The sequence below is a fragment of the Perognathus longimembris genome, chromosome 9 (assembly GCF_023159225.1).
Source record: "Perognathus longimembris pacificus isolate PPM17 chromosome 9, ASM2315922v1, whole genome shotgun sequence".
NCBI classification, from domain to species: domain Eukaryota; kingdom Metazoa; phylum Chordata; class Mammalia; order Rodentia; family Heteromyidae; genus Perognathus; species Perognathus longimembris.
The window spans coordinates 18,474,830-18,619,008 of NC_063169.1; the positions used below are offsets into that span (position 1 = coordinate 18,474,830).

The 144,179-nt window shown below is 39.2% G+C and overlaps 2 protein-coding genes across 5 annotated transcripts; one reads left to right on the top strand and one right to left on the bottom strand.

Annotated features, from left to right (window-relative positions):
- Window positions 1-16,486: 16,486 nt before the first annotated feature.
- Window positions 16,487-80,074, top strand: Fbxl4 (F-box and leucine rich repeat protein 4). 4 transcript variants are annotated; one of them, XM_048353794.1, is made up of 10 exons: window positions 16,487-16,626; window positions 16,997-17,176; window positions 31,397-31,514; window positions 32,636-32,745; window positions 37,108-37,453; window positions 42,524-42,768; window positions 51,942-52,155; window positions 71,384-71,455; window positions 75,076-75,388; window positions 79,537-80,074. In XM_048353794.1, the coding sequence occupies exons 3-10, from the start codon at window positions 31,461-31,463 to the stop codon at window positions 79,698-79,700; spliced, it is 1,518 nt and encodes a 505-aa protein (XP_048209751.1). In that variant the 5' UTR covers window positions 16,487-16,626; window positions 16,997-17,176; window positions 31,397-31,460; the 3' UTR covers window positions 79,701-80,074. The 4 variants fall into 4 exon arrangements, with proteins under 4 accessions (XP_048209751.1, XP_048209750.1, XP_048209749.1 ...); XM_048353793.1 differs by lacking the exon at window positions 16,997-17,176; XM_048353792.1 differs by lacking the exon at window positions 16,997-17,176 and having other exon boundaries at window positions 16,489-16,626; window positions 32,164-32,745.
- A 37,707-nt stretch (window positions 80,075-117,781) lies between these two features.
- Window positions 117,782-119,113, bottom strand: Pou3f2 (POU class 3 homeobox 2). The gene has a single exon (XM_048354598.1). The coding sequence runs from the start codon at window positions 119,111-119,113 to the stop codon at window positions 117,782-117,784; it is 1,332 nt and encodes a 443-aa protein (XP_048210555.1).
- Between the last annotated feature and the right edge of the window lie 25,066 nt (window positions 119,114-144,179).

A 144,179-nucleotide genomic window follows, 5' to 3' on the forward strand; every position in this document is an offset into this window, starting at 1 on the left:
ATGGGAAAGAGAATATAGAAGGAGATGCAAAGAGAGTGTGAGGATAGGAATATATCTAGCAAGGACCATAGCCATGATATGCAAGAATACGTTTTCTAGATTCTTTTTTAGTGATATTATAAAGTTGATGCACAGAGGGGTTACAGTTACCTAAAAAGAGTACATTTCTTTTTGGACAATGTCACCCCTCCTCCCACTCTTTCCCAATGTTTCCCTCCTGTCCCCAAAGAGTACATCTTTATATTTCCTTTATATATTCCTTGTTCTGCCTGGAGCTCATTTTGCTCAGGACAAAACCTTGCACTTGTAAGAAGAGATAGTTGGCTCTGTGGGTTTGGCACAGTGCATGGCAATGCCCTACTCAAGCAGGGCTTAGTTCCACTTTGATGCCCTGGCTTCATGTACCAATCTCTTCCCCAATTGTCCGTGGCTAAAGTCAGAGAACTGTTTTCATTTGAGGCTGGAAACACATGTCAGCTTTTGAAGCAATAAGGGATACAATTTAGGAAAATCTAAGGAGCAGCTACAGACCTAAAGGCTCGCAGATCTTCAAGAAATAACACACAGTATTTTTTTCCCTTCAGATTGTGCAATGAACTTTACCAGAAATAAATATCTAAAACAATAATGTATACCCAGGCCAGATCCAGATGTAGCTAAGAATTTCTTTTCTGCCCCAGCTTGTTGCTCTTTTTGTGTTGAACTGGATTAATGGTTTATTTTCGTGGTCCCACACTGTTTAGATTCCCTATCATCTGTGTTTGGTGATCGTTTCTTCATACTGGAGATGTTAATGCCAACTCCAGCGTATGTGCAGCCTTTCCATCAGCATTTGCTTCGCCATTAGTTGTATTTCTCTCACACAATGTGCTCAGGAAACTGCTTGCTGTAGGTGCCTGTTTTCCTAGGAGTAGGGATTTTTACATCTGCTTGTAGTCTATCTATAACTTCTCCATTCCAGGATAGTGCTGGGTAGTTCTTGTGTCTCACTCTGAATTTCTTAAAGGAGGGAGTTAATAGAATGGAATAGGCTCCACCAGTGTACAGAATGTCTGGAGTTTTGATATCTGTGGTGTTTCAGAGTTTTATTATTTAACGTCTCATATCCATTTTAATAGAAGGTAATAGTTACAAGAACATATATAAGCATGTAGTTTTCTAGTTCAAATATTTAAAAATAAATTGCTTTTGTTTTGCATTCTGATGGGGGTGGATATGGTTTCTCCTCTTCTTATCCATTAATAAGTTTTCTACTATTGAACCATCTTTGTATTTCTGAAATTAACTTATTCAGTCTTTTTTAACCCTTAAGATATTTATAGTAGCTAGAATTTTTAGTTAGAATCTTCCCACCACCACCACCAGCACCCTCTCTCTTTTTTTTTTGCTGGTTCTGGGGCTTGAACTCGGGGCCTGGGTGCTGTCCCTGAGACTCTTTGTGCTCCACTTGAGCCACAGTGCCACTTCTGGCTTTTTTTTTTTTTTTGAGTAGTTTATTGAAGTCTCATGAGAACTTTTCTTCCCTAGCTGGCTTTGAACCCAGATGCTCAGATCTCGGCCTTCTGAGTAACTAGGATTACAGGCATGAGCCACCAGCACCTGGGTGTGTCTTTTTTTTGGTTTTGTTTTTAAGAGTGGTCAGATTGAAGTTGTGCTCACTTTGTTAGATGGATATCAACTTCAAAAAAGAAATACAGGCAGCTTCTTTCTGTATCTATGTTCTGAAAAAGTTTATATAGCATAGAGATAATTTTTTCCTGGAAAGTTTGAGATAATTCATTTGCAGAACCATCTGGATCCTGCGTTTTTTTAGAGTACTTCTATGACAACTTTTCTTTTCATGAAAATTGATTTATTTAGGTTTTCTACCTCTTTGAGGGCCAATTTTGGTAATTTATATTTTCTTAGACTACTGTTCATTTCTTTAAGATTTTATTCAGATAGATATATGCAAAGTATTTTCTAGGTATTTTTTAAATATCCTCTATACTTTTTTTTCATTTCTAGCTTTGTGTATAAGATATGTAGGACTTCATGCTTTGTTCTCATGCCATGCAAGTCTGGTCATGCTTAGACAAATTCCAGCTTATAGATACAATGTTACAAATTAGAGCTTTGATCTTAATTATACTGTAATACCAACAGTATAATACCAACAGTAATCCTAGAAGTAAATGCAAGGAAAAATAGACTAGGCTTGCTAACTAGAAACAAATATTTATAAATGCATCAATGAAATATTTAGAATAAAATATAGATTTCAAACATTCCTCTTGAAGAATTTTTCCCTGGGAAATCATACTAAATAAATTTTCTTCAAATGAACTCTGAAAGTTTAGATCAAAGTTGTTTGGGAGATACTTTGAAGCAAATAGAGACTCCCTATATTCATCCAGTGATGATTTCTGCCTTGATCTTCTATTGTGCACATATTAAGTGATAAATTCTAGGTGGTGGAGTTATTTTGGTGCTAATTCCATATGTTAATTGTAGGGGATGGAGAGTAAAGTTGAAACTGGAGACAGGGGCAGAAAGCAGAGCACAGTGTGTAATACATATTATTTTACCATCTATAGAACTCTGGGCCATATAGTTTAGAAAAGTTTTAATTTTTTATGGAGCAGGCTAATATTGTACTTTGCAAGTGCAACTGTCGGGGTGAAGTGAGGCATAGATTAGAAGGGGGAGAACATGAAGACAAGGATACCCACTATGACATCAGGGAAATAAGTTTAGGGGACAGAAACATCAGATTAAAAAGTTCTTTGAAGAATACTTGAAAAGTGGCAAGTTTTAGAGACCAATTGAATATGAGAGATAGGTAAAGGGAGGTATTCAGTTTGGTTTCTAGATGAAGTGTTATCTGAATCTTTGGGTGAGTGATGGCTTCATTACTTAAGATCATTTGGAAAAAGAATAGGTGGTAGTAGGAAAATAATAATGGCTTTTAATATATTGAATTTTTCATTCTATAAACATTCTATGGAACACAAGAAGGTTATGTTTGACAGTCAGCTGTATATATTAAAGTTTTATGGAGAGATTGGAGCTGGGTTAGACGCTTTGGCATGATTAGAATCTGCTAGCTATACTCTAACTTATGAATGTGTTTTGGACAGAACAGAAAATGGGTTTAGGGTCCGAGACTAAGAAACATTGAAGTTAAAAAAGGAAAAACTATATTTGCTAGGTGCCAAGGGCTCACGCCTGTAATCCTAGCTATTTGAGAGGCTGAGATCTGAGGATTGAGGTTCAAAGCCAGCCTGAGCAGGAAAGTCCATGACACTCCGATCTCCAAATAACCTACCAAAAGGAAAAGCTGAAAGTGGAACTGTGGCTCAACTGGTAGAGCATTAATCTTGAGCATAAAAGCTCAAGTGCAACAACCAGGTCTTGAGTTTAAGGACTGGCACAACAATAAAAACTCTTTATTCAAATAAGTGTTTTCATCATTCTTTTGCAAACGAAGTCTTTTATTCTGATGAGCATCTTTTCAAGACCATAGACTCAAGCCTTGGAATCCATTCAGCTCCGTGCCCTGCTTCTGGGCCCACACATTTTTAAAGGACAGTTGAATCTTTTTTCAGCAAATCTTTCTCTGTGCCCTGACTTTCTGTCATCCTTATCTTTATCCTCTGCCTACAATATTATCTACCTTGCCAGAGCCTTCTAGACTCTGAAGACTCACTTATCTGAGGCCAATAGGCGGACCCATGACTTGTCCATTTTGTTTTCAAATCTGGGAATAATAATTCCCTGTTTTTCATCAGAGAATTACAAAAATAATAGAACATACGTATTTATAAGCACATTAACTACATTATTTCATTTATCTTTTGCTTTAACCACAGCCTTCTCTGGGCTCTTGGTGGATGTTTATTGATATTCTGGATTTTCTTTCTTTTAAAAGTCATATCTAGGATATATAACAATAACAGCTTTAAGAAAGCATTTTCTACTTGACAGATAATCTCTTCTATACTTAAACATTTAACTATGAATCTTGCCCACAAACTATGAAGTTGCTAGTATTAGTTTTGCAGCTAAGGAACTGAGGCACATAAACAAAGACACTGGGATAACAGATGATAGAGTTGGAATTGGTTTCAGTAAATCTAGTCCTGTGGGCTTTAACCATCTGCTATAACTGCATTACTTATTCTGAAAGCACAATACTATTATGAAATCATTCTTACAAAGGTCCATAGCATCCTAGTTGGTCTTCATTTTTCCCCTTAATCTTTGCCCTTGTCTCTCTCAATCTTAACCCTATAGTAATTATTAATTTTTCCCCCAAAGGAGATCATTTGATTTTCACAAAATCCACCATCCTCTTTCTTTTGCTTTCAGGATTTTTAATTCAACTATGTAATTCTAACTAAAGTCAATCGAAATATTTGGAAACAAATATGCTGACCTTGGTAAATGCATGAGTCACCTGAATGGAGCAGGAATTCAAGGAGTATTGGCTTACCATCTCAGCAACCAGAGGTCCTGATATGGTTGGTAATAGTTTGTGGATTTTAGTTCAGTTTTGTCTTCTGTTTTTGTGACAGGACATTGCTAGCTTTGCCAGGCTGGCCTCAAACACACAATCCTTCTACCTTAGCCTCCTAAGTGTTGGGTATATGAGTATGCGCCTAAATGTTGAGTATAAGAGTATGCGCCATGCGGGGCCTAATCTGTCAATTTTAGCAATAATCTTAAGAATAGGGGCTGGTAAAGCATTTCAGTTAAGAGGAAATAAGTTAAGAGAAGCTCTACTGTTTTCTGTTGGCAAGCTTTCTGCTCTGATTCATCCTGCCCAAGGCCTTCAAAATGAGGCATTTTCTTAAACGATTATGTCAGGCACTGATCAAAGACATGCAGCCATTTCTTCTCTGCCACAGAACAAAGTCCCGAGGCCAGTTACAGACTTAAATTCTCAGCATGGCATTTAAAGCCTTCAATGATTTATCATGAACCACTTCTCCAAAGACATTTATCACTTATCTCTTCCATGCTTCAAGAATATTAATCTATATTGAGTTTGAATTTTGAAAACCTATAATAAACTTTATTAATAATTTTCCTAAGCAGAGAACAGGCTTCTTGTTAAATCCTATTTTCTTCTCATTCAAGAACAAGAGATACAAAAATGTGAGGAGAGAAAAGGAAAGAAACAGATTTACATAGTGTTTGCCTTACAAGTCCCCCAGCACCCTGTAACAGATTGTATTTTCCAAATATAGCTATGGAAATATTTCTGGTTCTACATATATTTCAAAACCTTAGTACTCTTGGTGAGGTATATGTTTCCTTGCTGTGAATCTGGAACTTGTAAACAAATTTGTACAAGAAATATGTATCAGAAGGAGCACTAGATGACTTCCAAAACTAGGGTATAGAAAAGATGGGGCTATTCCCATAGCCTTTATGCTTTGAAGTCTGCTACCTCATTGTAATGAAGGCAAAATGGAATTTCTGGAAAGAAGTCAAAAAGGAAAAGCCTAAATAGAGAAGAACTGAGGCTCCCAGCTGACAGTCAGTTCCTACTGCAAGATGTGTGAGTAAATGAGTTTTCAAGTGAGCCTAGCCATTGATTTTCAAGTCTTCCAATTGAGAACTCAAGCAGTGAAGGACAAAGATAACCCCAATCTACAAATAACCTCACTCTACTCTGTCCCAAATCCTAACCTACAGTCTGTAATCTTTCTCTACTATGTTTAGGAATGACTTGTTATGAAGGCATAGTTACATAGAAGAGGTCCTGTAGGCAAACAAGCAGATAGTCTTCCCCTCTCAGGGTTAGAAATGGTAGAGAAGTAAGTCTCTCTGCTTTAGGATTATTTGCTCCTTTTGTTTTTTTTCTTTAATGAAAACTCCCATTTCTTCTCACTTTGGATTTCAACAAAGTATGAAGGGATCCGTGGTTCCAGGACTTGTAGTGTCATCTCACAAGACACCTGGGTTGCCTCTTAAATCTTCCCAGCCATCTATGTGCACTGGGCTTGTTAAATAGTTGCTAGGGAAACTTTAGCAATTTATTCTTCTAGGCACAAGTGTCCCTGGTAAGTGTTTATAATGATAACAAATGCAATACTCAGTTGTCTTGGATAATTAAAAAAGTAAAATTATTGTATAAATACTCCATAGAAAATCACTTTTTGATCCAGGCAGTGGTGGCTCATACTTATAATCCTAGATACTTAGGAGGCTGAGATATTAGAATGAAGGTTCAAAGAAATGTTAATGCTGTGACATAGCTTACTTTAAGAAATATGCGAACATTTTGCTATTTCAAAGTATTTGCTACATATATCAAGTAGCTTCTATTTGGATGTAAAATAAACCAACAAATAACTATTTAGAACAAGTATACATGAATGAATTATACCTTACCGACAAGACGATATACACCTTCCATTCAAAGATATTAATATCAATCCATTTATTATGCGAGATTTTTAAGCTGCAGCATTCCAATTAATATAACCATCTATTTCCATATGAACAGGGGTCTGTGCTAATTTTACACTAATCCATAAAATGAATAATTGAGATATTGGATGCAATGTCTCAAAAAACTGAATCTTGATACTTGAAGTAACATCCTGAGCCATGAGTTAATCAAGAAAACTATACATAGGTCTTCATTAACATATCAAGAATCAGCCACCAATAACAAAATCAATGAACATGCACATTTAATGGTGTAAAATTCAATCACACTTAACTCAGTCTGAAAATATCACTATCTTAATAATACCTTCTGTTTACATAGACTAGATCCTCTCCTGTGGAGAGAGTACAGTTCTTCTGCATATTTTCTTTGATTAATCACCACATTTAAGAGCAGATATTATTATCCACATTTGACAAAATACCAAAAAAAGTGAAATAATTCAGTCAAAGTCATACTGCCACACAGAGATCTAAATCAGCTCCAGACATCCTGGCAACAATTAGCACTTTCCTGAATCAAGAAATATACAGGACAAAACATGTTTCTTTACATGGACATTTACAAGTAAGGGAAAGGTCTCAGGGATGCTTTTACCAGCCTCTGTTTCCCTCCTGATGACATATGTAATAAATGAGAAAGAACAGAAAGTGAAAGACGAGATAGCTTTGCAATAGTTTTGGCACCACAATCTGTAAAAGGGTATAGATGGAAATTTGGAGCCCATTTATGTGTCCAATCATTTTGAGTGGTGGCTTGATAATAAACATTCTAAAAGTATGATGTAAAGGTTTCTATTACATGGTAGTTAATGACCCTGAACTTAGTCACAGAGTACTCAATAGTAATAAAGATTCTCAGGAAATATTGGAGGGCAAAAGTTTTGATGGATGTTATTTCTGGAAGTCTCCGGTGCTTGCTGAAAACAAAATAAGGGGTGGAGAGCATTGACATAAATGTAAATATTTAGAGTTGTCTAGGTTCTTGACCTAATAATTTTTGTGCCTACTGAGTTCTTGTGGCTTGGTAGGAAATGCCAGAAAAAGACAAGAAAAGGTATACAAATGTCATAAGTCAGAGTTAGTATTAGACCAGAATGGAAAATAAAAAGGCTTCTGTCCAAATTATCCTGCCCTAGAAATGCATATCATTTGCCATCCTGGACTAGTTGCATTTTAGGTGTCATACCAGTTATATATTGTTACCTTTCCCTACTTAACCAAAGGCAAAATGATACTTCCTCAATGCTATATTCTAGTAGTTGCTTTCCCTGAATGCACAAAAGTATAACTAGTCTTTTAAACAAAAAATTAAGAGAAGTAAAAGTAGCACAAAGTCATATCATCAGCAACAGGTAAGGGAACAAGACACCCTCTATTTAGATATGTAAACAGCACAGCTTCCAGGGAACGTGAACTGACTGATTCAACATGTTTCCAAAAGCTGAAGGCAAATTAGATTCCTGAAGGAAACAAGACTGAGAAAACTTTGCCCATAAATCAGCAATTACTGGTAGTTAGTCAATATCACAGGTTTGATAAAGTGCCAGAGCCCACTAATGGTATGAGAACATTAAGTCTTTGGTCACAAAGTCACAGAAAGACCTTGCTCAGATTTACTTTGGAGCTGTCTGGACTTTGAGCTATTGCTATGAATAACAATTCTAACATTTTTCTTTTGCCCTTATTTCCAAAGCATTGTGCTGTACTCACACTTGTTGAGAACAAAGTCAGGCCAGAATAGAAGGACAGCTGAAGATGTGACATTACTGTGTGAAACTTTGACATGTAGAAATTTAAACTGGTCAAGCTCATGCATTCCTAGAACCTGCAAAAAGAAGTCTATCCCCTAAATCTACTACCATGAAATATTGGATAGTGCCAATAATTTTAAGACCGGGCCACTGATAGTCCTCTAATACTAAAGGGATGGCTTCTTGTGCCATCACCTTGTAGATTTTTTTCTTCTCTTTATAGTAAATGGAGATAAAATACAAGTTACCAATTCTACTCCCAGGGAAATCTGAAACTCTAAAGGTATCGACGTAAATGTTCAACAGGAGTCTATTCATTTGTCTTGCCCAAGTTTCCAATTAAAATTCCAGTTAAAGTCAGAACTTGCTTATGGTAAGTTTTTTGTACTTCAGATATGATTCTGAAAGTGAAAAGGCCTTAAGCTTTCGTGAGGTAATTCCAGTTGCATCTACATCATTTGGAAGATTATCATAAATTCGGAACTCAGGACCCAACTAGAATCAGAATCTGCATTTTAACTTGATCTCCAGAAAATTCACAAGTACATTCATATGTACTTGGCCTACAAGATTTTTTGCTCTTTCCACTACAAATGTTATTTGTCAGGCCTTCCTGTCAAAGAACACCTGCTTAGATTCTAGCCATTGGAGACCAAAATTGCAAATATTTCACTAAATAATCTGAAATGAGATCCACTGCTCAGTGTAAGTGAACATAAATTTTCATTAGTGAGAGACTAAATGACTGGTATTGTGATGATCAAAAATGGCCTATCTCAGCATCAAAATGTGACCTTCAAGGAAGTGGCTCAAATCTCTATTCTACTGAATTCTAAATCCTGTGTTGGCTTCCTGAAGAGGTACTTTGGGATGATTGCATTGAGGTGTTCTTTTAGCTGCACTAAAGGCTACGGAAACATATTCATCATTAGGGAAATAAGACATACATATATAAAATTAGCTCAAAGCTTTTCATCCTACAAAATAGTCTAACAATATATTAATGGTAATGTATTCAGTAAATAAATAAAGTGCTTGATTCTACAACAGATTGATCCCAACTGGCCATTGTTAAACTTTGTCTGGACCATTTCCAAGTTGTTTGTGCTATCCGGGGATCTGTAGGCGCTCTGAGGGGCAGGAGGCCAGGAGGCACGCAGAAGTGGGAATGCTGCCCATAGCCCATCCTGGCTTCTCACCCTTTTCTTCTATTAGTGGCCTGGTTTGTGATTCATTTGATTTAAAGGGAAACATTTCTACTCTAAAGCAATCAAATGGCTCATGAAATGAAGAGCAAGACCAAAGGGCAAGAGAATCGTGTATCAGAACGGAAGTCTGTCCTTGGCAAGATTTGGATAAAAGAATTAAAGTCAATTTTTCCTCAAAATTCTGGATGCATTTTACCAATATATAACCAGGAAGTAAAAACATGATGTAGTATTTAAAAATCATTTTTCCATCATTTTAAATGACTTTGAAATAAGAGTTTTTTTTAATACGAGGCACTAAAGTATCTAAGAAATTGACTATTGTAATATCACCTAGGATATTTAGAGATATACTTTTTTGGTTTGTTTTTAGAGATGTACTTTTAAGGAAGCTGTTTGTCAGATTATCTTTATCACTTCGCAAAGTATTCAGGAGATATATATGGATGTGTGTGTGTGTGTGTGTGTATGTGTGTGTCTTCATTTTAAATTATACTTTATAAATTATTTTGGATCATTTCTGTTTACTGTATAAACTCTTTATATAAAATATTCATAGATCAATAACAGAAACGGGATATATTTCTTCATTTTTAAGATAACTGGATAAACTTTATCACTAGATATTTATTTTAGAAAACTAGGCTGAGTGAACACAGGGAAAGAACAGTAATCCTTGTGCAAAGGTACAGATAGACAGATAATTTGGCCACTTAAAATCTCTACTGAAGTGCTGGCATATAGCCCAATAGTGGAGTTCTTCCCAACCAATGTACAATGCCTTGGGTTTGATCCATAGTGCTGGGGGAAAGAAAAGAATTTTCACTGAGAACAATATGAGACACTGAAGAGCTTTATTTACATGGATTATTTACTGAAACTCTCTGATAGTCACATCACTGTTGGTTTACCTGCACTGATGCAAAGTCTTTGTTTTGTTTTTTTTAATTTTTTTTGACAGTATCATGTCACTCTTTGAATAGACCCTTAACATAGTTAATCAGGATTTTTTTTTAAAAAAAAAAGCTTACCCCTTTCAGAAAGGAAAAGGTAAGAAGGAAAATAAGTGTGCTTCATTAAGACCTGAGTTCTGACCATGAATGAACTTTCTATTTCCCTAGCTTTGAGTTCCTTCAGTTTAGAAATGAAATTACCTCAGAAAGACATCTAGTCTATCCTCTATCTCCTTGTGATAGTTCTTCCATATCAGTCCTATTCTCACAATCTTTCTTAATGCTTGGTTTTTAAATATATGATCCAAACAGCAGGAAAAGAAACTGTACAAATGAAAAAAGCACCAACATAATTAGTTATTTTCATTTATTTAACTATACTTTAAGATATTTTACAGGCATTTAAGTTCACTTTATTATTTTATCAGAAACTTAGTAATTTTAATCAGTATTCACTAATTGAAGAGATTGGAAATTGCTCACTGGAAGCTATAGGAGACTTACTTCCATTCAACTTTAGTTTTGGGGGCTGGGGATATGGCCTAGTGGCTAGAGTACTTGCCTCCTATACATGAAGCCCTGGGTTTGATTCCCCAGCACCACATATATAGAAAACGGCCAGAAGTGGCGCTGTGGCTCAAGTGGCAGAGAGCTAGCCTTGAGCAAAAAGAAGCCAGGGATAGTGCTCAGGCCCTGAGTCCAAGCCCCAGGACTGCCAAAAAAAAAAAAAAAAAAAATCAACTTTTAGCTTTGAACGGTACTTGTCATTTATCTTTGAATGAATCATCCTGTCTTTCTGGGCTTCCTTCTTTTCTGGTGACAATTAAGAGTTATACTCACATGAACTTGGAGGACATTTTGCACTGGAAATCCTCAATTACTGATCCTCAACATGTTTTAAAAATATTCATACATTTGCATACTATTTTACTCATATTTCACTCATAAAGTGCTTTCACATACATGATTTCTTTTAAATCTCTCCAGTGACTATGACTTAGGCATATTTCACAGAAGCGCCAACAAGCTCAGAGAAGTTGTAACTTATACAAGATCACTGGGTTATTAATATGGTGGGCTGAATAGACAGCCCTTCTTATCATCAAGTTCAGTTTCCATCTACCATACTCATTTCTTTCAAGGATATGGTAATATGGGAACATGATTAGATTTATTGAATTGTAATGTAATGCATTATGATTTAAAACCTTCTGATTTAAAAATAGAGAACTAAGTTTCCCTGACAGCTCTAACTATGACTTAAGGAATTTGTTCAACCTCTTCTGAATCTGTTTCCTCATCTGTATTTAAAAAAAGGGGAGGGTATGGATTCCATGAGTTGGGGCTTTGTACCCATTTAAAATGTGGATGTTTTTGTCTTTTTTTTTAATTTAATTTTATCATTAAGGTGATGTATGAAGATGTTACAGTTATATACGTAAGGTTGTGAGTACATTTTTCTTGTCAAACTTGCCACTCTTCCCCTAATTTTTCTCCCACTTTCCCTCCTCTCAACCACCTCCCCACAACTCCTACAGTTCATTTCCAACATACTGTCTTGCAAGTATTGCTGTTGCATTGTTTCACCCTTTGTACTTTGTCTCATCATTTTGATGATCCCATTCCTCTCCTTAATTCAGATTAATGTATATATAATACCCAGGGTACCAAATCAAATATAGTGACAACAGGGGATAAACCAAAGGGGAAAAAAAAACCTAAAGAAATAATTTCACATAGTGCATTAAAAACAACAGGAACAAAGAAAAGCCTCTTGTTTCCACATCTTGGAGTTCATTTTGCTTAACATCATCTTATATGTTCATATGTCCATAGCTATTAAGCTATTGTGATCCTTGGGCAGGGAATATACCCTAGTGGCAAGAGTGCTTGCCTCATATACATGAAGCCCTGGTTTGATTCCTCAGCACCACATATATAGAAAATGGCCAGAAGTGGCGCTGTGGCTCAAGTAGAAGAGTGCTAGCCTTGTGCTCAGGCCCTGAGTTCAAGGCCCAGGACTGGCAAAACAAACAAACAAGCTATCATGATCCTTTGTTAGGACTATCTTAGACATATAGTAATTCTTACAAATTAGGGAAAACATGGAATTATGTTTCTTTGGGTCTGGCTTACTTCACTTAATATGATTTTTTTTCCAAGTCTTTACATTTCCTTATGAATGGGGCGATGCCATTCTTTCTGATGGAAGTATAGAATTCCATTATGTATATGTACCACATTTTCTTAATCCATTCATGTACTGAGGGGCATCTGGGTTGGTTCCATATCTTAGCTATGGTAAACAATGATGCAATGAACATGGTGATGCTTCTAGCTTTAGTATGGCTTTGTTTGTGATTGTTTAGGTAACTGCCCAGAAATGGAATTGCTGAGTTATAGGGAAACTCTGTGTTTACTCTTTTGAGGAACCTCTATAAGATTTTCCAGAGTGGCTGAACAAGTTTACACTCCCACCAACAGTGTAGTACTGTTCCCTTTGGCCATATCCCCACCAGCATCTGTTGTTATTAGTTTTCTTGATAATGGCCATTCTTACTGGGGTGAGGTGGAATCTCAATGTCTTTTTTATTTTCATTTCTTTCATGGCCAGGGATATGGAGCACTTTTTCATGTGTCCCTTGGCCATTCTCATTTCCTCTTTAAGTCTTTAAGTCTTTAAGTCTCTTTAAGTTTTCACCCATTTATTAAGGGAGCAGTTGTTTCTTTGAGGATTTGTTTTGGGGGAACTTAATTTTTGAGTTCCAAATATATTTTCGATATGAGGCCTTTGTCTCTTGTGTAGCTAGTGAAGATGTTCTCCCAAACTGTAGGCATCCTATTTATCTTGCTATCTATATCCTTTGCTATTCAGAAGCTCTGCAATTTAATGCAATCCCATTTGTCCAACCTTTCTTTGATTTGTTGTGTTTCTGAGTCTTTATTAAGACTCAGTCTTTATTATTTCTACCTGTGCCAAGAAGCCCTAGTGTTTCACTAATTCCTCCTGTAATGTTTTCAGGGTATCTGATTTGTCTAAACAGCTGTGACTATTTTTAGAATAATATCATGAACTATTAATGTTAAAATGAAAAATTTGGGGCTGGGGATATAGCCTAGTGGCAAGAGTGCCTGCCTCGGATACACGAGGCCCTAGGTTCGATTCCCCAGCACCACATATACAGAAAACGGCCAGAAGCGGCGCTGTGGCTCAAGTGGCAGAGTGCTAGCCTTGAGCGGGAAGAAGCCAGGGACAGTGCTCAGGCCCTGAGTCCAAGGCCCACGACTGGCCAAAAAAAGAAAAAAAAAAAAATTTTATGGCCTATAATTGGATTAAAAAAAGAAACTCTGATTGGCTGTTAAGCTCTTTATTACTCTTATTGGCCATTATTTATGTTCTTTGCCCATTGGCATATTAAAAAATCTTAACCCAATATTACTGACTGAACTCTTTTTTCCAACAAAGTAGTTCATTTAAAAATTTCATAGAGGGCTAGGAATGTGGCTTAGTGGTTGAGTGGTTGCTTAGCATGCTTGAAGCCCTGGGTTTGATTCCTCAGTACCAAATACACAGAAAAAGTGGCACTGTGGCTCAAATGGTAGAGAACTAGACTTGAGTACAGAGTGGTTTATGCCCTGAGTTCATGCCCCAGGACTGGCAAAAAAAAAAAAAAATCATAGAAAGGGAGGGTATATTGGCTGAGTTATGATGAAAATGTTACATTTTCTAAGAAGTCATGACCAGAGAGAAAAACTTGCTTGGGAACTGACAGGAACTCATTGTGGAGACATTTTTAGGCCTCTGTGGTGTTCTGAATGAGATCTTAGCCTCTTTGATAAGGTACTTTATTGTCATGCATGTTCCTCACCCTTAAATCTTACAATTTACAGATATTTCATTCTAAGATAAAGAAAAATCACTTGAAAACAGCAAAGGGGATAATATTGTTTCAAGAGTTTGGGGCAAAGTTTTGAACTTGCTACTTCTTTGCCCACCTTTCCATTTAAGTAGAACATTGAAACTTTTGAGGCTACCATAGAATGGATCATAACCAGTTTGCTGAGCTGGTGACTTTAGGCACAATTAAGCTTTGTTTAAGACTTTCTTTATTTGTAATAGTGCTGTTACAGTGTGGGATGCTATTCAGCCCCAAACAACATTCCATTTAATAACTAGGCATTAGTTCACCCATTAAATCAGGTCCATCTCTGAGATAAGCATCACTCTTTGGGTTCACTTAGCTTTCCTGACCAGCAAACCAAGTATGGCCACAGGATGAACCTTAAAATAAAAAGATTGCAGGAAGGGCCATTTCAGCAAAATTTCAAATGTCACAAAAATGGAACTCTTTCCTAGGTAAGAGGGAAAAGTAAAGTAAATAAATTTTACTTTCCAAGCAGTTATTATGAGTGTCATTGAAAATAAAAATACTTGAGGTCCTGAGTTCAAATTCTTACACAGAAAACAACAAAACCATTAAACAAAATGAATAATAGCACCTGCGATGCCTCTTAAAGACTGAGATCAGAGTCTATAGAAATGTTTCAAAAAGTTATGAACAAGAACGCTAAAAGGAGCATCATGTGCAATTATCAAGACTAAAAAAAATCAGCTCACTATACATCAAAAGCAGAATAAATTATAGATTAGTAATAGACACAAGAAATGACTTTTACATTCAACAAAATGAGTGACTCTTATAAACATAATTTGAGAGAAGCCAGATTCCAAAGAGTAGTTAATGTGCAATATCATATACTTAAAGTCAAAACGTAGCAAAGTTAAATTCTGGTGTTTAAGGCAGGATAATGGTTACTCTGGGGAAGGAGTAATGGGAAGAGTTTAAAGGGATCTATAGGGACTTCCCAGTGCTAGTAATTATTTTTTTAGATGAATGCTGAATACATGAATATGTTCCCTTCTCATCAAAGCCTATGCTCATATTTTGTGTCACATTCTGAGTACATTTAGTACTTCAGTAAAAGTTTTATTTAGAAGTTACATTAGGAATGAGAAACTCCTGTAAACAGGATTTGAGCTCCCTATAGCCAGCAATGCAAATACTAGCAATACAAAAGGGTCGATTTTATTTACACATTAATGAATCATTTATTTTAATCAACTGCTTGAAAATAAATTCAGATTAATAGAAAAGTTACACTGACAGTACAGAGACTTTCCTATTACTGCTCATTTGTTCCCCTTTACATTGCACCATTTCAGGGTGCTTGCTATTGACTTATCGCTGATGGTGTTACCCTTCATCTGGCCAGAGTTGCATTTATTTGGTTCCTCCCATAAAGTTGCTCTTTTCCCCTCTCCAATACTCTATTCTTAGGAGGCAAGTCACTAACAACGGCCAACTCAAAATTGAGGGATGTGGATTAAGTTTCAATTCCTTTATCATATTTCCATTTTTGTATATAAAGTACCTCGACATCCTATACTGGCTCCACATATATGCATGTATGTACATAATAAACATATTTTTTACTATTTTGCCTCTATGAGCAACTAGACAGCAAATAATGTGTGACACGCCTTTTTTTTTTTTAAGTTTCCCATTTTAACTGAAACCTTGTAATAAGATAAACTATGACTTAGCTAAGGAAAGGATCATACTCTACCTACTCAAAATATTTAACCTAACAGAGGGAGCAGGGGTAGCGTCTTCATCAGGTGTCATAAATGTGAGGCTGGAAATGCTCCCGCAGGATGGATTTGTATGTGAGGCTGGAGAGGTTTGCTAAGGTGCTTCAGAACACCTGTTCCACGGTTCCTCTGCGGAGGGGTCCCAGGCCATCTCACCTGAGTCGCCAAGTTCGAAGAAGCCTCAGCAGAGGACTACACTGCAGCTGGCAGGCGGTGCTCAGACGGGATTGGGCAGAATATTTGCGTCCACCGCCGACTACAGAGTACTTAGGCCATTTACAGAACACACTCTGCTCCTCCTAGGGGCTAGAACAGGGGTGCCAGGGCTGCAACTTCCCGCTCTCCCGGAATCGTCCCGGCCGCCCTAGCACGCAGCCCCGCCCCCACGGAAAGCCCCGCCCTCGACCTGCCCCACCCGCCAAGAAGCCCCGCCCTTTCCATCCGTCCCGCCCCTTGGCCTCCGCGTCTTCCTTCCGGGTCGCGCCTGGCCGGCCAGGCCGCCGTGGTGCCGCCGCGCCGGAGCCCGGGAGCCGCCCCCGCGCCCAAGGCCTTTCCCGTGCCGCCGGGTCGCGGGGGGGTGAAGCCCTCGGCGCGCGCCTCTCCCGGACCCCGTCAGGGTACGGCCCTTTCTTTCCTTCTCCCTCCCGAGGGTCTGTCTCCGTCTCCCTCCGTCGCCGCTGGGGCGGGGCTGGGGCACCGCGCTTTGGGGGAGCCTGAGTGCGGAGCCGAGGCCTCCCTCTGCGGGCCCCTTTCTCTCGGCCGCCGTGCTGCGCCTGCGGGGCTTGCGGCGGGGTGTGGGGAGCTGGCACCCCGGCCCAGGCGCCAGGGCGTCCGCTGGGCCCGAGGTCCGGCTTGCGAAGGCTCGGGGTTGTGACCCGCCGGGCCCCGCGCAGCCCCGCGGACTGGTGGCCCGGTCCCTGCAGTGCTGACGTCCACGTGACTGCTGATGTTTTCCCTCTAACCCAGGCCTGTGCCTTCTCCCTTCAGGACTGCCGCGGGATGCTCGGCCGCTGCCTTATTTCTGTGTTTAGGGGTGTTCCCAGGTGGGATGAGGAGGACCATCTCTCCACTTTATCCTCCTGCTCAACCTGTCCGCAGTGGAGGGGTGGTTTGATGTTTCGCTAAGGACTGCTGCCACAGAGCTTCAGGGTGCCACCACTCGCCGAAGTATACAAATAATTAGACAGATTAAGTGATATAAAATCGTGGTTATCTGTTGCGTTGACAGTTGAGTGTATATCTCTTTCAACACACAGTTCCATTTTCTGTGCGCACCCCTCGGTTTAAATTCAGAATTAGGTACATTATTTTTTTCCCCTTCAAGGTCACGTCGTGCTTCCCTTGCCCTGTTGGTTGAGTAGAGGGGCACCTCTTTATCGAACTCGAAGTTCCTAGGGAAAAGGAGCTGTGTCGTCGTCCTTCCATTTGGCAATGTGGATCACTTCAGAATAGGTGCACTTTTAAATATTTTTTTTTCAGCTTCCATCATAGCTTTTTTTTGGTAATTTATTTATTAATTAAACACAATTTTTTGACAAGGTGTTGTGCAAAAAGGGTACAGTTACATAGTAGGGCAGTGTGTACATTTCTTGTGATATCTTACACCCTATTTTTCTTTCCCTTCCCTAGGTCAGGTAGACATATATACAACACACAATGTACCAAGAACATATACAGTAGCCACGTGGCCTACACCCAAGAAAATTCACTTAGGGCTTTAAATGTAATGTCGATATTAGACAGTATGTCGACAGTAGTCTTATATGAACATACATACATAGCTTTTGAGCTATTGTATTCCACTGAGAGGTCAATTTTTGACCTTTATATGTTGAGTAGTTGTTTGGTTTTAGTTACATAATGTTGGGTTGCTGACACAATCCTGTGGGAAATACCATTTGACAAGCAGTTTTTGGTTTCACAGACCTGGCCTCTACTGTCTCTCTGTCACCCCTTCTTAACAGTCATATATCAGGGAGATCATGCCCCTTTATTTTCTGTGTTCTAGGCTTGTCTCTCTCAACAAGTTCTGACCATTTCCCTGCGAATAACAATATTTCACCATTCCTAATCGCTATGTAGTGTTCCATTGTGTATAGGTACCATATTTTTTGGATCCATTCATCTGTGGAGAGGCATCTGGGTTGTTTCCATCTTTTGGCTATTGTGAATTGTGCTGCGATAAACATGGAAGTACAAATGTCTTTTTGATATCTTGGGACTTGCTGTTCAGGATAGATGCCTAGGAGTGGTATGGCTGGGTCATAGGGTAGGTCTATATTGAGCTTTTAGAGAAACCTCCATACTGTTCTCCAAAGTGGTTGTACTAATTTGCACTCCCACCAACAATGGAGAAGGGTTCCTCTTTCCCCGCACCCCCTACAGCATTTGTTGTTGCCTGAGTTCAGAGTATAGGCCATTCTAACTGGAGTGAGGTGGTATCTCAGGGTTGTTTTTATTTGCATTTCCTTTACTACCAGGGATGTTGAACATTTGCTCATATATTTCTTTGCCATTTTTATGTCTTCTCTTGTGAAGTCTCTCTTTAGCTCCTTTGCCCATTTCCTAATTGGTTTATTGGGCTTGGAGGGGCTTAGTTTTTTGAGTTCTCTGTAGATGGCAGATATTAGGCCTTTGTCTGTTGCTGTGCTGGTAAAGATCCTTTCCCATATGGTTGGCTGTCTTTCTTATTTTGGTGGCTATGTCCTTAGCTGTGCAGAAACTTTTTAATTTGTAGTAGTCCCATTTGTCGAGTCTCTCCCCTAGTTGTTGTGCCCCTGGGACTATATTCAGGAAGTTCCTTCCTGTGCCTATAAGTTCTAGCGTCTTTCCTACTCTGTCCTTCAGTAGTTTCAAGGATTCGGGTCTGATATTGAGGTCCTTGATCCATTTTGAGTTGATCTTGGTGCATGGTGATAGGCTTGGGTCTACTTTGAGTTTTCTGCATATGGCTGCCCAGTTCTCCTAACACCAGTAGTTGAAGAGGCTATGTTTATTCCATTGTATGTCTTTAGCTCCTTTGTCGAATATCAGCTGACTGTAAGAGCGCGATTTTATTTCTGGATCTTCATTTCTAATCCATTGGTCTTCTGGTCTGTTTTTATACCACTACCAGGCTGTTTTTGTTATGATGGCCCTATAGTAGAGCTTGAAGTCTGGTATTGTGATACCTCCTGCACTGCTTTTTTTTGCCTAGAATTGCTTCGGCTATTCTAGGTCTTTTGCTGTTCCATATGAATTTATGGATTGCTTTCTCTATTTCAGTGAAGAATGTAACTGGGCTTTTGATAGGGATTGCATTGAATTCGTATAACAATTTGGGCAATATGACCATTTTCACTATATTGATTCTGCCTACCCATGAGCATGGGAGGTCTTTCCATCTCTTTGTGTCTTCTTTGATTTCCCTTATTAGATTTTTATAGTTCTTATTAAATAGGTCTGTCACGTCCTTGGTTAGGTTGATCCCTAGGTACTTTATTCTTTTTTTGGCTACTGTAAATGGAATTGTTTCCATAATTTCCTTTTCTGCTTGTACATTGCTGGTGTACAGAAAGGCTGCTGACTTTTGTGGATTGATTTTGTATCCTGCTACTTTGCCAAAATGGTTTATTAGGTGTAGGAGTTTGGGGACTGAGTTTTTTTTTTTTTTTTTTTTTTGGCCAGTCCTGGGGCCTGGACTCAGGGCCTGAGCACTGTCCCTGGCTTCTTTTTGCTCAAGGCTAGCACTCTGCCACTTGAGCCACAGCGCCGCTTCTGGCCATTTTCTGTATATGTGGTGCTGGGGAATTGAACCCAGGGCCTCATGTATCCAAGGCAGGCACTCTTGCCACTAGGCCATATCCCCAGCCCAGGGACTGAGTTTTTTGGGTCCTTCAGATATAAGATCATGTCATCTGCGAATAGGGATAGCTTGATTTCTTCCTTGCCGATGTGGATCCCTTTGATGTCCTCCTCTTGCCTTATTGCTATGGCTAGGGATTCCAGCACTATGTTGAAAAGAAGTATTTATTGAGTTGACTTTTTTCCTCACATTTGAGTACCAAATTAAAAAAACAAAGAACAACTGCTGTCCCCAAAGTTGGCTATTCTAAGCCTTGCACTTTCATATTCTTCCTTTCAGATACTGACTTGAAAACCAGAGGAGTCAGCATAGTGTACGAATGATCATTTCTTCTACTGTCCTGATCAGTCTAGGCCCGGTATAGTGGTAGCTTAAAATGTTATTAGTTTATATTTTCCTTCCACATATCATTGGTTAACAAAAACTTGCCTGTTTTCCTTTGCATTATTAGCCCTATTGTGCTTATCTTCTTATTTTGGGTTAGTCAACATATGCCAAGCTTGCCATGCATCCTTTGCATGAGTGATTTGTGAATGTCCTCATTTTCTGGTACTTTTGATAGTCTTACTCAATTTTGGTGTGAGATATGAGGTAAGGCTCTACTTTTCTGATCTAGTGGTGAGCAACTTCATTTGTCTAATTCTGCTTTTCCTTCTTACAGGGATCTATCTAGCCCTATAGTTCTATTTATCTTTCTATCATCTTATCTATCTGTATCATCTACCTATCTACCTCTGTCTGGAACACTAATTTGTGTACAGTCTTGAGGCTCTTTCTGAACTGTCGATCAGTTACATCTGACTTATTGTGATGATACAATACTGCTTATGTTACTCTATGTTTCCATCTCTACTGCTTTTTACAATGTCTGGCATGTTGTAGAAATCACTAAATATATTTGGGATGAATTTTAGTGCGGACAGTTTGAATCACTTTCTCACCTTATATTTTGTCCTCCGCACCCTTGTTTGAAGGGTGTACCTCTTCTAGAAGTCATTTCTTTTGGCTTGCTTTTCCTATGGTCAATTGAATCAATAACCACTGTTAAATAAATAACCTCTGTTACTCACTCAGAACTCACCACGTAGAATAGCTCCCCAGCAGCTGTATTAAAGAAGCTAACCTGATGTTGTGTTTTGGCTTAGAGTGTGTAGTGTGTGTCTCTTCATCAGCCCCAATACAAGACATTCTGTACCTGTTTTCAGCAGTGATTGAGATAAATGTTGATTTGTATTTTACCATCTTCACTGGGTAGCAAATATAAATTTTCATATATTGCTATAACACACAAATCTTACTCATAAAGTAAGTATACATTCATTGTGTAATACAGATATTGTTAAAGGAAAAAGTGAAGGTGTTATTTGCTCATGTATCAGTAACTCTCTTTCATAAAGATCATCACTGTATGAGCTAGGTGCTCGTGGCTCATACCTGGAGTCCTAGCTATCTGAGAGCATGAGATTTCGAGGATCACATTTCCAAGCCAGCTTAGGCAGAATAGTATGTGTGATTCCGTTTCTGCAGAAGGAAGCTGGATGCGGTAATTCATCCCTATGATGCCAGCAAAGATAGGAAGCCTAAAGTAGGCAAATCATAGCTCGAGTGTACGTAGGTAGAAAGTGAGATTTGATCTAAAAAATAACCCCCACCAAAACAGGACTGGAGGCATTAAGTGGTCAAATCCCAGTACTGCCAAAAAAATCATCACTGATAAATTATTCTCACAATCCAGATATCAGTATGTATAAATGTACATTTGTATAAATGACAATATACCATTTTCTGCAGCTTCTATTTAGTGATAATTGGTGAATACCTCTTCGTATCATTACTTGCCTTTTTTAAAGGTCTTTTGGTGTTTTATTGTAGGAATATCTTACAATTTATTTTCCTCTATTGATGTTTAGGATACTTCAAATTCGTTTCTATAACAAATGAAATTCTGTACAAATGAAATTACAGAATCATTTCTGTTTGTGAAATAGTCCCCCTTGTCTTCACTATCCTTTCTGTGGTTCCTTTTATCTATAATCAACTTCATTTAAAATATTAAATAGATTCCAAAGCTAAACAATTCATAAATTTTAAATTGTGTACTATTCTGTCTAGTATGATGAATTGTCATTCCTTTCCACTCCTTGAATCACATATTGTCCAACATATTCATGTTGTTTTTAACATCTACCTGTCACTTAGGAGATACATGGTTAGCAGATTAACAGTCATGGTTTTACAGGGCTTATGTTGAAGTCACCCGGATTTTATTTATAAGTGACCCAAAGCTCACAAGTAGTGATGCTGGAAAGTCAGACATACTAAGAGACGCTATCAAGTGTTTGCTGTAAGTGAGAGGTCAAAGTTTAATATATACATATACATATATATATATATATACACACACACACACACATACAGAGAGAGAGAGAGAGAGAGAGAGAGTAGACTCTTGGTATCCATTGGTATATGGTTCCAAGAAGACCAATGAGGAAAAATCACAAATACAGCTCAATGTTTTAATATTACTCAAATTTACCTATACTGTATATATGGCATCCATAACTTGGTACCACATGGAGTAGGGTACATTATTGTCACAGAAATTGCTGTTATATACACTGAAATTGCTCACCAAAATCTACATTATTTCATGCTTTTTAAAATCTCCAGTTCCATAGGTGTTGATTCACTTTTCCCCCATAATATGGCCCTACTACTGTTAAACACATAATGCCTTTCAAGAAATCTAAAAATTTCAGTTTGTCACCTTAAGCATATCATAAAGTATGGGCTTGGGAGGCTTGCCATAACTTTTATTTTGTTTTTTGGTCACATTTACTTTTTGGGAGGCATACTTTTGCAACATTAAGGACAAGGAAACAAATTACAGGATAATTTTGACACAACAGATGATTCCTTTCGTATCATTTTGAACTTCTCCACATCAACTGTGATGCATACTATTTATATGCAAATAAAAATTTTTTATTTTAAAATACATTTTCAATTTTTTGACCATGCTAATTCAAAACCAGATAATAAATGAATAAGGTATGCTTCTAGGATTCCCTGTGAACTCCTATTTCAGTCATCCAAAGATGGGGGATATTGAAATGTATCTCCTTTAGAGGAAGGGGGACTGCTGTGTACTGATGTATTTGCATGTTTGTTTACTCTCTTAGTGTAGATGATTATATTGCTAGGCTCAAGGCTGTATGTATATTTTAAATTCTCAGAAATTCTGCCATAGTTCTCTTTCAGAAAGCTTGTTGGTAAGAGTCAAGGTTTACACAATTTGTAGGAATACTGCCTTTGTCATATTGTTGCTGTAATGGTCAAGAGATTGTATACTCTGAAGATAAGAGATTCATGTATGTTGGCAGAAGATGTGAGAACTCCTAGGTCAGAAACAAAGCAGAGCAAGGGCAGTAGCCAGAGAATATCATCTTCTGAGCCCTGGAGCCCAGTTTCTACAAAGAGATGGCACAAGGGCAGGATAACAGTAGCACAAGAAGTAGGTTGTATTACAAGAGAGGAAATTTGAATTTAGGGACCCTGAGTCTTTTGTACTGAGCTATGGGTAAACTGTCTGACCTTTGCCCTAGAGGGAGACATTTTCCTATATAGGAAACAAGCCTGCCTTCTATCCAGAGGGAGACCTCCATCTAGCAAGATTTTGTGATATATATATATATATACACATATATATGTTACTATATATGTTACTATATATGTATATATAGTTGAAAATACAATTGGGAACAAATACAGTCAGTGGCTCTATATAAGACAGGTAGAGTTGTAATTCCTTTGTAGTAAATGTAACATGTTTTCTGACAATTACTGCTGTGATGATATGGTTATTTTCTATACGTTGTAATTTTATGAATGAAAAATGCTGTGTTATTTATGTGTTAATATTTGCTTGTTTATTGGTGGATTGAATTTCTATATTTGTTTATTGGACATTTGCATTTTCTTGTTACATGATCAGATCCTTTGCTTATTTCTATTCAAGTGTTCTTTTTTTTTTTAATTGATACAACACTACAAATATGACTATAGAGACTTGGCATTGCTAGTGTGCACCAGGGTACATTTTTGGAATGCAAATTGTACCTCAAAGTTAGCTTAATAATGTTCCATCATTTTAGTTAATTCTTGTTTTAGCTATAAAGGTTAACCACAACAGACCTGTATGTAATATTGCATTTGGATTTTTGTTAGGCAACATAAGTGAATTCCTTATATTTCATTTAGTAGATGTTCTCTATGGTCCTGTACAGAAACATATAGGCAGTACTTGGCTACAGTAAATTCACATCATTACTATGGTTTTAATAGTTAGGGGGAGTCTATTTTTATTTGGCATAATATTTTACTCTTTTAGTTAAATGTATGTTATGGATCTGGAAAAAGTTTAAATTCATAGTTCTTTCCAAAAGATGGTTCATTCTTACCCAACATTAAACAATGAAGGAAAAGTGAAGGTAATGTAATGGGAAGGTATCTTTATCTAAGATAGTTTGTATTATTTGCATAATTAGAAGTCAGTCCACCTTTGTCACTGTGTGAGATAGCACCTTGGGCAAGAAGGTTTCCTGATGTCTCATATCAAGAAACCACCACTCCCTTCATCCTGCTGTAGGTTGTCAATTCATTTTTCCTGCTTTTCTTGCTACCAGAACTTGGTGGTGAGATATTTCAGACGTATAGATATTAAAGAAATTTAGAGAAAGAAAGAGAACAGATTCGATTGAACTAATCAATTGCCAGTTCCTAGTTTAAATTATGAGTACTAGTCCTTGTTTTTTGATAAATCCTTTGTACTCTGGTTTTATAGATCCTTCTTGCTTAGGGCTCCCTTTTGTTCTTTGGTACAATACTAGTTTTTGAAGAGTTTGCTATGTTCCAGACTCTATCACAATTTTTGCATATTTGAGGGCTACATTGCTAACTAGAAGAGAGTACTGTTTTCATATGATTTCCCAACATTTTCCTTTGCCTTTACTCTTTTTTTTTTTTGCCAGTCCTGGGGTTTGGATTCAGGGCCTGAGCACTGTCCCTGGCTTCTTTTGCTCAAGGCTAGCACCCTACCACATGAGCCACAGCGCCACTTCTGGCTGTTTTCAGTATATGTGGTGCTGAGGAATCGAACCCAGGGCTTCATGAGAGGCAAGCGCTCTTGCCACTAAGCCACATTCCCAGCCCCTCTTTTTTTTTTTTTTTTTTTAAATCTTTGTTGATTCCTCTGCTTCATTTGGCCAAATTTTCAAGAACTTGTGAAACTGGATAAGTATCTTTATTTTTCATGTTGACCCTTAGAGTTCAGTTAGAAACCCTACCTGTGTTTGGGCCTTTGTTAGTCAGCTTCCTGTCATTTTAACAAATCTGGAGATGGACCAACTTAAAAAGAAGGATTTATTGTGGTTCAAATGTCCTAGAGACTTCAATTATGGTCACTTGGCCCTGTTATTTTGGGCCTGTGGTGGCACAGTACATTGTAATGGCAGCATGTGGTAGAGTAGGCCTATTTTACCTCTTTATAGCCAGGAAGCAAAGAGAGAAGAGAGCCAGAGTCCTGATGTTCCCCTGGAGAACATGACTCTCGCTTCCTCCAGGATCCAACTATTTGCCACCAGGCCCCACTTCTTAAAGGTCCTATACCTCAAAGTAGTGCCATAGTCGAGCAACCAAGCCTTCAACATTGGGCCTTTTGGAGACATTTATCAAAAACCACAGCAGTCCTTATTTAAATATAAATAGTAATAATGCTTAATTGGAGAATTTACATAGAAGAAAAATATATAATAATGTCTTAAAATACCAAGCTCAGTGTTACATTTTTCTATAGTTACATTTTTCTAATCTGTAGTTTTAAGCATATAGTACAGTTGGAATGTAAATAAGTAATTAAGAAAAGGGATACTTTTGCTAACACTGGGTCTTTGCTTCCCTATAGCATATCTAGTATAGAACAATAATAATCTTTTTACTCTCACTCTCTTAGCTCTTATGTTATTTTTTTCCTTTCCTCTTTTGTAATTTTATGGAAGCTGGGTCTCTATATAGCCCATGCTGGCCTAGAACTTACTATCTTCCTGCTTCCTCCTCCTAAGTGTGATCATTACTTTTTAAAAGAACTTTTTCATCTGTAGTTTTTCTACTTCTCTGTAATCAACCTATGGTCTTATAAGTTTGGAATGTTAAAAAAATTATTGTATTTGAGAAAATAGCGTTCTTTTACCTCTCCAATCATGTCTTTCATGAATCTTTCTTTAATTTCAATCAGAGTTCCTTTGTGGCCAGAGTCAGTTCTCTTTTATATATTCAAGGGCTGCTTTTGTACTCACAGAAATCACCACTTTTTTACCTTCTCTTTGAATAGTAAAATTTCAATATGGATACTATTCCGTCTTGGATGGCTTCAAAGAAGTTCATACATTTTATTCTTACCCATTGTGCTTCCATTTTTATCATCCATTTTCTTTCTCTTTTTCTTTGTATCAAGATACAGAAGTTTTTTCCTACATTACCTTGTCTTGAAGAGTCACTGGTTTCATTTCTATGTTTATTTTATTTATTATGATTCTTTGACCAGTTTCCACTAAAGAAAGAGGTGCTTACTGAGCATGCATTAGCATGTTCTGGGCCCTGAGTGTATTGTTACAATTAAGACACATTTTCTGAATTTATAAGTATCTTGATTGGTAAGAAACAGCACTGATATCTATTTAACAAAAGTACAAAGGAACGATGAATGATGGATAACCTCTGAAACTGATACTGGAGTCCACATGAGAGGGTATCACGTAGGAGGGGAAAGGGTATTCCAGCCATCCTCCAGATGCCGAGGCATGAAGTCACAGTGCTGTTGAGGGCATGGTTGAAATGCAAGAGTTGTGCACACATGATCTCTCATGTGTGGGGCAGAGAGAAGTGAAGGTAGGCGGAACTTTCTCTTACCTTGTATGTCCAAAAGACAGCCTTCTTTGGTGCCTTTATGTCCTTGAGAAGAATGAGAAAGAAGTAGTCCCAGGAGGGTACTGACAGGTACCAAGGAGGCAAGAGGGTATGGGACTATGTGTAGTGTAGAAGCATCTTGGGAATCGGCAGGAAAGAGGTGCAAGGTGGAAGAGTTTTTAATAGAGTTTCACCTTTTTCGCTTTCCCATATATTTGGATTTCTAAACTTGACCGAAGAAGAACTTAACTGACAATAGTCTTTTTTGACCAGTATCACTGCAGTTCAGAAATGATAAATGTTTAAGATTTTGAGGGGTTTTACTGTATTTGTTACTTTATTTTGTTTGTTACTATATTTGTCTATTTTGCAGTCTATTGAATTTCAGTCTGTGCTGCAAAGCCATCAAGAGCCCCATTTTTTTCTCACTTCAGTGACGTGGTTATTTTGCAAGTATCTACTATGCTTTGACATGTCTTCAATGTGGGCTTATTGTCTATCATTTTCACCTTTTCCATATCTTATACATTAAAGTTGAGAATCCTCTTTAGAGTTTTAAACTTGTTTTTCAGGTCTTCTATTATACTCTGAGCCTAGTTTTGCCTTGCTTCAGCTCTAGATTGTTCTGTTACTTTCCTTTGTTTATTTCATGCCATCTTTTTCCTTCCTCCCTCTCCCTCTTCTAGTGCATTCTCTGCAGTTCCTGCCATCCTGCTTTTCTCTGCCTCATCGACTTCCCATCTAACTCCAAATCTCAGTGGTAAACATATGTTCTCCCTTGTCTATACCTCTTAATTTTGCCTTTCCACTGTTATTGCTTTCTTTGTAATTGTATTATTTAACTTCGTTAAACATTTTATAAAATGGAAGATGTGGTTGAAAATAAAGCTGTATTATAATAAAATCATGTCATATAAAGCAAGTTGTTTCCCAAGGAATATGAAAGTCTCAAGACACAAGTTAAAATTGCTGTTGTTTGTATTTCTTGATTGTGTGTGCATATAGAAGTTCAGTGTGTCAGTGGAGAATGTCGTACCTCATAGTCACTGTTAGCAAGTGATTGGATTAAGCCACAAATAAAAACCATTTTTATCTCTTACTTTAATATTTAGGTAGCAATTTGAATGAACTAGAAAATATCTCCCTAAAGGTGTGTTTAATAATCATCCTTTTGGAAAACCTAGTATTCCAGATTAGTATTTATTTGTCCCAAATGGGAAAAATTGTTTATTTTTGAATCCTTTTCTCTTCATAAGATCGAATTATTGGATCTTTTTGCACTTGATATATATGTGTATATGTGTGTACACACACACACACACACACACACACACACACACACACATTGCCCGTTGGGATGTTCATTGCCTCCTGTGCCTTGGCAATGTTTCAGATAGTCCATGGGCAGTGCTGACTTCTGCACTGGTGGAGGCTACCACAAAAGTCCTGAGACTTGCTTTCTCAGGGAAAAGTGGAAGGACCTGGCCTTTATTTTTCATGAGTTCCTCTCTATGCCTGAAACACTTTCATATGTCATCTTAGTGTGTTGGAAAGGACTTTAGAATCAATAGAGGGTGAATAAGTACACTGACTTTGTCATTGTACCAAACACTACTTATTTCTTTTAAAAATGCGTTTAGAGCCAAGCGCTGGTGGCACACACCTGTAATCCTGTCTACATAGGATCTTGGTTCAAAGCTAGCCTGGGCAGTAAAGTCCTTGAGACTCTTATCTCCAATTAAGAGCCCAAAGTAAACCTTTGGCCGAACTAGTTAGTAGAGTGCTAGTCTTGAGCAAAAAAGCTCAGAGACAGCACCTGGGTCCTGAGTTCAAGCCTCAGTACCAACACATGCACACATATATCTAGAGCTGGAGGTACTACTGTTTCACATATGGAATTCTAACTATTCACTTTACTTTTTGTATGAACAAAGCTGAACAAATAACATATTTACAATTTCTAACTCAATTTTTACATGTCTCAGTTTTACTCAGCTTTAAATACAGCTTAAAAATAAGATAGCCTATATGAAAGACTTATGGACCTGCTATGGTGAAAACTTGCTAAGAAACAATTGTAAGGTTTGTGGCTTGTTACTTTACAACTTGTTGCGATCTTCTTTTTGCTAAGAATGGTGGTGAAGGCTCACATCACAAAAAGATACTATTCTATTTTGTAGAGGTCTTTTGTTTTATAAAACTTTGTTTTCTGATAAGCACTTTCTTTTCTTAAAGAAAGTAGAAAGATTTTCTTTTTCCTAGTCCAAGAGATTGAATTTAGGGCCCGGACACTTTTTTTTTTTTTTTTCTGCCAGTCCTGGGCCTTGGACTTAGGGCCTGAGCACTGTCCCTGGCTTCTTTTTGCTCAAGGCTAGCACTCTGCCACTTGAGCCACAGCGCTACTTCTGGCTGTTTTTGGTATATGTGGTGCTGGGGGATTAAACCCAGGGCTTCATGTATACAAGGCAAGCATTCTTGCCACTAGGCCATATCCCCAGCCCCCCTAAACTTCTTTTTGCTCAAGGCTAATGCTCTACCACTTGAGCCACAGTTCTACTTCCAGATTTTTTTAATTTTTTTTTTTGTAATTTATTGGAAATACTCTCAGGGACTTTCTTGCTCAGGCTAGCTTCTAACATGGATCCTCAGATCTCAGCCTTCTGAGTAGTTAGGATTACAGGTGTGAGCCATTGGCGCCCAGCTGAGTCAGAAGTGATGTGTCAGAAGTGATGTCCAAAGGTCTTACAGCTCCTCCATTTACCCTCTGTCAGTGTGCAGCATGTTGACTGTTTCAGTAAGTACTTTCTTGTTCTCCAGAAATTCCAGGTTATTCTGATGCTTCCTGTTCTTTGATTTGCAAATTCCTCCCTTTGGTGCATCTATGGAGTGACTTCATTGTAGTTCATTTTTTTTTTGGGGGGGGGGCAGTCCTGGGGCTTGGACTCAGGGCCTGAGCACTGTCCCTGGCTTCTTTTTGCTCAAGTGTAGTTCATTTTTGTAGTAGTATGTGTGATGAATACTTAGAAAGGGGTTAATCTATTAACATCCTTGCAAAGAGGTTTCACATGTGTGCCTACTACATCCTCACATTTTAGCAGCTAAGTACTCAGGTCCCTTTTCCATTTTTGGACTTGAGAATGGGATTCTAAACCACAAATTAGTGTGAATTTTGGCCTCAGAGCATCTAGATTTTCTCTAGTAACTTTCCTTAGATTGTTTCAGTTAATATCATACCTGTTCAGACTTCTAGGTAGTCAGCTAAGTTTTCACAGTCTAGGTTTTGTAGATAGGGTGGTCTTGGCTGAGTTTTAGCTTTATGATGGTCCAGTGTATAATGTGTTTTGAGATAATACCCTGTATAGATTTACTTGAAACCATTATAACTAATTACTGATTATATGGCTCAGGTTAACTTCTGCCCCTGTTCCCAGATCTTGATTTTCCTCTTTTTTTTTTTCTCATAATTGTGTGTTCTTGTTTCAAGTTCATCCTTCATTAATTAAATGTTGTTAACATATTAGTGTATTTGGAAGGCAACCAACATGCCTCATATTAGTGTATTTGAATTATCTGACATTGAGAGGCGGAATGATTTTGTAGTAAAATGTAAAAATATTTAAGACTTTATACTTTTTCTTGTTTTCTCACTGCTTTTCTATCAATTCAACTAATTTATTCCTACTCTATACAGACTACTTGAAGAAATTAAGTTGCTTCACTGGACTCTCCCTTTCAAGAAACTAGAACCTATTAGAACTAGATCTGATACAAAATCAGTGTCATTTGGTGTGATGTCATTACTAATATAGAATGAAATGGTCGGGAGAGAAATAATAGAGCAACAAAAACTTAAAAGGAAAAATATGAAGGGATGTTAGAACCTTACTAGGTTTTCTGGGTTGTATAAGAAGAGATCTGTCCAGCTTAGGAGAGCCTTAAACCACCAAATCAAGGAATTTAGATTATATTTTGTATGTCAGAGAAAACTGTTGTAGGTTTTTGAGTAGTAGAGACATTTGATGTGGGTTAATGTTTTACAAGTTTCTTACAAAAGTTTTGGAGTTGAACCCTGAGTTGGTATTTTCTTCTTTTGTTTAGGAAAAGTTCATCCCAAAACTTTATAGATACCAGAATAAGTATGCTTACTTTTCTTATTTATATTGACAGGAGTTTGACTACTTGGTGAGGACAGGGGCGAGGCCTGTACTGTAAATGAATGAAACAGGCTAGAACACAGCACAGCTTATGCAGAAGCTCAGGTGTCCTGAGGTCTTTTTGATTATCACAGGCTACAAAATAAACCAGAATTATAAAAGCACAGGTGACCCCAGCAAAATATGTCTACAGACATACTTGAGACAAGACCATAGGTCTATAACTTCTTTAGAGACAAGATTTATTTTTGTATTGTATTCTATCACACACACACAAATGTTTAAATACAAATTTAAGGGAAAAATATAGCTTGTTTGATTTGAAAATTCTGTTTTGTAAGTGGCAGTTTGCTAATAACTTGGAGGCATGTTTGGCTTCCTGATTTAGAAATTTAAAAAGTGTTCTCTCAAACTTTTGTCTTATAGCTAAAAGAATGTCACATTTCAGCATTTATACTTAAAAGCAGCATGCAAATTTCAGGACACATGGATGAATGCCAACTTCTGTATTTCCCCTGTGTATCCTGTGACCACTCTATCTGGGGTGAGTGATTTTCAAGAGTTGCTGGCAACCAACCAGATGCCAGCCAACCAAGAACTGCCCTAACAAATAATGCTAAGAGTTATAAATTAAATACTGTCTGGTGATCTGTGATGTGTAAGGCAGTTAATTTAGCTGGTCTGAATTAACTGTCAGCTCACAAAACTATTTTCCCATAATGTGAAATCTGTACTTAGCATGTTGGGAAAAGAAGAATAATTAACAATAGGGAATCATTTGTTAAAATGTGAAGTTATGACAATGCATAGGATTTTGTTTGGATTTACAGCAGCAGTTTGGTGGTTTGCCACATATTTTAAATAATTTCAATTTTCAAAGTTCAAGGACTTGAAAGTTCTTGAATGGTTGTTATAATTTTGTATAATATGGGGCTTTAGGGTTCATACATCTTCCATTGCCATAGAATATCACTTTTGTTTCCCTTTGGCATAAAATTAGCTAGGTATTTAATATTTAGTGTATTATATACATCTATTAAATTTTTCCTGAGAACCACATTTATAGTTTAACATTTTTTTCTGAGTTTCATTCTGGGAAATTATACTGTGGTTAAAGCTGCTTTATAAAGCTTATCATGCATTTTTCTGCTTATTTAAATTATTTTACTTCACCACACCATTCATTCTTTTAGAACATCCTTCAGAGTTCATGCGTCTTACTGAGGACACCTGACCTTTTGAAGCTTCATAATTCACAACTAGATGTCACCAGTCTTTCCCATGTTAACGGTTCTGACTATGTTTTATTATATGTGCCTTCGGCGCCGAGCCATGACAGCTACAAGAGGAGAAATGATGAACAGCCATAGAACTATAGTATCAAACAGCCGGACTTCCCCTCTCAACTCAGAGGTGGTCCAGTATGCCAAAGAAGTAGTGGATTTCAGTTCCCATTATGGAAGTGAGAATAGTATGTCCTACACCATGTGGAACTTGGCAGGTGTACCGAATGTATTCCCAAGTTCAGGCGACTTTACTCAGACAGCCGTGTTTCGCACATATGGAACATGGTGGGATCAGTGTCCAAGTGCTTCCTTGCCATTCAAGAGGACACCCCCCAATTTTCAGAGCCAGGACTATGTGGAACTTACCTTTGAACAACAGGTATATCCTACAGCTGTTCATGTTCTGGAGACATATCACCCTGGAGCAGTCATCAGAATTCTGGCTTGTTCTGCAAATCCCTACTCTCCAAGTCCCCCAGCGGAAGTAAGGTAAGACTCTTCTTTCAGTGACTTAGGTTATATGGCTAAAAGGTTTTGATGATCTTAATACTGGAGTTCTCTTTTCTTGTTGGAAGCATTTTCTTAAATAATTTAGTCAAATTTGATTTTGAAACTTTCTTTTGTAATCCAACAGGGAAAAGACCCTTAACATCTCACATTATAGTATTCTCAGACTGTTATTTTGTTATTTGCTCGTCACAGACTGTATCATACATGGAAGCACAATTTGAGCTAACAAGGTTATGGGCCAGTCTGAAATATTAATAAAAAATATGACTTGTAAAATATTTTGAGATAGGAATCATGTTGTTGCTTTTATATACTTCATACAACTCAAAATTAGCCTGTAGAATGATACTTTAGAGGAGGTAATAGATTAGTTTTAGTGTTAAGTGGATGATTCTGTAATAAGCATATGTATTTAAAAATAAGTATTCCTTTAAATAAAATTCATGCATTCTTTCTATAAGTTTTTTCATTAATTTGCATAACAGCCTCCCCCTCTGTCTCTTGTTTTTGTAATTCAGTATGATTTTAAAAAGAACATAATTTGATTAGGTGATATAATCACATAGGCCAATAATCTAAGATGTACATAATGCAGCCTCATATGTACCCTGTTCTTTGTGTGCCTAGTCCCTAAACTTTCCCTAGAGAAACTGCTTTACTAACAGCTTTACTTTGTGTTTTTACAGTTTCTCTGTACAGATATAAGTAAATGCAAGTCTATTTTTAGTTTTATTCACAAATGAAACATACTATTCACATTGTTTGTACCTTGTTTGCTTCCCTCAGTAGTATATATTACATCTAGTCCTATAAATATAAGAAGAGCGTCCTCATTCTTTCCTATAGCTACAAGTAATGGATAGCAAGTCAATATCCCCATTTATTAACTAGTCCCCAATTGATAGGCACTTAGCAGTTTCCAGCCTTTTGCTATTATAAACATTAATGCAACAGTCACCTTAGTATAGGTCACTTCACCTGTGCTCAAGTATATCTGTGAGATAAGCTTCCTAGGAGGACTGCTTGGCCAATGTATATACATTTGTAATTTTGATAGATTGTGCCAGATTTCCCCCAAAGTCTCTGTATCAGTTTATGATAATGTAACGATGTATATGTTTTGCCAAAGCCTCACCCACAGAGTAAAACTAATTCTGTTATTTTTGCAACTTATTTGGTAAAAACTGCTATGTTAACTTTGTTAAATTATTATCTCTCAAAGTGAGTATCTCTTCATGTATGTAAGTCATTAATTTTTCCTTGAACTGTCTGACCATAATATATCATACATAATATATGCCCATTTTTCTATTACTTGTTGATTGTCTCTGTTTTTAGATCTTTTATCATCTGAATTCACTTATGTGTTAAATATTACAGTGCTCACTATATGCTGGGCATTGTAGTTATTGAGAACACATTGATGAATAATGTACAAATTGACTCTCTGTCCTTATAAGCTTATTCTAGCCATGAGCACTAACAGATGCCGATGAAATATGGGACCCCAGCTACTAGTGTGGGAGGCTTGGGGCAGAGAATGACCTCCACCCTTGAACACCATCCTGGGTGTTTCTGTTTTAATCTTGAATGTACATCTGTACAGCCTGCCAGGAAAACAAATACAGAGTATAGCTCATCTCAGGTTTGAGACTGTCTACTTGTTCCTTTCTGAACAACTTTGATAATTTATTATGCATAGTGTTCTAAATGAGTTATTTAGAAAGCACACCAAAAACCAGTATCCTTCAATATACAGATTTTCCCTCCAGAGGAAAATTGGACAGTATCTTTTATGTACAAATTGTTTTAAAAGCACACTCTCTTTTTAATTTTTGCTTATTTTCTAAAGGGATACCCACATTTTTCTCTAAACTGAACAGATTTGGGGATGAGAGCAATGAAACATTAGTCCACTCTTAAACTTAATGGCCACCTAACTGATTTTGAGTATAAATCATGGTTATTGGTTTGTCAAAGCTATTAATGTATGATTGTGATTAATTTTAAAATATCACTTGCAGTTGTGTCTCTAATTTGCTTTGCTGATTTTTAGGTTTATTTCCTAGAAACAATTAAATTTTAAGACCAATGCTGCAGTGTAGGGAAAGACATATATATATACATATATGTATATATGTATTTCTGATTATAAATTGTATGATTTGGTATTATGAACAATACCAAATGTGTGTATGTGTGTGTGTAAATCTTCTGCCCAGATTTTAGTCATTGTTACCATTCAGATGAACTTATTTAGGTAGTAAGAAACATTCATTGAACATCCTTTCTGCCAATTCACTGTCGGCAACAAAACAGAGAGTAAGACAGAGATGGCTCTTGTTCTCTACTCTCATAAGCCAGCCTGGAAAAGGACTGTGAGATTGTGAGGAACATGTGCTTGCTAAGGGCAGAACTTGGTCTTGTGAGGCACAGGGGAGAAATAATCTATTCACTAAAGATGAGGGAGGCTCTAGTGTTGGTTAAAAAAAAAAAAGTGGAAACGATGAGAGCGTGGTGTTTGAAGAAGTGAGGGGACTACAAATCCTTAGACACATCTCACTTTCTGTATGAAGAAGCTCTAGGAGCCCAAGGTAGTTCTTTGAATGACGTTGCAGCAGCCAGCCCCGAGGAGTGAAGCGAGCCAGCCCTTCTAGAGAGTGGGCACAAGAACTGACAAGGGGATACAAGTGAGCAGGGAGATTAGCCAGCCATTATAATCTAAAAAAATACAATATTGTCTACAAAAACTAAGAAACTCAGGATTGTCCAGTTATTGCTAAATAGGCAGACATTAAAAAGACAAATGAAATAGTAACATCTCACTATCACTACCATTGAAAAATTAGCATGATCAGAGTCTTGAATAAATAGTAGTTGGAAATTTTGTAAGACTGTGTGTATGTACATGTGTGTGAGTGCATGTGCCAGTATTCTATTTTCCATTTAATTACAGAGAACTCCACCAGGTACACTGTGTAGGAACCAATGGGCTGTCCTGCCTATCATTTTAATTGAGCTTACAGTTTTCTGCCCTTAGGAGTTATCAAACAAGTGTGCTCAAGAATTTGTAGGAAATGGATTTCTTAGCTTCCCAAACATTCAAAATTAAACATCATTGTTTTCCTGTTTTATGTGATTGTCTGTATTTGGTGAGGCACTGAAGTACAAATTACCAGTACTGTTCTTCCAAGATTGAACCTGTATTCCCTTCTTGGTCTAATGACTATTAGGGTAATTATATTTCCAGTAGCTTCCAGTGTTTTGATTTCTTTCTTGAGTCTCATACTCTTTTTCTATTTTAGTTTCTAAATGCCTTACTGCAGCTAATTAATGTTTATTTAGATCTCAGAAGGTCATTTTGTCAAGGAAATAAACCAGTAGTTTTCCTGGGGGTTAAAAAAACTCATTATTATTTATATATGTATAAAAACACATGCATGTTATTAGTAATCAATGACATAATTTATATCAAGGAGTTATGGCTCAGAAAATTAGAGTTTGCTTAAATATCAGTGTTTTCAGTGGTCATTCTTATATACTGTTCACATGAGCTTTTCGGAAAGCAATTTGTAACATATAATAAGATATTTAAAATGTTCATATTCACTGACATAAATTTTAAAAGTCTGGTAGCCAAATAAATAATTAGATATTTCTAATTTTCTCTACCATGTTAGAAGACAATATTAGAGAGGTAGTTACTTTTGGTACAAATGAGAATGTTAAGACTTGTTGATACTGTGTTTTAAAGACTTTTTAAACAAGTTTGGAAACCAAATTTATAAAAAGACTTCCATGAGCCACTTGTCTGGCAAGCTCAAGGCCCCGAGTTTAATCCCTATTACTACCCCCACTTCAAGATAACATGAAAGTTTATGTGAAACCAGTAACAGGAATGGAAAAGCTCGAGGAGTCCCTTGTGAGGCATGAATGATCAGTTTTGTTTCTATAGTTAGTTAATGATGTGTACATAAAAGAGCTTTATCCTATGCATTTAGGATTTACTTAGGCTTTCTCACTTAGAGTTTAGTTATTCTTTAAAACAGAATGCTGTTGTTGGGTATCTCTGTCTCTAGTCTTGAAACTGATGAATGTAAAATGTGCAAAAAAGGAGAAGGTATTTTGGGGGGAATTGTAAAGTAATTAAAATAATGGTGTTTATGATACTTTGCTTTTTAAACTTTTTTTGAATCTTAGAAATGATTCTTGTGTGTGGTCCATTCACCTTATTTGATGCCTTTGTTTTATAGTATAATGTGTTAGGCATAGGCCATTACTGTAAGAAACTGGTAGATCTCATTTTAAACTGTATTATAGGGTAGTTTCTCTCTTTGGCAGATGGGAGACTCTTTGGTCAGAGAGACCTACGAAGGTGAATGCTTCCCAGGCTCGCCAGTTTAAACCTTGTATTAAGCAGATAAATTTTCCCACAAATCTTATACGACTAGAAGTAAATAGCTCTCTTCTGGATTATTACACTGAATTAGATGCAGTTGTGCTACATGGTATGAAGGACAAGCCACTGCTTTCTCTCAAGACTTCACTTATTGATATGAATGATCTAGAAGATGATGATTATGAAGACAAGGATGGTTGTGGAATGGACAGTCTTAACAAAAAGTTTAACAGTGTTGCCCTAAGGGAAGGGCCGAATAATGGATATTTTGATAAATTACCATATGAGGTAAGCCAAACATTTTCAATATATTATGCTAATATCAGATACAACACTATAAATTTTAAATATTTGGTTATTAATATTTTTGTTTGATATCAGGAATAGGAAGAAGCATTGGTAAGATGTATACAATCTGATGCCATGTATATTTTGGTTTTCAGAAAAAGTAGACAAATTTGTGTTAATGAAGTTCACCACTTTGTATTCTACTGATGTTAGTTATTTGGGGGTAAACTATGAAGTATATATTATTTTATTATTGATTAATAATAACAAAATATGCAAGTAGATAATAAAGCATGCTTCAGTTGAATTCATAACTATACAGTGTAAATATAGGCAATATTTTTTTTTCTTGCCAGTCCTGGAGTTTGGACTCAGGGCCTGAGCACTGTCCCTGGCTTCTTTTTGCTCAAGGCTAGCACTCTGCCACTTGAGCCACAGCGCCACTTCTGGCCTCTTCTATATATGTGGTGCTGAGGAATAGAACCCAGCCAGGGCTTCATGTATATGAGGCAAGCACTCTTGCCACTAGGCCATATTCCCAGCCCCATAGGCAGTATTTTATATGTGATTTTGCTAGTAAAAATAATAATACAAAATGAAGGCTTACACTATTTAATAGTATGCAGTTTTCCTAAGTGTCACTTGTTCTTACAACTGATTTTTTTTCTTTAAGTAGTTGTACAAAAGGAGTTGCCATTTAACAAAGCAGTGTATGAATACAATGCATCTTGATCAATGTCACCCTTTCAGCATTCTCACCCATCATTTTCCTACCCACCTTTTCCCTTCGTCTTCTTAATTTTGTAGGATATATATTGATTTCTCTTAGAACTGATGCTAGTCAGTATTTTCTTAACTATAATGTTTGGGCTAGGTCAGTAGTCAGTGCCTTTTTAAATACCTAAAGTCTTGTTTTCATTGTATCTCTATGGGAGTGCTTCAGTAGCATAATTAGCACTCCTGGCTCCAGGGCAGAGCCAGGACATCAAGTGCCTGTAGTATTCCTTAGCTGTGTCTCCAAAACTTATCCCTACCCTTTCCAAATATGCAGGGATGGGTGAGGGGGAATACAGCCAAGCACTTATGTCTCCCACTGTATTGCTAAAGATGATACAATCTCTCTCTCTCTCTCTCTCTCTCTCTCTCTCTCTCTCTCTCTCTCTCTCTCTCTCTCTCTCTCTCTCTCTCTCTGTCATCGGTGGTGGTTTTCTGGTTGTTAATTGGCCATGAGAGTCTCATGGACTTTGCTTCCCCTGGCTGGATTTGAACCTTCATCCTAAGCTCTCAGCCACCTGAGAGCCAGCAGCGCCTGGCTACAATCGTATTTTTAATGAGAAATTTATACACCCAGAATTTAACCAATTTAGAAATATCCTTCCAAACTGATGAGTAATCCACATTTTACTATAGTAACAGTACCTTAACTTACATGAAATAATAAGAAAGACAGTTTGGACCTCAATGGTAGGAGGGAAGAAGGAGAATGGAAAAGAGGAGCATGGGACACTGGTAGTGTAGGCCCTTGGGGTCTGAGATCTGTCTTAGAAGCAGTACAAACAGTTCATCTGGAGAATGGATTACTTCTTTGGGACCTTAAAAACTTGTTAAGCAGTAAGTCATACTTTATGCCCTTCAGTAGGAAAATATGGTAAAACAAAAGTGCTAGTTTTCCTTCAAGTAACTATATATTTAATAAGCTCCAAATTTAAATGCAAGCAGAATTTTTATTGAAAAATTTACCTAAAAACTTAAGATAATCAAGAAAATTCTGGAAAAGAAGAATGAGAGGATTTTGATGGCATTAGTCCTGATTCTCATTTGTAGTGTTATGCCCAGATTTCAGGGTCCTCAAATACACCAAGGAGCCGAAAGCCAATGCATCACACAAGAGTCTTTGTTGCAAGCTCGAGCCTGGGCTCACGATTGTCTCTGACGCAGCGAGTCTGAATCGAGAGCCCTGACCCTCCATTCAGCGGGTTATTATAGGGTTTTGGGGAACATTCCATGTGTCACATCATCACACAGCAAATCATGTTACACTGCGGGAAAATCACAAAACAGCATAGCAACTCGCAGCAAATCATTTCGTATTGTGGGAAAGTTATAAAATAATTCTTAAGAATTATCTCATCTGAATACACTGGATACTGTATATACTGGTATTAGAACTAGGGAAATGAAAAGGAATATCAAAATCGAGACAAAGGATAAAAAGACAAGCGACTCCAAAAGCAGTACTTGCAAAACCATTTGGTGTAAACCAACTGAACAACTAACTCATGGGGGGAGATGAAAGGGAGAGGGGGGGAATGAGGGAGGAGGTAACAAACAGTACAAGAAATGTACCCAAGGCCTAACTATGAAACTGTAACCTCTCTGTACATCAATTTGACAATAAAATTTTTTTTTAAAAAAAAGAATGATTGGCCTAATCAATGGCGGGAATGGGCCATAAGCTAGCCTGATTGGCTAGCTTATGGGGTTCGAAATGATTGGTTTAGACAAATGATCTGGGTCGCAAGGGTGTTGCCCAAGTCATTCTTAACTTGGGGGGACATCTGGAACTTCAGGTATTTCCTGTTATTTCTTAATTACTGGTTATTATGAGAGTTTCACTGCCCAAAGAAGTTATTGACACTTCTTGATTACTTGATCATTATGAGAGTTTCATTGCCAAAAGGGGTTATTGACCGTTCTCCTGGAATCTCTGCACTTCTGTACTTTCTCACAGGGGCATGTTAAAGGTCTTAAGCACACACCTGCTGGGAGTGGGCCTTATTTCTCAGAAGTGGCTACTCTCATTTATGAGGGACACAACACATTAACCATGTTTCAGGAACACAAAACACACTGGCCACACTTCAGTACATTTCCTTTGTGTCACAATGGCTAAAGCATTCTAACTTTAACTGACCTCTGGTCAAATTAAGTCTCTCTGGGTACCTTGATTATTTTAGACTGCATTTTGTTTAGGCTTTTCACATTGACATGTTCTGCAGTTATTCCAGGAAGCTTCAGGACCCAGTCAGGCCTAAGCTACAATATAGAGGTGCAACGGCTGCTCAAGTTCTTCAGTAGTCAGTCAGTATATTCCAATACATACACTTTTAAAAATTTAGAAGAAAATTTATTTTAACTAGGTTATTGAAATGGGAGAATTCATGGATAAACAAAACAGAGTAGGATTGTGTACTAGAGACCAATAGGGAAACCAGAACACATCCACAACTCCCTTGGCAAAGGCTAAATTTCTGCAATTAAGAAAAAAATATTAAAAATAAGGAGCAGAAGAAGGGGAAGAATAGTTATACATATCTTTCCCATTTTTTTTGCTTTGCCACATGATAAAGTTTTGATGTCATTGTGTAGTATGCAAGTGAATGGTAATTGTATATACTGATTACTGATACATAAATTGATGGAACATTCAAAAGAGTAATTTTTTGCTTATATCAAAACCTTTAAATGTATAATCTACTCTAGAGATATATTTGCAAAATTTTCTGAGATGAACATACATACATAGTACATAGACAGAATATTGCAACATCATTGCAACAGGAAAAAAGAAAATACATCAATAAGAAACTAGTTATTATGTCACATCAGTGAAATAGAATGAGGTGGGTCTGTTCGTGTAGATAAAAATTTATAATATGTATTATTAAATGAGAAAAGAAGGATGCTGAACAAGTACATATTCAGTTAATACTTATCTAAGAATAGATACATGTCCAAGAAATTCATAAACATTTGTCTGGAAGATAGAAAAATTGTTAACAGTACTTATCTGTGGGAAGAAGGGGTCTTAGAATTGAGGGGAGAGAAGAACCTTATCTTTTACCTTTCTGCAGTACTTAGTCTTTTTGTTTGTGCAGTATTTTACATGTCAGCAAGGTTATGTGTGTAATGAAATTTATTTTTAAAAATAGTTGTTGAGATAGAGACCACTGAATAGAATTTTGCACTGGTAGAGAAAGATTAGTCTCAACTACAAATACGTCATAGGCAAGTGGGAACATGTCAGTGAACAGATTAGGGGTCAGTAGATGGAAGGTTACTTAAGAAGAAAATTCATAAGAGGATTTGAGTTAAACAGAGCTAAAAGGATTCTTGCTAGAGACAACTGATCAGTTCTTAAGTGGGACTTGGCAGAGAATAGTATTCTAGCTGACCTACCTGAGCAGAGTGTTTTGTTTTGTCGTGTTGAGTTGGAATGGTTGGCTAAAACTAGATTATATGAGGCAGTGCATGGATGAGTCTAGAGAAATGTCTACAAGCCTGATTACGTTTTGATAAAGTAGAAAATCTTCATCAGTTTTTGCACTAGTTATTGTCTTTATGTTTCTTATAATCACATATACAAATACATATATCCTAACATTATTTATTAGAACCTATATCAAATCCTGAAAATAAAGAACAAGAACTCTCCAAACCTTACAATATACAATACATTTATTAGTCAGCTAATGTTCCTATTTTGTAAACAATCTTTTAAATTTACTTTAAGGGTCATGGATATTGTTGTTACTTTGGCCTAACCCAGTGAAATTCTGATCTGAGACTAATACTGAGCTGAGAGAGTAAACTGAAGATCATTGATGTTAGTGGACATAATTGCAGATTAAAAGCTAAATGCCTAAATTAAAATTTAAACCTCTTATCTAAATAAGATTTATAACACTTAACAAATATATTCGAGTTCCCTTGTTATTGTAAGAATATTGAGAGTGGAAAGTTTTCTTCTGTGTCACCAAAGTTTGGCATATGGTAGATGTTGAGTCTAAAAACAAAATTATTATTCAACAGATTATGAAAATATATCTTTGTATCCTAAGAAAATGAGTTGTCAACATGACTTATGTATATCAACCATTTTGAAATACAGTAGAGTCATGTATTTGTGGTTTCTTCCCATTTGGATAATTTTGGTGAACGTTAGTTTACTTACTATATGACAATATTGTTATTAGAAGTGACATTGTTTTTTATTAGATCATTCTATGTGCTTAATGAGATGATACTGTTTTTCACTCTTGATTAACTTGCTTTTTCTCTTTTGTGTAGCTCATTCAACTGATTCTGAATCATCTTACATTACCTGACTTGTGTAGATTAGCACAGACTTGCAAACTACTGAACCAGCATTGCTGTGATCCTCTACAATACATCCACCTCAATTTGCAACCATACTGGGCAAAAGTAAATGACACTTCTTTAGAATTTCTGCAGACTCGATGTACTCTCGTCCAATGGCTCAATTTATCCTGGACTGGCAATAGGGGCTTCATCTCTGTGGCAGGATTTAGCAGGTTAGTTCAAAATGTAGACAGTGCTTTCATAAGCAGGTTACACTTGTCACATAAGTTTTTGTAATAAAAAATTTAGTTATGCACTATATATATTACAGAAATAAAATAAGCAATACAGCTATTGTTTCAAATGGTGCTGCTGATAAAAATGGAATGAGTTTTCCCATCCTCTTCAGTTAAACTTCATAATTACAAGAAGGGAAGCTACATCCTTCACCTCTTATGTTTTAAATCTCAAGTGACTTTCAACAGAACTCCTTTTTTTTCTTTCTCCTCTTTCCAGCACAGATGATTAACACATTAAACAAAAAAACTATTTCCAAATCAAAATCTACCTCTCTAATGTGATTTGTCAGAAATGGAAAACAATTTATTACAGAACATTTTTAATTAAATCTTAATTACATGTGCAATACATCAACCAAATTTAGAAGCTCATTTAAACTAATTATGTTGGAAATGCAATTGCATGCTAACTAGACGACCACACTTGCAGACCTGCCCAGGTGTTTTCTGCTCCTTTCTATTTAAGCATTTAGTTTCCTTACTATTAAATGTCACCTGTTAAACATTTGAAAGCTTGCCTAAGTGCATATTCATTTAGTAATGCTACAGTAATTTTTCTTATGATACAAACAGGTGTTTTTCTCTTAACCTTGATGATAGTGATTCTCATTGTACATTTTGTATGATCCCATCATTCTCATGAAGTTAGATAATGGACTAGAAATTTGGGGAAAATTACTTGCTACTTAATTACTAAATATTATTTTATACTATTTTTACAAACTAAAAGTAAAGAAGACATATTCCTGGTGAATGTATTCTTGTATAGTTGTCTATAAATTAGAAATTTGTATATGGATCTTTCTTTCCTAGTGGCTCAGATAATGGAAACAAAGGTAGTAGTTCCAGAAAGAAATATTTGATATGATTAGAGTTGAATGAAATCACAATATGTGCATTGGTAACAATGTGTTCAAGACATTGACATTGATCGGTTATGCATCAAATTAAAACAAACACAAGCAGGAATGACCCACAGTATATCTTGGGTGTAGTTTCTTTCTTTTGTTTCTGCCAGAAATAGATCCATGGGATAGGATTTATTGCTAGAAAAGTGACATTTGCTCAATGGAACATCTTTGTAGGTGCAGAGACACAATGATCCCTTTCCTCTCTATCATAATACACCCCTGTATCAAAAGACAGGTTAACAAGAAAAAAAAGTTAACAAGTTTACTTAATCACAGTTTTACATGGTACAAGAGCCTTCAGAATGAAGACTAAAGGATGAAAGAGATTACCTGATGATACATTTCTGTTTGGTGAAGCAAGGTAGGCAAATAGAGATATGATTGGACCAAAAATTTGTGATCTGATAGTATAGACTGAATGGGGAAGCCTAGCAAGATTTTCCTCTTCAAATTCGTCCTGGCCACTCTGTAGCAGTGAGTCTTCCTTCTGAGTATAGGGCAGGACTCCTCTGGAATAAGGCCCTTATGACCTAATGGGCAGGGATCAGTCAGAGAATTTCTTTATTGCCAGCTCTTAAGCAGAAAAGCAAGGAAAGATTAGAATAATATGTTTAGGCTTTGTGGCTTGCTTTAGGGAAACAGAGATCTAGTTTCTATGACCTGCCTTTGAGAAAGAAGAATTCTTAAATCTCAGAGATTTGAGGGCAGGAAAGTCAAGGAGACCTTGGTCCTAAGGCTGCTTGGAGAGTACTCAGCATGCTAATACTCCATACTGTGCTATTATCTGAATCCCACCGATTAATCTTTTCTGTTTCTCTCTACCTTAAAACAAACACTTTAACTACAGTTTTTCTTCTCTAAATTTTTGTTCTAATAAAACCCAGGAGAACTTAATTTGTGTATAGCCAAATATTGAGAGTATGTCTATTGATTCATAAACCACAGCAAAATGAATATGAGATAGAACAAGTGATATCAGTGAAAATTATTTTACATTATAAAGACCTTTCAGCCATTTAACTACTCTTAGAGCTCCATTTTTCCCATTTTTTAAGAATTTACTTGTCTTTTGTTTGTTAATTTATTATTTGCTTTTATGCTTTTACATATCCCTTGGACCAAGTAACATATATTTGAGATACATAATGCAGTTGCTTGCTTCTACAGAGAAGATAAAGATAAACATGTAAACATTTCCTTTACATATTGTTATAAGTAAAATAACAAGGTAGCAATTAACAATTAAAGAAAGCATTGGTAGTGAATAACTGAAGTTCAGCTTCTTGGAAAATGTGAAGGTGACATTCATCCAATTAAAAAAAACCATCTCTGTAGCTTTCTCAGATGCATGTGAAACCCTGTGAGAAGAAACTCAACAGTGCTGTCTTCTTTTTTTTTTTTTTTTTGGCCAGTCCTGGGGCTTGGACTCAGGGCCTGAGCACTGTCCCTGGCTTCATTTTGCTCAAGACTAGCACTCTGCCAGTTGAGCCACAGCGCCATCTCTGGCCTTTTCTTTATATGTGTTGCTGAGGAATCGAACCCAGGCCTTCATATATAAGAGGCAGGCACTCTTGCCACTAGGCCATATTCCCAGCTCCAACAGTGCTGTCTTTTAAAATATAGAATGGTAATGGATACAGATCTTTTGTTAGAGCTCCAATCTACTTTCTCACTAGCAATTTCTCTTCCATTTTTCAATTCACCCAGGTTAGTTGCTGTGGGGCTGTTTGAATAATCACAAAAGTGCATACATAAATTTAACTTTTCCATATTTTGCTGTAATATATCAGCCAGTAAAACCATAAATATTCTAGCATTCATTTAAGCATAGTCACTGTTTTTATTAAGAAGAGAAAGTTTAAAGGGAGACAGAAAATTTAGGGGGTGGGGGCATATTGGAGTTTTGCCTGCTGATTGCTGTGGGCCCCCTTGACTTGACTCTGAATTGACAATCATTATGACTTGTAGGCAGCATTCCCAGAATAAACAATAAATATTCATGGCTTGATTATTAATGAATAATCTATGAATAAGTATGGCCTATTTATGCTCATTACTCTGAAGAAGACTTATTTATAATACTTTAAAGAAAAAGTATATTTTAAACTAGACACCAGTGATGATGAGCTGCTTGTTTTTGAGCAGTCTTCAGGAAAGTTTGATGTAGTTTATTTACTCTTATTGCCTAAAAAGTCTTGTCCTTACAAGTTAGAACTGTTTGATTGGATTTTAAAGAACATCTTAGAAATTTGTGTTACTCAGAATAGCCAAGAAGTAGATTCAATTGGAATAAAGAGAACGTAAAACTTTGAACCAGTTATTAAAATCCTCTAGCAGCCACAGATATGTGCTTTGTCTATTCCCAGGTACTGCTCATGCATTTCATTACTCATTAAAATCACATCAATAATTCTTTTTCTGTAATACAGTTCTCTTGGATACCTCTTTGCCCCCTTACCTGTTTGTGCTAAGTCACATCATTCTGTTCAAAAAGTCTTAGGTCCCCTATAACAGTGCCATTTTTCTTCCCAGTGCTGAAAGAATCACCTTGATCTCCATCTCAAGTATATTGTGGGTTTTTACCTTTGACCCTTTTATTTCAGGAAATATTCCTGGATTCTTTCTAGATTCAAGAACTTTATTAGATATTTTGGCAGTTTTGTAGCATAAAGAACTCATTGCTCATTCATAAATTTATTTAGTTGCCTGACTATCTTTTATATTTTGTCCATCAGATTGTCAACTCAAAGAAAATAGAAACAATTGTAAAAACTTTCCGTTCCCCTCTTTCTAGCATTGCTAGATAGTGCCATAGAAAAGCAAGGGCTTTTTTAATGGTTTTATTTTGGACCACATATTAAATAATGTTCCAAGTTATTTTGAATTAAAATTATCTTAAATACATTCTTTTGTAGAACTGAGTAGGATCAGGTAACAAAGTATAAGATTAGGAATCAGAAGCCATGGACATTTACATCTAATTCTCCCCTTACCTTTATCCTTGAGGCAGGTTGTAAGGATTAGTGTTGTCTATTTTGTGATGAGTAAACTCAAATTTAATCATTCATGTGATGTTAATTATTTTAGGGTTCAAGTTACCATTTAATAAATTACTTCTTATGTACTTGTATTCCTTTGGACAAATGAATTCACCTCATAAGGATAAGTAATTTATTTCTATTTCCAGACACTCCTTTTCCTCATAGCAGGAGATATAGTTCAGGATTGGTTATCTGAACTTGTATCATAAAAACTTCAATATCAAGAAATACTTTATGGGGCTGGGGATATGGCCTAGTGGCAAGAGTGCTTGCCTCCTATACATGAGGCCCTGGGTTCAATTCCCCAGCACCACATACACAGAAAACGGCCAGAAGTGGCACTGTGGCTCAAGTGGTAGAATGCTAGCCTTGAGCAGAAAGAAGCCAGGGACAGTGCTCAGGCCCTGAGTCCAAGCCCCAGGACTGGCCAAAAAGAAAAAAAGAAATACTTTATGAATAGGCTTTAGAAAATACAGAAAGCTGTACTTTTTCTTTTGAGAGCCCCCATGGTTGAGATGAATTACTAGTTGAATATGAACACAACCATATATGTAACTGTGTGGCAGTAAGGAAAGAAATGGTTTCTGTTTGACTACACAACCAGCTGGTGTTTCTGCCTCTTGGGATGGAGATATTATGAAAAGGGAAGTAGTACAGAACTTGGAAGTTAGGAAGAGATCATGTGGGTATATTGACCAAATAATCTTCTCATAGTAAAAATGCACACTGTAAGAATTTTGAGGGGAAAGAAGAAAAAATCAGAAGGCAGTATGGTTATGGTCATTGTCTTTATTGTACTTTGAAATTCTATCATTCATTAAATCAACTTGGAAGTTTTCTTCTGTCTCTTAACAGTTGGCTTCCTGGTGACTGGCTTGACAGCACTCTATAAATTCTTTGCAGGAGAAAAGTTCAATAAGGAAAGCAAAAAGGGAAAAGGAATTTCAAGTCATTCTAAGTCAGATATGAAAAAGAAATGTAGATCAAAGTGCTTTGCCAAATAATAAAGGCCATAAAGAGATAAGATGCCTAGAGCTTTCAATTCTAAGAGCATTAATATGCTCATTTAACTTTTGTAATATATAAATAAGTTTAGAATTATCAAATAAAAATAGGATATTCTTTAACTCCTATAACTATTTTTATATTACTAGCTTATAATGAACTCACCACAGTTAGTTACATTTTAAAAATAAGATAAGAATGTTAATTTCATTATATTTCTTGGGAATAGCGTGACCCTATTAAGAAAAAAAAATACTTTTAATCACTAGAACTTTATTCAAGAACAGAGAAAATTAATTTATGAATGAATTTTGAAACTGGAAAAGCTCATTTACTCAACTATCCTCAAGTGGATTTACATATTTGATATCATACCAAGTACTGTGTGTGTGAAGTGAGTATCTCTTTCAATTTTCAAATTATTTGAGGCAGCTTATAAACCAAATATAAAAATAATAGTAAAGAAATTCAGGTCAAAGATCTAGACTGTTTACTGCGACATTTGGTGCTACAACCTGGGTCCAGTGTGCTGCTTTCTACCCTGAACATTGGAATGTTTCCCCTGATTTCACTGTTAGAACTTGAAGCTAGTTTACACAGACCCAGGGTGATTCCAACAAAACACAAAGAAGTGGTCTCCTTGCTCTATTCAAAACCTAATTTTGTTGTTGTTTTTAATTTTAATAAAATAGGTAATTTCATATTGCATAGAGAGCATCATCCACTCATTGTTGATAAAATATTAGAAATAGGGGCTGGGAATGTGGCTTAGTGGTAGAGTGCTTGCCTAGCATGCACGAAGCCCTGTGTTTGATTCCTTGGACCCACATAAACAGAAAAAGCCAGAAGTGGTGCTGTGGCTCAAGAGGTAGAGTACTAACCTTAAGCAAAAAGAAGCCAGGGACAGTGCTCAGGCCTTGAGTTCAAGCCCCAGGACTGGCTTAAAAAAAAATTAGAAATACTTTCTATAAAAAGTTTAGTATTTGACTGGAAAATATACCACTTCTGCAGTACAGAGTTCCCACCCTCAAACTCATTCTTATTAATTTTGAGAAAAATTTAAAATATAGAAAAAGTACAAAAAAGAGAGACAAGATTACTGTATAGACGTGTACTGGAGCTAGGTAAGGGAAAGGGAACACCAGAAATGAGAGACAAAGGATGAAAAGACAAACCATTGCAATAACGATATTTACAAAACCAATTGGTGTAAACCAACCATACAACTCATGGGGGCGAGGGAACTGGAGAGGGGGGAGATGGGGGTGGGGAGATGAGGGAGGAGGTAACAAGTTAGATAAGTAATGTACTTGCCTTATATATGAAACTCTAACCCCTCTGTACTTCGCTTTGACAATAAAGAAGAGGGAAAAAAAGACTAGATTATCCATATATCACAATCCAAAATGAGCCAGTGTGGTCATATATTTACTTGCAGTCTTGAAAGAAAAATGAGTTTATAAAAGCCGAAGCCCCTCTCCACCCAACTTCCCACACTCCTTCACAGGCCAGCACTAACATGCTTGGCTGTATCCTCCCAGTTCATCTCAAAAACATTTGCACACATACATACGTGAATCAACATAAAGAACTAGATTTCATAAAGGAACATACAATTCAAATTTACAAAGTCACGGTATCATTTTGCAACATCATTTCAGGTGTCTTTGTTCCTAGACATATGGATGGCATTTGTTGCATTTGATAGATGTGTATTTCGTCCTGATGCCATTTCAGTTGTTTCTCCTATTTGTCTACCATGTAAAGTTAACCCATAGTAAGTTTTCTGGTATATAAATCCTATAAAACTGTTGCAGTATTGATAGAATAGAGCACAAGAGATTGTTTATGAGAACTTAGCATACGAAAGAAGTGATTTTGGGGAGAAGAAATACCCAAATTGTTTGAATACATGATCTATACATAAAAGTCAAATCCATGGAGATTGACAACAGAAATGGGACCTTTTATGATTCAGAATACTCTCCAAAATAAAAGCCCAAGTCTTGTTAGTGACATTGAACTTTCCACTCTGTCCCATTACCTCTTACTTGTCCCTCCTTAATCACCTTCCTTAGTCTTCCTCAGTCGGTTTGTCATCCAGTTCCAGGAGGGCACTTGCCCTTCCTTGTGCTTGGAATGTGCTGCCTCCCAACATCTGCTTTGCTCACCCTTTCACTTCCTTCAGGGTCTGTTCACTCTCTCATTGGACCTGTCATTTAACCCCTGACACTTTTCATGTATTAGTTGTCACTATTTATTTTACTCATTGGTTTCTAATCTCCCTCTCTCATCAAAACTTCATGATAGTTGGAACTACTTTTTTTCTACTGCTGTCTTCCTGGTACCTGTACCACTGCTTGCATCAAGAGTGGAACCTCAATAAATGAATGAATGTATGCATGCATGAATGAGTATACTCCATCCACAGTGCAATTTAGCTAATTCAATGACACAGGAAATAGTAGTGAGAAATCTTTGAGGAGATCCAGGAGTGAGAACTGTCAGCCTTTTAAGGAAGGCATGGGCAGTGATATGAAATGTCACAAATAAATCACATACTATAAATACTGATAAATAGAGGCCATTGAATTTAGTAGTTAAAAGTTGAATTCAAGGACAATAGAACATAGGCTGCAGTGCTTTGCAAATAAATGTTCAGCCAGGCACCGGTAGCTCATACCTGTAATCCTAGCTACTCAGGAAGCTGAGATCTGAGGATTGTGGTTCGAAGACAGTCAGGGCAGGAAAGTCTGTGAGACTTGTCTCCAATTAATCACAGAAAAAGCTGGAAGTGGCTCTGCGGCTCAACTAGTAGAGTGCTAGCCTTAAGCAAAAGGAGCTAGAGGATAGTACCCAGGCCTAGTTCAAGCCCTGGCAAAAATAAAAAAGAAAAGAAAAGCTCAGCTGTACCGTATATGAGATATATGGTTTACTGGTTGTTTGCAATAATTAAACCTGTAACAACTAATTCTGATATTGTGTATGTATGTGCTAGTTACCTGTATTTTAATGTGTTTTGGGTGCTTGAGCTTTGATAATGAAAACCGCAAGGCAGCATGGCCGTGCTGTTCAGGCTGTTCAAGTCTGCCTTTTACAGCAGGAGAAATGCTGAGACAAGGGCAAATGCTTGTTCTCGTGTCACTGCTAGGCATTAGTAAAGCAGGGAAAACCCATCTTTTGACTTCTACTTTAGTGTTACTTTATTTACATAAGTGATTTGATTAAAACAACTATATTTTGTATATCTGTTTGTCAACTTCTAAAATGATGTGAGAAAAGTGCTGTGTCATAAATTAATAGCACTAATACTGCTGACATGGTACTGATGTCAACGTTATGTCAAGAGAACTAGACTGAAATAATTGGTGCACTGTTTAAGTTTGACTTGCTTAGTTAGCTAATAAAATTTCATAGATTCAAACACTCCTAGATTCATGTTTATTTTTAGATTGTTTACAGGTGATAGTTTATGAGCAGAACTGTTTTTCTTCCAGCTATAATATAACTATGATAAGTACTAGGGTTTCAAGCATTTTGTGTCCTTCTTGGGTGATTCCAATGTTTATGTGAAATAGCAATTGAATGTTTTGTAATAATTTCAACAGCAAGTAGGCTAGTCACTAAATAGTAACAGCTCTAGGAAACGTACCACAACTGTACATTTAAACCAATTAGATATTTTCTGAGTTGAAAGGAAGCTAATTGAATGTTTTGAGATCATTTAATTAAAGCTACCATGTTGTATTTATTGTTCAAAATGCATTACCCAGTACACAGTAAACACTTTTTAGGGGTAAGTTTTCTCTAAAAGGTTAGAATTTTTTGTTTGTTTGTTTTTTTGGTTTACCAACTCATGAGTAAGTACAGGTAAGTAGAACTATGTATTTTGCTTTTTCTAATTTTCTAGTTAGCATTATCTGACTTTATATAATGCAATTCCATTTTATCTTCTCAAGTTGATTTATTTTCGCCTAACCATGAATCTTTCAGTATGCAGTGAATGGAAATTTAAGCAAAACAAATTATATTTTCTCTAATAGAAATACATTTTTTCTAAACATGTTTGCTAAGAGGTGATGGAATTTTAATGTTCTTACAAAACTATGTTTGAATTTTATGAAATTCACTTGGAGTATTGTTTTCACAGGTTTCTGAAGGGTTGCGGATCTGAATTAGTACGTCTTGAACTGTCTTGCAGCCACTTTCTTAATGAAACTTGCTTGGAGGTTATTTCTGAGATGTGTCCAAATCTCCAGGACTTAAATCTCTCATCCTGTGATAAACTGCCACCTCAAGCTTTCAACCACATAGCAAAATTATGCAGCCTGAAACGACTTGTTCTTTATCGAACAAAAGTAGAGGTAAGAATAACTTATTTTCATCTTTCTAGACTAACAGTCAACTGAATATTTAGTTGCCTTTCATTGTTCCTAAGGTGCTTTCTGATTTTTAAAATAAAAGTAGTGTTATCATCTAACTACAAGAAAAGACTAGAGCTAGTTCCATCATTTTTGAGTTAGAAAGTATTATGTTTTTAAAGTATAAGGGAAATGTTTTCCTCTCCTCACTCAAAATGTTTGTGATGTTGTGCTGTTCATGTTTTCAAGTGGACTGAGCAGCACGCTGTGGGGAGCTGAATTACTTGCAGGGAATGAATTAGAAATGAGAGGAAAATACAAAGGAGGCTATGATCTTAGAGTGGAGGAAGAAAGTAGAATATATCCATGACCAGACATAGAGGTTACAATTCTGCTTACATAGATCATAGATCTCATTAAAAAGAAAAGAAAACAAAGCAGAACCATGTCATATATATATTCTGTTTTTTTTTTTTTTGCTTAGATGATGAATTTTTTTTCTTATTTATTGTCAAAGTGATGTACAGAGAGGTTACAGTATTCTTTTGTTTTCTTTTTTTACCTATCTCAAGGACATCTTTCTTGGTAGTACCTGGTCTTGTCTGACCTTTTTAAAACAACTTTCTACTGTATTAATAAGCTAATCATCATTTCTCAAATGATCGGCATTTAATTTTTCTAGTCATTTTCATTTTACAAAGTAGTAGTAACAGCCTTCTTCACATAGTTTTTTGTTGTTGTTTTGTTAAACTGTTAATTGTTCAAAGGAGTGCCACCATGGAATCTCACCCCTGCATATACCTTATTTTATGTATATTTATGTAAATGTACATAGCCCTGCATACACTACATATTCTAATATGCACACCATCTTTATTGTAGAATAAAGTCCTAGAAGTGGTGATGTTGGGTTAGTGTATGTACATAGGGTCTGTGGTAAGCATTTACTTCCTGTAATATACTTCATCCCTGGATTCCAAGCATGTTGGCCTACCTTCCATTCCTTGAACATTTTTACGTGGTCCTAGATCTGCACTGTTACTTTTCTGCTTATCTAGAATGTCTTCCCAGGTTATTAAATCATTTCCATATTTAAATATTTTACTTTTCTAGCTCATTCCATTTTGAATGGCATCTTGAATACTCATAGAAAGTGATTTCTCTACTACTTGCCTCTGTTGTATCATCCAATTTTATTTCCTTCTTCCCATCCCTCTCTCTATGAAATTACTTTTGGTTTTTGGTTATATATATATTTCAGAATAATATGCCAGTGACTTTCCCACTACAATGGACCAATGCCTGTCTAAATGTTTCTTTGTTCAAGATACTCAGTATCTCCTTGTCTCTAAAATAAGGGTGATGAAAGTACAGATCTCATTGGTCATTGTGAGAACTAAAATTACATGTGAAATTACCTAGTACCCGGAACATAGTGAGCTCAATATAAACTACATTCTAATAGGTAGTAGGGATATCAGTTTTAGCAGTTTTCTAGAGTGTTTTACTATATAAAAGGGAAGGTTGTCATTCTTTCAATGTGTCTTTCAGCAAGGAGTTTACTTAGAAGTGCATTCATTGCATTTCATTTTGCTCTCTAATATGTGTTCCATCTGCTCCTATAGGTTTTGTTTCACATGTAAGAGCATGTTATATAGTGTTTTCACTTAGATCCTAGGTCTTTCTAGTTAAAATTTTCTATTGCATGTTACAATGTCAGGTGCTGTTTTCCCCTTTCATTTAATTTTAACTGGTTAGTTTAGTATAAAGAAAATTTTAGTTTTTAAAAAATACACCCGTATCTGCTCACCATACAAATGCTTATGATTATTCTAATAGTTTTTCTTTTACTTATATCTTTTGGATTTTTCTAATCTTATGGTTACCTGGAAATTAATGTACTTTTTATTTTTGTTCCGATATTTGCAGTGTTACTGCAATAAATGGATCTGAATAAATAATGTGGAATAAGATTCGCAGCTATTTAATCAGTGTTATTCCTAATGTAGCAGAATGGTCTTTAATAATTTTTAATATTCATACACTATCTGAGTACCTGTTAAGTGCCACGCATTGTTCTAGGCACTTGAAATTCAGTAGTTTGCTAAACAGATAACTTGTGTAGCTTACTGAGTTTGTTGTATATGCTATTTGGTGTTACTTTATGATAAATAGTCTTTATTACCATTATTTAATAGAGAATGCTTTATAAAATGTATGTTAAGATTTTAGGCCTTTGCTGGGTGCTCGTGGCTCATACCTGTAATTCTAGCTATTCAGGAGTCTGATATCTGAGGATCACGGTTTGAAGCCAGCCCGGGTAGGAAAGTCCATGAGACTCCAATTAACTACCAAAAAGCTAGAAATGGAGCTGTGGTTCAAAGTGGTAGAATACAGTCTTGAGCACAAAAGTTTAGTGCCTAGACCCTGAACCAACATGTGTGTGCATACATGTGTGCGTATACACACACACAGTTTTAACTTAACAGTAATAAAGATGAAAGTGGCACTAGTAATTTAAAAGCAAACAATACCTCCCAGAAAGTTCAATTTCATACATTCTGTTTTTCTTCTAACACTTCCTTAGAGAAAGCAGAGACATTTAAAATCAGCTAGGGCCAATTCTGTGGGAGGTTTAGAGAGAGACCAATTGCCTAAATTTTGTCTTCTCATTCTCTAATTGCTCCTGCTACTAACATCATTAAGTGTAGGATTTAAGGTATATAAAACAGTACTTGGCTCATATAAATGCTCTATAAGGATTTTTAATTTTTATTGTCAAGGTAAAGTACAGAGGGGTTACAGTTACATATGTTAGGTAGTGAGTACATTTCTTGTCCAGCTTGTTACCCCTTCTATCATTTTTCTCCCACCTTCCCTCCTCAGTCTCTCCCTCCCCCCAATGGTACATTTAGTTTACAACATGTTGTCTTGTAAGTACTGCTGTTGCATTGGTTTGCCTTTTACCCTTTGTCTCAACATTTTAATGTTCCCCTTCCCTTCCCTGATTCAGACAGACATATATAAAATACCCAGGGTAACCAAATCAAATACAGTAACAACAGGGGCTAAATCATAGGGAAGATGAACAGAGGATAAAAGTAATACTATCTCATAATACGTTGAAAACAACAACAACATCAATGATAAACCACTGTTTCCATATTTTGGAGATCATTTCTTTTAGCATTATCTTATGTGATCATATTTACATAACTGTTGAACTATTGTGATCATCTGGTAGGACTGCCCTTTTCCATTTTCTTTCTCTAAGGATTTTTATTTTTTGTTTATGTGGTATCAAGGAATTGAACCCAGGGCCTCATGCGTGCTAGGCAAGCATTCTACCACTAAGCCACAATCCCAGGCTCTGTAAGGATTTTTACACATGTGCTTTTGTTGCTGTTTTTAATGAGATCGACCTATGTTTTCATTCTATTTTATCAGTTTTATGTTATACCAAAGTAGCAACATGAATTAGAAAATTATTTGATTTGGAATAACGAATAAGTGGGAAATAATATAAATTAAAATATACATTGTTATATATAATGCACTTTTAGAAGTATCATGGCATATTTTTTAGTAGGAGATCAGACTAAATACCACTTAGCTAGAGTTCAAAAGATGAATTTGTTTGATGGGAAGAATACCATGGTTTTAGTTATAGCCTTGTGGGTGACAAGTCTCAAGTTCCCAAGATAGAAGAGAGTTCTCAGATACTAAATCAAGATATTAACTCATATTTTACTGGTCTGTGATCAAATGATTCATTATTTGTGGGGATATAAAATCTTTTTTTCTTCGTAAGACTCTCCATTCTCAAGTCTAAACTTATGAGGCATCTTGCATTTGTGATGATTTGTGAAAATGTGTCCAATGAGATACTTGTGAAATGTTATATATTAACATGATTGCATCGTCAGCTAGTCATTAGTCTGTATTTTCTCAAGAGACTGATTGTATATGACTATAACTGCATTTTCATTAATTTGCCTCAGGAGACTGATAATATATAACTATATTTTTTAAGTGTGATTTATGAAGACTGAGGAGATTTCATGTTTCAGGAGAGGAAATGTATACATTTGTTCCTAAGTCTAAATAACTTCCTTCAGTTGCTTACATATAGATGTAAACTCAATGTGTGAATGAATTAGATAAAATTTAAGTGGTACACTGTTACTTTCAATTAAATATTTATTTTAAGCCATCTGTTAGAATGCCATAAAAGTGCTAAACAATGTTTCTAATATTAGATGTGTTGAAAAGTTTATAGTGTTGTTTTTCATTTATCTATAGTTTTAAAATAACATTAAGTGATATGAATGGAAAATTGGAAATTGAGAAAAACTTAACCAGGCAGGGTTTACTTGTAATGCTTCACACTGTATTTGTTAGGTGTTCTCCCTAAACTTGTGCTCACTTCTGTATTTTCCTTCTTGTGTAGTCATGGCAGGCTCCTATGGGCACAAAGAAACTCACAGGAAAAACAATTAGCTACAATTAGCTGGTTTCTTTGAAACCAAGATGAAGCGACCACTTTGGTATTCCTATCAGTGTGTGAACACCTTCCTTGTCACTCAAGTATTGCTTCACCTCCCTCTTCTGTCCCTTATGCACCACCTTTAACTCTTACACTTACTGATGTTAGTAGTAGGTGCAATTAGAGAATGAGAAGACAAGGTTGAGGCAATTGGCCTCTCTCTAAACCTCCCACAAAATTGGCCCCAGATGATTTTAAATGTCTCTGCTTTCTCTGAGGAAGTGTAAGAAGAAAAACAGAATGTATGAAATTGAACTTTCTGGGAGGTATTGTTTGCTTTTAAATTACTAGTGCTACTTTCATCTTTATTGTTGTCAAGTTAAGATACTGGCTTCAAACTGAGCTTCCTGAGTAGCTGTGACTACAGGTGTATGTATATCACTGTGCCCAGCTCCCAAAAAGCACTTTTACTCACTTCCTTCTCTGTTTACTTTCTACCCATCTATCCTGTCTATCTATCTTTTCATCTATCCATCCATCTTTCTATCTTCCTTCCTTTTTCCTCTCTCTTTCTCTTTTTCTCTATCCATCTATCCTATCTGTCTATCTTTTCATCCATCCATCCATCCATCCATTTTTCTGCCTTCCTTCCTTCCTTTTTTCCTCTCTCTCTTACTCTCTCTCTCTCTTTTCTTTCTTTTTTTGTTGTACTAGAGTTGAACTCAGGTCTTTGTTCTTGTTAGGCAAGTGCTATTCCACTTGAGCCACACTCACAATATTTTTTGTTTTAGTTATTTCTTCATTTAGCATCTTGAATTTTCTGTCTAGGCCAGTCTGGACTATGATCTTATTTGCACTGCCCATGTAGTGGATGTTATAGGCATGTTCCACCATACTTAGCATTTTTGTTAAAATGGACATATTGCTAAGCTTCTTTTTCTTTTCATTTTTTTCTTTATTGTCAAAGTGTGATACAGAGTGGTTACAGATTCATATGAAAGGCAGTGAGTATATTTCTTGTTCTACTTGTTACCTCCTCCTTCATTTCCCCCCTCCCCCCTCCCACTTCCCTTCTCCCCCCAAGAGTTGTGCAGTTGGTTTACACCAAATGGTTTCTAAGTGTTGCTTTTTTAATGGTTTGTCTTTTTGTTCGTTGTCTCTTGATTTGGTATTCTCTCTACCTTCCCCAGTTCTATTACCCGTATAAACAGTATCCAGGGTACTCGGATGTAATACAGTGGTAGCAAGGGTACAGCCACAAGAAGGGACTACAAGAGAAATAGAACTGAGTGATTTACTCAGTCAAACAAACAGACAAGGAAAAAGAGAAAAAAAGTAGTATGAGTTCACATGGCATGTTGAGAATAATTACAACAGTGGTATAACTCTTGTTTGCGTAACATGGAGTTCATTTCACTTGGCATATTCTTATGTGGTCATATGGGTGTAGCTATTGGGGTATCCATGACTAGCCTATTCCTGTACTGACTATTCCCTATGAGGGACATCATAGGGTTTATGTTTCTTTGGGTCTGGGTCACTTCACTTAGTATGATTTTTTTTTCCAAGTGCTTCCACTTCCTTATGAATAGGGCAGTGTCATTCCTTCTGATGGAGGCATAGAATTCCATTGTGTATATGTACCACATTTTCCTGATCCACTCATCTACTGTGGGCCATCTCGGTTGGTTCCATGTTTTAGCTATGACAAGTTGTGCTGCGATGAACATAGTTGTGCTGGTAGCTTTAGTGTGGTCTTGCTTGTAGTCTTTTGGGTAGATGCCCAAAAGTGGGGCTGCTAGGTTGTAGGGGAGCTCTATGTTTAGCCTTCAAAGAATCAACAGCCCTCTGAACAAATGGGTTAAAGACCTAAAAAGAGACTTCTCTGAAGAGGAAATGAGAATGGCCAAGAGTCACATGAAAAATTGCTCTACATCACTGGCCATAAAAGAAATGCAAATCAAAACAACATTGAGATTCCTCCTAACCCCAGTAAGAATGTCTATCACCAGGAAATCTAATAATAATAACAAATGCTGGAGAGGATGTGGCCAAAAGGGAACTGTACTACATTGTTGGTGGGAATGCAAACTTGTTCAACCCCTCTGGAAAGCAGTGTGGAGGTTCCTAAGAAGGCTTGCTAAGTTTTTGCTTGTCCCTGTGATCCTCCTCATCTCTGCCTGTCTCTGGAGCTGGGTTAGTGTTACAAAATATTGACTCTAGAATATTATGGGCTATTAACCCCAGAGGTCAAATATATATTATAGTGTTATCCTTTATAAACCTATGCTCAATTTATATTAATAAACATGAAACATAATTAAGCAATAATAAATATGAGATGTAATTTTGTAAGTTAAGTCTGAGTGTATAATGAATAATGATTTAGAGATCTTTGGAGGGCTGGAAGTGTGGCTCAAGTTGTAAAACATTTGCATTTGAGATCCTGAGGTGGTCATACCCAGTACCACCAAATAAAAACTTTTAAAAATGTGTAGAGGATTTTGAAGACCTAAGTTTTAGACCTAAGTTTCAAACTTACTGAAATTCGACATTTTGTATTATTATTTAATTCTTTAACCAGTCCAATGAGAATAGGTAACATTCTTTTTTTTTTTTTTGGCCAGTCCTGGGCCTTGGACTCAGGGCCCAAGCACCGTCCCTGGCTTCTTCCCACTCAAGGCTAGCACTCCGCCACTTGAGCCACAGCGCCGCTTCTGGCCGTTTTCTGTATATGTGGTGCTGGGGAATCGAACCTAGGGCCTCGTGTATCCGAGGCAGGCACTCTTGCCACTAGGCTATATCCCCAGCCCCGACATTCTTTTTTTTTAATTAATTTTATTGTCAAGGTGATGTAAAGAGAGGTTACAGTTACTTATGTAAGGCAGTGAATTCATTTCTTGTCAAACTTGTTACCCCCTCCTCTTGTCTCCCACCTTCCTTCCTCCCTCTTCCTACCCCCCACCCTGGGGTTGTACAGTTAATTTCCAACATATTGTCTTGTGAGTATCACTGTTGCATTGGTTCGCCTTTTATCCTTTGTTTCACTATTTTGATGTTCTCCTTCCCTTACCTAGTTCAGATAAATGTATATACAATACTCAGGGCACCAGAATCAAATACAGTGACTACAAGGGCTAAACCATAGGAAACAGAAATGAAAGAAAAAAGAAATAATTTTACTTAGTACATTAAAAATAACAACAACAATGAAAAACAAATTGTTTCCATATCTTGGAGCTCATTTTGCATCAACTTACATTATAAATGTTGAAATTAAGGTGCCAAAAGAATAATAATTTGCCAAATGGGCACACAGCCATATTGAGAGTGGGTATGGTGATGTAGTTAAAATTGTAAAATATTTAAGATCATAGAAAAAAAAAGAAGTTATTGCAGTAGTTTGGCTGCCTCTGTCTAAAGCAGTGAATTTTTTTGCTATTATTCATTTTCTAATTTGCAGTTGGTAAGGAAATATAGCATTGTAACTAATGTAGAGCACATTATTATCCAGTATAAAATACAGCCTAGAGGGTGGTGGTACATGGCTGTTCTTAGTCGGCAGAAGGATTTGTCTGGTTAGTTCCAGTAATAAGCAGGGCTCTGGAATGCTAATTAGTGACATGACCCCTGGCAAATTCAGTGGGAAGGAAACCAGGAAAATGATTCACACATAACAGGTCCCACCAAGAAATGAAATGGTAAGAATAAACCTAACTGAAGATGTAAAAAAGACAAAACTCTATAATGAAAATTATAACAAACTAAAGAAAAAAAATAGAAGAAGACAGTAGACGGAAATGCATCCCACCTTTAAGAATTGACACAATTAATATTGTGTCAACAATATTAACAAAAGCAAGCTACTGCAATCCTCATCAAAATTGCTATGTTGTTCTTCACAGAACTAGGAAAAAATAATCCCAAAATTCATATGGAAGCACAGAAGACCCTGAATAGCCAAAGAGATCTTGAGCAGAAAAGAGCAATTCTGGAAATACCACAGTACCTGATCTCAAATTATACTACAGAGCCATGGTGAAAAAGAATAAAAATATGGTACTAGCCATATACACGCATGAACATACACGCATGAACATGCACGCACACACAACCATGTAGACAATGCAATAGGATAGAGAACCCAAAAATGAACCTAAACGTTTTTCAGAATTAGTGGCATGAGTTTTGAATTCCAGCAGGTACAGAGTAGTAAATGTATGCTTAATAAGGATCAAAAGATGCTTCTACATAAATGAGACAGAGAGTGAATGGGTTCATAAACCCCAAGTGCCTCAGATTTGTGCTTGGTTAGAAGATACCCTATACTGGGAAGCCCTTGAGCTGAGATTTAGACTCTCTTTATTGTGTTTGTTTTAGTTATTGTCTTAACTGATTTGGGGGAGTCCTTTCCAGTGAATAACTTTAGGAAAAGATGGAAATTTTCTTTTTGTAGAAGGAAATAATTACAAACTTTGATTCAATCCCTCCAGTCCTTATGTATTCATAACATTTTTATTATGGTAAACATTGATTGGAGCATTTCTTTAGCCATTAGGATGATATATTTTCATGAAAGTAGGCTTTTATTTCACCTATTAAGGCAGTTCACTAAACTATTAAAAGCTTAAAAAGGGAAAAAAAACCTTATTTTGAAACAATTTCAAACCTTCAGAAAAGTTGACATCAGACAAAAAAAAAAACCCACAAAGAAATACCAGAGACAAAGGGAGAGATCATTTCCCATGTGCTTTTACCCAGATTTCCCCCACTATAAGCATAATTGTTTTTCTGAACCATTTTAGAATAAGTTGGAAACATAATGACCCTTTACTTAGGAACATAAATTACCCCTAAATGGACAAATATCTGCAATCCATTCTTAACTAGTGTCTAATGGGCTGAATTGTGGCTCCCTAAAATTTCTATGTTGAAGTACTAACCTGCTGTGCCTCAGAATGTGACTGCACTCGGAGACAAGATCTTTAAAGATGTAATTAAGGTTAAATGAGGTCCTTAGGGTGAGTTGTAATCCAATATGGCTGGTGACTGTGTCAGGAGAGATTAGGACACGGACAGAAACACAGGGCACACAAAGTGAAGATACTCATGAAAAATGGCATCTGCAGACTCAAAAGAAAGATCTTAGAAGAACCAACTCTCCTAAACCTGTCTCACACTTCTTATCTCTGATGTGAAAAAATAAATAAGTTTCTGTTACAGGGGTGGAAAAACTTTTCTGCCAATGGCCATTTAAATATTGATAACATTATTTGCACACTATACAAAATTATCAGTACAGGCAGTCAGGTGTGGGCAGCTGGCTAGAAGCATTACAGGCCTGTCTCATCATGTATCCAGAGATTTTTCCAGCTTCATAAGGCCCGCGGACCTGAATTTCCTCATTCCTACATGTCAGCCCTAGCACACTGATACAGCTTGTAAAGGAGGCACAAGAATTACATTTTAACAAGCATGGAAAGAAGTGTCTTTTAAGATTAAGTTCTGAGTATTTACCAGAACAGTCTGGGTTAGTGTTAGGAGTTTGATTCTTGTTTACTTTTGTTTGGGGAGCGGGGGGGTGATGTCTGGAGTAGGGAGAGTGGGGCATGGCAAGCATCTCAGTAAGAATGTCATTCTGTTGCTTAGCAGCAGACAAGAAAACCAAGAGTGTTTTTTAAAAGTTGGAGTTACAAATGGAACACCTGCATCCAGTTTTGATTGCCTCACTTCAAGAATGATAGAGCATAAATTGAAAGAATCTGAAGAAGTGAAAAAACTGATTATAGGTATTGTGAGGGCCTAGTATATGACAGTAATCCACAAGTATGGTTCAGCAACTGCTTACTTGGCCTACAAGGCTGTGAGGACAGTTTCAAATACCCCCTTGCCTTAATCTTCATGAGCTAGCACATGACAAAAGCAGTGGATCTTCATTTCTGTTGGAGAGTAGCACTCCTGTTTTTGTTTTATTCCAGAGTGCATAGGTAAGCAAACATTCGCACAGCCCTGTCTGTTGATGTGAACAGTTAGCATGCTGTGGATTTGTTTTCTAAGATGCAGATCGGTGGGTCTTCTCAATACTTTTGTATTTGAAGTAAAAAAAAAAAAGTCACATTTTATGCAGCTATGGTGGTGGCCTCTACTTTAATAGAGCCCACGTAAGTAATGAACTCAGACTGTAAGGCCAAATGAAAGAGAATAACTTCTTATATAACAGCCAATGATGATTATTAAGACCAATAGGAGAAACCAAAATAAGAAGAACTGACTGTAGTCACCTGCATTGTCTAACTCAGGCTGTCATCAAAACTAGTTTATTTCTTTAAAAAAAACTAGTTTATTTTTAAAAGATTAATACAAGTAGGGAACATATAAGATAGACTTATGTTAGTAATTAATTTATTCTTAGACATACTCAAGATGAATAACTGACAAAGTTTAATTTACTAATATGATAAAAAACAAACTTTCTTACAGTTTGTGGTATATGTGTCTATGCTGCTCTGTCCTGATTGGTCTTGTAGGAGCTTCAGAGGAAATCCTTGGTTTTGGTAGCAGTGGGCCTTAGTGAGTAGTTCCTGGTTCCATCAGTGTCACAGGACCTGATTTTGTCAGCAGAGTTGTCGTGTCTTAGGAGGTAGATACATTACCAACCACAGTTATAACTGTGATCTGTGAATCAGGCTTAAGAACCCACATGGAAAAGACACCCTTCATTAGAGAAAGTACACTGGCTTATCCTCTCATTGTCGGCAAGTCTAAGGGCAGCCAAACTACAATTATAAGACTTCTTTGGTGAACATAAAAAGAGAACACTGAGAATATGTGATTGAACTGTGTAAAGGAGTCAACACAAAACAGATTTGACACCCTCATCTTACTATAGAGACAAAAAGTGCTTTGGGAAGAAGTCAGAACACTTTCTGAGCTGGACCTCATTTAGCTGGACAGTGTCAAACAACATATGCCTCAGACTTCTCTTGCATGCTTCCATGACAGCCTAGCCCTTACTCCTCTGATAGAAGCATACATTCAATAAGGTTACTGACAAGTCCAGCTGGTGTGTAAACTGTCAATGTCTCTTTGACTATAAATCTATGCTACCATCCATATGGTTTGTTAAAGAAATTGATCAGTCTAGTCATCTGTGAGGAAAGATGCATTCAACTCTATTATTGTAGGAGAGATATAACCATGAAAGAAATCTGTTCTGAAGTGAGACTGCAGGGCAAGGCAAGGGTGTGAAATTTAGTCTTAGATTTTGTTTCATTACAGTTATGCATTATTGGAATTTGACGAGTTATCTGAACTTTACATTGAAACTGGTACTTCTAATGTAGCTATAAAACATCTATAGTTAGCTTTAGAAACTACTTCCTTCCCCTCAAAGACATGTTAAAAAGCTTTACTTGTGTCATTTTAGACATCAGCTAGAATCCTAAATTTCCCAACTCAATGTGGGTCTTAAAATTTAATTTGTAAGCAACAATATTTTCACGTTGTGATTTGGCATCAGTGCATAATCTGTACAGTTTTATAAATGTAAACTGTATAAAAGGGAACACTTTTCAATAGATGGTTCATAGCACATCTTTGTAAAATAATCACTTAAATATTCTGGAATGATGATTATTCTACATATGATTAGTTTTATGTGCTTTAAATAGTTCTCCAAATTCTCAACTTATACGCTGTTTCTTCTACATATTTACTGAAATTATAATACTAGGGCATATAAATTATGAGAGAAGAAATATTTCATATGTATGGGTATATTTTAAATTCCAATAGTTGAATGACAATTTGTAGAATTTTCTGGAGATATTTTCATGTAAATTCATGAATTTTTACTTAGTGGCTATACTTTTACAAAATTATTACTTGGAGCTGGGAATATGGCCTAGTGGCAAGAGTGCTTGCCTCGTATACATGAAGCCCTGGGTTCAATTCCTCAGAAACACATATATAGAAAAGGCCAGAAGTGGCACCGTGGCTCAAGTGGCAGAGTGCTAGCCTTGAGCAAAAAGAAGCCAGGGACAGTGCTCAGGCCCTGAGTTCAAAGCCCAGGACTGGCAAAAAAGAAAAACAAGAAATTATTACTTGGACATAGTACTCTCTTGTGTTTGAAACACGATCAGTGAAATTACATTTATCTGTGTTCACATGATACCATAAATCGTATTTTAGGTTGACTATATAATATATAAATTATTGGAGCCGGGAATGTGGCTTAATGGTAGAGTGCTTGCCTAGCATGCATGAAGCCTTGAGTTTGATTCCTTAGTACCATATACACAGAAAAAGCTGGAAGAGGTGCTGTGGCTCAAATGGTAGAGTGCTAGCCTTGAGCAAAACATAAGTTCAGGGACAGCACCCAGGCTCTGAATTCAAGCCTCAGGACTGGATATATATATACATACACACACACACACACACACACACACACACACACACACACACACACACACACACACACACACACACACATATGTCCTTTTTATCAATATCCTTTCTAGGAATCCTGCTCTATATTAGAGAATACTGACCTGGAATCCCATCATTTTGTACTGAGAATATAATCACAAGTTTCACTCCTTATTTAAGATAAGTAATAATTTTTTACAGCAATCAAAAGAAGTTATACTAGGTATAACAACTATGAATGTATTTTAATGTAACACAGGAAGCAAAGTGCACCACATACATGGATTATACATGATCTTAGCATATTATAAAATGTGCACAATATGCACAAATAACTCTGGGCTAGTCAGTAGTTAAATGTGAGTATACTTAAACATCAGTTAAAGTGTTTATGCTTAGGACTTTAGATGCCTACAGGATGGGAATTTTTGAAGTTTATGGGTAACATTTCTTTAAAAATACTTCCAGTCAACATTTGAATTCATACCTTTTTGCCTACTAATTTCTTTGTAACAAGAAAAAACACTAGTAGTAGCTAATAGTATTTCATACCTGTTTACCTGAGACTTTCATTGTCTACTCACATTGTTATGATGTTGAAATTCTTTGTTTCAGAAGTAGTCATTAGAGCATCTGAATATTTGGTAGCTTCAATAAGGACACTATGAGGAAATTACTGGAAAAAGATAAGAGAGCAGCTATGAAAAGAAGGAGAAACAGTGTTCTTCCTTCTTGTAATCATTGAAATAAGGTATGCTTCTGTGAGCATGCACTGAAGTTGTTTTTTATGTTATTTTTTCCTAATTACAAAACCACTCACACTTAGCGTATCTTTTGCTTTTCTCCCTATTCACAAGCTGTTATGTTGCCATTCACTCCTTCCCTTTTTTGGTATTTCACTACTTGAAATGGCTGAGTATCATGTAATTGAGCATTTAGTTGTGTGTATGGTACTGGCTAAAAGCTATCTTTCTCTTTACCTGTGAGGAGGAAGGAAGATTGTTAGGTTTTTTACAAATAGTTATCCATTGAGGTTTGAAGCTGCTTGAAAGTGTTAGTAGGTAGATTTTTAAGTGGAACATAAAATAATTCTTTTGCTGGGTGCCAGTGGCTCATGCCTGTGAAATCTCATGAGGCTGAGGTCTGAGGATTGCAGTTCAAAGCCAGCCTGGGCAAGAAAGTCTGTTGAGACTTTTTATCTCCAATTAACGACCAGAAAACCAAAATTGGCACTGTGGCTCAAGTAGTAGAGGCTATTGAGCTGAAGTGCTTAGGGGTAGCACCCAGGCCTAGAGTTCAAGCCCCATGATCAACAAAAAAATTAAAAAGTCTAAAAAGTACTTTGCTCTGCCAGATGACAGCATACATTTTGAAACTGAAGAACATTTGAATTGTCATGGATTCTGTCATTCCTTAGAATATTTCTTCCTGTAATAATTTGAATAGGACTCGTTTTTATTTGAAAATTCTAAGCTCATTTGAAAATGTGCTGTTTTACATTATAAAAGGTGCTGACAAAATTGTGTACCCCTCCTGTGCTTCCATTGAGTGAATTTCACATGCAGTAGAATTTGTAGACTTGGGAACCTAAAGGAGACTTCAAGTCTAAAACAAGAGGTTTATGAAGTTTCTACATTCAATTGTGGAGTGATTTTTTTAGTTGTACATAATACAGTTTTGATTCATATACTTGTAGGTATACATGTGTTACAAGTGCCCATTATAGTAAATCGTTTTCTTCACTTAAGTAGGCATCTGCAAACATTTTCTGTGAATGGCCAGAAAGTAAGTATTCTAAACCTTGTTGACTCTAAGGTTTCTGTCACAGAGACTCATTTCTGTTTTTGAAGTGCAAATCAGCCATAGACAATATTTTAATGAGTTCTAGTAAAATTGTGCTTGTAAAAATAGATAGTACATGGCTAGGAATGTGGCTTAGTGGTAGAATGCTTGCCTAGCATGCATGAAGCCCTGGGTTTGATTCCTTAGTACCACATAAACAAAAAGCTGGAAGTGGCACTGTTGTTCAAGTGGTAGAGTGCTAGCCTTGAGCAAAAGAAGCTCAGGGACAGTGCCTAGGCCCTGAATTCGAGCCCTAGGACTGGCAAACAAACAAACACAAAAAAAAGATAGTACACTAGATTTGGCTTATGAGTCATAGTTTGACAACTCCTGCCCTAAACTATTGAATCTCAACAATACCTGGAAAGGAATACCTTTATTCTTCATCATTTCTTATGTGTACTTTGATATCACTAGCTGTACCTTAATTGTGAACTCTTAACTGCATAGAGAATAAACATTCAAACCTACTTTAAGAGGAAATGGGTTAACTGGGCTTAGAGGGATTGCAACTGGTCTTATAGGTGTGTATATGGTTGTTCTCTTAACCAGGGTGTTCTTGTGGTCTTTGGATTATAACCAATATGCTTTACTTTGTTGAAAAGCCATTAAATAGTGGTAAATTATAATTATTCGTTTCAGTGGTACCCATCACTCCTTTTATTTACCTTTATTTGATTCTATTACACCTCTTATAGCATCTCTTCCATTAACTATCACATCCATCCCTCTGTAACTCAGTCTCTTATTCAGCAAAGATGAGTAATGTCACTCATCAGGAATAGTCTTTTGTTCTATGTCAGTTTTTTTTTTAGATGGGAATAAAAAAAGATAGTCCTCTTGACTATTAAATTATTTTTCTAATTCCAAATTTAATGTAAAGGCAAAGTTATTATGAAATACTTGCTAGCATAAATGTATTTAGGTAAGAACTCCTTTTTTAAAACTAAAAATTCTCCTAGAGAAAGAATACACCTATTATTCCTTCAGTATTTTCTAGATACTTTTGATTAGACCTTTAGTTCAAACATGAGTAAAAAGACATGCTGTTAGGCATGTGCCTTAAAGTTACAGTCTTTAAGATAGACAATAAGAAGAGAAAAACTTTCTCTGAAGTACAGTCCACGCATGCTAATAATGGTACTCTTTACAAGAAATATTTCTCACTTCTTTTTAATTAGAAACACTGACTTATCAAGGAATTTATCTCAAACTATCAAGAGAACCTATTATCTTGCTCTAGGAATGGATAATCAGTTTGAGCTAAGTGTTAGTATTATATGGCTGTTAAGTCCACTCCAGGGATTTGGATGAAACTTTTGGGGAAAGGAAGGATTTGGGGGAAAGGAGGGATATGGCCTAGGTAGATAAACCACAAAGGACATAGTGACCTGGCTGATATTGGTGATGCCTCACGGTCAGAACTAAGCTAAGCTTCTACGGCTTCTATACCTGGGCAGACTGCTGGTTCTGGAAGGGGACAGTCTGTAAGACCCTTAGACAGGGTGGAATAAAGTAGAGGATCCAGTGGTACATGTTCAAGGAAGTAAAAGAAATCACACTTTTAAAAAACAACGAACAACAATTGAACATAAATAAACTAACCAACAAAACAAGTAGTTATGAAAAAACAGATTAAAAGCTCGAAAATGAATTAAACTTCTCGGAATTTTAAATGTCAATATATGGGATAAAGTCTAAGTTAGACAGAATGAATAGCTAAAGTAGAAAAGAAATTTGAAAATTGTATTCAACTGTGTAAAAGTTGTGAATGTTCAAGCACTGCCATAAGTTTCTGTGTGTGTGTGTGTGTGTGTGTGTGTGTGTGTGTGTGTATTACAAATGTCTGTACTTAATAGGCTTTTCAAGGGAATCCTATTCATTCACTTAGTGCTTATATAGCACTAACTGTATATCCTAATGCATGTATTATTGATCTCTTGTTTTACATCAATTACTCTAAAATGTAGTGGTTTAAGATGAACTACATTTATTATCTCACAGTTGCTGTAGTTCAGGAGTCTGGATTATTTTAGATGGGTGTTATAGCTCTAAGGAGACCAAAAAAGGCCTCTAAGGAGGTTGAAGACAAATTGTTAGCTGAAGCTTCAGTTATCTCAAAGCAGGACTGTGTCTGGAAGATCCTCCTCCAAACTCACTCACATGGTTATTGGCATAACTGGTTCTGAGATCTTGGCTTTAGGCCTTTTTTTCTCTCTACATGAGTCTCCATAGGGTGGCTTACTGTCCTCATGACATGGCTGGCAGCTGCCTTTCCCCAAGTGAAAGTAGCAAGGGGAGCAACCAAGACAGGGACAGCTGAACTAGCTATAGTTCTCTAGGGGAACAAAGCTAATAGGAGACATATTATTAAAATGTATTATAAAGAATTGGTACATGTGGTTGTGAGGCCGGTAAGTCTCAAGGTCTACAGGGTTGAGCAAGCTGGAGACCCAGGAAGAGCTGATGTTCAGTAAGAGAAAGGCCCATTTCTCAGTTTGAAAAGCATCAGGCAGGAATTCTCTCTTACTTGGAGAAGGATCAGCCTTTTTTATCTGTTGAGGCTCTTAATTGATTGGATGAGACTCTGACACATGGAGGGAAATGTGCTTTAGTCCATTTGCTGATTTAAATGTTAACCCTGTCCTAAAATACCTTTACATAAACACTCAGCATAATATTTTAACCAAGTGTCTCCAAACCCTGGAGCCCACAGAGGCTGATACATAAAATTAATTGTCAAAATTAACTAAAACTGAAAGTAGCCTGTCATTAACATCTGGTGTTAGCAATATGAATATCATATTCGATCCTGTACTTTCCCATATAGTTGCGATACCTCAGTAAATAATTTCAAACTTACCAGACAAGTTATGTAAATTATTTAAGCATGTGCATGTTTGAGAGTGCATTTTTATCCAGTGCTGGGGACCAGGAGCCTTGTTCATGGTACACAAGCACTCTACCACCAAGCCACATCCTCAGCCAATTTTGCTTAGGATTTCTTATATAGACATAGTGGATGCTCTTTTAAAATTCTCCAGTATGTCCCAGATCTTGCTCATGGGAAAGTATTAGAAAGCAGTTTTATGAAGATAGGATGCATTAATAAAAACAAACTCAGTAGCTTACTGCTATTAATAAACATGGCTATATATTGTGGAGAACCTCAAAATTCACTAGTCTTATATGTCCTTGTAATGTTCACTTTCTGAGAGTTACATTGAATTATCATATACATGTATGTGATGTTAAAATTTAAATATACAATCAATAAAACCGTGGGTTTTTTTCTTTTGCTTAAAGGTAAAGAAATGCTCCATGGGGAAATGAGCTGAAGTCTAGTATCCTTTAGGGCCTATTGTAACAGTTAATTTATTTTTGCTTTATGTAACTTTATTTTATGTGAAATACTTTTATTACTTTATATTCCCAATGAGAATCTTATCTGGGATTTGGCCAGATGTTTTGTATTGTCATTGACACCTTGTTTATTCACCCCTCCCTCAACTGGTACTTTTCAATTTCTGAATACCTGGAAGATTTAACAGACATTGCATAATAGCTTAATTTTGTTAAGCAGGATTTATTTCACATGTTCAGATATAAGTTTTGCATGGTGAGTGAATAGTTTCTTCTTGATCAAAGAAAAACCTAGAAATTTTTAATACTTTACATTGTTTCATTTTTCATAGTTTTTTGTCAGTTGTCGCATCAAATGAATTAGAACATGTAAAAAATACTTCAGTTGTCATGACTTTTTAGTGTACTATGCCTTTAGGTTTCTTTAGTGGTGAGACCGTTCCCATTGTATTGGATAAGACAGGTTTAAATAGCAGGAACATGAGTAGAAAATGCATGTTATGTATATTTCCACCAGCATGTTGCTACTGACAGTTGCTCAATGGCGATCAGTATCCTTGTCAGCAAAGAGAATCCTTTGACATTAAAGTCACCAGCTCAGATCTGATTTGGGGTGACTCTATTGGCAGTTCCATCAGGTTGCAGCTGATGAGCGAAAGTCAGAGCTGTCGCTGTTCTTCAGTAGTGTCACTAATCCCTGTAGGTCTTGGTCTTTCTCCTATTTTCTTCTCTTTTTTTCCTTTTTTTTTTTTTTCCATTTTTGAGGAAGGGGTAGATTGACTTGTCGTCTTTCTTAACTAGATCTTCAAATATTTTTTACCTCTGAGAAATAAACCGAGAGATCCTATAGGAATATAGGTATACTTAGCGTATGCAAAACCATATACAAGATGACAAGTTACATGGAGAGCAGTAATGATTATCTTGACTCTAAGCCAATCAATGGTGGAGCACTTGGGGACTCATTAAGTGGCATTTGTGGAATCTGTAGCCTAGGTTTTGAGCTGTATTTCAGAAAAAGCAGTGACAGCCTTTAATGTCTAATTGACCTCCTCTCTTTGTTTTACTTTCATTCACTTTCCTCATCTGCCTGGATGTGGTCCCTGATGGCAGCAAACAGCACTGCTCAGCATTTTGAACTTCTGCTCAGAGCTGCAGCACCTCAGTTTGGGCAGCTGTGTAATGGTGAGTATCTGAAAGTCCTCTACATTTAGCTTGCTTATTCTGTTTGTTCCCACAGGTGAGTTTTTTCTGCCCCATCTACTCACAATTTCTTAGATTTATGGTTAACAAACCACATTGTATCCCACATTTAAACTTTTTTCTCAAATTGGAGAAAGGAAAAGTATAATGTAATGAAAAGGGTTCCGTCTGGTTCAGCCAGACGTTATTTCAGACCAACCATTTACCACTTTTGAATTTCCTTACAAAATGTCAGTCACATATTTTGCCTCATGCTTCGGAGTCATGCTACAAGGGAGGATAGAAGATATACCATCTTCCCTTGAGGACGCTTTCTAGAGGTTGTATGCCTTTTGAAGCATGTTTACTAGTATCTAGCACCTACTCATATGACAGACTTTGTAGTCTGAAAGCAGGAAAGTATAACTTTTATTCATCAATTAGTTGTAAGAAAGGGAAAGAAAAAAATAATTAAGTGAGCCTACTGATAGTCTAAAAGAAAAAGAATCAAGGAACCTACATAATACCCTAAGTACCCTAACTTTATAATTAGCCTCTCTGACTGTAGTATCCAGTCTAGTAGCTGATAACCATGTGTATGGCAGCTGAGCCCTTGAGGAAATGCTAATCCAAATTGAGAATGCTTAGTACCAATAACTGTAAAACATTTCAATAATTTTAACCCTTATCATGGGTCAAAATTGTAGTGTTATCAACAAAAAATACATTCCTGGTTCATTTTGTTTCTTGGAATTTTATTTTTCCACCTCTGAATATCTTTGGGTTTCCTGTGTTTAATAATACTGTGAAATGTTCACAACAGAAAACTCTTGGGGGCCAGGCACTAGTGGCTCATATCTGTAAGCCTAGCTACTTAGGAAACTGAGATCTGAAGGATTATAATCTGAAGCCAGCTAAGGCAGAAAAGTTTGCTAGACTCCAAAAATAACATCTCCAAAAATAACTAGCATAAAGAAAGGCTGATCCATCGCTTATATAGTGTTGTGCTAGCCTAACAAGTGTGAGACCCTGAGCTTAAACTTCAGGTCTGCCAAAACTAAAACATAAACAAAACAACAAAAACTCTTGTAGTAGCTTCACATCATATAGTATATTGGGCAAGAATACCACCATACTATACCAAAAAGATTGCCACAGTACAAATTAAGCATTATCAGAATTATGGTTTTCAAAAAGATTAATTCTCTCTCTCTCTCTCAATCTGTCTCTCTCTTTCCTTCCTCCTCTCTCTTTCTTCCTCTCCCTCTCCCCTCTCCCCATCTCCCTTCTCTCCCCTTTTCCTCTCTCTTCTCCCCCCCCCCGTGTGTGTGTGTGTGTGTGTGTGTGTGTGTGTGTGTTTAACTAAGATTTGGGCTCTAGGGAGACATTCTATCACTTGAACCATACCACAGCCCTAATTTTTTTAAAGACACTAATTGGCTGGCTGCGTGATCTACAATCAGTGTTGTTCCCACTTTCCCTTAGCCATTCTCCAAAAAGAAATCAGACAAGTTTTGTTTTAGTGTAAATCATATTATCTTTGTTTCCATCCCACTAAAAAACAACAACAACAACAGTGCCAGACTGAATTGCCTGACCCCTGCATAACCCTGCCTCCATAGCCTACCCTCTCTCACCACCCTTACCAGAGTAGTTGTTTCTGTAGAGCACCAAGCTCATTTTTGGAGAGCCTTGCAACTACCAGCCATTCATTCATCCACTCTTGACACTCTGATTGCTCTCATGTCACTTTTTAATTGTCACCCTGCTTGCTGCTCTCTGACTTAAGTTTGCTCATTGGTTTACTCCGTATCTTTCCAACAATGTAAACAAATGGTCTGCTTTTTGATTTGCTGTTATTGTATCTGTAGTGGTTCTAGTACATAGTAGGTGTGTAAATATTTGTTGAAAATAGAATAAGCAAATAAGCAAAAGGAAAAATAGTTGTAAATATTTGCTACTTTTCTTTCCTTTTGACTTCTGGTGATAACTTTGATACTTGATTAGAGCAAAATCAAATGAACCTCTTGAAATAAGCTATTTAAAGAAACATTATTAAAGCACACAAAGCCAAGAAGTGAAATGTTTAATCCTTGATTAGGAGATGCTTATCCTGCAATCATGAGATAAGTATTGGACACCTCCAATACTGACAGTGATTAACATAATATTTTTGTGGTATACATTCAGTCTGTGCCTGCCTCACTTAACCCCAAATACAATTCTAATTAGCACTGTCACAGCATTTCCACACAGTTCTAGAGACTGCCAAAGCATATAGCTTTAGCAGAGGTATATTACCTATCTACCTAAATACATTAATTATTGATAAAATAGGAAAAAATCTATATCCTATCAAAGAGTCACATCAGCAAAATTAAAATGACAGGCAGAAATGAATAGCGCATAATCTTCAACTGTTTATGAGAGACTAAGGATCAGACTTCATTTGGAGTAAATTCATTTACCATGCTGTTACATTAATTTTTCATTTGAAAATGCTAAATACAGAGATCAGTTATAAGTCAGGCAAAGAGTTCATTTCCTTTTAGACAATGTCACCCCTGCCCTCTTTGTCCCAATTTTCCCTAACATCCTACCCACAAGTTGTATAGTTTATTTTCCACGTAGTGTCTAGTGAGTACCGTTGCTGCAGTTGTTTAGCTTTATCCCTCCACTTCTGTGCTTCCCCCTTACATTTACAAAGACAAATAAGACCAAAAAAGAAAGCCAGCAAACAAAAAGATCCCTATAATTTCTACTCCCTGAGTTCATTTCAATAGTTTTGTTTCTTTTTTGTGTGGTTTAATTGGTATATATGAATTATTTTTATTTGTTTTTATTTATTATTATTGTAAAAGTGATGTACAGAATGGTTATAGTTACATAAGTCAATAATGAGTATATTTCTTTTTGCACAGCGCCACCCTTTCCCTCACTTTCTTCCAGTTGTTTCCTCCATACCCCCCCAAAAGTTTTTTATTTCTTTTCCAACATAGTGTCTAGTGAGTATCACTGCTGCATTTGTTCATCCCTTGTCCCACCATTTCTGTGCTCATTCTTTACCCTCCTTAAAACAGTTAAACTTATATACAAGACAAAAGAGAGAGGACCAAAAGGCTCAAGAGCACTGTGTGCATCATATATAAAATTATATTTATCTCAATGAATTCTAAGAAATGGAAACAAGAGGTTTTTTGTTACTTTGGGTTTTTTTTCCTTTGTCACTGATAAATATTGTTTTGTATGATCAGATGCACATAGGCATTGCACCTTTCTGTTCCACTCCTAAGAGTGTCCTCCTTTGGTCTTACTATGTGTGAATGCCTAGAGATCTGTATAACTTATTATGTACTAGTGTATTTGAGGTCTAGATTCCACATATGTGAGAAAACATGAGCTGTTTATCTCTCTGAGCTTGTTACATCAGTTTCAAAGTAAGTGGTCCTTCTTGCTGTTTTAGGAAACAGATAAGTGATATGAGTGGTCAGATCTGTATTAACAGTGATGTGGTGTGTTTACATGAAAGCAAAACAGTGTGATGACTTGAGGGTATTAACTTGCTGTGAACACTTCACATTCCTGTGCATACTACATAAAAGGTTGAACTGTTTCATTTCCAGATAGAAGACTACGATGTGATAGCTAGCATGATAGGAGCCAAGTGTAAAAAGCTCCGGACCCTGGATCTGTGGAGGTGTAAGAACATTACGGAGAATGGGATAGCAGAACTGGCTTCTGGGTGTCCACTTCTGGAGGAACTCGACCTAGGCTGGTGCCCCACTCTGCAGAGCAGCACTGGATGCTTCGCCAAACTAGCACGCCAGCTCCCAAACTTGCAGAAACTCTTTCTCACAGCTAACAGGTCTGTGTGTGATACAGACATTGAAGAGCTAGCATCTAATTGCACCAGATTACGGCAACTGGACATATTAGGTAAGGATGCAATGTACAAATTTGTTTTCAAGCCTGTTTCCTTAACATTAAACCTAATCTCATGCTTTTTGAAAGGAAACCAACACTACTGACAATAAGCTATTGTGCTGATAAGATTGCTTTGATAGAATATGCAAGACAGATCAATTGTCAGAGGAATTGTTTGTATTTGTGTGTTTATACATATGTATATACATGTTTATGTTCAATATATATTAGATACATATGTAATATAGTGAGGATAGCACTATAACTTTATAGTTCAAGCTGTTACAAAGTTTTAAATAACAATTGTTGATCTACTTAGAAGAATTTAAATGAGTTGTATTTTTCATTTTTATTAAGGATAGAAAAGAAGAAATGAATCCATTTGTATAATGAGTACAAGTTAGTTTTTTTTTAAGCTTCTTAGTGTTAAAATCTTGATTAAGGATATTGTGAAATCTTCATCTGGAATAATTCTGTTTTTAGGAATACTCTACCCTAAGACAGATGTGTTGAAAATGTTTCACAGTCCTGAGACTCCTTGTGTCCTTTCTGTACTAACCAGCCATGAATGCTCTGATACTTCATGTCTCACTTACCTCAGCCACAAGTGCAGCAGGGCCACTATGCCCACGGTTGCCCATGTAGTTGCCACCTTTGCACTCATATCGCACTTGAACTGTAGTTTTTGATTATGCATTAGCACCAGTACATTAGTCCGTAGAGTACTTTTATATCCTAAACATCCACTCAAAGGAAAACTTGAAGATTTTCAATACCTGGGTTAGGTTTTAGTTAAAATCTATCCACATTCGGGTTTCCATGTAGAGGGTGTGTATGTAGTTGCCTTATTTAAGTCACTTTCAAGCATAAATTCTTCCCTATCATATGTACACTTTGGACTGCATACCAGTGTGCCTTTTACTTGATCTCCAGTAGCTCAAGGAGTGGTCTCAATGCCTTTTCGTAGGTGAGAGCACTGGCTCCCTGCCATTATAATGGGCAGAACAAGAGCTCAAGTCTATGATTTTGGCCCCACCATCGGTACTTGATACTTACTTTGATTATTTCTCTTTTTTCTTAGCCATCTTCTTTCTTGAGTTATCCTAAACTTTTTAGGAGAGATATACTTTTGAAAAGTTTAAAGAAAAGTTAGGAAAGTCATGAACAAGGAAGGTGACCAAGACCTTTTAAAATGGATGTGAGCTTCAGAAGTACAGAGGATAGTGCTGTTCTTTGTTAAAGTCTAGTCCATTATTCTTTCCCAATTAAAAAAAAAAAGAGTCATACATTAGATATAAACAGTAGCCAGTGTCAGGAAGAGATGCTACGGAACCATGAAGGAGTCAGAAACATGGATTCTAAGCATTACTCAGCAGTGAGAAGCACTGTGGCACACTGTCAGGCCGCCCAACTTTGTCCTATTAAATTTAAGAGTAGCTTTATAGAAACTTCAAGAAAAATAAGAATGATGACTCTTTTTATAAACATTGGCAACCTTTATGAACATAATACCAAGGCAGTGTCATTCTCTATTATGTCATAAATAATTGCTGATAGAAGTCAACCACCATGCAAATATATACAAATGTTTTATATCAAATATAAGAGCACAGTGAGCATTGACAATCAGTAGTTAATAACAATAACGAAAACATAGTAGTATGCTATATACTCTGAGCACACATTAACTGATTTAATTCTCACACCCAATTATTACCACAGATGAGGGAACGGGCTCAGATTTGCTGACTTGGTTACAGCTAGTCAGGCTGTAGTCTAGAGGTGAACCTCAGTCTAGTCTCCTATCCACTATGCTATATTTTCTTTGTTTTTGTGATTGTTTGGTTTCCTTCATTCCTGTCAGAATCTTCTTTTTTCATTTTTAAACTATATTTTGATAAACTTTAAATAGTTGTACTAATGAGTTGCCATTCAATGAATATGTTTATAAGTAAAATTCATCTTGATCAATATCACCTCTTTCTTTATTTTACACCATTCCTTCCAACCATTGCCTTCCCTCAATTTTCCTAGTTTCATACAATTAGAATCTTCCTTTTAAAATAACAGAGAGAGAATTAATTTTTCATTAAGCTCAGTAGTGATTCTTTTGTCATTGGTAGATTATGAGTGTCTAGTGGCATAAATGCTTCACACTGACAAAACTACTTATCAATACAAAGCCAAGTAAAAGACAGCACATTCCTACTCTCAAAGACTGCATAACCTAGCAAGGAGAAAAAGAGTATGTACATAACTATATGCAAGCCAGAGGCAAGTCCAGTTTGATGGGGCCCAGAAAAGAAAAAGAAGAAAAGTAGCATTTATGATCACAGATACAAAGAAAACGTGTTTAGAAGATATCATTGAGAATTGAATACAAAATGGAAAAAGAGGGCATTTTAGGAATACCGTGAAACAAAAATATAGATGTGGGAAATGCACAGTATCTTCAGAGAGTAGGTGGATGAATTTCACTCAGTAAAATTACAGCATTCACAAGACAGTTTTGAAACCGAGATAAAGAATCTGCACAAAATTAAACCATGGATAGCTATTATAATACTTTAATCAGGAGTAAGTGATGCATTTAGTGCTGGGTTTTTGCATGTTAACCTGGAAACAAGAACCAGGGTGTTGGAAAAGAAAGATCCAAGCTGCATAAATTTGCTGTGATAATTCTTTTAATGAAGGTCTAGCCACCCTCTCTTCCTTCTTTCATTTGGTGCACATTTATTGAGCAGGGACTGTGTTGAGCATTGTTCTAAGCATTAGAAATACCAATGAACAAGGTAGATCTGGCCTTTTGCCCTGAAGGAGCAAGTTGTCTGAATATGTGTTTCATAGTGGTAACAAGACGGAAATGTACAGTATCTCCAAAGCACAGGACAGGGGACTCCTAAGTTACACTTTCAATCCAATTCCCTCCATGGCCATTGTCTCGGGCTTTAAGGGACTCATAGCTTATCAGGAAACTTAGGTATTCTATGCCCTTATGAATGCATAAGATGATGCTAAGTGAAATGAACTCCATGTTATGGAAACGACTGTTATATCACTGTTGTAATTACTTTCAACATGCCATGTGAAACCATAGCTTCCATTGTTGATGATCCTCTTGTATCCCCTTCCTGTGGCTGTACCCACACTATCACTGTATCTTATCTGAGTACATTGGAAACTGTATATATTGGTATTAGAACTAGGAAAGTGAAAGGGAATATCAAAATTGAGAGACAAAGGATAAAAAGACAAACAAGTCCAAAAGCAATATTTGCAAAACCATTTGGTGTAAACCAACTGAACAACTCATGGGGGGAGAGGAAAAGAGGGAGGGGGAGGAAGGAATGAGGGAGGGGGGAACAAACAGTACAAGAACTGTACCCCCAAGGCCTAACATATGAAACTGTAACCTCTCTGTATATCACTTTGACAATAAATAAGAAAAAAAATAGAAAACAGTTACAACCTTCAGTTAAAAAATGGCTAAGTTTGTAAATTGAGGCTCTCTGATCTCATTTTATAACTTAGATAACTGAAGATAATTTAGTATAGGCCAGGTGCTGGTGTCTCACATCTGTAATCCTACTTACTCAGGAGGCTGACATCTGAGGATAGTCGTTCAAAGCCAACCTGGGCAGAAAAGTTTGTAAGACTCTTATATTGCCAGCTAACCACCAGAAAACTGGAAGTGGAACTGTGGTTCAACGTGATAGAGTGCTAGACTTGAGCAAAAGTGCTCAGGGACAGCACCCAGTCCCTGAGTTCAAGCCCCTATGACCAACAACAACTACAACAAAAAGATAGTACAAAGAACATAAAACTGTTATGAAGACAGTTATGTTTCTCAGATGTCAAGAGTAGAAACTGCAGACCTCAGAAGGTCTTCCTTTCACTGCTCTATGTGCTTGCTCCTGCACCTACCTTACCCTTTGCCATGGTATAGTCACAAATACCTTTTCTTTAGTGGGATGGGGAGCAGTAATCTAGCAAACTAACTAGGACCTTGTGCTTGCTCCTTGACTACTTGAGCCACAGCCCCAACCTCTCTCCCTTTTTATTATTTTTTGAGCAAGATCTGGAATTTTTGCCTGAAGTTAGCCTAAGATCATGAATTTGATAAACTCTGTATTTAAAATTGTGTTTGTTTTGTTTAACAGGTACAAGAATGGTAAGTCCAGCATCTTTAAGAAAACTGCTGGAGTCTTGTAAAGATCTCTGCTTGCTTGACGTGTCCTTCTGTTCACAAATTGATAACAGGTCTGTGCTCGAACTCAATGCAAGTTTTCCAAAAGTGTTCATTAAAAAGAGCTTTACACAGTGATTGCACATATATCCTGTCATTAAAAATCAGTGTGCTTTTGTAGGGTTTTATTGTGGGGTTGGCTTTGTTTTTTGTTTTAATTTTTGTAATGGTAACAATTAAGACATTTGTAGATTTTAAAGAAAAATAGGAAAGTGTCCATTGAATTAAGTAAAAATGTAAAGTATTCTCATAAAATATTGCAAGCACTTTTCTTCAAGAATATGTTAAGTGACTAATACTTTTACATAATGTGAATCAGTGGTATTATGCTTTGATCAATACTTATATGTTAATAAAAGAATAATGTGGACATACTCTAACTTATTTTTAAAGGAATACTTTGAAAACAATAAAGTGTCATATTTATGCAAGAATAAAGTTGGTTTTTCACACCTCCTTGTAAGATGCCTTATTAAACTTTATGGCCTGGCAAGTATTATGTTTCGTATATGAGAATTGTCAGTATTCTATTCTGGTGTGTTTAGATGGGGTGCAGAGCTAGAACATTTGCCTACCATGTACAAGAACCTAGGTTCAACAGGGAAAGTATTTTATAAGCTCCTTGGGTCCACAGACTTGTTTGTCCGTCAAAGATTGTTTAAACTAACACATTACAAGTCCACCTGTAAAATGAGTAGGCCTCCCATGTGAATCATCATTATCTACATTACTACTGTATAATACCAATAAATAATATAAGCATAATCAAAGACGAGGTAAATTCCTAATTGGACTGGCTTTCCAAGGGTTAAACAGATACCTTAAAAGTTGCTGAGATATGAGAATCATGATTTGAAGTCAGCCTGGGCAGGAAAGTCCATAAGACACTTATCTCCAATTAACCACCAAAAAGCTGGAAGTGGAGCTATGGCTCCACTAGTCCTGAGCACAAAGCTCAGGAATAGTGCCCAGGCCCTGAGTTTTCATAAGAGCAGCATGGAAACGAAGAAGAAGAACAAAATACCATAGAGAAAGTTTTAAGGTTTCTGAGTAATATGTATCTTTATACCTGATAGTTATTTCTGTAGATTCTGTTTATATGTTTTCTTGTGCCTCAGTGGCTTAAACAGTTAGAATTCAGCAACAATTCAAGGATAGCAGGAAGAGGTAGGTGAAACACTACAGTTATGTTAAACACTGAAGTAATTTTGCTATTAGACAGGAAATATCACTAACATTGTAACATTAAAAGACAGATCTGTTTTGAATAGGAAACTGATATTAACCTTGTAGTGTAATAGTTAATTTTTCCATTCAAGGCAAAAATGTTATGTTTCAACAGCCATATGCCCTACAGTGAAATGTAGAATGGTGCCATCCAATTGGCTGTTAAATTATAGTTAGATTTAATTTAAAATGCAGTTTCTTGGTTTGCACTAGCTACATTTGAATTTGCTCAGTAGTCACATGAGGCCAGCCAGTAGTTAACATTTTGGACACGTGGATATAAAACATTTCCATCATTGCAGAAAGCATGTTTTAGATAGCACTACTTTAAAATTCCCTGTGTATAAGATGTATTTGTTTAAGAAAAAACACATTCGCAGTTAACATATAGCTCTAGGCAATTTTTGAGGGGTCTGTCCATAGAACATATGTGAAAGTACTTGAATTCTTAAGCTTGCAAATTCAGACATAACATTTGGTGCATAGTTACCAAATGAATAAAAATAGATTATTTGTACCTGTTATTGAGTTGTCATATGTCAGACTTTTAAAGTGAACGCTATAAATTATTACTAGTTCTGCTGTAGTGATTCTTGTATAAACTTAAATATCTAAAATTTAAATGTTTAAATGTGCAAAGATTAATACAATCTTCTGCACATAAAGCATATATATGGGAATGACTGTCTTGGTCATAACTGTTGTATGCCTCACCCAGTCTTTTAGTTGTTGAGAGAAGTAACAAGCAGTTGGGGGTGGGTATGGTTTTTCTCCATCTGCATGCACTGGGATTTTCATCTATGAAAACAGGCTTTATTCAATTGGTGGGAGATGTGTAACTTGATGAGTAGATAAGTAGATAAGTACTTTCATATCAGACTAGCAGCTCACATTAGATGAATACTTACTTTGTGCTCAATCCTTACAGTGACCCTATAAGATCAATGCCATTACTTATTCCAAAAGATTGACAGATGTGCTGGTAACCAAATAGCTGCTAGGAACAGAGTAAGCATGCAAACTCAGGCCGTTTTACTTTAGAAGCCGTGTATTTGATTCATGCTTTTAACTGTCTGTCATGATGGCTTCTGGCTCTAAATTACAGGTCAGGAATTGTCTTTTTCAAAGGACAAGATAGTCAGTATGAAGCTCTGAGGACTAAGAGGCAAACATGATCATATAGTTACTGAAATAATTAGAGAGACAACCAATGTCCACTGTGTGTGTGTGTGTGTGTGTGTGTGTGTGTGTGTGTGTGTGTGTGTGTGATGGGTAGGTAGTCCAAGGTGGCCTGGTTCTTTTAAGCCTTCTGCTTTAGGCTCTATAGTGCTGGAATTATATATATGTGCCCTCACACCTGGTTTCACAAAATTTTTACAACATTCAAATTGAGAAGAGTTTTATAATGAGAATGAGAAAAATTAAGAAAATTGAGGAGGATAACATCTCACTTAATTTGGGTAACTTGGGTTTCCTATTATCAAAGCTGATTGTAGGGTGTGGAGAGGTTGCTGAGTAGTAGAGTTTCCAGCTATAGGTTGGGTGGCAGTTCTTCAATTTTAAGTTAAGTGGATTTCAAGACATAAATACTGACACTTGCATCAGAGCCCTCTTATGCTGCTAGAACTGTAGTTTCAACTGGAAATTTGTATGAGTGGAGATCTCACTGCCATCTTCCCTTTTGAGAGGACAGGAAGCTATAAAGCATCTTGATAGCACTTGTAATTCAAACCATGTTGTCATCTTGGTGCTTAAGTGTGTTCACATATAAGCAACTCATTTTGCTGTGTAATTTTTGATTGAATTCATTACAAAATGCTGCCAAGTCTGCAGCAAAGACTAAATTCCAGCGCCATTCTGTGTCAGCCTTGAGTTAAAAAATTCATCATCAACCTACTACCTCTAAGCCAATTATGCTTGCACTGTGGAAGGCAAATCAGGAAATTCGGTTTCCAAGTCTATCAAAAGATAAAGGAACTGATGATGATTATGTCAGGGAGAGCACATGAAGTTCAGTACTGATTTCACTAGATGGATAACACTAGACTCAGTGAATTATGTTCTACAGAGTACTTGCTAAAGAATAATGCAGTAAATAACCACAGGTTTTAAATGTCTACATTTTCATAAAGTTGGCTTTGTAAGTTTAACTAGGGTGAGCCCTTTCTGCATACATTTTTACTGCTATCATTTATAATACATCTTAGCTGATTCTATTTCAGACTGAATAGCATTCGTGGTTCCCTTAGAAAATATTCTTGTTTATAATGCTTCACACAAAACAATCATAGAAACAACTTATTAGTCATTTCAGCCTTGGCCTTGGCTCGTGAAATAAACAACAATGAGGGGAAATGAGTAATATTTGTTGACTCAACAGGAGCCAACGACAACCCGAGTCCTCTCTTTTATTTTTTTTTTTATTGACTATTGGTGTTCCCAATTCAACTGTTTTTGCCAAAAGGCTAATTCAATAGTCGTAAGCCAGTTTACTTTGGACACATTTCTTGTACTGATGCAATCAAACACAGTTTAATTAACTTACTCTTGGTAAAAGGCTTTCTTCCTTTGACTAACAATTGAGTCACTTACTTTGATTGCATTTTTCTTTTTCTGTTTGCGAATTCTGCTCTGATAAGTTATCTTGTTTTAATTTTTTTTCATTTTTTAGGCACCGGATTCCTGTGAATCAAAAATATTGGATAAGGAATATTCTTTCCAATAATGTTCTTGCATATTTACTACTTTGCCATCTCGTTTCATAACAAAATAATCTTTTCTGTGCCTTACAAAACATACTAGTTAAAAGTTTAGTTGTTTTTTTTGTCTTGACATTGATAGTGGATTGTAAAAAAATTAAAACACTGCACTTTAGCAATGTATGTGGCATCCAAAATTCTCATGGTTATAAGTCTATCATTGTAGTTTGTAGTATGTCAAACAGGAGAGCAGAGTGGTGAAGAGAGCGTAACAGGCACCCGAGAGATGCTGCTGAGCTCTCGCTGTGGTGTGAAAGCAGTCCTAGGCAGTGCATGAAGATATGGCCAAGTTTTAGTAGACTATTGTTTCTGGACACTGGAAATTGGATTTCAGATGGTTTTTCATGTGTTATAAAATGCTAGTATTCTTTTACTTTGCTCTAAATTTTTTTTAAGATATAGCTCTAAAGTAACAGCCTGGATTTGGCTTCTGGGCCAAATTTACAACTCCAGTCCTAAGGTGTTTTCAAGTCAGGTAGTAAATTCAGGTTTGTCTATTTCTAATTTTAGAAACCACACTCAAACCTGTTCTCAGCTATCATTTTTCCCATTTTAAAGTGAAGAACAGTGTTTTATTGTCTTAGCAAAAACTAAGGAATTTACCCTAATGAGAAAAGATTTATATAGCTTCTTATTAAAATCTGAGCCAAATGATAATTTTTTACATAACTGAGTTAAATTTGTTTATAATTGTTAGCATTTGCCTAAATTATTTTCTTGAGCCTAGTAACAGGAAAAGATCTATCCCTGACCCTCTTTGGGAACATAGTTGTTTCATAATAAACATAAATTGCTTTGAAATATAGACAATCAGTTGTCTCTCCTATGGAGTACAAATGAAAAACTGTCCACAAAAGTTTGGGGGTGGGAGGTGTTCCATGGCACACAGCAGAAAGTATACTCATTTATGTTTGCCTATCAGTGTAAAATTTTGGCTTAAATTTTTGTATGCATAATATGATTCATGATTTATTTGACTGTATTTTGAAAGGGCCAAAATAGCTTTGTCAAAGTTGACATTTTCTGAGAGAGATTTTAATCTGCACATTTTGTAAAGTAATGTATATGAATGAACATACTGCTGTAAAAGCAGTAAGGAAAATGTAAAAGTAACACAGTCATATAATCAGGTAAACTCAGTAGACTACCCCAAAGATAAAACGGTTTCATTATAATAAGACTCTTACAGACAACAAACATGTTTTGTCTTTTATCGGCATTAAAATGATCAATATATAACGACTTCTGTTGTCTATGTTATTCTGTACATTGGAATAATAAGATTGAGAGTTTCCGGCTGGGAATATGGCCTAGTGGGAAGAGTGCTTGCTGAAGCCCCCTGGGTTCCATTCCTTCGCACCACATATATAGAAAAGGCCAGAGGTGGCGCTGTGGCTCAAGTGGCAGAGTGCTAGCCTTGAGCAAAAAGAAGCCAGGGACTGCTCAGGCCCTGAGTCCCAAGCCTCAGGACTGGCCAAAAAAAAAAGATTGAGAATTTCAGCCCACTTTTTTTTTTTTGCCAGTCCTGGGCCTTGGACTCAGGGCCTGAGCACTGTTCCCTGGCTTCTTCCCGCTCAAGGCTAGCACTCTGCCACTTGAGCCACAGCGCCGCATCTGGCCGTTTTCTGTATATGTGGTGCTGGGGAATCGAACCTAGGGCCTCGTGTATCCGAGGCAGGCACTCTTGCCACTAGGCTATATCCCCAGCCCTCAGCCCACTTTTAAAAGTGATTCTTTTAGGACATTGCTGCATAGAATAGGTTTAAGCCAACAGGTTTATTACAGCTGCTGTGGACTAGATGAGAATAAGCTTTGCCATTCTCTTAAGGGCAGAACCGGAACAGTTCATCCATACACTATAAAATAACATTCACTTGCATGCATTTTAACCTCTAAAATAAGTCTGCAAATAAAATTTAAAACAAGTTGACATTGTTACTTTTCTCTACATTCTTAGTAGTAACCTTTTCAAATTAAGATTGTTGGCCTCATTAACAACCTTTGTTATCATTATTTGACACAATGTTTTCTTTACTCTTTTTTGTTTATAAAGCATATTTGATATTCTTAAAATATATTATCGATTGTCATTATCAATTGTCTTAATGAGTTCCACAATCCTCAGTCATGCCCAAACTAATGATGAGCCAGGATAGAATGACTAAAAATGGTATTTATCCATCTATGTAGTCTGCATAGTGACAGCAAAAAAAAAAAAAATCTATTGATGGTTTTGTTTCAGGCCAGATTGGGGTAGAAAAATCTAGGTAGAGAATAAATATAAATAACTGCCAAACAATTTACAAAATTGAAGTGTGTCTAGAAAAAACTAATGAAGACCTCCGTCTCTCATCTGGTACTAATAGTAATTGAAAGGATCAAAGATCTTAATGTAAAACTTGAAACTTTTTACCACTACAGAAAAGAATAAGGAAAACACCACAATGTATTGGCACAGGCAGTAACTTTCTGAATAAAAGAACTCAAGTATCTCAGCAAACAGGAGCAAGGATTGACAAATGGGATCTGCACAGCAAAATACTAGTCACTAAGCAGAAACAGCTGCCTACAGGATGGGAGAAAGTCGTGGCCTAGTATATATCTGTCAAATGATTGACAACAAGAATATATAGAGAACTCCAAAAATACCAAAGGATCCATAGCTATTAATAAATGGGCAAGAGAATGGAACAGACACTTCTCAATAGAAATACAGCTTGCTAACAAATACATGAAGAAATGCTCAAAAAGCCTGGCCATGAAGGAGATGCAAATCACACTAACAATGAGATTCCATTTCTCTTCAGCCAGAATGGTTATCATCAAGAACATACACAGCAATAAATGCTGGAGAGGATGTGGGGAAAAGGTACACTTGGTAAGAAGATAAATTGGTGCATCCTCCATGAAAGTAAGAATGGAGGTTCTTAAAAAAAAACTAAACTAAACTAAAAACAGAACTATTCTAGGATCCAGTGATAACACTCTCGACCTTCATCTGAAGGAATGCAAAACAGGATATAATTGAGGGACTTGCACACCCATGCTCACTGCAAAACCATTCATAATAGTCATGCTGTGAAAATCCATATGCCTGATGAATGGATCAAGAAAATGTGCTCACACACATGTGTATGTGTTTGTATATATCTATACATATTATATAACAATACACGTACATGTATACCTACATATGTATATATGCATATATATTTATAGCATACACACACACATAATGTGATTCAGCCTGAAGGGGTCAGGGAAGTCATTCAGGTAATTCTGCCTTTAAAAACAGTGTAATGATATCCTTGAGTCAGTTAGAGTCCCAGTCAAATATATCACCACTTCATTCAAATGAAAGGGGAGAGTTAAACAGATTTTAAAAAAGAATGAATTTATGTTGTTTATGGGGAAAGGATCTAGAAACCATCTTCTTAAAGTAAAGCAAGCTTCAGAAGGAAAAAAGTCACATTTTCTCTCTTGTGTAGATACCAGACCTCAAAGATAATGTGTGTGTAAACACACACTAACCTCAATCTTTATATACTTTAAACATCTTATATACTCTTATAATAATATAAACTATTATATGTGTGTATATATGTGCGTGTTTATGTATACACACATATGTGTGTATATCTATCAACCAACCTAATTATGGTTTATTGAAAAACCATGGTGAAATTTTTACTAATAAGTAACATACTTTAGGAAAAATTAACATTTGGAAGTTAAAACATGTCATTCTTAGGGTTTATTAGTGGAGGGAGGTGAGTAAAGAAGGGTGAACAAGGACATATAAGGTCAAAACGCATTATATTTGTGCATTAAAAACAATGATGCTTGCTTGCTGAGCTGGAAGGAGGACCGTAATGGAAAGGGTGATTGGCCACCATCCAGGGCACTGTAATCCTAGCTACTCAGAAGGCTGAGATCTGAGGATTGTGGTTTGAAGCCAGCCAGGGAGGAAAGTCCATGAGATTTTTATCTTCAAATAATTACCTAAAAACCAAAGGTGGCTCAAGGTGGCAGAGTGCTAGCCTTGAGCACAAAAGCTCAGGGATAGCGCTTAGGCCCTGAGTTCAAGCCCCATGACCGACCAAACAAAAACAAGAAAAGCAAAAGGCTGTGGGTGGGGGTCGGTGGGGGGGAGGGGCTAGTGAAAAAACATCCTATAGAATAGCTTAAAGAAAGGCTGGTGTTCTTGCAGCTGAACTTCTGGACTTGCATGCTGGGAAGATGGGGTTGGTTAGGGTTTGTATGCTTGTGTGGACTTCTGTGGAATAGCTGTTGGCATCTTGGAAACTTTAGGTGTCCTGAACACACTTTGGGAAATATCATTAAGCTACCTTCTAGTCTATATTGTAAAAGATATTCTCTAGGGTAACTTTTAGCCAATTTCCTAGATTGTTCAGTATGTTGCAATTTATTTCTAACAACACACACTTTAGATATTCAGAAGAGCTGAAATTGTTGGTGATTACATCCAGGCTGGGGTGTAGCACAGTGCAGTGGTGTAACTAACACCAGAAGATAAGTCTACGTCCAGGGAAAACAAAAATGGAGCATGATTGCTTTTCATTTGCCCTAAATAATTACTGCCAATTTTTACTCAAGTATTTCAAAAATATTTGTATATTTTTTACTTTCCTAAAATTCTGTGAACTAGAGCAAGTCTAGTAATAATAGAATGCCTAAAGAAACTTCTTGTGCCATATGATGATTGTCACTGTATGTGTATATGATTTCATTGTAAAGTTGCCTTAATTAGCATTATCCCATAAACTATTCAAATTATCTATTGAGTAGTAACAGAAAAAAAGGAAGTAAAAGTGGAAAGTGATCAGTGACTTATTTTTAATATGTAATATTTTATTTTAATGTGTAATATGCTATTATTATTATTACTATTATCAGTCAGTTGTGGGGCTTGAACATGGGGTCTGGGCACTGTTCCTGAGCTCTACGCACTTTAAGCCACAGTACCATTTCTGGTTTTCTGGTGTTTAATTGAATATAATGGTGTCATAGACTTTCCTGCCTGGGCTGGCTTTGAACCATAAACCTCAGATCTCAGACTCCTGAGTAGCTAGGATTACAGGCATGAGCCACCAGTGCTGGGGTGAAATATGTTTTTAAAGTATAGCATTTGTTTTACTAGAGGCTATGAACAAAAGAAAGATAGCTTTTGTTCTTTTTATTTATTTTTTATCATAAAGGTGATATACAGTAGAATACCAGTTACATAAGTCAGGGAATTTCTTTTTCTTTTTTTTTCTGCCAGTCCTGGGGCTTGAACTCAGGGCCTGGGCACTGTCCCTGAGCTTTTTATGCTCAAGGCTAGCACTCTACCACTTGAGCCAAGGCACCCACTTCCAGCTTTTTCTGTGTATGTGGTTCTAAAGATTCAAACCCAGGGCTTCATGCATGCTAGGTGAGCATTCTACCACTAAGCCACATTTCCAACCCAGTACATTACTTTTTGAAGTGTCACCTCTTCCTTTTCTCCCAGTTTTTCCCTCTTGACCCTCCTCCCCACAAGTTGTATAGTTCAATTTCAAAATAGTGTCTAGTGAGTATCACTGCTGCATTTGTTTATTCTTTTACCCACCCTTTCTGTGCGTACCCTTACCTCCCCCCCAACCCCCCCCAGAGGTAAACTTACATACAAGACAAAAGGTACAGTGAGTTCATTTTGGTTTTTGGTTTTCTTTTTTTTTTTTTTTTTTTAGTTTAGTTTTCTTTTTTTTCCCCTCAAATTTTTATTATCAAACTGATGTACAGAGAGGTTACAGTTTCATACGTTGGGCATTGGATACAATTCTTGTACTGTTTGTTACCTTGTCCCTCATGCCCCCTTTTGGTTTTCTTGTTCATTTGTTTTGCCCATCCTAGGGCTTGAACTCTGGGCCTGGGCTTTGTCCTTGGGCATCTCTGCTTAATGTGCTAGCGCTCTACCACTTGAGCCATAGCACCACTTCTGGCTTTTTCTGAGTAGTTTATTGGAGTTAAGAGTTTCACAGACTTTCCTGCCCAGGCTGGCTCTGAACCGGGATCCTCAGAGCTCAGCTTACTGAGTAGCTAGGATTACAGGTGCTTAGCTTGGAGTTCATTTTGATACATGTTGTTTTTTATGATTATACACACATAGCTATTGAGCCTTTTTTATCCTATCTTAATAATATCAAGAGAGATACTTTCTTATCAGAAACATTTCTTCCAAAATACTTTGTTACCCTAATCTGAATATGTGTAATTACAATATCTAATTCATTATCTCCATTAAACATGTTTATTTTGCTAAATCGTTTTTAGTGAGGGATTCCATTTCAGCAATGCTTTCTATATCTATAAGGTGCTGAGATTACAGCAAAAGCCAGAAAATTGTTAGTACGTAAACTCTGACACAGTTTCTTACCCAACATATTTTCCTGAGGGAAACCCCAAGTAAAGAATAGATACATTTTAATGTCGGTATCTTTGTTTAAATGTTCTAAACAATAAGATAGGCTTGGTGATGCTTACCTGTAATTCCAACACTCAGAAGACTGAGACAAGAAGATTTCAAATAACCAGAAAAAAGCAAAGCTAGAAGTGTGGCTCAAGTGGTAGAGTAACAACCAAACAGGCAAGCTGGGAAAAACATGGGGCCCTGGCTTCATACCCTGGCATCAGAAAAAGAAAAGCTAAAATTAATTCTACCAGGTAAAACTCAAAATAAATGTTCCTAATTTTCTGAAATTAGAAATATTTGCAAGATGATACTCATACAGTGTATGTGCCTCATGTATGTTATCCTCATTCTCAGTGTGACCACGTGTGTTCACATATGTGATCATGCCTAACTGTATGCAATTACCTAGAAAGGAGAAATGCTATGAGTATAGCAGAGGACTCTTTTGCCTCGGGTTTAGATACAGGTAACTTGACATATGTTGATATGGATCAGAAAGATATACATACACTCCTTACCAAAATCCAAGGTCTGATTTCCTTCTCTAACTTTACAAGGGTCTAGAGTATAAGTTAAAAGTAAGAATAGCTCTTCCAGAAGCACGTCAGATTCTCAGTGCCTTCAGACCTTTTAAAACTAGCAGCCACTAGCTTCAGTCATAACTATAATCCTCCACCATTGCCCACATTGTTTTAAAATATTTTAAACACTGAAAGAGCAAATGCTAAAGAAGGTGAATTTTTCAGCCTGGTGGTACACCAATAAATGCTTAAACAACTCTCCATGGGATACAAAAAGGTTGATTTGTATTGTTTTCCGGTTTTTGTCATGCAAATACCATGGATGATTTGAAGTTGTGAAAGTGAAGTCTTTTAATTTGGAATTAAAATGAGACTCGCACATTTTTTTCTCCTTTGCATTGGCATAAATCCGCTCCAGGTCACCACTGCCAGACGGTTATGAAACCTTGATCTGATCATTTCTGAAAAAAAGATTTGTAGCTTATCTAGCCTTCCTCTAATGGTGGTACTACCTGAAATCAAGGAAGTCCTTCAAAACCCATAAAATTCCTCTTTGCCACTAGATACATTTTAAGAATAAAAATGATTTCTACACATTACACAGCATAAGAACAATAGTTACACATGTTTAAGAACCATAAGTAGAAAAATGAAGAGTATTAAAGGCTTTGAAACACTACATAAATAAAATTGTTTTGCTGATGTAAATCTAACATAAATCATGTAATTGGATAGAGCATGGTATGTGGACTCACACACATTTTTAAGTCCCCTATATTCTCATGGACTTGGAAAATTATATCCCCAGATAAATTGTGACATTTTCTTTCCACATATTGGCACAATTTTACATTATGAAATTGTCATGTAGATTCATTACATCTATTTCCCAAACACAAATGACCATAACTCATATATGTATTGTGAATGGAGCTCTAAACTACATGTAAACATTCCATCCTAAAGTATCACAGGCATAGTGATAAGATAATCACACATTTTTTATGAGAAATGTCTGACACCTTTTACTATGATGTCTTTCTGCTTCAGATACCAGACTTTTGACCCAGATGCAGGTCCATGTACATGTTTTTATTAGGCACCAATGAGTAACAAACATCCTCAGACGCATCAGTGATGCGTTCAGGTTACTCTATCCAGGGCATTCAAGTAGAGGTTACTCTGTCCAGGGCATTGTCTAGAGGAAAAGGCTGTGGCATGTGCCTAGTCTGGCATGTGCCTGTCTGATGGCAGAGGACAGTGAGCCTGAGAACTGGCAGCAACATGAGCTACATTGGAAAACATCTGCATGGATGCAGTCTTCAAGTCTGCTCTCATTCTTCTTCTTTATTGTCAAAGTGAAGTACAGAGGGGTTACAGTTTCATAGGTAAAGCAGTGAGTACATTTCTTGTCCAACTTGTTACCTCCTCCCTCATTTTTCCCCTGCCTCCCACTCCTCCTTTCCCTCCCCTCCCCCCCGCATGAGTTGTTCAGTTGGTTTACACCAAATGGTTTTGTAAGTATTGCTTTTGGAATGGTTTGTCTTTTTATCCTTTGGTATTCCCTTCCCCTTCCCTAGTTCTAATACACATATATACAGTATCCAGGGTACTCATATGAGATACAGTGATAGCAGGGAAAAACCACAGGAAGGGAATATGAGAAACAAAAAAAGAAAGAAAGAAAGAAAAGGAGTACAGTTTCACATGGCATATTGAAAATAATTACAACTGATACACCACTTGTTTCCATAACGTGGAGTTCATTTCGCTTAGCATCATCTTATGTGTTCATATGGGTATAGCTATTGGGCTCTTGTGATCTTCTGCTATGACTACCCAAAACCTGTATTGATTATTCCCTAAGAGGGAAGTCTGCTCTCATTCTGTTGGCCAGAAATTATGTGGCCAAACCCAGCCATTACAGAGCAAGTCTACTCTTCCTATTAGGAGCTATTTTAAGAGACAACCAAAGATTTTGGGAGCTAATCCATCTGAACAGTAATAGTGTTGCTAAAGCATGACATATATTGAGCTTACAAAAAGTATGTAAAGAAGTAACATCTCAATTTAAAAAAAAAGAAAGAAATGTTGGACTAGAATGTGGCTTGGTGGTAGAATGCTCGCCTAGCATTCATTCTGAAGCCCTGGTTCGATTCTCTAGCACCACATACACAGAAAAAGCCAAAAGTGGGCACTGTGGCTAAAATGATAGAGTGCTAGCCTTGAGCAAAAAGAAACCATGGGCAGGGCTCAAACCCTCAGTCCAAGCCCTAGAACTGGCCACATAAAATTTTTTTTAAAGACATGTATTAGTGATTAAATTGGTTTAAGATTAGAAGCTTTAGAAGAGTCCTAAATTTCTGGACTTTGTAGGAAATAAAAATATTTTTCTAAGTTGAGCCCTGGTGGCTCATGCCACCAATAATCCTATTTACGAAGCTGAGATCTGAGGATTGTGGTTCAAAGCGAAACCCAGGTAGGAATGTCTGTGAGACCCTTATCTCCAATTAACCACCAAGAAACAAAAAAGCAAAAATGGAAGTGGAGCTATGACTCAGACTGGTAGAGCACTAGCCTTGAGTGAAAAAGCTCAGGGATGATGCCTAGGCCCTGAGTTCAAGCCCCATGATAAACAACAACCAAAAAGATTGCCTAACTATCACTATTTCCTAATTCTGTGGTAAACAAGAAATTGGAAACACTAGTACAAATAAGCTAGTCAATGATATTACAATGGAAGGGACAGAGAAAATATGTTGTTCAAGAATCCATGATCTAGACTGGGATACTTCATTTATTTCCCTTTGAGTCATTGCTCCTTCATCTGTAAAATAAGAAACCTGTCTCCTATGCTTTCTCAGAGTCATTCTCACTGTAAAGTGCTCATTCTAGTGCTGCTTTACTGGCATTTTATTAAATCATATCCTTTTGTTTTTATGATAGTATAACACATTGCTTTTCCTAGAATTATGGCAGAGCAGTAGAATTTTAATTTTCCATTATTCATATCCCATCTTATTAAATGTAGATTTGAAATAATGTAGCAGAGCATAATACTTGTTTCTAATCTTAACATTCAACCTAACTAGGCTTTAAAACATACAAATCCCTGAAGTAGTACACTTGTTACCTTGAGTTTTGCCTATACCATTATTTGTAAGAATAACCTGTAAGAATGTTAACTTGGAAGACAATATAAATTCTTGGAGAATCTGGTATTAGATCTAGCCCATAAAACTACATTTAAATTTTTTATAGTTATTTCTTTTTCTAGCACATTAATTGTACTAAATATAATGATAATATAAGATACATTTTGATCATGTTCTCTCCCCATAACCCTTTCTTGACCCCTCCCACTTCTTGATTCCTTTCCTTTTATCATCAAGTCTTCTTTCTACTTCCCAGCCTTGTTGTAAAAATCTCGGTTCCACATATAAGAGAAAATGTGGTATTTGTCCATTTGAGTCAGTTTCCTGCAAACGACATGATTTCATTCTTCTTTATAATACTTCATCATGCATGTATAGCACATTTTCTTTATCCATATAACTACTGATGAGCACCTAGGCTGATTCCATAATGAGTCTGTTGTATATAGTTTAGAAAAAAGTGTGGATGTGCAGATAACTCTCTTACATGTTCTTTTGATTTCTTCAGGTACATATTCAGGAACAGTATTGGGATCATATGTTAGCTCTATTTTTAGTTTGTTGAAGAACCTCCATACTGATTTCCATACTGGCTGCACTAATTTATATTTCCAACAGTGTTTAAGGTTCCTTTGTCCCTTCTTCCTTCATAGCATCGAGTGGTTTTTGTTTTCTTGATGATAGACACCTCATTGGGTGAAAGAGATCTCAGTTCAGGTTTCGTTTATATTTTCTTCATTGCTAAAAATATAGAACAATTCTTGCACAGGCAAGAAAATAAAGAGACTTTTGTTTCATTTTTATTTGTGCACAGATTCTAAGTGTGGATTTCCAGCATGATTTGATGAAGAAGATGTCTTTTCTCCAATGTATGTTTTTGGCATTTTGTCAAGAATTAGATGGCTCAAATTGCTACCTAATTTCATAGCTGAGTGTCATCTATTCTGTTTCACTAAGTCAACATGACTATATTTATGACAATATCATGAACATTCACCCCTATGCATTGCCTATAGGGGCTTTTTAAAAATAGGTTTTAAAGTTTTGCTATCTTTACATTGAGACACATGACTCTCTGAAATATTGTGTATTCATTTTATCCACCTCTCTATGTTAAGCTATGTAAAAACAAAGACTTTGCTTAGTACACTGTTAGATTGCTGGGCATAGATTAGTATCTGGCATGTAATAGCTATTTGTTAAATATTTGTTGAACAAGTATTGAAGATTATCTACAGCTTAGACTATCCCCAATACAAGGCAAGACGATTACAATCCGAGTTTCCTAAATTAGCCAATGTTTTTAAAGGTATTTTTATTTTTGCTTAATTTCCCATCGATTTTGAAAGCCATTTTATTACTTTCAGATTTATCATCCTTTCCACAAACTCTATCCTTTCCATCTTTTCCTAGTCTGTTTTGCAATTATATGTAACACTTTATTTTGAATTATGGCAATTTAAAGTTGACATTTAATTTCAACAAGTTTTAATGACTTAATTGAAATATGAAACTACTACTATGAATACCATGTTAGTGAAAGACATCAGATTTGCATTCCTGTTAAACTTGTACTTCCCTTCATGGAACACGCACTGGGATTGGTATACAAATGAGTAATAACTCAAGATTTGCTCCTGAAAACCTCTTGTTTAAAAACACAATGAGAGGACCATTTGTTCCTTGGCATCCTCTGATATATGCCCTCTAAAACTATAGATGGTGACAGAGTTTTTTACACCATATAACTCAGCCAGCTTGGAACAGGATTAAACTTGTAACTGAAGAGAAAACCAGTGTTAAAATATATACAATGGCTATCGTAATGAAAGCCCTTTAAAACAGTTGGGCATGTCTCACCTACATGCGTCATTTCATTACACACTGCCTGGAAGAACCCCATGTGTCACTACACTGCCCAGTGACTTGCACGTGTGTTGGGTGAACACCTCTCCTAAGAAATTAAGCTCAAGACTAGTCAGTCATGAGCCCAAATTATTCTCTAAATGATCATTAACTTATTTAAAACCAAATGAGTTTATGTTGTGGAATCTCTTCAGTTTAATCTAAGTCTTCTCCCAAATCTTACTGCTACTCATCCTACTCTGTAATCAGTTGACTTATCCTAAATTACTATGAACGACCCCAGTTGTTTCTTCCATAATCATTACCACCTGATGGCGAATGGATTACATTAGACCCATCCAACATGGAATATGACCCATTTTTTCTGGGATAAACATTTACTCCAGGTCTGTATTTACCTTCCCTGTAAGCAATGTTTGTGCATCTGTAGTTACAGAATGCCTTACTCACCACCATAGTATCCACATAGCGGTGCTTCTGATGGAGGAACTCACTTCACAACACAGGTGTCAGGGTCATGGAATTTACTGGTCTTCTCATGTTTCTCACCATTCTGAAGTAACTAGTATGTTGAAATGGCCTTTTGAAGACTCAGTTACAGCTCCAACAAAAAGGCAACACTTTGAATGGCTGGGGCAAGGTTCTGTAGGAAGCTGTATATGTTCTCATTGAGTGTCCAAAATTGGTGTTATTTTTTTCAATACCCAGGACTCAGACCCAGGAACCGAGGGTAACAATGGGAGTAGCACCCCTAATATTACTCTTGGTGACCCATTAGCTACATTTTTTTTTTCCTTCTGTTGCTGAAGCTTGACAAGGAGTGAAGTTGTGATGATGGATCTCATTTTTTAACTTGGTTGAACTACCAAATATACAGATATTGGAGTCAAACATTTTGGATGTTTCTGTGTTTACATGAGATTAGCATTTCAGCGAGCCATGCATGATCACATACTTAAAACCCTAATCACTCAAGAGGCAGACTGAGGTGAACAGAGCACTTGGTATTGCTGCAAGACCCAGTCTCAAAAGAGACAAATAACAACAACAACAAATTTAAATTGGTAGATTGTGAGTAATGCAGATTGATCACAATATAATTGGGTGCCATCCAATCATTTACAGCCTACAGACAACGAAGACTGGCTTTCTTAGAGTGAGACAAAATTCTTCCAGCAGATTGCCTTTAGACTTCATCTGCAACATTTGCTCTTCCTGGTTCCTGAGGACACTGCCTCTAGACTCTAGTTGGAACACTAGTGCTCCAACCTACCTGCCTGCCTGCAAACAGCAACGACAGCATTGGCTTTCCTTTAGCTCCATCTTGCCCACCAATCAGGAAGATTTTGGACTTGCCAGTCTCCATAGTCATATAAGCCAATTCCTTTTACTGTTACCGGTCTCTAACATATATATCCTACTGGTTCTTTTTCCAGAACCCTATCTATCATATACAATTGCTAGAAATGATTTTTTAAGCTTATGAATTTCAAATTATAATGAGGGAAAATGAAGGAATTATCTTTTCTAGATTCAAAATACATGGCATGTGCTAATACTAACAACATGGTCACTCAAAGGAAGAAAGGATTTGTGTCTTTGAGGTGTAGCCATCATTGGGTTTTAAGTGTGTTGCTACGAACAACTAATTTTTAATAATTGTCCTTTTGTAGCACTTTTGCTTTCTTTATTAACTTGAGATCCAAGTTCTTTCAATTAAATACTTTATCACTGCAGTTATTTTGTCTTTATAAGCTAACATAACACTGATGTACAATACAGTTCATATATTTTTTTCCAGTGATGGAACTTTAATTTCTTCTAGAAACTATGTTTGTGCATAATATCTGTAGGCTGAGCACCAAGCTAGGAAGGAAAATAAGAGATTTAAATATTTTGGTGATCACATTCATTAAATCAATTATTTATAAAACTGGACCACAGGAAAAAAAACCCAAATGGTATATTTTTAGCCATTTCTGAAAGTTCTGTGAGATACTGAGGCTCAATGGAGCTGTTTACAAATAAAAGAAATTAGAATATTGCATTAGTAGGCTTTATACAAGAAAAAAAGCAATTTTTGAAGTTCCTTCAAGGACAAAAGATAATGGATGTTTTTATAGTTTGCATCTGGACTAACTCTATTAGCATCATTAGTGGTAATGTATTCCAGAAGCCATTTAATGTAATTATGCAGATAGTATTTTTTTTCTTAAGAATGTTCTGGAATTTTCAAATAAGTACATTTTTCCAGCTAAAATCTTTTAATCTTCTAGGAATAGTTTCATAGAAAGGTGTAGTACCTCTACAGTAAGAAATAACCCTTTTGTTTTAGGTCTCAGCCAGATAGATAGATAGATACAAAGATAGATAGATACAGAGATACAGAGATAGATATAGAGATACAGAGATAGATACAGAGATACAGAGATAGAGATAGATATATATGTGTGTATTACTATATTAAAAGAAAATTAGTTGTAGTCAACATTTTTCCTTTTTTCCCTTGTTTTTAATTTTCCAAATTCAGCCATGTTTTAAAATTTTTTTGAACTACCATCTTGACTTTCTCAGGGAAAACCCTTTCCTCTGCCTCTCAGGTTATGCTGCGGGCAGGACTTGACTTGTTAGCTCTAGGGATTGGCACATGAATTGATGGAACAGAAACAGCATTCTACCACTACCACCACCACTAACAATAACAACCACAGTAACAATAATGCCCTCCCACAGTGATTATTTAAAGAGATGGGCAATAAAATTAATTCTGGGTCTCGGTGAAATTCTTCCATCTGGAGCTACTAGACATATATAATATGAGCCTAGGATAATATCAAGCAAGCAGGTCACCAGAATGAACTTACCTTCCAGGAGATAAAGAGAGATTACAGCCACGTGATTCCATTGTCCTCCTCTTATCAGAAGTCTTTATTAGCCAATGAATTGCTTTTCATTGTGCTTTTTATGTTAAGGTGTTTGATTTTTGGATACTTGTAAATAGAGATGATCTAACACTGATTACTTTTTATTTTACTTATTACTATTTATTATTACTTATTATTTTACATAACTTGTTTTTTGAGACAGGGTCTCACTATATCCCAGGCTGGTCTTTAACCTCCCAAGTACTGGAATTGGACACATGCACCACCATGCTGATTCACATATTACTATTTTAATTCTTCCTCCCGCCCATCCTCTGTAAAGGGCAAGTTTCTTTTGTCTTTTCCATGTGTTCCACACATAAAGTGCTATCACACTTCTTTCTGCCAGTCTTCTTCCTCATTTTAGTAGATACTGCCAGATCCTTTTTATCCTACTTCTTCTAGCTTTCAGTTCCCCTTCAACTAAGACCTTTTACCAAATTAGCTGAACACTGGTATGTATTTGTGCTCATGGATTAAACTCCTTGTAGCAATTATACATAATGTTGATAATGACAGTTGTTCAACATTTCCCAGACACTTAGCAATAAGTGTTAAACATCTTGGAAATTTTCTATTCAATGTAAAGTCCTTCTCTCATACTCAGCATGCCTCAGAGTACTACTAAGTTGGCTGGGTACAGCACTCTAAGAACCTTTAAATGTTGAGTTTTAGTATGACATGTTACTGGTAAGACTTTCTTGTCTTGAAAATTTTTTCATGACTTTGCCTATGGTACAAATATGCCATATCTATAGCATAAAATTATTCACATGTTACTTCGATTGTACCAAATTGTATGGCTGAAAGTAATAATGATGTATTTAAAAAATAATTTAGTGGGTTTGGACACTTCTTGCTTTTCTTGCCCAAATACAGTCATTTCCAGGGCTGCATTTTCTTTAGTAAAATAAGGACCATCTCAAACTGAGGCAGGACTTCTAAGGATGGAAATAGCCCAACCACTTGATGGGAGGAGTAACAAACCTCATTCAAGAAACATGCAGGATGGGATGTATGTGGCTACCTCTGGGAACACTTGACTAAACTGTTGGGTGTCATTTATAATTGGAAGAAAGGAATATATCATTTGATTCCCAAATCTCCCAATTTCATTGTATAATTCTTCCTACCCATTTGATATCTGTGAAACACACACACACACACACACACACACACACATGCACATGCACACACACTTGTCACTGGGAAGTAAATATTTCTGATACAATGTTTAGGATGTAGACATTGATAAGTAAGTACATATATATGCATGTCTGGAGCTAAGATTTTATATAACATATAGGCACAAACATGGGGCTGAGAAAGAAGTTTGGTGGTAGAGTGCTTGTCTAACATGTATGAGATCTTAGGTTCAATCTTCTGCATGGCAAACAAGAAAAAACATATATATTGTGATTAGTATTCATTTTTATTTTTGTTTTGCTCTCTATCATTTCAATTTTTGAATACATAAGTGCCTTGAAAGAATAACAGAGGCTTTTGAACCAGAATATTGCATTATAGAAGTCTGGTAGGTTTAGTAGCAGATGCATCTCTTTTTGCACTTGAGAATGTGAATTTTTCTATGAAATGTGCTTTACTTATAAGTTTATATCAGACAGGCAATGGTGTCTCACACCTATCATCCTAACTAATCAGATCTGAGATCTGAGGATCGAGGTTCAAAGCCAGCCCAGGCAGGAAAGTCTGTGAGACTGTTATATGCAATTAACCACCAAAAAACTGGAAGTTGAGCTGTAGCTCAAAGTAGTAGAGTGCTAGCCTTGAGCAAAAAACATCTCAGGGATAGTACTCATGCCCTGAGTTTAAGCTCTGTGACCAACCTAAAAAAAGTTTTATATCATTCATATAACATTATAAAATATAGAAGACTCCTAAGAATACAGAACTATGTATGAAAATATAAAAGAATGAATGGAAATTATATTTAAAAAAATCAGGTGGTTACCTCAGGTGCAGAGGAGAGAAGGTGACCAACCAGGAGCCACAGGAGGAATAACATATTGGCAATGTTTTAGTTCTGAATCTGTGTGCTAGGCATTCAGAATATTGTCATGTTTTTTCACATCTTTCTAATGTTATACTTCAAAATTCTAAAGGATATTGTACTGACCATCTGGTTAAGATACTTTTCAGATCTATGCTACATAATGATCTTCCAGAAATGAACTTTTTGTATTGGATTTAGAAATATTGCTTCCCTATTAGATAATTTTCACAATTCAGCCACCGTGTAGTGTTATCTGATAATACCTTTCTCTCATCCTTCAAATTTAAAAGATATCCTAATGCCAGCAGAAAAGTGGCAACACCCCCCACCCCCCTGCAGATGTAGAACTTCTAATTCATACCAGGGGCCTCCCCTGGCCACAGAATTTCACTTGGATTTTTTAAAATATAGTACACTCACAAAATGTGTAAAGGAACAACGTGTTTATCTCTCCAAAAAATGCTTGCACAGTGATCCCCAAAGCCTTTAATTTCCTTAACAAATTAGAGCTAAAGTTTGGCACGTATAGTATCTCTTTATCCATTCATCTATTAGGAGACACTTACGTTGATTTCCTATCTTATATTTTGTGAGTAATACATATGGGAGGGCACGTATTTCTGCCATATACCAACTGTATTTCCTTTGATATATATCTAAGTAAGTTTGTTAGATTGTATAGGTTTGTTTATGCATGTGTTTATTTTGAGGAAACTCCACAGTTTTCCATAGTGGTTGAATTAATTGAAATTCCTACCAAAAGTATGCAAGGGTTACCTTTTCATTGTGTCTTTCTCAGCATTTATTATCTTTAGAGGTTAAAAAACAAAACTGTAGTTCCTGGGGCTTGAACTCAAGGCCTGGATGCTGTCCTTGAGCTTTTTTTTTTAATTACTTATTTATTGTCAAAGTGATGTACAAAGGGGTTACAGTTTCATATGTAAGTCAGTGGGTACATTTTTTTGTACAATTTGTTACCTCCTCCCTCATTTCCTCCCCTCCCCCCCTCCCCCTTCCCTCTCTTCCCATGAGTTGTTCAGTTGGTTTACACCAAATGGTTTTGTAAGCATTGCTTTTGGAGTCATTTGTCTTTTTATCCTTTATCTCTCAACCTTGATATTCTCTTTCCCTTCCCTAGTCCTTGAGCTTTTCTTCCTCAAGAAAATCTTCTACCACTGCATCACAGGAGCCACAGCTCCAGTTCTGGCTTTTTGGTGGTTAATTGGAGGAACAGCTTTTCCTGCCTGGCTTGGCTTTGAACTATGATCCTGAAATCTCAGCCTCCTGAGTTAACTAAGATTACAGGCATAGTCATCCATGCACAGCTCTTAACTTTTTGTTAATAACCATGTTAGCAAATCTGGTATAATATTTGCATTTCCTTGATAAGAAGTGATATTGAGCTTCTGTTTTCATGTGTATGTCAGACATTTGTATGTGTGCTTTTGAGAAATGCCCATTCATGTCCTTTGCCCATTTTTAACAATCCTAACAATTGTTTAAGTTCTTGTGTATCTTGGGTATTAACCCTTTTTCAAATATTGGGTTTATAAGTGTTTTCTTTCATTAAATAGATTGTCTTTTCACTCTGCTTATTGTTCCTTTTTGCTGTATGGCAGCTTTTACTTTTTTTTTTGCCAGTCCTGGGGCTTGAACTCTGGGCCTGAGCACTGTCCCTGGCTTCCTTTTGCTCAAGGCTAGCACTCTGCCACTTGAACCACAGCACCACCTCTGGATTTTTCTGTTTATGTGGTGCTGAGGAATTGAACCAGGGGCTTCATGCATGCAAGGCGAGCACTCTACCGCTAAGCCACATCCTCAGCCCAACTTTTACTTTGATGTAAGTTCATTAGTGTATTTCTGTTTTGTTGACATGCTTTGAAGGGTATTTAAAAACCACCATCAGGAAGCTTTCTCCTTATATCTTCTACTAATAATTTAATTACTTCAGGTCTTATATTTAAGTCTTTAGTCCAGGGGCTGGGTCTGTAATATCTAATGATAGAGTACTTGTTAAGTATGTGTAAGGTTCTGAGTTTAACCCTCGACAAAGTCTTTAATGGTTTATATTATGAGACAATGGCCCAATTTTATTCCTCTCCATTTGGAAATTAATTTTCAAACTCCATTGACTGAAGATATTTTTTCCTTCCATTGTGTTTTTTTGATAATTTTATTGGGGACCAATTGACCATAAATACACAGATTTACCTCTGGGTTCTCTACTCTTATTTCATCAGTCTATATGTTTGTTTTTATGCCACTACTGTGCTGTTTTGAATACCCTGATTTAGAAATACAAAACCTACTTTTTTGCTCAAGATTGCTTTTGCTAAGTAGAATCCTTTCTAGTCCTACATAAATTAATTTTTTCCTATAAAAATTTCATTGGTACCTGTAACCCTAGCTACTCAGAAGATCTGAAGATCATGGTTTGAAGCCAGCCCTGGACAGTAAAGTCCATAAGACTATGATCTCCAATTAAGAACAAAAAAGGAGGAAGTGGAGCTATGGCCCAAGTTGTAGAGTTTTAGCCTTGAACAGAACAGCTCAGGAAGAGTACTTAAGCCCGAGTTCAAGCCTCAGGATTTGCATACACACACACACACACACACACACACACATACACACACACACAATGTCATTGGGATTTTGATAGAGATTTAAGTGAATATATGGATTTACTAGGTAGTATGGACAATTCAACAATGTATCTTTATTTATTTACTTACTTTTACAGGTTTACTTTCCAGTTCTTTTGTTTTGGTTTGGTTTTGGTAGTCTATTGGAGAGAAGAGTCTCATGAACTTTCCTACCTGAGCTGGCTTGAACTGCAATCCTCAGATCTCAGCCTCCTGAGAGTAGTTAGAAGTACAGTTAGAAGTACCCAGATCCATTTATATATTCTTCGATTTCTTCTATCAGTGTTGACTAATTTTCAGCAAACAATCTTTTACCTTAATTGTTGAATATATGCCTTACTATTTATAGTTATATACTGCTTTATTAACATAGTATAAAACAATAGTGTTTCATATTACTGTTTAATATTGTTTTATTCATTTCTTTAAAATTTTTTAATGTATAGAAATGCTACAGATTTTGGGATGCTGATTTATATCCTGTAACACTAATGCATTCAGTTACTAGTTGTAATTGCTCTTTAATAAAATCTTTAGTTTCTTATCCATAAAACCATGTAATCTACAAAGAATTTTAACTCAGTTTTCAATATGGAATCCTTTTATCTTGCCTAATTGCCTAGGCTAAGATTTACAGTATCGCTTTAGTACAATGGTAAGAGTGGGCATCCTTGATGTGTTCCTGACTTGAGAAGAAAACATTTCACCTATTCTCACATTCTATATTCAAATCCAGAAAATATGTTACTTATACTGACATATTTATATTCAGCTGGCTTCCATGTGAACTATTTTTGTTTTCCTATTTCTAATTAAAAATGATTCCATATACAGTCCATATATATGTATATACATATATACATATATGTATACCATAAATATACATATATATGTATACCATAAATTATTTTTCCTCAAATCAAACTCTCATAGTTCTAGTTAGCTGAACATTTTTTGAAAGAGTGTTTTAAATATGTCTCAGTTTCTTTGAAATCAATATTTTGTTTTCTGAGACAGAGTCTAGTCATGTTTCCCCAACTCGTCTCCAACTTCCGGGCTGGAGCTATCTTCTGGCCTCCGTCTCCTAAATAGCTAGGATTCTAGGTGCATGCTACCACATTCAGCTCTTTAAAAAAATGTTGAAAACAAAGAACTAGACAGAACACATGTGGCAGACACGTGAAAAAAGGTAGGGTTCTGGCTCAAACAGTCGCCATAAGAAGTCATTGGAAGCCTGGCTGTGATTTCTTCTTGTGAAAGCTGTGTAGCCTCTGCTTCATTTTCATTTTCCTTTTCTTTAGATTCTCTCAGTTATGGAGACACCATATTAGACAGGACCAACATGGTACATCCTTATTAAAAACAAAACAAAAAGCTTTCTAAATTGCTTGTGGCTCAGGCCTGTAATCCCGCCTACTTGGGAGACAGAGATTGGGGGGAATAGGGCTTGAGGCCAGCCAAGTATAAAGAAGTTCCCAAGTGTCCACCTCTACCAATACCTGGGCAAAGTGTCCTGTGCCTGTTATCCCCAGTGACACAAGGAAACATAGGGAGGCCTGCCAGGCGTGAAAACCAGACCTTATCTTGACTCATCCAGGTAATGGGGTGGGAGGTGTGGCTCCAATGATAAACTGTCAAACTGTGGGGCTCTGAGACCAATCCCCCATCCTGTAGGGTAGAGAGACACAGAGACAGAGATTTGAAAGAAGTTATTTTTATTAGGGTCAGCCTTAAAGCAAAGTTTAATGAAAAAAGCACACTGTGTTACCCTGTTATCTTGATAGCTTTATGCTGTGTGTGTGTGTGTGTGTGTGTTTGTGAGAGAGAGAAAGAGAGAGAGAGAGAGAGAGAAGCTAACAAATAAAACTGAGCACCATTTCTTCACTTCCCTTTTGTTCTAATCTATCCTTGTCCATTTGATTACCCCCAAATGCAATCATGGTCTCCCCAGTCTTGCTTTTCTTTGCAGACCCTGGAGCATTGATGTGCCACTAGAGCCTGCCTATCTTTTTCAGACTTCCCCGGGGACCACTCTGAGTCAGGTGCACGCCAGCAGCAGCTTCCTTCCTCCCTAACCTCGCAGCTTTCATCCTCCCAACCCTTTCCCACGATCCAATGCACGGTGCCAACGCCTTATTCTCCCCGGATCTGTCCTCTACAATGCTCTTCATTGCTTTCTGAATCTAATTAAAACTTCTTCAAGACTTACCAATTAACTCCACATGCGCTCTCCCTTAGCAGCCTTTTTCTGCCTGGCTCAGCCTGCTCACCTTTCTGCGTTGCCTTTCCCAGCTTCTCTGCCTTGCACGCCAGGGCCCTTCTCCCTAGATTGCCCACTCAATTCTTTCTACCAGAGAATTCTTTCTCTTTAAATTCTTTTTTTCTTTTTGTCAATCCTCCCCGCCCCCCAGCTCTCTTTACCCCCAACTAAAAATCCTATGCAATTGAACTCAGGTCTGTCCTTAGGAATAGACTGGGTTCAAATCGGAGGCCCCTTCACTCCGCTGATATGGGGGACACGTGGTTTGACCTCTTCCCATTTATTCTCTAGTACAAAGTCCTTGGCTCCCGTTGGATCTATGTTTGCCAGGACATTCTGGATCCTGCCTTAACTTCCCTCTGTCCCACACCTCTAGAACATTCTCTGCCCTTGACTCTCTGAAATCTGGTGTGTGAGGTCGCTGCGAGCAACACTGGGGCTCGGCTGGGCCGGTCCAGGAGTCCAGGAGTATTGTTGGGTCACAGATCAGTTTGCAGTAGGATTGCTGCAGTCTTCTGTAGGTGACATTTCAGGACCTGGGGGGCGGGGGGGGGCGGGTGTTGCAGGGCACAGCGACCTGAATGAAGGCCCTGCTGATGCACAGGAAGCGGCAGCCAGGCCCCAGGAGGCCTTTCCCTCCTTCCTGGGAACTTCTGAGGACACAGGGTGGTTTGTTTGTTTTTTTAATCACCTTGATCCCAGCACAGCCTCAGCTGGCCCGGATCGCCGACACGGAAAAAGAGAGGAAGGAATGGACCGGGAGTGAACCTTTCCTTCGGAGGTGCACACGCCCCTGCACTGTGCAAGGAGCCCCTGTGCAAAGGTCTCCCTTTTGGCTGTGCTGGCTCCAAGGCCTCCCTGCGCAGGCAGAGAGAGGGACTGGCCTGGGTCACTGTTCCTCTGGCCAGATAATAGGAGGTGCCCTGCTCAGCCTGCGGAAGCGCCGCGGGGAGGTGAGTGGAGTGGAAAGCACTTAGTGTTAAGGGTATCCCCAAGCTACCACTGCGCCCCTCGCAGGAGCTCCAGAACCGTGGGGGATCCACACCCTCCTTATTTCCAAGGCGAGGAACAGAGATGTGGTCCCCTCCCCAGCCCACCCCGCCCCCAGGGATGGCCCAGGGCTTCGTGTTGCTGCCATTTCTGCCTTGTGTGTGAGGCCGGTGTTGAGTGTGTGATCTCAGGGTTCTCTTGACGAACGCAGGCTGCTATCAACGACGCCCAGAGGAGAAGGATGCTGTCAACATCGAAAAGCTGGGAGGTGTTAAAGAATTGGAGCTTGCAGGGTACAGGCGCTACTTTTTGACCAATAGCCGAGCGCCAATCGCAAACTTGACTGTTGTGGGGTGCCATTGACCCTAATGATGATTTTATCTACATGCTAAGGACAGAACAGCCTAAAATACAGAATGTCCCTTGAGTAACAGCCTCAATTTAAAGCTATCTGGAATTGGTGGTGCCTCTTTGGATAATGCACTTGAGATGGTTATCTTAGTATTTCCTTTTGCCCACAGGGGCAGACACAAAGTGTATGACTGTTTTTAAGTTTAAAAAAAAAACCCTACATTTCTTGCTGGACAGTCACAGTGGAAGCCTCCACTAGAGTTTGCAACAAGCCTTAGATGTGTACTTTAGTGCTTTCACTTACTAAGGTCTTACTTCAATTCTACTGAAAAGATTAAAAAGTGGTATTCCCCCCTGTTCTTCACACAAAGAAACAAATTTATTGCTCTCCCCTAACTTCTCTTCGCTTGCTGGTGCACACAGAGGCAAAGGCTCTGACAGCAAGCCTAATGCCAGTCCCTTTACCACTGCCAGGCACTGGCTCTAGTTCTCGCTCTTGCCATATTACTGGGATAAAAACAGAAGGAAGGAAACACTACTTATGGGGAAATGGCCCCTCGTCTGGGAGAAGAACTCGTTCTCCAGGATCTGGGAAAAGCAGCTCCAGTGGGGATGTCCTCCCTATGCTAAGAAGTTCTTCCATAGGTGCCTCTGTTCAACTGACCACTTGAAGAAAAAAAGCACCTCATTTTTTTTAACTGAACAGACCTACTATACAGAAAGCAGTCAAATAAAGCCTAGAGTGGGTTTTAAACTGCATTTGGTGCTCCCAGGGCTTCTGGTTAATTTATGTGCTGCTGCCTGTGAGAAGCTGAAGGATCTTGAAGTCCCAAGCTGTGGGAACTAAGGATTGGGAGTGAGACTCTTTCTTTCTGCCTTTAACTGGGAACGCTCTGGATTTCGGTTGTATGGTCCCCCTCTGGTGAAACTTTTCAAATCTCAACTTGGGAAGTACCTCAGGCCGGGTGTATTTGAAACTTTTGTATGAGTCACCTAGAGTAACCTTTATAACCGTTTGGCTAAGAAGGCTGGAGAAAGAATGTAAAGCAAGGAGGACGAGGAGAAGGGGTGAAGGTAGATCTGGAACAAAAACATTTGAACCCACTTGACTATTAAAATCAGAGTAGTTTCAAGTTGATGCCACTGTGAGGCGCCAAAGTTCTACTCGGTTCAAGTGTGCAGCCTTCTTGGGGGCGAGAACAGATGCCCGGGGCGGGGGGTGGGGTGGGGAGGAGGGGTGGGGCCCGGGTGTCCTTTATTCTCCAGTTAAACTAGCCTGGGAGACTTTGTTACATAACAAGTCTATGCGTGGGGGAAGAAGACTTTGTTCGAGGGGCAGAAGGAGGGTGTGAGTGGGGGAAAGCTTTTAGAAAAAAGAAACTCTTGGACCACTCAGCTGACCCGGGAGCACAAACGGTCCTCTTCGCTTCAGAAATTCTTTGGCTTCTCCTCAAACTGGGGCCACGACCTCTTTTTAAAGGGTGGGGGGAGTGTTGTGTGCCACGAGGGGGTATGGATTTAGACAGGGTCTGCTCCCCCGACACACACACACACACACACACACACACACACACTGACCCTGTCCAATCCCTCTCCGTCCCCCCCCCCCATTCCCCCTGGTTCCCCCTCCCACGCCGAGGGGACTCCTGGAAGCCCAGCTCTTTCTCCTCCGGGGCGCCGCGGGGTTGCACATCTCCATCTGCAGCCCCCACCCCCACCCCCACCTCTCCGGCCCCCAGGATTCTCCAGCCAGGATAAAGGGCGGCCTCCTCCCCCACCCCTCCCGCCAGCCAGCGCCCCGGCGGCTGAGCCGCGCGCTGCTGGGAGGCGCTGATTCCCTTCCCGCGCGGCCCAGGCGGCGGGGCGGGCGGGCGGGCACGAGGGGCGGAGGGGCCGGGGCGGGGCGGGGCGGGAGGCGGCGGCCGAGCGCAGCCGAGGCGGGGAGCCCCGCCAGCCCGCCAAGGGTTTATTACAATCCCAGCCACCCGCAAAGGTTAGCAAGGCGCATTTGGAGACTGGATAATCCGAGTTTAAATATTAAAAGTAAAAGCAGAACCAGTGGAATATTTACCTAGAGCCTGAGCAGATCTCCTTCGCGAGGGGAGAAGCCTCGGAGGAGGCCCCGATCCTGCGCGGGCGCCTCTCTTCCAGCCTGGCCCCGTCGGGGCAGCGCGGACGCACCTGCCAAGTCTCCCCGGGCTGGGCTTAAGGGGGTGCGGGAGCACCGCAAACCCCTCGCCCGCCTTCTCCAGCAGATCTGAGAGGCTCGGTCCCAATCTTCCGCTTTGTCATATTCTCTCTCTCCCTCTCTCTTTTTAAAGGGCCTCCCGGACTCACACAAAAGGTGGCGGAAAGTACGTGGGATCAATAGCAGAGATTGTTATTTAGATAACGAATTAATCTTCCTGTTATAATACTTTTTATAGTGAACTTTGTACCCCTTCTATAAGAAAAAGGAATTTAAAGGGACAAAAAATCTCAAACAGGATTAAGGTTTTAATTACAATTCCCTATCGAAATAGTATGTTTGATGAGCTGATCTTATCAATTAATAGTAACATTAAAGCTCAAGAAACAGATTCGCGGAACCTCTGCTTAAGGGAGTCTTTTTAAAAGTCCATCGCGGGGAGGAACGGAGGCGGGCGGCAGGCCCGGGGTGCGGGGGGCCCCGGGCAGCTTTCGGAGCTGCATCTGCTCAGCCTCGGTCAGAGCCCAGCGCGCGTCTGGGGCGCAGGATGGGGCCTGGGGAGCGGGGCCCGGCGCTGGGAGACCCGAGGCTGCGCCGGTGGGAGGAAAATAATAAATAACAGACGCCTCTTCCAAAGCCGAGGCCCACATCAAAGTTAAAGCCCCCACCAGGGCCGTGGGGTTCACTGCGTTTGGGTCAGCGTTATATTCTAGGGGCAAAATAAAGTAATTTGAACATGCGTCAACAGTTTTCCATAAAATACGAGTTAAAAGAAGTAATAGAACTAATCACTGTCTCCTCAAATCAAGTAGAAAACATTTCAATGCACTAATTAGAGTAATTAGAATAATAAGCCTCTGCCTATATGTGGTAAGACAATGTGTACAAACAACTTTATTTAATGTATACTGGTAATCAGCGATGCGTGCCTGCTTGAATGCTTAGCGCAATAAAACTACCCTCCGTCCGCCCAAACAATCAAATACAAATTAGTTTAATGATTGTGCCTGCTGAATGTCTTAGAAATCCACAGGCAGAGGCGAGTAAATAGAAGCATCCTTGTTTGTGTGCGACCCCGCCCGGGCTGGCCGCGGGGCCCGGTGAGTGGCCCGCGGGCGGGTGCGGCCGGCGCGGGCAGCGAGGCTCCCGAGAGCGGAGCTGAAGCCCGGCCGGGCGCCAGCCACGACCTGCGCCCTGTTTCCACTTCCCAGCCTCCGCAGCCCCGCCGTGCACCCCAGGCCCCACACGGTCCCGTCCCCTGTGGAACTCCCAGTGCCCCGTGCTAAGACTTTGAAGAACTAACTGCTCCTCTCCCCCACCCCCTCTCGCCCAGGGGAGACTTCGGCTGGGGTGAAGATGTCCACCACCACCACCCCACCCCCAGTGTCCAATCCACCGAGAGGGGATCCGGCCTCGAGCTCCTGGGCGGGCCCCCCCCCCCCCCCCCGCTTGCTGCTGGACACTTTCAACTCGGCCTTGTGACCACTACAGCCCAGAGAGCCCCTCGGGCGGCAGTGTCCTCCAGCCAACACTGACTTTGGGCTCAGCAGGGAATGACCTGGAAAGGGGGGGGGGGGGTGGGAGGGGAGTAAGCCCTTTTCTCCAAGCTTCCACGTTCCTTTCCAACAGAGCTGGGGAGCTAGGGAGAGAAACAGCCAGAAGTTGGATGGGTGGGTGTTTTAAGAGCACAGGCTTCATTAAGTTTACTCCCAGTTTTTGGCTGTCGCCCTTCAGTTTCTTCCTCCACAGTCCAGCAAAAGCCCAGGGAATCTATTCACTTCTCAGATACCTGTCCGTTTGTCCTCCCAGGTTTTCTCCTCCACCTTCTCATGGAGCACCCTCCCCCTGCCACTGCTCCTCCCCTGTAGGAGCTTGTCCTGGGCCTAACTTTGCAGAATTAAGTAGGAAAGGGTGGCAGGACGAAAGCCAGGAGACTCACTGTCCCCCCAGGCCTCCTCCACGGGTTCCACTGTCCCAACCATGCCCTGCCCCAGAGGCCCTGCCAACTTCTGCCCCTACATTTCCTGTCTGCAGGGCGCCACGGCCAAGACCTCAGCCCCCCATTCAGAGCTCCTGCTCTAGACTCAGTCTCCTCGGGCCCAGAAGCCAAGCGTTCACACAGCCCACTCCCCACCGTCTCCCCTCGGACCTTCCTGGGCAGAAAGAGTTAAAATAGACCTCGATGTCGGGGACTGTGGACCCTCCCCACCGAGGCCGGGGATTTGGAGCCCTGCTTGCCAGAGAGAATACCTGAACACGAGGCAGGCTCAATCTGGGGCTATTTACAGCATTCTGGAGCTCAGGCCAAGGCTGAGAGTTCCCCCTGTTAGTTCTCTCCCTTCCCGAAGCTGGTTAGCGGGTTTCTTTTTTCCCCCAGGGTCTTCAGGACAGCTGCCCTGCTTCCCCTAAGTTGGGGGACACGCGGCCAGGGCCTGGCAGCTGGGCTTGGAGTTCGGTGCCCGCCGGCAGCAGCTTCGTCTGCCTGCCCAGTCGCTGCACAAACGTGGAAGGAATATTGGTTAGGGGAACAACACAACAAAAAGTTATTAATGTCAAATAATTCTCTCCAGAATCATGTACGGGGGGACATAAAAGATCACATAAAAATTCCTTTGGCAGGATAAAATTTCTTAAACAGGAGGAAAAGAGCTCCCAACACTTTCCACATAGATTTGGGATCTTAAAACCAGTGACTTACAACGGCTAATTTGTGCTACAACCCCATAAGAAACTTTGTTTTCGCCACTCTTTCATCATATATATTTTTGTGTGTAGCTTTTAAAAAAAAATCCTAGAGGCAACACTGATGGAAGGAAAAAATAGATGTTCCAAATTTTAAAAGGGTGCAGGTTCAAATTCACTCCATGGCAAGGTTTCCTGTTGGCGTTTGGCACACTAAGAGTTAATTCATAACAATCAAAATTCTCTCTCTACCACTTAGACGGGGTCCTGATGCTCTCTTGTCTTTCTGAAATCGGCCAAAAATAAGTTATTTGTAGGGCCTTTATTCCCTTCTTTTACAACAATTCCTCATTCTGAGAGCAGAGAGCTGTTTGCTGCCAGTAACAGCCCCCAGAGCCCAGACTCTTCAGGAACAAGTCGCCTATGGAAGTCTCCCCCCCCCCACCCCCAGTCCCAGACAAAGAGCTATAAAAACTCAAAAAGACATGGAAGGAATAAACTTTAAGATATAGATGCACTTTTACTGGTGTATTAAATGACATTTCAGACAGTTTTTTCTTTAGAAAAAGAAATACATCTCAATGTTTCCAACAATCAGGATTCTAGGAACAATAAAGAGACTAGGATTGTTTTGATGGGGTATGATAGTTTCAAAAACCTCTAACAACTAAGCCAAGCAGAGGTGCTATTAAGGTAAAGGAAAGGTACTGCGTGATAAAGTTAACTGTAAAGGCGGGAACAAATCTCCTAGATTCCCACTGAATACCAGAACAATGTAAAAATATTCGGATAATTTATCTCCATAACCAAGCAAAAGCATTTAAAAAAAAAAACCAAACCTAATGGCACTCCTGTACTCATCTCTAGATAAGGGGGCATTGAAATAATGCTGTCCTAAGTTCTGCAAACACGGGGCAGGTGATTCCATGATTTGCTAACTGGGTGGCAGGTCCCTGCCATGTTTACATTGTTTCCATCCTCAATCAAGTAGTTGGAATAGATTTCAGAAGCCCTGGTTCGCTTCTTACCACCAACAGTCCATTATTAAGTGACGATGCATCATTAAAAAAAGTAAACTTTCCTAAATAAGAAAAAAATATCTCATTTAGTCCTGTTGTATTTCCAGGTGCATCTGCATCTCTTTTCCCTTTCATTTTACATCCACACAGTCCCTTTGCCTTTTCCTTTGAAATACACAGACTCAAAGCCTTCACTTCAACCTCCTTTCTTTTCTGCATAAGCTCCGTTCTTTATCTCACTACTGAACTTGTGTAGGAATTCAGTAGAACCTAGAATAGAGTTTTATGAATTGACTGAGAAATCAACAAAGACAAATCACACAGAGGAGTGGGAAAAGATCATCTCACCCTGTGCCCCATCACTATCCAGGATGGTCCATAACAAGGGGAAAAAAGACAAATAAATGCAGCATCCACGTACAGGACGTACTCAGTCCACCAAGTACCACCCCTCTTACTGTGGCTGCTGTAGCTCTTTATTTGGTGCCTTTGGAGAAATAAGGAGATAGAGAGATGAATACCCTTATCAAAGCCATTTCATCAGGAAATTTGGCCAGTGTGTGATCTCTCCTGGTAGTAGCAGGAGGAAGAGGGGAAGAGTGCTTTGTGGCTGCCATCTGAAACATAAAGAAGGTTATTTTGTGGGAACCGAGAATGTTTAGAAACGCCAAGCATAATATTATTTGTGGCCATTCCCTTCATATGACCTTCACATAATTCTTTCCCACACGATCATTTCTCTCCCATCTTATACCATAAATCTAAAATATAGTACACTCTGAAGAAACACAAGAGCTCTATCAGGCCAGCTGCAATCTGAATCCTTGTCTTTAGGGGAAAGGGAGGGTTTATCATGGTAGCTTGTGGCTAAGTCAGAATCTTAGTGAAGACTGCCTCACAGATAGGTTTCTCCAGGGTAGCTATGAGGAGCTTCTCACATTAGTGTGTAATACATTCTAAAACCAGCGTGGACACTACCTGAGTAGCTTTAGGATCCGAATTGCAGGCATGGGACAAGATCATGGAGTGTTTGTTTCACATGTGGTATTTTCCAGTCAGTAGTCCCTTTGGCTAAGAACAAAAATATCTTCTCAAGGTCCATCGAATTGCCCTGCAGAGGGCAGATGTTGCTTGTTTTCAGCCTACAGTGGAGGGATATTGACCCAGGACTCAAATCTATACCTAGCTTAAACATTTTCCCCATCAGCATGTCTGCGGTCACAAAGCACTTCTTCTTTCTGTCACTTCTCGTTCAGACTATTGATAAGATCATTTGGTTGAATCTGTTTGGGACCCATGTAATATTGACTAGGAGTTAGAAAAGATGATCACATGTAATAAGCCCAGAAACTACCCTTCTAAATGAACATTTATACTGAAGCCAGTGTTCCAAGGAGGACTTTAACTACATCAGCAAACTTGCAAACTAACACAACACTGTCTGGGATTCTCACTAACCTTAAGAGTGATTTGGATAGTGTAGTGTTCCCTTGAAGATAGTCTGAGACAATCTGCTGTTCAAATTATAGCTTGAGTCTCTTCTATATATTCTCCCTACCCCCTTTCTTATTTTAGAGCTTTTTGAAAAAAAATGAGAAATAGACATTATTGTAAAGGCCAATATAAAAATCTATCTTTTTTTCTAGAAACCTACAGATATAAGAATCAGGACCTATTTCTAGTCATTTGGTAAATTCATTTCTAACATATTGTCAGTTTTGTTGTTGTTGTTGAAAGGCATGTAATAAGTATGGTAAATAAATTGCCAAAGCCTCGCCTTTCTGCAAACCCCAAATTATATGAAAACAGGTAGGTAGAGATTAAAGTTTATCTAATTCCACTGATGTTATAGCAGTCCAATTGGAGAAAGTACAGTTAACCTAGAAGGAAGATGCAAGGATATCTGCCTGTATTTACAAGGCAAACAACTCTTTGTTAGTCCTTGAAGAAGCAAACAAAGTTGAAGCTCAAACTTGATAACCACTTCGATTTACTGAGACAGGCATCTTGACTAAAAGTTCTGAATGTGATAATGATAGTTTTTGCAAAGAAAAGTAAGTCAGAGCAGTAGTCTTCACTTAAAACAAAATAAAACAAAAAGCCCCTGAAAGTTATAAACATGAAACCTGGCGGTATATGCATAAAATTTATTCCAAAACTTTATAAAGTATAAAGGAAGGGAAGTGTTTTACACACAACTCAACTCAGTCAGTATAAGGTCTAGGGGTTTCTTCCCCCTTTAAAACTTGGCACTATCTTTAAAAATAAAATAAAGATATTTCAATAATTAGAACAAACTATGAAGGTATTGTGCATTTCTGTTTTATGTAATAATAAAATATTACTTTAACATAAATATATAAGGATCTCTGCGTTTTTATTTTCCCCACAAGCACAACCAAATGTACCAAAACAAAGTATTTTTAAAGAGACTGAACAAAAAAAATTACATCCCATATAGATTTTGCTCATCTACTCATTTAAAGCTACAGAAAAAACAGTTTCCAGAACCTTTTTGCTTCAAAAGAAATAAATATACATTGAGGCAGGCCACTTAAAAATGATATGAAAATATTTCCCTGGGTAGCATTAAAAAAAGAAAAAATAGACAAAGAAACATTTAAACTATTTCTGCATTTCAAAAGACATATATTAAACATATATACATAGTGGTAAGGTTCAGCGGTAACTTTTATCTTAGTAAACCTAGGAGAGGTTGGGGAGCTGTAGACACATCCCCTGAACTCCAGCTTCTGACCTTACATACTTGGTTATAAGTATCTGAAAATTCATTTCCTCCCTTTCCCATTCATTGGCTATTTGCCCTGCTCTGGATTGCTTCACCAAAGGCCAGTTCCTACACCTTAGAAACAGGCAACATGACGCGCCCTGAAGCAGCTCCATGCCCATCTCCTTGTGACATTCATTGGGAGAAATGAAAAACAGGCAAATAAATATGCCCATGCCCATGATAAGTCACCATTTATCTTGCAAAAAAAAAACCCACTGAAAATGAAACAATCACAGGTGTTTGAAAAAGACAATAGTGTATAAAGCATATTCCTTAACACCTTACCTATTGAGTGCAGTGCTAATCTGATGCTGACCCATAATTTTAGGGTAGTAAGAATTTAATTTTTTTTAAAAATAAACATTTAGCTAATACCTAACCAGGAAAAAAAATGCCACAACTTTCAAAGGTTAATAAAAAGCATCTTCCCTTATAGTGTCCTTTTGTGCTGATTATGATCTTTAAAATTGTAACTCATCACAGTTTCATGGTGTTTATTTTCAAGACAGTTACAAGTTTTTTTTTCCTTCTTCTTTCATCTACACTTCCCAGTAGAGTCTATTGTATTGGGAGCCAATCATCTTTTTTTTTTTTTCCCATCAAGATAAGGTCAAAAAATGCACTTAAAACTATTAACAAAGGGGAGAAAGGAAGGATTGGAAATGGCACCCCCACCCCCCACACACTTTATTTGGCTTCTTCAATGGAAGGAGAGCAGAGCTGTTCAAGTCAAACTGATCTTTTCTGTAATAAATTCGGGGATAGTATGAAACCCTAAATATGACTGGATAAATAAATGAAGCAGAGAAGACAAAACCAGTCTACTGCCTATGGATGCATGTGGGTATTTGTGTGCTAAGAAACACAGTCAATGCATCATTAAGTTTCTGGGTTATTTTCTTTATATTAGAAAAAAATCTACTATAGCAACAAAGTTTAACCACTGCTGTCAGCACAAATAATTCCTCTTAATTAAGTTATTAAATCTAAAGGCAGAGAACTATACAGGGATATTTAAAGATACATATTTCCCTAGTTCTCTTCAAAGTGCCACTTTCTTTCGGTTGGACTACTCTGGAAATATATTTAATATCCACATTTCCTCTGAGTTCTTTCACAATGGGCTTGCCTGATAAAATGAAGTAAGCAGTCACTCAGTATCGATTTTTCTTTTTCACCCCCCTATAACTTCCTCCAGAAACACTGCTTGAAAATGAAGTTTACTTTGTGGGTGATAACAAAAACAAAGCAATGTTTGCCTCTTATTTTAATATTCCAAACTAGATACTTGTGTTGGATGAAATGGGTGGAAAATACACATTTCCTGAAAGCAAACAACTATTTATTTTGTATGGGGCCAATCGTTTTGCTTTGGTAAAAGGAGTAAATAAGTGTTACACCAATCGATGTAAGGGACATTTGAAGGTAAGCAAAGTTCACAAACAGCAAGAACAAGGGGGCAACACAAAAAACATTAGAAATGGAGAGCTGCCCAGAGCTGGCTTCAAGCCTCTCTGCTGAGTAAAGCAAAAACAAGACACAACCCCAAAGGCAACTGCAAAATTAACGGTGGGCATTAAGAGAAATGTATTGTTATAAATTTGTTGTCGTAAACTTCCATTTTCTTGCAGTGCAATTTGTGTGGTTAAATTTTTGCCTATATTCAAAGACTGTGTGTATTTCCCCCCCTCTTTCCCGATGGGGAATCCACATTAAATAAACACAGCAGCTTGTGCCAACTTGAAGCATTAGAAAAGCTGCATGCAGCTCTGTGTTTATTGCGGTTGTGGATTTTTTTCTTTTCCTTTTTGGTCATTTGTTTAGTTTTGCCAGTATTTATCTCAGTGCTCTCTCTCCCCCTTTCTATCTCCTCTCTCCTCTCCCCCGTCTCTCCTCTCTCTCTCTCTCTCTCTCTCTTTCTCTCTCTCTCTCTCTCTCTCTCTCTCTCTCTCTCTCTCTCTCTCTCTCACACACACACACACACACACACACACACACACACACACACACCGCACTCTACCAAGGAGACACTCTACTTCATTGCCTGGGTACTAGGCTGCAAAGGTCAAAACACCTCCTCACATCTGCTAAGGTTTAGAGGATTGAGTCCAGTATCTTAGTTGCTTTCCTTTCTCCGTATTATTACTGTTATTTTTCTTCTTCTTAAGGGACTGGGAAGTAATAATTAAAAAATAAAAGAACAATCAGAAGTTAGAGAGGGGAGCAGCGGTCCCCGCCAGGAGCGTGGGCCGAGGGAGAGGGGAAGCCCGCGCTCTGCCCCTCCCTCCCCTCCCCTCCCCCCTCCCCCGCTGGAGTTCACTGGACGGGCGTCTGCACCCCGTGGTGTGGCGGTGTGTCCCTACTCCCCCCGTACACATCGTCGGCGCCCGGCAGAGTCCCTCCGGGAGGGGTCATCCTTTTCTCTTTCTGTCTCCTGTTACAAAACCAAACTCTCACCACCTCCTTCTCCAGCTGTAAGCTGTCCGCCAGGGAGGTGATCTCCTGGGCCGAGGGCTTGGGGCATTTGAGGAAATGGCTCTCCAGAGCCCCCTTGACGCTCACCTCGATGGAGGTCCGCTTTTTCCGCTTGCGCCCCTGCGCTGCGATCTTGTCTATGCTCGTGGGGCTGCCCGAGGACGAGTCTGCCTCCTCCAACCACTTGTTCAACAAAGGCTTCAGCTTGCACATGTTCTTGAAGCTCAGCTGTAGGGCCTCAAACCTGCAGATGGTGGTCTGCGAGAACACGTTCCCGTACAGGGTGCCCAGCGCCAGCCCCACGTCCGCTTGGGTAAATCCCAGTTTGATCCGCCTCTGCTTGAACTGCTTGGCGAACTGCTCCAGGTCGTCCGAGGTCGGCGTGTCCTCGTCCGAGTGCGGGTCGTGGTGCGCGCCCGGGTGGCCCGGCGGGCCCGGCGGGGGCGGGGGCGGGGGCGGCTGCTGGTGCGGGTGCGAGTGGGGATGCGGGTGGTGGTCGGCGTGGTGAGGCTCGTCGTGCGCGTCCCGCAGGCCGTGGTGGTGCAGCCCCGCCGGCTGCCCGCCGGCGCCCAGCATGCCGTTCACCGTGAAGCTGGGCTGCGAGTAGAGCAAGCCGCCGTTGGACGCTCCCATGGAGGGCGGGAGGTGCGCCGCGGCCGCCGCGCTCCGCCATGCCCCGGGTCCCGGGTGGTGGTTGGCGGCGTGGTGCACCAGATGCGGTGGTCGTTGCTGCTGCTGTTGCTGCTGCTGTTGCTGCTGCTGTTGCTGCTGCTGCTGGTGCTGCTGCTGCTGCTGCTGCAGGGCGCCCGGCCCGTGCAGCTCGTCGCCGCGGCCGCCCTGCTGCACCACCACCGAGGGCTTGATGTCCGGCTGGCCCAGGGGGCTGGTGGACCACGGGGAGCCGTCGCCGCCGCCCCCGCCGCCGCCCCCGCCCCCGCCGCCGCCGCCGCCGCCGCCGCCGCCACCACCGCCGTGGGACAGCGCGGTGATCCACTGGTGAGCGTGGCTGAGCGGGTGCCCGTTGCTCTGCAGCGCGCCGTAGTCGCCCTGCACCAGGCTCTGCGCCTCGCGGTAGCCCCCCGCGCCCTGCTGCATGCCGCCGGGCGGCTCGGCGTGCACGATCGAGGCGCTGGAGGTGAGCAGGCTGTAGTGGTTAGACGCTGCGGTCGCCATGACTCTCGGAGCCGGACTGAGCGCTCCGGTTAAAGGAGCCGCGCATTTGACAGTTACTTTTCCGCCTCGGGTTCTCTCTCTCTTTCTCTCTCTCTCTCTTTCTCTTTCTCTCTCTCACTCTCGCCCTCTCTCTTTCTCTCCTCGCTCGCGCTGCTTCTCTCTCCTCTTTCTCTCCCCTGGCAGACAGCTCCGACGCCCGCTCCGACGCCTTCTGTTGCTGCTCCTGCTTTTACTGTTGCTGCTGCTGCTACCGCTGCCTCCCGCCCGCCCTCGCTCTCTTTCTCCTCTCCCTCCTTCTCGCTCCAGCTCACTCTGACTCGCTCCGCGCTCCCCCCCTCTCCCAGCTCTCCCCAGCTCTCTCCCGCTCTCTTGGCAGCGCCCGCTCGCAGCGGCACGCGCCTGGGCCCCGCCCCCTCCGCCCCCTCCCATTGGCTCTGCGCCCTTTGATTTACGTGGATACCGCTAGCAACCTCCCAGGCCGGCTCCACTGATTGGCTCAGAGCTACCCCCCCTTCTCCTCCCCTGGGCGCGGAGTCTTCCAGGCCCTCCTCCTGGTCACCCCCCCCCCCCCCCGCAAGCCTTGCAATTCAGATTCTCTGGGTTGGTACCCCTCCTTCTTCCCCTCCACCCCGGACTTCCTCCGCCCGCTTTTGGATGGCCCCGCCCCCCATCTGTCTCTCAGGCCGGGAAGCCGGGCAGGGGGGCGGTCCCTGAGCTCTTATCGACCACAGCCACTAGGAAGACTTGAATGAGGGTGGGAGATGTTCATTATCTGTTCCCAGTAGGTCTTTGAGGAGAGTGGGAGTGAGAGAGAGATGGAGGAAGAGAAACGTAGAGTCGCACCAAGTCGTGGGGAGTCCAGGTTTCCTTCACCTAGGACACAAGCACACACACACACTCATGCACGCACACCAGTGTCGTTCAGACCTAGAGCCAGGAGCCAGACTTGTGTCCCAGTTGCACCCCCCCCCCCTCCCTCTATGGTTAGAATTTCAGCACGCAGGTGCTTTTTCTTTTTGGGTTGCTGCTGGCCACTTTGGCCAAGACTAAAGATCCCCTTCCCTTCCGTCGTAGGTCATTTTCTCTTAAGTTCCAGGCTCAATTCAGTCCCTTGGCGAAAGGCGCTAGAAAGACTCGGTGAGACGCAGGCTCAGCCTTCGCCGAGCTTTGTGAGCGACTCAGGTCGAGGCGCAGAGTTGCTAGCTCTAACAGCGCCGCGATCTGAGCTGAAAACGAACTCTGAAAGTCTCTGCCTCCTTCACAGTGAGGCGCGCGCTCAGCTGCGGGTTGGGGGAAGCCGGAGCTTGCGTGGGCAGCGCCCTCGCCCCGCGCCGGGCTGCAGAAACCCTTACCGGGAGGGCGCCGCCTCCTGATGGGGTGCCTCCAGTGGTGCTCGCTGGAAGGGGCTGTGTGCGCGTTTCCCGCGCGCTCTCGGCGCTTGTGCTCGCAACTTTTGCGTTCGGCGCTTCCAAAGCGAGGGAGAGTGCGTGAACGCAAATGAGCCAGCGCTTCGGGAAATCTAATCAGTAACTTCGGCAGGTGTCGGCGGGTGGGGCTGCTCTAACTAAGCGCTCGCGCTCCGGTTAGTTTAGCTTTCTGCTCAGCCTTCAACCAGCCGTGAACTTCGGAGCAAGACTGGCGGGAAGATGAACCCGCGGCTCTGCTCGGCTGAGTGCGAACACCCCGCACCTACAGCTTCGAAGCCCCCCAGAGCCAGCAGCTGCTGTTTTTCCGAGCTTGCGAGCCTATTATCGGGGACCCGAGCGCAGATTCAGACTGCAAGCAGCCGCAGCCGCAGCCAGGCCGCCGGGCAGAATCCGGAGACCGGCGCGGGTACTGCGGAGCGAATCAAAAGTTGCTGCTGGGATGGAGAAGGTCCCGGGGAACGTGAATCGCCTCCCCCCAACACACGCCTGGCGCTGCGCCTTGGGGCGTTAGCGCTGGCTCTAAGGGAAGCCAAGTCGATGCTCAGAGGGAGCATTTTGGGGGGGACCTCCGAGCATTTTAATCACAGCAGAATGGAGCCGGCCAGAAAATTCATCACAACTAACGACGAGAGGTGCTCTTTGGGGAGTGGCTAAGCTGTTTATAAATCACCATGTTGAGTACCCGCCCAGGCAGGGAGCTGGGGCTGAGAATTTCCACGTGGCCAGTGTTTATGAGTGTGTTGTCGGGGATGGAGGAGACTGAGAAATGGTTAGGGGAGGAGCGAACCCACAGGCAGCGCGAGTGGATTGCACTTGCTCCCCCGCGCGCGCGCACCCGCGCGGCCAGGCTGGGACACGCTTAGAATGGCGATCAGTTCCAGCACACGACCCCAATCATTCTGGCTACGTGTCTGGGGGCTGCTAGAAATTCTGTAACTTTGCTTGGCCAGGAAAAATAAAAACAACACCCCCTAAAAGTCCGAGACACCGAGCGCGCAGACTCAGCGGTGGGTGCCCGCGGTTCCTTGTATTACAAGCGGAGGGGAAGAGCGGTGGGGAAAGACACCCCCTTCGGCACGCTGCGCGTGTGGCTCACCGCCCCTCCCCCCCGCACCCCGCTGGTGGAGTGCACAGCAGACTCCCAAGCAGGGTCCCCTCTGGGCCAGCGGTGCTTCCTCCCCCTCCCCCTTCCTTTTGGAAGGGACTCAGAGCTCCTAAGGAGGCAGCAAGAACTGAGCTGCCTGGAAGGGGCGCCTCAGGGTGCTAAGCACCATCCTCTCCCCCCCCCCCCCCCATGTTCCGGGAGCAGGTGTCTGATTTTTTTCCCCTTAGACTTAATGTCACATTTCTCGAAAGACAAAGCCCTTTGCAGTGTGTAGGATGATGCACGGGAGGGAAGGTTGAAGTTTCCAAATGCATTTCCAAAGGAGCTGCCGCTGCCAGGGTTTTAACCAATTAAAAAGTCATTTTGTCCGGACTTCTTTGCAGCCCTCAACCCCTCCGCCCATTCCGCCACCCCAGGCAGGGGACATTGGTGCGTTTATGTGGGGGTGGGCGGCAAGAATAACCTGCACGTGGACATCAAAACTTCCTGCTTGCCAGGGGACCGCTCTGGCGAACGGTGACCCTTTCTACTTTGAGGTCCCAAGTCTCCACTCCACCCTCCAGCACCGCCTCATTTGGCAGGCGAGCGGGGGATCCGAATCATTCCCAACACCGGTAGTTCAAGAAATCCCGGGAGACGACCAAACAATGCCTTCCTCCCTGGCCCAGCCTCGGGATCGCACTCCCCACCTCGGAGCAGGCCAATGGCAGGGCAGACCATGCTGGGCGCCGGACCGCGCCGACGACTGGCTCTCCCACTCCACCCGCACGCGCGGCCGCCTCCCAGCCTGGAGCTGGGCCCGGCTGGCGCGAACAGCGGGTCCAGAGCAGCCCCGACTTCCCGCTCTCCCTCCCGGCGCGGAGCCTCGTTGGGACGCCCAGAATCTTAGCTCTGTAAGGGTTTAGCCCAGGGCGTCTCCACGCTTGCTTTCAGTGGCGCTGTTCTTCTCGCTGACCACGCCAGGGCAGAGTCCGCATGCTTTCCTGCCTTTCTCGGCTGGTAGGAAAAAGCACGTTGAAGGTGTCTCCGGCAGACAACTTCCAGGTTTTGATTCAGCTCATTTCTTTTCACTGTTCAAAGCAGCTGTTCACCTACGGAGGCTGCTCGCGCTGACGTGGAGAGGATTTCAAACAGCCTTCAAAAGCTTTGAACTGACAAGGTGTCTTGGTATCTGCTTCCCTCCAGCACAGCTCTTCCAGATCACTTGCTAGGACAATGGCTGAACAGGCAAGGCAGTTCATGGGGGGACCTTTTGGCCCGGGGAGGGGGCTACCCAGCCACCCAGAACAGGCTGGACACCTACTGAAGAGACCCTAGGAGTGGCATCACCCCATTTTCTTTTAGGACTAGAGGAAGGGATGCATTCGGTAACCCGGATGTACAGCTCTGAAGAAGGGGTGCACTGGTTAGAGGGGATCCCCGCGATCCCGGCAACACAGAAGAGGCCAGTATTCACCCCTCACACTTTCATGCTCCTTGAGGCCACGGGCTGGGCTTGCATCTAGGCAGCCACTGTGATTCAAACGCTCCAAATGTTTCCCGAATAAAAGACACACAACCAGTCCAAGCCTATCCCTTGCACGCTAATTTGTTAACTTGTTCGTCTAGTAAACAAACTCATATCCTTCAACAAACGATATTCTTGTGTATGAGGAGTTGGCATAAAACTCACCTAACCACGTTTATACACTGTTCTGGAAAGTCATAGGTATTAAAACAGAGGTGAGGTAGCATTTATTTGATAGATTTAAATTTTTCTCCTTTAAGTAGAAATAAAGAAGAAACAGAAAAGCAAAGAGAATTTTCTTAGGAGGTGGTCATTGAAAGGGTGCAAGGGCAATTGGTTTAAGTTAGGTGAAATTGCCCCCCCCCCTTTTTAAGTGTATTCACCTTGAGATAAATTTTTTCGAGTCTTCCTCTCCTCCTGCTCACCCCCCCCCCCCCCAGAACTTGTCCCAGTCATCCATTTGTCTGCTTTCTGCTCTCCAGCTAGCCCAAGTAGACCAGCTGTATGATTTGGTAGAGACGTGCTCCCTTACCATCTGAATGGAACTTCTTTGCTAAGGGTCTACAGAACGTCAAAACTGAGGCTCGGACTTCACAGCTACAGCTTTAAGCAACCAATCTACACAAAGAGGCAGCTGGCTGTTCTAATGAAAACTGCCTTAAAGCTTCAAGAAGGCTTGGGGGATGCATTTAAAAGGAGCTGAGAAAATGCATTTCCAAGTTGCCAATTCTTGGGAAAGACAATAAACAGTGACCTAAAATAAAAAAGATATATCTTTAATTACATAGCCACAATCGTATGGCTCCTGAATAAAAAAAAATCTCCCATTTAAAGTTGCATATTGTTATTTAGACTTACATTTTGCAAGTTCCTGTGCTTCTATCCCTATGTCATTTAAGGTCTTACAGAAGGGTAACTTTTCTGTAAGTTGGAAATCTCTTACTTCACACTTTTGCTAACTGTCCATGCTTCACATGCAGAAGATTCTATTTTCATATTAACTGCTGTATCAACTATTGGGATGTCATGTCTGAAGTTCGGTGGTATTTGAAACAAAACTCTATAGATTCATGGATATTGATCTCTTTCCCTTCTTCAAGATCTGGGTCTCATCAGTAAAAACGACTTGTGCTTTGTAGTCCCAAAGTGAATTTTTTTTTCACACAAGCATGGCTTGAAGACTTTAACATCATGTCTAACAACAAGCTAACTGTTTTAGGGATTGCTTTGAGTCATTTACCAAAGAGAGCTCCTAAATTGTGAATTTTTACTGTGAGGCCTCAGGAAGGGGGAAACATAAAGGACATATTCCAACAATATGTAAAATAGCTCTGCTTGGAGGGGTTAATACAGCTGGTGTATACTGAAAACAGGGACAGACAGGAGGCCATTGGTGGCTCTTAATTCACCTGCCTGAAATTTCCCTTCAAAGGACTAAGAGGTAAATGCCTTTCTAACCACACACATAAGGGTATTTTCCTCCGCCTTACCTTAAAGCAGGTGAATGGATGGCCACCAGGAGGGGATGACACTTTGATAAAGTAGTTTTAACAGAAAGAAACCTTCTTAGCTCCAAAGCATTTGCAAAGTGCATTGAGACCGAAGCTCCTGCCGCAGCCCACTGTCTCTTTTCATTCTCTGGAGCAATCTGAGAAGCCAATGGCCAGGGCACCGACACACACCTGCGCCAGGCAGCACGGTGGAGTGCATGTGGGGACCTGATTAGCTATTTCACTGAAGCCATTCCAAGAGCTAAGACTGGCTCTCTGTCGCTGGGGAAAACAGGCAGTTTTTAGTTAAAGTTCGACTTCTGTTCTCTTATTCTGGTTGCAGGGAGTACAAATGCAAATCCCTTCTAAAGTGCACAAGTACATTTAACAATTGGGTCCTTAGTGTCTGAGGCCCATAGCCAGCAGGGGAGGGGCTGTGCTTTGGGAGAAATGTTTTTCTTGGGAGTAGTTAACTGCAGCCTTAGTAACTCTGGGCCAAGACCTCATGCTAGTTCCCTGTGTTTCATTCCTGCCTTCCCATGAGCCCCCGGATATAACTTCAAGGTTGAAAGTATTAAAAAAAAGAAGATTTTCTGGAATGTGGGTTCGGGGAGTGTAGAGGTGACACTGTTAGGAAAATAAAAAGACCTGAGAACAGGAAGCTCTAGGCTTATGATAGCAGCGAGCCACTCTCTCGTGTCTCTGCTTTTCTGAGTTTTCGATGGTAATCTAGGGCAGCTGGGGTCCAGAATTGTATGCAAAATAAGAAAATGGGACGTGGCCTAGTCACAGGCCCGATCATATTAATGCCCTAGGTCAAAGAGAGAGAATAATGAGTAGGCGAGGAACTCAGTTCGTGAACAGGAACTTAATTAACCTTGGGTGAGTGAAAGAAAGTCAGAGATCACTTCTAGGACCCTGGTCGAGGGTGCTTATATTTATACGTGTGTGCGCGCGTGCGCGTGCGCTCGGGTAGAGGTGAAGTCTGCTTTATGCATTATTCTAATGATTATTCTTTAACCCTCAAAAAAGCTTCCGTTTGTGCTTCTTTGAGCCATCCGAACCCCACTCTGTCTCCTACAGGGAATTTTGCTGTGGGAGCCCAGGACCTCTGATAGACCCCGTGTTCCTGCTTCTGCCACCGAGAGGGTGGTCAGCAGGGGTGGGGTGGTCGGGAGAAGGGGCTGCCGAGTCGTCCAGCCCGGGTCTGACCTCCCAGGGCTGCGAGGGGAGGCATCAAAAGGGGCGAGGTGGGGGTGGGGATGGGGGTCCCTGGCCGCGGAGCGCTCTGGCAGGTCCTGGCTGCTATCCCGGGGAGGAAGACGAGGGCCAGAAGCGGGAGGCCGGGCCATTGTCCAAGGAGGGCGCATTTTTGTCGGGATGCTGCTGGTTGCTATAGCGAGGAGGGAAATCCAAACAGAAGGGCTCAGTTCGCTTCCCCAGGGCCTGGGAGCAGTGCTCCCTCCTCGCAGCCAAAATAAAAGTGCCACCAAGGGCTTGGCCCTCCTTCTCTGGGAGTCCACTGCAGCCTCCGGGAGAGGGGCCTCGGAGGACCCCGACGAAGCGAAGGGGGGCGTCCCACCCTGCAGGAAGAAAGAGAGCAGCCCAGCAGGTTCCGGCTTGTGCGGGCGGAGGAGTGCACCACCCCCACCCCGGGATCTCTCTGTCTAGGTCTCGGTCCCCATCTCTCTGTCTCTTCCTGTCTCTCCCTCCCCACTCCAGCTCGTCGGTGCACCCCATCCCACCTCCCACCCCCTCTTTCCCTGCCTTATTTTGTTTAGGAAACATCTACAACTTATTCGAACTTCGAAGACTCTCCTCGGGGTTGAAAGCTCCAAGCTGGGCAGTTGGCATTGCTGGCGCTCTCTGAGGAGAGGGACCGGCCCTCCGGGTCCCCGTGTCAGGATGTATGGAGCAGGCGAGAAAACCCCAGGGGCAGAGGCTCTGTTTCGAGAATTTCTAAAGTCACTAGAAGGAAAAGTTTGCTCAAAAGAAATGTAGATGCAAAGTTTTTATATTTGAAAGAGACTCTTATTTTGTTGTAGTTTTAAAAATAAGCGTCTTGCTATTCAACTTTGAAAACAGTGCAAGCAGGGAAAGTTACAAGGATGACTCTTTATTGCATGAATTTTCCCCTACAGTGTAGCTCATATTAGTAAAGAGAAAAACAGCACTACTTGATTAACTGTAAGCTGTTAGTTTCAGAGAGACATTTCTCAGCTTGTAGTTTAAGAAGAAGGAATATATACGTATACACATATAATTTACTATAGGTTACATAAATAGTTGAGTTTTATTTGTGGAGGTAAACTATACCAAAAGGAGGGTGAAAAATCGGAACTTGAAAAGTTAAATTTTGCTCTCCATTGACTCTTAAAGCTAATTTCCTCTTTCTCCTTCCCTTCTTTCTCCTTCCTTTCTTTCTGTCTCCAAAAACTTTCATTCGACCTGACGAAGGCACTTAAAAGGCACAGTTAAAAACACTTCTGTGCTTTTCCCCTGAAATATTTGTCTTTTCCTTTCCAATGAAAAATTCCTTTAAAAAGTTCATACTACATCACAAGAAGTCCCTTAATTCATAATGATATTCACATTTTAAAAAATGCTTGAAAGAAATCATGTTAATGAAGAGAACATTTGCAGTAATTTGGCGATAATTATCAGAATCACCACACATTCGCAGAGGCTTGAACAATACGTGTTCAGAGAAAAGCAAAACACATTATTTTAATAGTCTGATATGCAAACTATGGACCGTTCAATTATGTAGCTTAATAATGCATACATGATGTGATCTTGTTATTGGGATGGGAAGGTTTGAGTGAGTCACTCCAAAGACCAAGAGGGCTTTCACATCCAGTAAAATCCATTGCCATGGACCAGGGGTCCCTGCCAAACTGCATTTAAGAGAATAAAAATTAATGACTGAGAATTTGAGCGTTAAATTAACATTAATTATATGACCTGGATGCTGGAAAGATTAAATTTCTTATGCCCTAATTAGATAACATCTCCTCATACATCAAACAACTTCTGTTTTTTATTTCTAGGTTTCAGGAATACAATGGCAGGTGCACAGAAGTAGTTGAGGGTTTCCCATATTTGAGGCCAGTTCTCCTTTCCTTGTGTGAATGAACATTGGACAGAGCACTCGCTGGGCTCCTCCACTTTGCACTGATGGTGGTAGTTGGAGAGGAAGAGCTTTCCAGGTAGTACTCAGGGGCACCTAAAAAACATCCCAGGAACCTTTCAATAGCTTCCCCAAAGGAGGCTGGGCCAGCCAAGCTAAGCAGGGAAAGTTTTGAGGGTCTAGACAAAATGGACCCTTTAGATAATAGAAACATCTAAGTTCTAAGTGCAAGGTTGCAACTTCATCTTCAAAGTTGTGCTTTAAATAGGGTAAACAGGAGATTTGAAGGTAGGAGGACAAAAAAAAAATCCAAGACAGAAACATTGATTTGCTTGTGAAGATGTTTAGAAGCGACCATCTTTCTCAGCGGCCCCCTTAGTTTCCAAATCTTCAACGAAGCTGACCACAGGCACATAAACTGGTGCGGCTCTGCTTGACACTGGACACAGGCAGGCACGGAGCAAAGGCGGAGGCTGGATCAGGATGGACAGCAGGAGAAGGCTCCCTCCATTAAAAACAACAACAACAACAACAAAAACCCCAAACCCTGTTGTGGGGGAAGGAGGTGGGGAAAAGCAGAAATAAGGGGATCAGGAGGCTTTCCGCATAGCAGAGGGTGGGTGATGGCACGTCCATTTCCAAGGTTCCTGACTGGGGACCAGGAGGTTCCAGAACTCTGAAGGAAGCTACCATGCTAATTGGGTTTGGAAACAAAGCCCAAATCCTTTGGGATTCCGAGTGTCCTCCTAGATTCACTGTGTGGCCCCAGACTCTGCATGCCCCTTGGTGTGCCTCTGTGCTCCCTCGCCTCGCCTCTGCAGGGACAGTAAAGAATGTGCTAACCTTTTAGACCACTACCCTGAACTCTGGGCGAGACCAAAAGGGCAGGATTAAAATCTCAAGGCAGCCGATTCGGAGTCCCCCCAAATAGAGTTTTCACGTGTCAGTGTTTCTATTCATCCTTCCATTTCGAGCTTCTGGAGAAAAGGGCAGGCGTGCGTGAGAGCGAGTCTACGCGGTTGTGAATAGTGACTTGTGTGGCGTGGCGGGGGAGGGGAGGAGAGGCTGCGGAAAGTTAGCAGGTGTGGCGGAGGCGGAGCAGTGCGGTAGGGAAGAGTGGATCGCCGCCGAGAGGGTGACCGAGGTCCCCGCAGGACGTGCGCCCAGGATGGCTCTTTGTCACTCGGCGCCGCGGGAGAGGGTGCCGCTGCGCGCTGCTCGACGTGCGCCCTAACGTGGCTGTCCGTGAACTCCCAGGCCGGTGAAGCTCACCATCAGAGCTGGAACGGACGGGAGAGTTAGCTGAGCCAGTGTCAGAGCGGGTAAAACTTGTGCCTGAGTTCTGGTAGAGACCTGGGAGTTGAGGGGAGGGGCTGAGAGGGCGGGGCTTGGGGGGAGGGCGGGATTCGGGGGCGGGGCGCGGGCGGGGCGCGGGCGGGAGCCGGGGACCGCCCCAGCACGCAGCCTTTGAAACTGGGCGAGCACCCAGCCTCCCGCGCCTCGGAGAGGCAATCGGATGAGGGGCGAAGGAGTGGGGTGAAAATGGCGAGCTCCTACGGGCAAGCCCTGCCTTCCCAGGGACAGAAATGACGGTTTGAAACGCCCCGTTTTATCAGAATGATGCTGCTCTTTCAAGGTCCTTAGACTCCAAATGTCGCAGCAGTGGCGACGAGAACTTCAAAGCCACTCTCCCCTGGCCATGGGGGAGCCCCCGTCTCCGGACACCGCTTCCCCTCTCCGCCGAGCGAGCAGTTTGGAGAACTTCCCCCTTCCACCGCCGCCCCCTCCCCTCCCGCCGTCCCCTAGAGCGCGCCTTTGTTCGAAATGGCTACTCCACCTAGAAATTGAAAAATCAATACTAGTTTAGCCTCTTCCGCGAGCCGCTGCCCTGTGCAAACTCCAGGGAGGGACGCGCGCCGCCTGATTCCCCCGCAGACCAAAGGCATCGCCCTAAGCGCTGCAGAATTTACATCGAGATTCACAATGAGTGACTCTCCAGTGCACTGGAAATGATGCCCGGTGACTAGTGGCTTGATTATGAGCCCCAAGACACACCTATGACGCAGTCTCTGCTAGGGGAGGAAATTAAAAAAAAAATTGATCAGAAACTTGTACTGTGTTTCTTCTTCCTGTTGTCTTAAAAGCATCTTGGTCGGTTTCTTGTCGGTTTTCAGATGCCATTTGCAGCACAGACAGATTTCGAATGCCTGCTGCAGATTGTCTCCAAAGTTTTAAGGAACATTATGTAAGCTCTATTTACATAAGAGCTTTAACTCAAACCTCCCAGAAAAACCATTTATTACCAACGGAAACCTATCCGGTGGAGCAGCTTAACCGACCTGTATCAACATGACACTTGGAAGAACAGCAGTAGTTCACTCTTTTGGGGGGCGGAGGGGGAGTGGATGGAAGAAAGAATTGAAGTATTTTGCATTTTTTGTTCAGCAGGGTTTTATATCACTGGAGCATTATTCCTAGGTTTAAATCAGACATCAGAAGAGACATTTATAGGATATAGCTTTTCTCTGTGTGGTTAGCACTTAACTAGGCCACAGGGATGGTCCTGTCTTCTTCATGTTGAATCCCAAATGTGAGAACAAATGTTAGTAGAATCAAGAACAAGTTTTACTAATGTCTAAATTAGTAAACGAATGTACGAATATGTGATATTGTAAGCAAAACAAGCAGCAATGAAAAGAAATTCCTTTCTCTCTGACTCCTTCCTTCCTTCCTTCCTTCCTTCCTTCCTTCCTCCCTCCCTTCCTCCTTTCCTCCCTCCCTCCATTCTTCCCTCCCTCCCTCCTTCCTTCCATTCTTCCTTCTTTCTTTTCACTTTTGCCTTCATCACATCTCCTCTTCCCATAGAGGATCATTGTTATAAATTTAAATGATTGTTTCCTTCTTCCCTTTCTTCTTTCCTTCCCCCTCCTTGTTTTTCTCTTTTTATTTTTCATCTATATGCTAGATTTTTATTGTTATAATTCTTTTTAAGAAAACAGGGCCTTTGAAACAGTAAACATAGTTATCATTAGTTCAAAACTGGAACAGCAGAAGGAAGGCTAACATCTTGCCCCTGATGAAATGGAAGGCTAGCTTTGGGTTAGTGTTCTGACTCTGCGACTGCATTAACTTGGGGGAAATCTGTACTGTTGTTTCATCAGAACAAGTCAGCTAAATTACTATAGACTTCTTTGCTTACTGTTAAATATTAGATGGCAGAAATATTGCAAGGTGTCCTTAGAGACTGATGTTTATTCTGGTGACCGTGTCCCTGCAAACCAGAGTAGATGTCATTGTTCTATAGTTATTTCTCCATCATGGAGCTTGTCTTGCTGGGGGAAAGGACCAGATTCTTGGACACCTTCCTGTAGCTGTGCTAAGATGTAATAAGTCAATATTATGTGTAGTGATGTTGCATAGATCAATTGAGAATCAGACAGGTTGTATCTTCTATCACCTGCTGCTCTTTCCTATGCTCTTGGACATACATACAGGTTCCAGGTCTGACCTTTGTGACATTTTTAAGAATTTAGACTTTTTCTCTGAGGGATTCCTCCCTCTTATCTTCCTTTCATAATCAATATGATAAGGCAATCTAGTATTAAAATCTGAGAAATGCAAAATGGCAGGTTTTTTTTTTCCCCAGAAAGGAGCTTGGAGGCCCCAAGTTAAGGCCCCAAACAATAAATCTCTGCAGTGTAATTGGAATTTAAGGCTGTAGTTAGCAGATGGAAAAGATATTTTAGGCAGAAAGAATTTACAGCATTCCTAAAATATAGCCACATGGCCATGAGTCACCTTTTTTTGTCCTCTCTTTTAAGATCAGCTTTACCTCTGTGAGCTACTCAGATATGAAGAATCCACTGCAAAAATAATGGCTTTGAATTTGTTGTTGGTAAGGATACAACACTGGGAAAGTTTTAGTGGGATGAGTGGCATATTAGAGAATTTAGAACTTCTAGAACTAGTCTGAAAGGAATGTCCCACGATTTTATCTTTCAAGTGCTGAGCTTTGTAGTAATTGATTCAGGGAGTGCATTTTGCCCAAGTAGATCATCAATCAAGACAAATAAACATTAGCTAGAATAAGAGGGGGAAAGGGGAAAAGGTTTAAATTTTATTTAATTTATACATTAAGATAAAGGCCCTCATATTCTAGTAGCTCTGTAGAGAGAATAGGATAGAGAGGAACCAATACAGAGAAAGACAAAAGACAGAGGAAGGTATAATTAAGACTTTGGATTAGCTGGGCCTAATATCTATTCTTGGATATTATTATGATTATGATTATTATTATCATCTGTAAGAAATGACTGTCTTCCCTTTCTTCCCATGCAATTGGTTAGTTTTCGACACTTAATAAAAAGCAGCAATGACTCCTTCATGACTTATCCAGTTTTAAGAGTACAAATTTGAATTGATCATACATCTTAATTTACTTTATCATTATTGCTACATGAGGCAAACTATGCTTCCTTCCTTTGTCTTGTTTTTTATCCTTCATATTGCACTTTGATTATTTATTCCTATATCTCAGTATGAACCTTGCCTCTATCACAGACCACCATTCTATTACATATGTGTGTGTTGATTTTTTGGAGGAAGTACTTTTAATTGATACAGAGGACATTGTATGTGTTTGATGCAATGTCATATCCTGCTACTTGCTTTTTTTTCTCAGTATGATGCATGGATTATTATTAATAATTTCTGTATTGTTCTATGTACCTAAATCTTGTGTTTCTATTTGCCACATAGTTCTCCATCACATATGTATCAGCTATGTTCCAGTAGATGCTTATTTCAAAAGAGAATTTAACGTAGAGTGTGGATTGCACAGGTGTGGGAGTGCAGAAAAGCCAACAAGAACTGATGATAACACACACACACACACACACATATACACACTATAAGGAGAATATGAAAACAAGCAAGCAGGGTACTTAGGACTCAAGAAATGGACATCCTGTGAATAATGCATTGTTAACATCAATGTCTGTGAACTGCTATCCTCCCCCACTCTCTGTGGGTGCTGTGCTTAACTCTTCTGAGCAAAACCCAATTTTTACTTACTATGTTCATCTGTTTAAAGCAAAGCTACAAATGATTTTTCCGTGCTACTCTATTTTAACAAAACATTGAGCTCTTAATACAAACCAAGTAACATGGAACTGAATAAGATACTGTGTGAGGGGGGACTAGTAGGAAACAAATGAAACTGTGCTTCTCACTATGTATGGTCTCACAGCCAAGTGGGGAGAGCTGGATTGGTTTGTAGTACAGTGCTGACTGTTGCATCTCCTGTCTACTGAATTTACCTTATCTACTGAATTACATTCTATGGAATATGCTTTGTGTTTGCCAGGTATGGTGTGAAGTCCCCTAAAGTTCAGGAGTTGAAACTTTGGTCCACTATGCAATAGATGGGGCTTTTAGGAAGTGATTGTTTCATGAGAGTGATTCCCTAAGCAATGCGTGAATATCTTAATGGATTAATATTCCAATGGGCCTTTGGGAAGTGGTGGAATTGTGACTAGAGAAAGTGGTGAGTGGGAATGTGACCTTGAAAGCTATATTATTTCTGGCTCCTTCCTTCTTCTCTCATTCACATGCACTCTCTTTTTTCTCTCTCTCTGTCTCTGTCTGTGTCTTTCTCCCTTTCTTTTCCTGCTTCATGGCCAGCATGAGTGGAGCAGGCTCCCACCATCATTGTGTTCTGCTTCACCATAGACCCATTGCAATGGGCCAAATGTGCATGGAAATCCCTGAAACCATGAGCCAAAGTAAGTCTTTTGAAAAGCTGGGTTCTGGTGGCTCACACCTGTAATCCTAGCTACTCAGGAGGCTGAGATCTGAGGATCACAGTCTGAAGCCAGCCAAGGAAGGAAAGTCTGTCAGACTTTTATCTCCAGTTAATTACCAGAAAACTGGAAGTATAGATGGGGCTCAAAGTGGTAGAACGTTAGCCTTGAGCAGAAAAGTTCAGGGACAGAATCCAGGCCCTGAGGCTTTCAAGCCTCACAACTGACAAAAACAAACAACAAGAAAAAAAAAAGCCACCCCTCCAATTCACACACACACACACACACACACACACACACACACACACACCCCCCCCAAATTAAATCCTTTGCTTAAGTTGTTTATCTCTGGTATTTTGTCGCAGCACTGGAAGTCTGACTAATGCAGGAAACTAGTCATGAAAATGGGTTCATTGCTGTGTTCCCATGTACTTTATAAACTTTTGGACTGGTTTGTTGGAGGAATTTGAAAACTTTTTGCGATGCAGGCTAGAGAAACCCTAGAATGCTGTGAGCAGAGTTTAATAAGGCCACTTTGGTGGAAGTTTGGGAGACCAGAATGAGAATAGGGATATGGAGAGTAAAGACCTTGCTCATGAGGTTTCAGATAAAATTGGAGACTTTAGGATTTGGACTATTCGTGTTATGTTATGCCAAAAAAGTTTTGTCCGAGTCTTTGAATTTCAAGGTGATGGGCTAGTTTATCTGTTAGAGAAAATGTCAAAGCAGTACAGGATTTAGGCTGTGGTATGGGCATTGCTGGCTACTTTTAGCTGGTTTTGCAGCAAGAATTGGTAGCAAAAGCAGAGCATAAAGGCTTGAAAACTTAGTTTAACAAGAAAGGAAGTAGGTGAAGTTGAGGTTAAGGGTGTTGCTGGGGAAAATATGCAAGTTGCCTTGAGGGACCTAAGAAATTGATTAGACTTCAACAATAGCAACCTCAGGGATCAAAGTGTGAACTCATTTGACTTTCCCTTAAAAACAGAGTATTTCTGGAGTCCTCTACTCACAGAGGCCATCAGGAAGTTGTTTCCTCAGGATTCCTTTCTTTTACTAAGCTGAGCTGCCCAGGCAATCAGAGGCTGCTGGTTCAAGGGGTCTCGGCTACTGCTGGAGTTGGTGAAAGACTTGGGCCTTTTTGTCCCATGATGCTAGTTTTGCAGGCCTGCAGAATGCAAGAATTGTAGGGTCACCATGGCTTGTATCGACGCAAGATCAGACTCCCTGTGGACAGTCCCTGAAAGGGCAATTTGTGGAAGTTTTGATCATGAACATGGAGTTTCTGTAGACACTCCCAGAAATTAGATATGCCACAACATGAAAAATCTGCAGAGAAAAGTCACCGGAAGTGAGTGGCACCAGGTAAAAGAGATGTCATGGTTCTGTCACTATCAAAGTGACAGACTGCCTGTCTGTACTGCCTAAGCCCTTTGTAGCTCATATAATACTTCCCTGTGCCCTGACTTGGGCTGTTGAGCTAAAGGATTTAATGCTTTCTCCGTTTTTGGTCTTGCCTTGGTTTCATCCTTCCTTTATATGACTTATTCTTCCTGTTTGGATTAGAATGATTTTCTTTAGCCATTGTATGTTGGAAGTTAATAACTTCAAAAAAATTATTTCCCCCCAGGGACTCCCAGTTGCAACTTTGCCTTGAGTCTCGGAGAGCTTGGATTTGGAATTTTGGGAAATGCTAAAATGGTTGCAATTTTAGAGACTCTTGAAGGTAAACAAAACACTGCATTTGGGGATGGTCAGAGCCTTTGAGGGCCAAGGGGTATTAAAAAGTTACTCCTCAATGAAATGTTCAAAAGTGGGATTTTTGGGAACTGATTGGACCATGAGAGTACTGACATCATTAATAGATGAATCCATTGAGGGGGTGGTCATATTTGAATGGACTCTCTGAAGGTGGTGGTAACTGTAGAAGGTAAGGCTTTATTAGAAAAAGTAGGTCACTAAATGCATGTCTCATCCCTAGCCTCTTTTACTTTCTGTTTCTCCCTGCTTCCCAGGTACCATGAGGTGAGCATGCTTCTAGAAGCATGCTGTAAAATGCTTCTACCACTGTGACATTCTGTGCTGCCACACTGCAATGAGGACTGTTGATCAAGGACTGAATCCTCTGAAATCATGGACCAAAAAAGAAAAATCCTCCCTTGAGTTGTTCATCTCAGGAATTTTGTCACAGCAATGACAACAGCCTCAACAGTAACTTAGACTCATATTGAAATCACTTGCTAAGCTTTAAAAAGTCATCCAGGCTCACCCTCAGAGATAATCATTTCAGAGGTGTGAACACAGACTGAGCATTGGGCATCTGAAGAACTCCTCATAGGATTCTAATGTGCACTCAAGATTGAAAACCACTATTCAAAAGAGATGAAGACAGTCTGCTTTCTTCCCAGGATGCTCATAGTTTCATGATTGTGGAAAAAGGCAAAAGGAATAATCAGTCCATTATAACCCAGTGTGAAAAGTGTTGTGATGGGGTGAGTGTGGAGAACTATGGTCATTTTCTCATTTGATAGATGATGAATCTGAAGGTCTCAGATGTTAATGGATTTGTTCAACATCATAGGTTGATATGTCAGAGAGCACTGTTATTACCCTAGATCTGTTAGATCTGAATAATCTAAAGCTATATGAAGGCTCCCAATAAAAGGAAAAAGTAGAAATTAAGCATATTTATTTTTTTATGAAATAAACATAATATTTTAGTATGTTGTAATACAGATAGTGAAAAACTATGATAAGGAAGAGAGAAAGTGCTTCTATGAGACTATGTTCTCAAATTATTCATTGAATCAGAGACTTGTAAGAATACCTACAGAGACTATGTTTTTTATTTACTATGATTCTTAGGTCTCTCACAATATCCATCTAACACAATTGGGCAGTGTGTGTTTACTTATCAATCTCATAACATATTCTAATAGTAAATAAAATTCTAGAATTTAGAGTAGAAGCCACTTTGATCATCTGAAGCATATTGATCACATCTTAAAATATTACCCACCATGTAATTTGGACACCCCATAGGCTCTTCCAAAAGTCTCTTTCCGTTAGACTCTTTCAGACTTCATAGTGTTCTCTTATTTTTATTTAAGAAGTTATAAAATATCTGGATGCAAAATTTCTGTGTAAATTATTCTATTTCAGCTTTTATTTCTTATATTTTTACTTTAGGAAAACTTTTGCCTGTGGAAAAACATCGCAGCTCATCATAAAAAGGGTATATACAGGCAAAAAGCAAAATAACTTCCCTACATTTTGTACTGATGTTTTATACATCAGTGAGGTTGTGTGTGGCATGTCCAAACTGAAACTAAAAAATGGAAACAGAATCTCTGAGATGTCCAGCTGGAAGTTTTCTGAGTGAGGATCATTAGCCAAACTTTGGAAGACACCCCTATCTCGCGCCAAAATAAGGCTAGACATGTAATTACTTCCTTCCCTTCCCCCCAAACCATGAAGTGAAACAGAGTTTTACTATTTTAACTAGATGACATCAGTAACCCAGTGAGAACAAGGGATTCTAGCTAGATATTCAACTTCTAAAAGTGAATTTTAAAGAGAATAAAAATCTCAGTGATGCCCATACTTTATGAGAGAATAAACACTTAAGGTGTCATTGAAATATTTAATAACTATATTATAATACTTTTGCTTCAGAGATATCAGAATGTCTGAAATTTAATACTATCAAAATGATTCAACTTTTGCATAACTGTAGGGGTTCTTTTAAAATTTGTAGAGCTGTTTCATTTTAATCTGTGAAATTCCATTGAGGTTCTATAGAACTGATTGCAAGAAAAGGTCCTACCAAGTTCAAGACAAATTTTCTCAGACTTCATTGTATAATAATAATAAGCAATGGTTTCTGCTTTTGGTCATTTCATGAAATAAAATTTTAGTTATTTCAACCCATGCATTTATGTATGTAAAGCAGTTTCTTTCTGGGTTGTATGGGAAAGCAGGTGTCTTTCTCTTTTTCTGGTATCTCAAAGAGACCCAGCCCAGTATGAAATTTAACATGGGTAGCTCAACATGAGATGTTCCAGCATAGACAATTGATTCTGAAGAGGTTAGAAATGGTAATTCCAGGATACAATGTTAGATTTGTGATAGGCAGCCTGTCTTATATCCAAGTTATGTGTGTATCTGGGACCATTCTTATTTTTCATATTATTTTAATTGCAGGATTTAACAGTATAAGTGATAATTTCTTACTTAAATACAATGTGGAATGATCAAAGGAAGTAGTTAACGTCTGCATTTTCTTAAACTATTGAGCATGTCCTCCTTTTCCTCCTCCTCCTTGAGCATGTCCTCCTCCTCCTCCTCCTCCTCCTCCTCCTCCTCCTCCTCCTCCTCCTCCTCCTCCTCCTCCTCCTCCTCCTCCTCCTCCTCCTCCTCCTTTTTGGTATAGATCCTGGGACTTGAACTCAAGGTCTAGTCACTTGCTCAAGTCTAGTGCTCTATCACTTGAGTCACAGCTCCACTTCTTGCATTTTGGTATTTAAGTGGTGATAAGAGTCTCACGGACTTACTCCCCTGACTGACTTTGAACCTTTATTCTCATATGGCAGGCTCCTAAATAGCTAGGATTATAGACATCAGCTCCTGGTGCCTGGATGAGCATCTACTTTTGTATTAGAAAGAATACAATGACTGCCCATTTCCAACCCAATTGCAGAAATAATAAGAAAGTCCTACTATTCCATATGCCAAGAAATTCTGACAAATGGTGGACTCAATAATGTTAATGTTATTATTCCACTGGCTCATTGATTTATTAAGAATCTTGTTTTTTTTCCTTCATCTGTTCTGAGTTTTCTCTAACTTTGTCCCTGTCTAGCTTTCCTCATAGTTAGTTACAGGCTATATTTCCAGACATAGCATGTAGATATGACAGTGTCCAATAATGGAAGAGTCTTTCATCCCATGCGTCTCTTTGTTGAAAGTTTAATGTTTCCAAAGTTCCTAGCAGTTCATATCCATAAATTGGAACTGAGCAATACATGTATGTTTAAACAGGTCTTCAGCACAGGAAACAGGATTATTCTCACTGGACTCTTAATCAGTATTTACCCAAAACATATAAGGAAGGGAGACACCTGGATGAACATGGAGCCACTCCTGATAAGGAGGAGCAAGGAATATTTGGTAGCTGGATACAGAGGACCAAGTGACTCTGAAGAACACAGGGATAGAGGAGCAAGATAGAGGGAAGAAAATGGAAATCAAGCTCAGAGATGATTTCCCATAGGAACAGATGGTATTCATAGCTATGTGAAGCTGGTGGCAACAGAGTAGAAGTACTTTATTTTTAGCTACCTTACATGTGCTTTTATGCCTAAGAGGTCAGTAATGTGGATAAAGCAGGAAGAGTCTTTGGAAATTTTCTGTACTTTTCATTATGTTAGTGTCAATTTATATTTCTTTTTCATTTTTGAAAACAAAATTATTTTAGAATAAAAGCTTACAGAGAAGGATAGTCTTTTTAAAGTGTTTTGTTTAGGTTTGTAAATAAACTTCATCATTACCTCTCCTTACACAGCCTGGAAACGGAAATGGGAATAGTTCAATGTCAGTACTATTTTCTTCTCCTGTGCCTCCATCTGTGCCTCCATCCATAATTTTATGCATCCACTCCTAGGTCCATCCAACAACAAATCCATCAATCCACACATCTACCCATCCGTGTATCCAAGTGTGTACGCATCCATCCATCTACCCACCTACCCACCATAGATACTTATTGAAAACATATATGCTACCGTCGTATGGCCTGGACTTAACATTAAGCTAAGCATATAAATTCTGTGTCTACATAGAACTTACATTTTAGTGAGGCAAGGCACATTCTAAATGAACAACAGTATATAATGAACAAAATAGTTCTATGTAGAGAATAAAAGCAATACAAAGTAAGGATGAATGAGTTTTGTTTTATTTTGTGTGTTTTATAAATAGTGTATTTGAAGGAAGAACTGAAGTAGTGAGTAGCCAGCTATGTGGCTATCTGAAGGAGGAATGTTCTAGACAGAGGGAACAGAAGATTCAAAAGTCATAAGTGGGAGTGTAGCTCTGTGATAGAATGCTTGCCTAGCATGCTCAAGAGTCTCATCTCCAGTACTATATAACAATGGGGATCAACAAAACAAGTCAGAAAGCAGGATGTGGCCTGGAAATCAGGAAAACTAGGATGGCTGGGGTAGAGTAAAGGGAAGTAATGGGGAAGTAAAAGGAGCCAAAACAATGCAGAGCAATGCAGGCCAGTAGCTCTCAAAGTAGTATCCAACCAGCATTATGAGCATCACATTAAAACTGGTTAGAAACACATATTTCTGGGAAGCACTCAGGCTAGGGAGGGGTTAGCAATCTGTCTTAGCAGGTCTCCAGGTGATTCAGATTTTGTTGTAGTCAAAGTTTGAGAAACAGTATTGTAGTCCCTCTCTCTCCCTTCCCTCCCTTCCCTCCCTTCCCTCCCTTCCTCCCTCCCTCCCTCCCTCCCCCCCCTCTCTCTCCCTCCCTCCCTCCCTCCCCTCCCCCCCCCCCCCCCCTCTCTCTCTCTCTCTCTCTCTCTCTCTCTCTCTCTCTCTCTCTCTCTCTCTCTCTCTCTCTCTCTCTCGGCAAGGCCTGGGCACTGTCTCTTAGCTTTTTCACTCAAGATTGACACTCTGTTACCTGAGCTGCATGCAGCTCCACTTTCAAGGTGATTAATTGGAGATAAGTGTCTTAGGGACTTTCTTGCCTTGGATGGTTTTGAACTGCAGTACTCAGATCCCAGCTTCCTGAGTAGATACTATTATCATTATAGGCATGAGTCACAGGTGCCCAGATAAAGGCTATAATAAGGGATTTAAAATTTTATCTTGAGTCAAATGGGGAGATATGACAGGATATAAAAAAAAGGCAAAACAAGATTTTCATTGACCATTGTATGTTCTGCTAAAGGAAGATAAAGATACAAATAAATCAATACAGAATGTTTCACTTTGGGTAGAAAGTGATGGTACCTTGGCTTAGACTGGTGATATAAAAACATTGGGTCCGATGTATCTTTTAAATATATAGCAATGGAAAGTGGGTGCGGATGGCTCACGCTTGTCATCCTAGCTACTCAGGAGGCTGAGATTTGGCGATCCAAGTCAGCCGAGGCAGCAAAGCCAGTGAGACACTTATCTAAAATTAGTCACCAAAAAGTGGAGCTGTGGCTCAAGAGGTTGAGGTCTAGCCTTGAGAAAAGAAAGTCAGGCACAGCACTTAGGTCCTGAGTTCAAGCTCAGGACTGGCACCACAAAGAAAAAAAAAGCAATGGGGAAAAAGGAGTTAAGTCAGGTTCACTCCAAGTAACTTCTCAAGGAGGTTCAGCTGATTCAGTTTGAGTCCTATATGCATGTACTGCCTTAGGTATATATAATCTTGAAGCTAGGAAAGCATGCTTGGCCTTAGGTAACCATGGTTGGCCAGATGCTACTTCTGTTTGTTGAGAATACAGAGACATGCACCACAGCTGGATGGGAACAGCTGTTGTGACTTTGTCTATCAATTCTTCATTTGTGTGAAGGATGCCCACTATGTTCACCATGCCTGTATTTTCTTCTGCCTTTCCGGAATTTCTTTTCAACCTACCTGAAGTTGAAGACCTGCACCAACACAGAGTCAGTAGAAATTGCTGATGGCATCACTTGTAAAGAGAGTGTTACAGGACTAGAGGGGACATAGGCATTTTTAAAGATTTTGGCTTAAAGAAAGGGAAGGATGAAATACTTCTTTATCAAGAAGCAGACTATTGTAGCAGTGAGGGGGTTATAATTTAAGGAATGCATTAGGCGTGTGGTATGTTCATGTAAATTTGAAATGGATCTATCCAGCAGGGAGTTCAACTTGGGATTCATTAGACACTAGTTTGAAAATGGACTACACAACTTGTGGGTGGGGATGGGAGGGAAAAACTAGGAGAGTGTGAGGGAAGAGGTGACAGTGTCTCTTTACCTGACTTATGTAACTGTAATCCCTGTGGACATCGGCTTTGTAACAATAAAATTAAAAAAAATTGCTTAAGTAGGAGAATACAATGTTACTGATTGGGTGGGTCAGCATTTAGATGTTGTGAAAAGGAAATGTAAACTTTAATATTGATATTGTAGTTAAAATTTTGTTTCTACTGTAAAAACCTCAGGAGTTGTCAGAGCAATGTGATATTTAAAGCCACAGGCTCTGAAAAATGGAGTAGAGCTGGGGATCACATGACATTGCAGAGTTGAACTCCTGAAAAGTGAGGGTAGACAAGGAGCTAGTGAGGGACGCTGAGGGGGAGTAATGCGTGAGACTGCAAGGGAAAGGAGGCGGGCCCTGGGATCCAAGTGGACAAAGGAGACTTTTAGGACTGCAACTAGTCCGAGGGGAGCAGTCACAGATTTGGCTATACAATTTCAAAAGAAAGAAACACAATCCCGGTCCTAATGAAACTTCAAATTTAATAATTTGTAATAATAGTTAATAAATGTTAAAATGAATTTATCAATCCTTGACAAGCACATGATTTAAATAAAGAGAAGGAACTGTAGATGGATACAACTCACTATTTCATCTTGTGTCTTGGCCTGGCTAGGTCTTGTGTTTAAATTTGGATACATTGTTTAGCATGAGATCTCTGCAGAGATTTTCACTGAAAATATTGCATTAGACATTTATAACAATTACAGAGTTTGGGGTACCTCTTTAGCATTCACACTTGAGGAGAAGGCCTCAGTTGCCTTACTTTATTCTTGGGTTAAAAGGAAAACTGAAGACTGGGTAGCTTCAGCAATCAGAGCTAGAAGTGACTAGGATAAGCATTATCTCAGTGGTCTTTCCAGAAGGAAAGCTAAAAAATAAAGTGGGTTCAGAGGAAATGGGAGAAGGAGAATTCAAGACCATATGATCATCATCCTTTTAGGACGTTTTCCATTAAAGGAAAGAAAGAAATGGATATGGCCATTAGGCATATGGAAACCAAGTGTGAGTTTTATTTCATATGGAGAATATTACCAACATATTTGTATGCAGAGAGAATGATATAAAATTGTGTCAGTTAATAACAGAAAAGGGGATGTGTACTATAAATGGGAACAGACACTGGACATCTGTGTAGGCAAATGTGTTGATGAGTGGGCTTGAAGTGAAGATACTAGAAGTTTTACTAGCAATAAATCAAGTTAGCTCAGTAGGGGACAAATACAATAAACCATGAATTCTTAAGAGAAGCAGAGAAGTTTAAGAAGAAAATAAAAAACCCTAAAGTACAGTGATTATGAATATGGACACAGCTGGCCTGTGAGCTGTCTGTCACCTAGAGAAATGAGAGTGGGGAATGGGGCAAACTACTGGACTCATTCCAGAGAAGGAAAAACATGGCAGATTGTTAGTGAAGGTCATGATTATATGACCAGCTATTGGAATCATTGTACTTGTAATGTACATTACAATAGGGGCAGACATCCTTAGTAACTATTCCATTGCACATACAGCAATGTGGTCAGGATGAGTCATTCTTATAAAGTCCTTTGTGAAAGGCTATGCCATGATAGAAGTTACCTAAGTACTTAATCTTTTTTTTTTTTGTATTTAATATTAGCTAAGTCTAAAACCTGGACACTTCCATCACAAGCAGGCAAATAAACATTCTTAAACGTGTCTACAGGGATTTTCTTTTATCAGAATGCAGTGTTTAACATATCAAGATGATTCTATCAAGCTTGGAGTATATTGGCTATACTCCACTGTGGAATAAGGATAGAGCCCATCTCTTTGGGAACCAAGTGTGGGCTTCAGGACATTCATCAAGAGAGCAATGGAGTCTACTTTTTGTGCTGGGCTTGGTGGCTAATATGGTGGTCAGAGAAAGGCAGCAAAGCCAGAGTTTTCTTCAGGAGGAGGTTAAAGTGATGTTGGGTTAAGGCTACCCAGGCAGCATGACAGAAATAACTTTAGCTTTACAACCTTTCAGTGATGTGTTGTTACCTGACATCCATAGCTATAAAAAGTGTTAGGTTGCTGCTGTGTTCATTTACCACGCTGACATTCTGGCAGTGCCGACTCTCCCGAGGGTGCAGAACACACCTCTCCGATGATTGAATAAATTGGACTCATACCTGGAAGTATTATTTTTTAAAATTAATCTCTTAAAGATTGAGGGATGTAAGCCTGAGAATTTACTTTTCACTTAATTTTTTGGTTGTTTTCTTCCTGAAAGTAAGTTGCTATATTTAACCATTTGGTTCATAACAGCTTCAGTTAAGAAAAAGAAGCAAACAAAAACAAAATACCACAATTAAAATGAGGCCAAACCAAACGTTTGATGTTATGTACATGGAATAAGTATGTATTGATTAACTTTTCAGGATTCAGAACGTTACAAGTAGATACAGACAAAAGGTGTACTGTGATGTCCTTTACTTTCCCTAAGGTTTTTTTTCCCCCCTGTCACCAGCACAGAACCCCTGCTATTGTTAAGACTTGGTAGCAGCATGCTCATGAAAGCTCGGATATAAAGGAAATGGGGGTGAGGAGTGACTCCTAGGACTAGGACTGGGTGATCATGGGGAGACAGAGGGTT

Excerpts from the sequence above, each read along its gene's own strand:
- Fbxl4 (XM_048353792.1), top strand. The coding sequence starts at position 32,234 with ATGTCACCAGTCTTTCCCATGTTAACGGTTCTGACTATGTTTTATTAT. Across the intron at positions 42,769-51,941 it reads TCTGTGGCAGGATTTAGCAG|GTTTCTGAAGGGTTGCGGAT; the intron begins GTTAGTTCAAAA and ends TTGTTTTCACAG. Across the intron at positions 52,156-71,383 it reads TTTATCGAACAAAAGTAGAG|CAAACAGCACTGCTCAGCAT; the intron begins GTAAGAATAACT and ends CCCTGATGGCAG.
- Pou3f2 (XM_048354598.1), bottom strand. The coding sequence starts at position 119,113 with ATGGCGACCGCAGCGTCTAACCACTACAGCCTGCTCACCTCCAGCGCC.